Source organism: Papaver somniferum, chromosome 5 (genome assembly GCF_003573695.1).
Source record: "Papaver somniferum cultivar HN1 chromosome 5, ASM357369v1, whole genome shotgun sequence".
In the NCBI taxonomy this organism is placed as follows: Eukaryota; Viridiplantae; Streptophyta; class Magnoliopsida; order Ranunculales; family Papaveraceae; genus Papaver; species Papaver somniferum.
Genome location: NC_039362.1, coordinates 205,473,138 through 205,617,316, shown reverse-complemented (window position 1 = coordinate 205,617,316; position 144,179 = coordinate 205,473,138). Strand labels below are relative to the sequence as shown.

The 144,179-nt window shown below is 37.3% G+C and overlaps 6 protein-coding genes and 1 long non-coding RNA gene across 18 annotated transcripts; 5 read left to right on the top strand and 2 right to left on the bottom strand.

Annotated features, from left to right (window-relative positions):
• Positions 1-21,764: 21,764 nt before the first annotated feature.
• LOC113284411 (ethylene-responsive transcription factor ERF061-like) lies at positions 21,765-23,113 on the top strand. Its single transcript, XM_026533858.1, has one exon. The coding sequence runs from the start codon at positions 21,900-21,902 to the stop codon at positions 22,803-22,805; it is 906 nt and encodes a 301-aa protein (XP_026389643.1). The 5' UTR covers positions 21,765-21,899; the 3' UTR covers positions 22,806-23,113.
• A 19,373-nt stretch (positions 23,114-42,486) lies between these two features.
• On the top strand, positions 42,487-45,869 carry LOC113278483. The gene is made up of 2 exons (XM_026527304.1): positions 42,487-43,005; positions 43,674-45,869. Exons 1-2 carry the CDS (start codon positions 42,517-42,519, stop codon positions 44,487-44,489), a joined length of 1,305 nt encoding a protein of 434 aa, XP_026383089.1. The 5' UTR covers positions 42,487-42,516; the 3' UTR covers positions 44,490-45,869.
• Positions 45,870-53,456: 7,587 nt separating this feature from the next.
• LOC113284410 (ethylene-responsive transcription factor ERF061-like) lies at positions 53,457-54,659 on the top strand. The gene has a single exon (XM_026533857.1). It carries the CDS (start codon positions 53,585-53,587, stop codon positions 54,512-54,514), a length of 930 nt encoding a protein of 309 aa, XP_026389642.1. The 5' UTR covers positions 53,457-53,584; the 3' UTR covers positions 54,515-54,659.
• Positions 54,660-76,117: 21,458 nt separating this feature from the next.
• On the top strand, positions 76,118-77,466 carry LOC113284409 (ethylene-responsive transcription factor ERF061-like). The gene has a single exon (XM_026533856.1). It carries the CDS (start codon positions 76,256-76,258, stop codon positions 77,171-77,173), a length of 918 nt encoding a protein of 305 aa, XP_026389641.1. The 5' UTR covers positions 76,118-76,255; the 3' UTR covers positions 77,174-77,466.
• Positions 77,467-83,139: 5,673 nt separating this feature from the next.
• Positions 83,140-84,913, bottom strand: LOC113280620. Its single transcript, XM_026529225.1, has 2 exons — positions 84,884-84,913; positions 83,140-84,087 (listed from the first exon to the last, which is right to left on the bottom strand). Exons 1-2 carry the CDS (start codon positions 84,911-84,913, stop codon positions 83,140-83,142), a joined length of 978 nt encoding a protein of 325 aa, XP_026385010.1.
• Positions 84,914-131,855: 46,942 nt separating this feature from the next.
• On the top strand, positions 131,856-136,193 carry LOC113284408. Of its 12 annotated transcripts, none has more exons than XR_003328131.1 (6): positions 131,856-133,170; positions 133,261-133,302; positions 133,380-133,873; positions 134,135-134,181; positions 134,546-135,090; positions 135,763-136,191. It is a non-coding gene; the product is annotated as an uncharacterized LOC113284408 (long non-coding RNA). The 12 variants fall into 12 exon arrangements; XR_003328130.1 differs by having other exon boundaries at positions 131,856-133,302; positions 133,771-133,873; positions 134,546-134,702; positions 134,819-135,090; positions 135,763-136,173; XR_003328126.1 differs by having other exon boundaries at positions 131,856-132,146; positions 133,071-133,873; positions 135,763-136,193.
• Positions 136,194-136,229: 36 nt separating this feature from the next.
• On the bottom strand, positions 136,230-138,555 carry LOC113284407. Its single transcript, XM_026533855.1, has 4 exons — positions 138,271-138,555; positions 138,059-138,167; positions 136,663-136,752; positions 136,230-136,558 (listed from the first exon to the last, which is right to left on the bottom strand). The coding sequence occupies exons 1-4, from the start codon at positions 138,423-138,425 to the stop codon at positions 136,490-136,492; spliced, it is 423 nt and encodes a 140-aa protein (XP_026389640.1). The 5' UTR covers positions 138,426-138,555; the 3' UTR covers positions 136,230-136,489.
• Between the last annotated feature and the right edge of the window lie 5,624 nt (positions 138,556-144,179).

The window sequence follows — 144,179 nt, the reverse complement described above, 5'->3', positions numbered from 1 at the left end:
AGATAAGACAAAAATATCAGTCAAACCTCATAATCGTATTCCTCCTAAAAACAGGGACACAAATGAAACTGATGACGAGGATATACCTCAGTGCTTTAAGTGTAAAGCGTTTGGTCATTTTGCAAACCAGTGTCCAAATCGTAGAAAAGACATTGGGAACAAAGGTCTTGCTGTAAGATCTTATCTTCATCAAAGAGATTTGTTTCCAAAGATAGATATAGGCCATTAAAGAAGAAAACATGGTCTAAACATACGGAAAGGCAGGATTCCATGAATTCCAACCAAAAGGGTCATGGTGGACAAATTGTTGTTCACCACAGCACAACTTGATTGTGTTGTCATGTGCATCTTGTCTCATGTGCATGTTCAAAAAAGACAAGATCTTGCACACCTCAGACTTTAAAAATAAAATCTGTTTTAGTTTTAGTTTTAGTTTTTAGCTTTGTGTTGATTGGTTTATGGAATTCCTCCATATCACTGTTGATATTGGAAGAGACTATTTTGCCAAAATAAGAGGGTTATTATCGGCAGTTCTACTCTTTATAGGGTTGTGAGTTGAACGTGTACGAACCTGTTTAAAGGTTTCAAAACCCTACATTCCTTTTTCCTTCTTTGATACTCTTTATGTCTTAAGACTGCTTGTTGAGGTTTGATTGTGAACTCCTCTCACAAAACCGTGCCTTCATGGATATTCCGAGCACCATATTTTCTGATGGGAAAGATATCAATATGATTGTTAAGCCATGAATCACTAAGGAAAAAGAGAGATCTCAATTGCCTCCAACTTTAAAAAGAAAAAGAAGGAATGTGAGGAAGCCAATAGCTGTTCCTTCAAACTCTCAGAAGTTTTCTGATGTTCTTGAAGAGTTGAAGCTGGCAAGAAAAGAGATTCAACAAATAAAGGATTGTGTTTTAAGATCATTGGAAATTCAGAAGACCCTGGTTCGACATCATCAGCCAAGAAGGTTTATTGGTATTGACTCCTTCCTCCATGAACCATATGTTCCAATGGTTGTTGACTCAAGGAGTTCGGGGATGATAAGGAATTTTTCAAAGATCTTAATGTCTAGTAAAACTTCTTAAGAGAATTTTATTCTTGTTTTTGTTTAAGAAGGATAGCTAGGGTTTAGAATAACCATTATTGTGAGTACACATAGCTATGTCCAACGTTTTCATCTTCATGTTTTTAGATTTATTTGTTTAAATTCTAAAGTTGGTTTGGAAGATGATTTTTGCAGTATTAATCTTTATAGTTTTATATATTGCAATATGTTATGAGATATGTGTGTTTGCGTCCGTGAACTATTATTGTCCCATACAATGTCAAAAGTTATCTCGTTTATATGTCGATATGCATGTATTGATACAAGATCGATGAACTTTTGACAAACAAAAGTTAAGCCTATTATGTCAATTCTTTGATCGAAGATAGGTTAAAATCTTTTGTTTACGAGGATTATGTCTATTGTATGTCGTTATGCAAATAATGATGAAGATAGAATGAATCCTTGTATATTCCGCAGTATTGATCTTTTCCTGATCCATATTTTGTGTGTATACTGTGCGGCTCCATAAGTCTTCTTGTGTGAGCATTTCCAACTAAACTAATCATAGATTCGTTTGTGATTATTTTGGTTGTGTATTCCATTTAAATTAATCATGGGTTCTCTTGTGATTAGTTTAATTGAGAATTGTTTTTGGATACAAAATCATTTTTTGGGTTTTGGTGTCCAAAGAAATCCTTCTTTTCTTGTAAAAGTAAGGTCGCTCTTGTTGTTCTTTCGGGAATGACATCAAACGGGGGAGAGTTCTTTTGAACTTGCGCTTAATTTCCATATCTTTGTGGGGAGTGCAGATGTGGAATTTTGAGGAGTTATCTTGTATCTTTATAAACTCCATGATGAATGCATTTAGCTTCGGCTATATGATTGCATCTAAACAAAGTTGATATGTATTTTTCTTTGGTCTTGAAGTGTCTCCATGAATATTTCATTAGGATCCCATTTTCGTACCTTTTCCAATTTTATTGACAAAAAAGGGGGAGAATTAATATGTAGTTCACTACAAATACATATGGTTTTCGGATCATTATGTAAGGGGGAGTGGTTTTCGTGTTGAGACGAAGTATTGACTAAGGGGGAGTTCTACATATCACCATAGTATTGTTGTCGAAGTTGTGATATAAGAACTTTGATACTGTATAATAATACTATGACACTGTATAACAATGATCGAGAGCTTTTGTTTTCTCATTGTTATGGTTACGGAACTTCAACAACTATGATGCTGAATTGAACATCTATGGAATCATGGGAGTACTTGGAAAATACGAAGTTTTCGAGTAATGTTGAAGCACCAAGGAGATCAAGCATGTGGATGAGAAGCTACAAAGTTTTATTTATTTTGTAATCCATATGTATTGATAGTTTTGCCACTAAAATTGACAAAGGGGGAGACTGTTAGAGCATTGCTCGGTCGAACTCGCATGCGTTGCTATCTCAAGCATGTTTGTCAAGTTTAGTGTCAAAACTATATGTCTTGATTTCTAGAATACTTATAGTTAAGTCTCGGTTTAGGACAGATTAGTGTAGTTGAGCTCCAGACTCCATGGCGATTATCTTACGAAGAGGAAGAACTACTCGAGGAACTAGTGGAACTTCATCCGACTAAAAGGTATGTGGAGACTTGAAATTATCTATCACTCAAAAGTCTATCTATTTATCTCGTACTCTTGAGACAAAATCGTATAAGTATGATAGTTTTCATACATACACATTTGCTATTTCGAGCGGAGTTTACTCGCCTATCTTTTTCTCGAAATACGTGTTGGTAAGCTTTCGCTTTAACCACTTTTCATCTTTATCCACGATGAAAGTCATGATGACGTTATAATCTTGAAAATAACTTTGATGACGATAGGCGTGAATAACGATTGTTATAACATTATAGAAGAATGTTTCAATGATTGAAATGTAGAGTTGAGATTATGTAACCAACTATGGATATAAGCATATATAGTGTGTTCGCACATTAGTGTATAAATCCATGTGCCGGAAACCAATTGTGTGCACGTGTGCATGCGACATTGGTAAAGGAGGTAGGTTGGGTACGTGATATACGCATTTATGTGTCTAATATATCTCATTTGTATATATTATTAGTGCTCGATTTTATACTTATTTGGCTATTTTATCTCTTTGTAGGTGTTTTTGGAGAAATAAGCTTTTGGAGCGAAATTGGCTCGAAAAGTTGTTAAAGGCACCAGGGAGGACATTTTCTATCCGGACTCTCGCTTTGGATAAGGGTTAACCCATTTCTAGGCATGTGATAAAGGGACACCGAGACTGGATAGGGGGAGGTCACCTTCTTCACGTTTCAAATTAGAAATTCTGGCGAAAAAAGAAGCTTTCTCGCTTGGCAGTTAGGGTTAGAATTTTTGAAGAGTTTTACAGTGATTCAATCACTGGGAATTGTTGGGATGGGCTTCCTAGAGCTAAACATGGTCCGTGAATGTGTTTGGATCGAGTAACTTGGGCTGAACAAGCCGTGAAAGGGGAAGAGAGCTAAACAGGGAAGGATGTGATATTGGGTCCTGTTTGAAGTCGAACTTGGAGTCCCAGCGTGACTAAAGTGCAGATATACCTTCATATAGATTCTACTATATCCTATAAAGAGTTTGGGAAGAGTACGGAATCAACAGAAGCCGCACACAGAAAATTATCGTGACTTGCTGCCAAAGAAAAAAAAGAGATAAACCAAAAGGTTTCGTGAAGATTTGTTGGTCCTGTTGTGTATAAAAGAGGTTGCTTCGAGTCTTAGAGAGGTTGTCAAGAGTTTGGGGAAGGTTTGGGACGCAGAGGAGCGAAGAAGAAGGATTAACATCAATTCCCACCTGCTGCTGCTGCCATTAGAGGATCTTGAAGAACACGAAGAACGGACTGCACAGAGCAGTCTTATTTTCTGCAGCGTCAACAGCAGCAGCGGAGTGTCGTTGTTTTACTGCAGCTCCCTGGTATCGTTTCTTTCTGGACGTATTTTGTGGGTCACAGAACCACTGTTTTATAACTTTTGACTCTTTTGATCACACTTTGATCTTTGAATTAATATTTTGAGTGTATGATTAGTATGAATAGCTAAACCCCATTACTGGGATGATGGAGGAAACCATTCTTTATGCATGAGTAATTCTATTTAATTCTTTTATGACTATTTGCACTATTATGAGTTGATTTATGATTTTTCTTGATTATTTGTGATTTTATCTGATGATGTATGCTTAGTCTAGGAACTCTTGATGCATCATGCTTATGATTTACATCTAATACTTTACAAAATCTATTTTTGGCAAATAAAAGAGTCGATATTTGTTATCATTATAAGCTATAATTATCTAGAATTAATAGTTGATTCGCATGAGTATAAGAATTGGCGGAATCCTGAGTCCTAGTATCTCTTGATCCTGTGACAAATTTTGTATATATTTTTGTTTTAAAAATCTTTTCAAGTCCGAGCAACGAACTCTTATTTACCGCAATCGAAATACTACAACATTACGCGTACTGGCGGAAGTTTTACGACCGAAAACTTCTGCTGGAGTTTGTAGTTTACAAACTGGAAAACCAATCACCTTAGGTACGCGTACTCACAGAAGTTTTCGAACCGAAAGTGTCTGCTGAGTTTCCAAACTCAAATAAGGTAGCTAAGGTACACGTACCAGTACGCGTACCCAAGCTGGTTATTTCTCAAATCGGAAGTTCATGAACTTAAAACAATAAATCAATAAGGAATGAAATCTTTGCAAACCATGGCTATATTGTTCATGAATTGATTCAAGTGAATCAAACCGATTTTGTTTCAATTGTGTCTATGAATAAAGACCTAAGCAATTGAACAACTCTATCAACTAGTTCTTATGAGTCATTTAAACTAGTTTTGAGAAAGATGAATATGGTTGATATGAAAGTACTCATATGGCTAACCTCGGTTAACTATTTGTGAACCAACCAAGTGTACACGTTTAGGTACGGTTACTCAAACCTAAATGAAACACATTTCATTGGTGTATGACAAGCTAAGTTTCGATCTAACGGTTGAAAGATATTTGCTTGGAGAAATCAGGTTTTTCATCTAATGGTGAATATTGAATGCTTTGTTACCAAGGTAACTTGGATTGCAAACCCTGATTTGAAAACTATATAAAGGAGACATCTAGCAACTGGAAAAACTGATCCCCACACCTCCTGTGTGATACTAGTTAGTTTGCTAGAGTCAATTCTCTTTTAACCTTAGCTTTCTTCCCGAGACCCTGTAGGTTAACGACTGAAAGACTTCATTGGGATTGTGAAGCCAGACGAAACTACTTCTCTTGTAGTTGAGCGATCTGATCTTGCCATTTTTCTATCGTACGAGTTCAATTGAATAATTTACTTGAGATTATATCTCCGATAGGGCAAGATAAAAAGAAATCATAAACATCTTCGTCTCATCGTTTGTGATTCCGCAACATCTTGTTTCACTACCATACGATTAAGACTGTTGTGAGATAATTGATAACACTAGGCTGTTCTTCGGGAATATAAGTCCGGATTATCAATTAGTTCCTGTTCATCTTGATTTATCAAAAGACGGAACAAAAACACTTAGGTCTATCTATGGGAGACAGATTTACCTATCATAGACTTTTCCGTGTGATACAAATTTGTTTATTAAAGTCTTGGACTTTGGGTCGCAGCAACTCTTGGTTGTGGGTGAGATCAGCTAAGGGAATCAAGTGCGTAGTATCCTGCTGAGATCAGAGACGTAAGGAGCGCAACTGTACCTTGAATCAGTGTGAGATTGATTAGGGTTCAACTACAGTCCAGACCGAAGTTAATTTGTAGTAGGCTAGTGTCTATAGCGGCTTAATACAATGTGGTGTTCAATCTGGACCAGGTCCCAGACATAAATCTAGTAATTAATTAAAGAGAGAAAGGAAAGATGATTGAAGATTGAAGAAGGAAATCAATCAAAAATCATACTGTACATGATATGTGTATGTTGGGTCGCAGGGAAGAAAAGGTGTTCAAAACCGACCATGTGGCATACCCATTAGGCCCATAGGACAGACATATCACATGAAGCGAACACAAAAGCAGGAAGAAGATCTCGAGCACAGTCCCTTTAGATTGATTGATTGCTGAAAATGACATAGCTAGCTAATATCCTCCTCACAACCAACTAGCATAAACGAAGCACGTCAAATATTGTCTAGAATTTCTAGTCAAAGTTGAATTTGTCTCTCTTTCAAGTTTGCTCAACTATTGCTAAAGAGGGTGTTTCTCATCAAACATTTTACTTTTTCTTACTTATCCAGACCGAAAAGTTATTCCGTGTACGAAAGCACCTTTAAAATTGTTTCTCTAGGTGTACCCAAACATCTTTTTACTAAGCCCATAACACACGATCATGTCCAATGGATCGATCGGCTTTGTGGTCGACATTAAATTGTACGGAACGTTAATGCGAGGATAGAAATACGTATAGCTTCCAACTTACATACAAGTACGTCGTTGTAGTGGCCGCTGGAATCACGTGGCTAAGGAATGGCGGATCAGGACGTACACAGGACCACTATGGAACGGGTCGGTTAGTCAAAGGCCTGTTACGTCGTTGGCAAGACCCTACTAGTCCTGTAGTCCGTATAGTCCAAAAATCTACTTTTTCTCTTTATTTCCATTTTACACTGTTACATCACAACTCTAGCAGCTATGTTCATTTTTGTATCCTTTCACACTTATAGCGAATAAAATTGGTAAATAAGTTAGTGCTAGATTCACCAATGATTTTATCCAAAACACAAAATTTGTCAATTAACCCAATAACAATAATTTTTGGGTGAAAAATATATATAAAATTTAATATTGTTTAAATGGACGAGAATGTAAAAATAATCAGGGTGTAAACAGTTTCATCCTACCCATTTTCAAATACTTTTCTTATTTTTAATTTACATCAGGATGCATCCAGTTTTACCCTCGGTATTTTCTAAGTTTAAGTCAGGATGAATCCAGATTCATTCTTGCTAGTTTTTTTGGTGTCCATTTAATCCATACTAATTTTTAATTGTCCATTAGAACCATGTTTTAAAAATATTTGGACAATTGACCCAATTTCTCTATCCAAAACTCGAACTTACTTTTACCCACTACTACCTATAGAATTGTAGAGGTTCTTACAGGATTTCGCTCGCCAGTCTAGAAGACTAGAACATAGAAATCTATCTTCATTATCCTTTAGGTAATATGATTGTGATATCAATTTTGACTTTGGTGTACATTACATATCCATCAATCTACTATTTGCCTTTTCACATTAATTTGGGACTTGTCCCACTTTGATTTTGATATTTGCCTTTTTGATTTCATGAGCTTTTGCTTGGTGGTGGTGGTTGATTGTCTAGCTAGGGATTCTTGGTCTTTCTGGTTCTCTACCTTGTCGATCAATATCTTTTATTATCAATCATCAACAAAATGTACATAAAGTGTGAACACATAAATCTCGAAGCCATCCACGTGTTCACAAACAATATTCGCATACATTCTAATTCTGAAATTGTACGTCGTATATGTAAAGGGGATGATTATATCGATTCATCGACTCTAAGCCTTCGGGCTTGTCATTGTCTAGTCGAATATTATCATAAATAATGTTCGTATAAAGGGGTAAACAGAGAATCAAATATAAATGTAAAGCACATGACGTTCAATGCTGAATATAAAGTGCTGAAATATAAATGAGACAAAGATTTACGTGGTTCGGCACTAAGGCCTACATCCACGGGGCTGGTGTTTCACTATGTATTGAATGATTACAAAGATAGTCGAATGACTTTAGAGTACACATAGGTCTGCGGAAGTAGGGGATCACTTACTCTTCCTATTTCTCTCTCCTATATTCTCCTATATTTGCTCTCGATTGGTCGACCCCTTCTCTCTTAGTGGAGAGGGGTATTTATAGGAAAGGAACGTGGGTCCTACTTCTGAGGTGCCGTTGTAACCTTATCTTCTTGTGCTTTGTGCCCATTACGCAGAGGTCTTCGGCATATGCTGCGGTCTAAGCTTGAATACGAAGGGTTATCCTCGCTTCTTCCACGAGCTGATTGACACGTGTATATCTCTTTGGTATTTAATGCGGGTAGATGGATGTCTGCTCGTGTCAGACAAGTGTCTCTTAGTCTGGTCACATCTACGTCAGTCAAACTCTCTCTCAGCCGTTGATCTGAGATCTTCCTCGGGATTGGATGTACTAACACCCAAGGGGTATTATCTGGTGTTCCTCTAAGCCATCATACCTATGTGATCCTCTGTCCCTGACCATCAGATCTGCTGACCGGTGACATTTTCTGATGAGATGCTTGTTATCATGTTTTGATATCTCGTTTTGTATACCTTCCACGTGTCTCTTCTTGTACACGTGGTGGATGATGAAAGATGTACATACAATTTTCCCCTCTTCTTCTGACTTGGGCGTATTTTGCAATTTAGAAGAAGAAAGGTCGTCATACACGTTTTATCTCTCCTGAAATAACTTCCTCTATAAATACGGGCACGTTTCCCACTTTGCATTAACTTTCCCCATAACTGCTCCTTGGTACGAGGGACATTTATTGTCTTCTCTTGCTTTATAAATAGGAAAGAGAATGTGAAAAAAACTTTTATCCTCTTCTTGTCAGTGTTCATCCTCTTCTTGTCAGTGTTCATCCTTTCTTTGTTTTCTATTCTTGTTCTTTACTTCATTTATTATCGTCGTTCTTGTGAGGAAGATAACAACATTCAATTTCTGTCTCTTTCGCTCTCGACTGCTGTTGCCCCTGTATCACAGATAACTAGCTTTTGATATCTCCGATCCTTCTATCTTCGACTGTGGTTGGTGCTTGTCGTCCTCTTCTATACAGGTATGGGGTTTTTCATTAGCTGTTCATCATTGATTTATCTATTTATCTACCCGTTTGTTTCCTGCTGTTGTATTCTTGGCTTTGTGATGAAGAACACACATGTCGAAGCATATATGCTTGCCCCTGTTCTTTGTTACAAAGTCTGTATCTAAGTATTATCCCTGGAGTCTGATGGGGTATTTCTGGTTATTTTTAGTTCTTAGGGTTTTTAATGTTTATCCAGATGAACCATCAATTATGGGTTTTTTGATCTTTAGTGATCTCCTCGTATTCTTCTCCTCCTCGTAATGAAACATTGGATGTTCCGCCCCTTCGTTCAGTGGCTCCTCCTTCAGTGCCTCCGCAGAAATCTTTGCCGCCTCCTCCAACGGTTTCTTTCAAAGGGAAGTACTCCAAGGGTACTATGTTGAGAGCTGATCCGTCTAAAAATCTTCCTTCTAAAAGGAAAACTTCAGAATTGAGTCCTACTTCAGATTCCGCAGACGAAGAAGAAACTGCCCCCGTGATACACAACGTTTCAGTTGGTAAGAAGAAGGTCACTTTCAAGTATATTGATCTTGAGATGTTCAAGGAAAACATGAGCTTCAAGATTTTGAGGTTCACTTCTATGCCCCTGACGATGATATCACTTACGACCTCCTTGCTAAGTATCAGTTTGATGAGTTTCATCTATTGACTACGGTTGGAGCCTTCGAGGCGGGTCTCATGTTGTCCATATATAAGTCGGGTGACTCCTTTTATTATGACGTGCTGGCTAGTCGCGAAGGCTCTTCTACAAACACTCATAATCGTTCCGTGTCACAACTGTCTGGGAATTATCTTCGTGCACTGAAGGAATGTTACCTGCGGAGCAAGGGAGAGACTATGATGACCTGCTATGTTCCCAATCCTGCTGAGAGAGAGTGGTACACTCCTCAGAATTTTAACAGTTCCATCGGGGATTATGTCAACAGTAGAAACCGTAAGCCGTGGAGTGTTAATCTTCGTAACATTGCTGCTCCTCGTGGTGAAATTCGTCTTTTGAGTGAGGTGAGTGATGCCAAGCTGAAGTATGTTCCTGGTACTGAGGGATCTGCTAAACGGAAACTCTTTCCTGCTCGTGAAAGGATTAAGCGTGATCATGATTATGAATGGCATGCTACTGTTATTGAGATAGTTGATCCTTGGGCTTATGGTTGGATTCCTGGTCCGCGCGGTTGGCGTCCTTCTGAAAACAGCAAGCCTCGTGAAACTCCTCCTGCTCGTTATGGAGATTTCTGTCCTTGGCGTCCGAATTTCGCGGGCATGAATTTTCCTTACGCTCTTGATGTCGTTGATGAAGATGAGGAGGAGGGTTATGGTGCTACCCATCCACCGAAGAGTGTTGCTGCTGCCAAGGTATAGTTTCTTCTTATATTCTCTATTTTATTTTCCCCTTTTTCCTTGCTTGAAATAATTTTCATTTTTGAAGTGAGGGAAAAAATGAGCCTTTGTTGGGATGTGTACTGGTTTATAGGTGTCGAAGAAGAAGAAACTTGGACCCAAACAATCTTCTACTGTGGTGACCGGTGAGGCTGAGGTTTATGAGGAGGTTATGAGTCCTGTAAACGAAGGGTATGCTGAGGATGAAGAAATGTCCGATGGAGAAGAGCGTACCGATACTTCTCATCCTGATGACGAAGGTGGTAATGGTGAAGAAGAAGTTGCCGCGGGTGGTGATGGTGAAGAAGAAATTGTCGCGGGTGGTGATGGTGAGTCTGAGGGTAATATTACCGTAGGTGGTACTAGTGGGGGTAGATCTGCCCCTGTTGGCGATAATATTGGTGGTGTGGGTACTCTGCCCGTTATTTCCCCTGAATTTTCTTTTGGTAAGATATATTCCGCGAGGGAATCCTTAGATGTGAACGCTGCCATGGATCTTGCCGAAGACTTCTCATTGCTTTCCCCAAATGATGATTGGGATGTGCTTGGGGATATTGGTAAAGAAGATGCTACTGGTCAGCAGGCTGAAAACGCAGGTGGTCATACTGAGGCTGGTGATGTCGAGGCTTGCGCGGGTGAGGGGAGAACAACCAAAGGGAAGTCTACGGTTGAGTCTCCTTCAGAGGATTTCCCTTACTCGTTAATGCCTGAAGGTGAAGATGCCATTTTGGCTTGGCTTAAGAAGAAGAATCTGATGTTCGTCCCCAACCCTGACCCAGTGGTCCCTGGTGAGAAGAATTCTGACGCTTATACTCGTCAGATGATGCAAGTGTCTTCTGAAGCCCGTGTTGCTGAGATGTGGGAGAAGAATCTGAGAGCTTCAGAAGCTAACCTAGTGGTTGACCCTCCCTCCTCTGTTGCTGATATGATGGCCATAGATGATGGGTACCAATACGGTTTTCCCCAGCAGCGTGTCTTAGAGGTAAATCCTTGTATTGATTCCCTCATGATATCCGAACATTGTATTCTTCGCGATATACGATCCCTTGGGTATAATAATGTTTGTTGTTTGTGACATACATGATGAGGAGCGAACATTGTAACCATGTTCTATACCAATTCTTTAAAGCAAAGTCTTTAAATTTGGAGGCTAAGCTTCATCATAGAGAAGAAGAACTATCTGCGGCCGAAATGGAAATAAGTGAACTGAGGGGTCGCCTGAAGGAAAAGGAACGGCTGGGTAATGCTGAGGAGAGTCTTCGTTCGGAACTTGCTATAGTCCGCAACGAATTGGAGCACGCTCGTAGAAATGTATCGTCCCTCACAGGTTCGTATTTTACCGATCTTTCACTCCTCGTGATTCCCTATTTGTACTTTGGTGTTCTGTCTGAGTCTCCCCACCCTATCTTCAGTGGTTGGAGTCCCCGAGCTCATATGGCTTCGGAAAGAAAGGGAACGACAGAAATCCCGCATTGCAGAGTTGGTAGGTAAGTTGAAAAGCGAAGCTGTAAAGCGGAACGCTCGTGCTGATGAACACAATGCCTTAGCAGCTGAGTGGCGTGAAAAGCGAACACTGATGGTTGATATGAAAAATAAGTACAATCATGACCGTCGTCTGTTTAATGGTACGCTGCTATGGACACGTGACAACCTGCGTGAAGCTCGAGGACATGTTTCGGACTTAGAGGCTAGAGTGCGCTTTTTGGAAGGAGAGTCACAACATGCTCGTTCTTTCTTAGACCCCGGGGTTAGGGATAGTATGCTGCATCTTACCGAGGAAAGAGATAATGATAGGGATGAGGTTGGCGCTCTTAGTAAAGCCCTAGCAGCGTCTCGAGCTGATGTTGCTCGCCAAGTGAAGTCTGAGAGAGATCTTGAAGTGAATGTGTATCGACTCCATAAAAGGATGTGGGAGATGAATGATGAAGTCAACCATCTTCGTCACTTGGATTCAATGAAGCAGGTAGACTTAGACGCGAGTCAATTTGCTCTTATGAACCTTCAAACTGATTATAAGAAACTATCCGACGAATATGACTTTCTTGATGAGGCTCGGGACGCAGTTGTTAATGAGTATGAAGAGGCTTCGGCTAATGTCGAAGGTATAACCTCGTTTTATCGAGTGTGATTCTGTTATTTCTTCGTTTTAACCCCTTGGTATTTCTTGTTTTCAGCACTCGAGGGACAGCTTCACGCAGCAAATGATGAGCTTAAAAAACTCAATCTGCCTTAGTGCAGCAGGAAGGACAAGCCAACTATTTCAAAGGGTTGGCCGCGTCTCGTGAGGAAGCAGCGGAGATTGCCTCCAAAGAGGCGGAACGCCTATCTGCATTGTGTCTCAGGCCAACCAGCGGACCGCTGTTATCACTTATAAAGCTCGATGTCAGTTGGCTGAAGAGACCAACAAAGTCCTAGATAAGATTGAACTTGATCTTAAAGTCGAACATGGTCTTGTCAAGAATTATCCGCGTCGTCCCCTTCCCGCGCCCTTGCCTGGTTCTTCTGGGCCTTCTTCAGGTGGTAGCGTACCTTCATCTCGCAGACAACCCTGTTGATGGAGCTGTATCGTCCAAGTAGATTTCTTTTATTAGTCATAGAAAGTTGATCCTTGTTGATATAATTTCGGATCATTTTTTGATGTGTTTCCTGCTTTATCTTATTTGCTGAACTTGTAATCAACTCTTTATGAAATGGATCATCCTTTTGGCATACCTGCGTTATCAATTCATTTTATTTTAAGTATTGTGAAGTGTTAAACTAGAAATAACTTGCTTTGTAAAAAGTTGAGAGTGTTTGGGTGCGACCGAAGGTAAATACCTTCGTGATCGTCTTGAGACCTGTCACCCCGCTGGCGAATCCTGGGCCAGAGGATTCCCAAACGGTGGGGGCCGAGGCAGCGTTCTAGGATATGGGATGCTTATTTGAAATATTTACATGCACCCATTCCGTCGACCCGCTGCCTTAAAATTGGTTGGGTATCTCTTTCTGCTGGGTGCCTTCCCCCTGGTCTTACACTCATAGACACTGATAGGGGAGCCCTGAGAGATTGTAGATTAACTACTTTCCCCAATATTGTTAATTTATTATGTAATGTACATGCGTTCACCCAGCGGGCCTTTTGACCATTTCGTTTGCTTGAAGATTTCCCAAAAAGTTTGTTTGATTGATAGGTTGAGGCCTGCTACTCCTCGTCCAGAGATAGAAACATGTAAAGCGGTTACGCTGCCTTCTTCTTCTGGTATTCTTCACGCAGATGCAAAGCTGCGCTCCTATGGGTAGTACGGTTTGAGCCATTTAGCATTCCAAGGGTGCCGGAGGACCTCGCCTTTCAGATTGCGAAGATAGTAGGAACCGTTTCCCGCAATGTCGTGTATTATAAAAGGTCCTCCCCATGTAGGTGCTAACTTTCCCCATTTCTCTCGTTGATACTGCGGGATTGTTCTTAGCACATACTCCCTTCTACAAAATTTCGAAGCTTAACCTTTTTGTTGTACTCTCTCGCTAATCTCGTTGATAATTTTCCATCTTTTGCAATGCTGCTTCCCTCCTTTCTTCCAGGTCGTCCAGTCTCTCTAACATCATGTCTGTTGTGAGATTTTTCTCCCATGCTTCGGTCTTTGTGGTTGGCATGAGGATCTCTGTTGGGATGACTGCTTCAGCTCCATAAGTGAGGAGAAATGGGGACTCCCCAGTGGCAGATCTTCGTGTTGTCCTGTATGCCCATAATACATTGTGTAGCTGTTCACACCATCGCCCCTTGTGTTCGTCTAATTGCTTTTTGAGGATAAGGGCGAGGGTCTTGTTAGTAGCTTCCGCTTGTCCGTTGCTTTGAGGGTATATGGGGGTGGACTTGTTTTCCTTATTTTGAAAGTGTCGAAGAGCATGTCTATGTTTTTCCCTGTAATTGTTTACCATTATCGGACACGATTTCCGCTGGTATGCCGAACCTGCAAATAATGTTTTGGAATATGAAAGTAAACACGTCCACGTCTCTGATCCTGGCTAAGGCTTTGGCTTCCACCCATTTACTGAAGTAGTCCGTGGCTACTATCAAAAATCGTCTTTTCCCTGATCCTTCGATGAAAGGCCCAACGATATCTATGCCCCATTTTGCAAATGGCCACGGACTATCCACAGAATTCAACGTTGTTGCTGGTGCGTGTATCTTTTTGGCGAAACGCTGACATTCTTCACATCGTCGGGACATTCTTGCAGCATCTTGTATCATTGTGGGCCAGTAATATCCTTGCATTTTTGCTTTGTCGGCTAGTGATCTCATGCCGCTATGATTCCCTGCGTCACCATAATGGATGTCGTTTAGAATTCGATGCCCCTCTTTCCTGGATAAGCAACGTAGTAACGGTCCGAGGAAAGATTTCTTGTACAGGACCCATCCCGAAGATCATATCTTCCTACTTTGGAGAGTATTTTCCTGGTTTGTTTATGATCCGCGGGTAAGGTTCCATCCTTGAGAAACGCATTCATCATTCTCCAATCATCTTCGTTGTTGAAATCTTCGTCTTGATTTGCTCTTGACAGGATATCTTCGTCAAAATCGTTACGGATGTCTTCTCCCACCTGATCTTCGATATTTTCTTCCACTGTATCTTGATTTGTAGCAAAGGAAAATTGTGATGCAATCGAAGGCTCGTATACCCTTGTTATTTTGATAGCTTCGATATCTTGTCCTTCAGCATGGATGATATATGCTAGGGCATCCGCGTGCCTGAGATCCCTTCTGCATAAGTGCCGGAACTTGATGTTCGGAATTTGTGATGCCAATGTTTGGACCAAGGCCATGTAAGCTGAGAGGGTGTCGTCGTACACATTGTATTCGAGCCCTATTTGCCGTATGACAAGCTGCGAATCACTTGTCAGTCTTACATCAGTTACCCCCATCTCTATTATCAAGCGGAGGGCATGTACGACTGCCTCGTATTCGACGATGTTGTTAGTATGCTCTTTGAATTCTAACCTGAGTGCCTGTACGATCCTTTCTCCAGTTGGGGTGGTGATGACAATGCCTATTCCTGCCCCTTCCTTATTTTTGGAACCATCAACGAAGACTTCCCATTGTCTTTGACTCGCGGGTTCGAGGACATCAACTGGATCCTTGCTTTCCTCGTCGGCTTCTGGTATTCCCCTAATCTCTTCATCGTTGTCCAGGGGGAGGTCTGCTAAGAAATCCGCCAATACTTGGGATTTTTGGGAATGTTGAATTTCATGAATGATGTTGAATTGGTCCAGGTGGGTGTTCCACTTGGCTATTCTACCTACTTTTCCCGCGCTTTTGAGGACTGCTTCCAGTGGTGCTTTGCATGGGACGCGGATGAAGTGAGTTAGGAAATAGGTTCTCAGCTTTTGAGTAGCCCATACTAATGCCAGGATGAGTTGTTCGATCTTCGTGTAATTCCTTTGCAGAATTGAGGGTCTTGCTGACATAATAGATAGGTTGTTCTATCTTCGTATTGGTTTTGACCAACACTGCGCTAACTGCGTCTTCTGTCGCTGCTATGTACAATGCCAAAACCTCATCAGGATCAGGCTTCTGCAGGATTGGAATTGAAGCCAGGTATTCCTTGATTCTTTGGAAGGCTTCTTCGCATTCTGCGGTCCATTCAAACTTACTCCCTTTTTTGAGAATATTGAAAAAATGTTTGCATTTGTCCGAGGATCGGGCAATAAATCTGCCCAAGGCTGCTAAGGACCCATTGAGCTTTTGCACTTCTTTTAAATTCTTCGGAGATGGCATTTCCACTATGGCCTGAATCTTCGCGGGGTCTACCTCAATACCCCTTTTTGTTACCAGATATCCGAAATTTCCCTGAGGTGACACCGAAGGTGCATTTTTCTGGATTTACTTTCATGTGATGTTTCCTCATTGCTTCGAAAATATCTCTCAGGTCCTGGTGGTGATCTTTGCGCAGCCTACTTTTGACGAGCATGTCATCAACGTAGACTTCTAGGGTACTACCAATCCATGGCCTGAAGATAGCATCGACCATTCTCTGGTAAGTTGCCCCTGCGTTTCGAAGTCCAAAGGGCATTCTAGTGTAGCAATAAAGGCCATGCGGGGTGTAGAATGCTGTGTGTGTGTTGATCTTCTTCTGCCAGGGCTACTTGGTTGTAACCAGAATATCCGTCCATGAATGACAGCTCTTCGTACCCTTCCACTGCTTCAACCAGTTGATCTATGCTCGGTAGGGGATAGCTGTCTTTTGGACATGCCTTGTTGAGGTTAGTAAAGTCGATGCATATCCTAACCCCTCCATTTTTCTTAGGAACGACGACCATGTTGGAGATCCATGTAGGGTATTTGACTTCCTTGATGAAGCCTGCTTCTAGTAGTTTCCGAAGTTCTTTTTCTACTGCCTTATGATACTCTGGTGCAACTTTTCTTATTTTCTGCCTGAAAGGTGGCGTGCCTGGTTTGATGCGCAGCTCGTGTTGGATTTTTTGGATCAATCCCCGGCATGTCTCCTAACTTCCAGGCGAATACATCCGCGTATTCTTTAAGTAATTTGGTTAAGGAATCTTCTCTTTTTCGTCCATTATGGTCCCTACTTTGATCATCTTCGGGTTTTCTTCCGTTCCTATGTTGATTTCTTTTACGGGCTCCACTGGTGTGAACACCGGCTTCGGGTCCCCAAGGACTGGGACGTTCTTTAATTGCTATTTGGTATGTTTCTGTCCTTCGTTGGCTGCTGAAGTACTTGCCTCTGTGTTAAGGACATTATCATCTTTTGTCAAGCCCTTCCCTGCGGTTTCCTTGAGGAACAGGTCTATGGCCTTTTCTTTCGCAGCTTCTTTATTTTTGATCCTTCGGGTTTTTCGCTGCTCTTCCTGTTCGTTGTTGATACGATCCTGAGTGGCCTGGCACTCTTTTGCAGAGACCCGATCTCCCTTGATTTCCATTACTCCCTCGGGTGTAGGGAACCTGAGATATTGGTAGTAAGTTGCTGCCACTCCCTTGAGTTTATGTACCCACTTTCGTCCAATAATGGCGTTATAGGGGGATGGGGCGTCTACCACGCTGAATCGTGTTTCTACTTTCATGGGCCCGGCGTTCACCTGCAACACGATGTCTCCCAATGGCTTTGTGGGCGCTCCGTTGAACCCGTAGATGGTGTAATAAGAGGTCATCAGTTCATCATGGAGCTTCATCCGTTTGAAGGCGTCGTAGAATAGAACGTTCACTGAGCTTCCCCCGTCGATGAGGATCTTTTTGAGGTTACATCCGGCCACTGGTAGTGTGAGGACCAAGGGATCGTTATGGTCTTCCATATCTTCTTCGATATCTTCAGTATCGAAGATGATAGGTGCGTCCATCCACTCTTCGTGCTCGTCCACCTCTACGCCATCAATCTTATATAATTCGCAGTGGTCTTCGAATTGCTTTCGTAGCCTCTTTCCTATCTGCGCTGTAAGTGAGGGCCCTGCGGCTTCGGAACACGAGATGGTGTTGATTGTGCGGTTTCCCTCTGGAAGTTGGACTTGCTTGGTTCGTTTGGATCTGTCCTCGGTGACTTCCTTTCGTATGTATTGCTTGAGTTCGCCAGCATCAATCAATTTTTGGATCATTATTTTGAGGTTTTTGCATTTCTCGGTCTGGTGTCCATTGAAGCAATGATACTCACAGTAATCTTTAGACTTCTCGGTCCTTGGGGGTGTTTTCCCTTAGACCACGGCCACTCCAAATTTTCCCTTCCTTTGATCTCTCGCAAGATCCGAGCGTAGCTAGCATTGAGCTTCGTGTAAACCTGATCTTCGAATTTTCGATCGTCTTTTCGTCGTTCATCTCTTCGTTCCTTCCTATCTTCGTGCGGTCGTTCCACTGAGCTATTTCTTTTGGCCCCGCTGGTTTGTTCTGCGGAATTGGTACGGTGAGACCTCTGCGTTTGTGCCCTCGGGTTCTCACGCTGGATTTCTTCAAGACGAGCATACTTCTCAATAATTATTCGAAGATCTCCTTCTGTCTTAGGTACGCTTCCGTGGATCTCAACAAATAGTGGACTCATTCGGTCTAATCCCCACTTGTAGCAGTTGATGCTTACTACGGGATCCACACTCCCTATGGCTTGGCAGATCTTGTGCCATCTGTTGGTGTATTCCCTCGTGTTCTCCTTGTAACCAATTGCCAGAGAAAAAAGTTTATCCATTCCGGTGTTGACAGCTTTGTTGTACATGTAGGTTCTCAAGAATTTCTCTGCGAGTTGATCGTAGGAGTTGATGGAATCAGGTGGCAGGTTGTCAAACCAAGACAAAGCCGATCCCTTCAGACTTGATGGGAAATACCTACAGAGGACGGCGTCGTTTTGACTCCATCGGGCTAAGATACGATTATAATACCGGATATGTGCCGCGGGATCACTGGATCCGTCATAGCATTCAAAAGTTGGGACAGGGCACTTTAACGGAATGGGGGTATTTGCCAGGCGATGAGTTAGGGGCGTGGAGTTAGCTCTTTCATCACCTCTTCAAGCCTTCCTCCGCCTTGTCTGGCTTTTAACTGCCTGATCTCAGCCATCATCTCATCACGCAGCTCTTCCATTGCGCGGTAATGTCCCACGTTCTCATGCTCAGTTGAGCGTTTCTTTCTTCGAACTTCACTGTCATAATAGTCTAAGTCTTCGGCGGCATATTCCGGATCGGATGCACTGCTTCCCCTAGCGGCGTTTGCTAGGATGATTCTTCGGTCTCGATTAGGCTCTGGTGCCTTAGAATTTGCTTCGTCCAGTTGTTGGCTAGTCTTCGTGCTTTGGGCAATCCTATCTTTCAAGTCTTGGTTCTCTGGCCAGAAGAGCTACGCATCTGCGTAGACCTGCTGGCTCTTTTTCAATTCTTCGAGCTCTACCATCAGTCGGTGGGACTGGTTTGATCCCTGATTGGGAGTTCCGGCTTGTACCCCTACGGCCATAGTTCCCCCTTCGTCTACTGTGTGTATTAAGGGTGGTAGAGGATCAGCTTCAATTGTTGGTATCTCCAAGTTTGGTCCCCTCGGTTGAGCTTCCACCCGCGGTACTAAAACCACTGGTATGGTTTGATTCTGACCGTTGGTTGACGGCATTCCGAAGACTGGTGGATGTGCGGGCTGATGTGTCATAGATTCTGCCACCCCTTCTCTTTGTTGATGGATTTGGTTTGAAACCAAAGTTTGTTAGCTTCTGTAGCCTGGAGGGCCGCAACAGTTGCGTTGTTCTTTGTGGCTGCTGCTTTGAGAGCCGCGGCTGCAATGGAGTTAGGTGTTCATAGGTGAGGTGATTTCCGCAGCATCCTGCCTCTGAGTAGCTGTTTTAGCTTTGTCTCCTTTCTGCTTGCTTCGGGTCATGACCGGGGTAATCCTCGGTGTCTCCTTTGATGAGGCTTTGGTTTTTCCTGCCTAGTATCTTTTCCATTTTTAGTCCTTTTCTGCATAGGGGAATAAATAAAGAGAACCAAAGATATCCACGAGGATCGGGTTAGTGCCATTCGTATCCGCAAAATTTGTGGAATAAAAAGAAATGAGCTGCCCAAGGGCCTTAATAAAAGAGAAACATAAAGACTCATCGGTCTAGTTTTCGCAATACAAATCCTCTAATAAACAATCATGGACCTTGTTTTCAGACTACTTTTGAAAAGGCAGATCCGTAGCGAAACTCATGAATCTGATTATTAAGTCTTAGTTTTAAAAAAAAACGCCTCACGTGCAAATCTGTGATAGATAGCCGTGGATTTGTCTGCTTTGAAATGGTGTTTGTGAAAATGAAGACCATGAACCCAGAATAAAAAAGGTTTTGAAAGCACGCTGAACCCAGAATAGGCACAACCATAATGCGCGTTTAAGGTGAAATCACAGGATAAGATAAATCTTTTACCGGGACAAAGTCCCTGTTTCTAGCGCCAGATTGTGAACACATAAATCACGAAGCCATCCACGTGTTCACAAACAATATTCGCATACATTCTAATTCTAAATTGTACGTCGTATGTAAAGGGGATGATTATATCGATTCATCGACTAAGCCTTCGGCTTGTCATTGTCTAGTCGAATATTATCATAAATAATGTTCGTATAAAGGTAAACAGAGAATCAAATATAAATGTAAAGCACATGAGTTCAACGCTGAATGTAAAGTGCTAAAATGTAAATAAGACAAAGATTTACGTGGTTCGGCACTAAGGCCTACATCCACGGGGCTGGTGTTTCACTATGTATTGAATGATTACAAAGATAGTCGAATGACTTTAGAGTACATAGGTCTGCGGAAGTAGGGGATTACTTACTCTTCCTATTTCTCTCTCCTATATTCTCCTATTTGCTCTGGATTGGTCGACCCCTTCTCTCTTAGTGGAGAGGGGTATTTATAGGTTGGAACGTGGGTCCTACTTCTGAGGTGCCGTTGTAATCTTATCTTCTTGTGCTTTGTGCCCATTACGCAGAGGTCTTCGGCATATGCTGCGGCCTAAGCTTGAATACGAAGGGTTATCCTCGCTCTTCCACGAGCTGATTGACACGTGTATATCTCTTTGGTATTTAATGCGGGTAGATGGATGTCTGCTCGTGTCAGACAAGTGTCTCTTAGTCTGGTCACATCTACGTCAGTCAAACTCTCTCTCAGCCGTTGATCTGAGATCTTCCTCGGGATTGGATGTACTAACACCCAAGGGGTATTATCTGGTGTTCCTCTAAGCCATCATACCTATGTAATCCTCTGTCCTTGACCGTCAGATCTGCTGACCGGTGACATTTTCTGATGAGATGCTTGTTATCATGTTTTGATATCTCGTTTTGCATGCCTTTCACGTGTCTCTTCCTATACACGTGGTGGATGATGAAAGATGTACATACATAAAGTGTTTCGCTTAGACACGCATTTGAAGAATTTGTTTGACTGTGAATTATTGGTATGCTTGCCCTGGAAATTATGTAGGTGCGCACCATGCCGAGATGTTGCTGCGCACACAGAATTAACTGGGCGAGAATGCTAGCCATTGAATATCTTCCATCCATGACTATTTAGCTCCGCTATCTCTAGCAATTGACACCTCTAGGCTCTAGCACTTAGTCATCCAGATTGTACCGTACATACGTATATATCTACGTAAGGCATACGTACGCAATGAAATTAATCATGAATCAATCAACAAATTTCATTTCTTCTTGAGGACGTGTGGTGCCATGAAAGTTAAGAGATCACAGCCTGTGACTCATAAATACATAAAGTTACTTTTTGGCTTCTCTGCACAGAAAGTTTGAAACTTTCAGCAACACCCATGAGGGGGACGGACGGCCGACCATTTTGATCACCAAAATAATATCCTCTTCTTTGGGACCATTACCATATGCCATGTCCCTCCTCCTCTAGCTCCCTATAAATTAACTCAACAGAGAGGGAAACCAAGTAATAATCTCATTTCACTCTCTTCTTCCTCCTCCGTCTTAAAATCTCTTGCAAATTTTCTCAAATTCTTCTTCATTTTTGCAGACCACAGGGATCAATCTTTTTTTTTTTTTTTTTTTTTTTTAAGGTTTCCTTTTCATCTTGCACATTATTTTTTGTTTGTGCAAACAAAACCAGAATTCATCATGAATGACTTCAATTTTACTCCACAGTTTTCGTTTTCTAGAAACTCTTCTTCATTATTATCAGAGCTTTTGTTAACAAGCGGAACAAATCCACTAGATTCAATCTTCTTCTCAAATTTCGACACTTATTCTTCATCAAATGCCATTGTTAGTAATCCTTTAGAATCAATTGGTTCTTCTGTTTATCTCCGCCAAAGAGAATTTCTTGAAAAGTTCAATTTCGAAAGGTCCAAGACTAACACCAACACAACTACCACTGCAACTCAAAACTCCCCAATCCCAGAAAGACAAGTGCAAAATACTACTTCATATCTTAGTAGTACTAGTAGAAGTGATAATATGAAGAAGCTTTACAGAGGTGTCAGACAAAGACATTGGGGGAAATGGGTAGCTGAAATACGATTACCACAAAACAGAATCAGAGTTTGGTTGGGAACTTATGATACAGCCGAGGTAGCGGCGTACGCGTATGATGTTGCAGCGTATAAACTAAGAGGAGAGTATGCTCGGTTGAATTTTCCTAACCTTGGAGATGAATCCAAGTTAAGGTTTTCGGATCGAGCACGACTTAGTGCACTGCGGTCTTCAGTTGATGCTAAAATTCAAGCAATTTGCCAAAAGGTCAGGAGGGAGAAAGGAAGAAGAAAGAAAGCAAAAGGAAATACTAGTAGTGACACAATACCAAATCCGAATTCAGTTTCGGGGTTGAATTTGTATTCTATTTCAGAAGAAGATTCTTCATCAAAGAGTGATACTTATTCGAATTCATCCCAAGATGTGAATTGTTCTTCAATGCTGCTGGGTGGTGGTGAAGAAGATTTGGATATGGAATATGAAGGTTGTTGTTCACTTGCTAGAATGCCATCTTATGATACTGATTTGATTTGGGAAGTTCTTGCTAATTAGTTAGTGCAATATAAATTTTGTGAAATCTTGTTTTCTTGAAGCAAATATATCCATCCCATTGTGAATGGTCTTCTAGAAACGGAAAAATCCACGGATATTCTTCCATCATCCCACAGTGTGTTCCAGTAGGCAGTAACTGCGCGTCTTGGATACTAAAAATCTCGGCTTCCTTTTTATGTAGCTTCAGTGGCACCAATATTCTCCTCTGTAACATACAATAATAGTTGTACGAAAATCAAATTTACTCTCACACGTCTTATGTTTATAAGTCAATTTGGCTCTCGATTTATAAACTTAATGGTGTTCATAAACCTGCTCTCAGTTTATGTTAAGGGTACCCCGTAGTCTGTTAAAGGCACCCCAGCAGTTTGGTTCATTATTTTATGTAGGAATTACCAATAGGTACTATTATAGTGTTCTTAGTTAGTGGCAGGTCCATCCATTAAAGCCCAGTAAACGGAGGTCCATAATTAAAAGAAAACATAAAAATGGACCAAATTTTTTAAGCCCAGGTCCTACACACGCGTGTAACCTATTACGTGCATTTTAATAATTCCCAAAATGGCCTTCACTATAAATATAACAGAAATAAAAGCCACATTTTCTCAATTTTCTTCTCAGATCCGTTTTCTCTCTCTCTCTCTCTCGCTCACTCTCCTCTTCTCTGCTGCAGCCGCTTATGAAGTTTAGACCTAGGGTTTGTGAAGATGTTTCGTTTTTTTGGCAAAAATAAATGCAAAAAACAAACAAAAAACTAAAGAAGAAGGTGAAAACGTAATCATAATGTACCTTGATCGTAATTATTTAATTTTTTGGCTAGATTATGATGTTTTTAACATATTTGAACTTTCGATTTGATTATCTTGTTGTTTTCGCTTCTTCGTTTTATCAAAATCGTGCTTGTTTGTTGTTTCAGGGGTATTATCAACAGTACATATGTTGAATACTGATACAAATTGCTTTTGATTATGTTTTGTTCTTAGTTTTATCACTTGTTGTTGTTTGATTCATAAGTACATATCTTCGATACTGAAATAAGACTCTCTCGATTTATGGCCTTCTTCAATATCTCTCGCTTCTACCAAATCAGATGAAAATTTCTTTGTTGCAATGTTTATATTAGGGTTTTCACGATCTAATAGTGGTTGTATTTGATTTTGTCTTTTATCTCCGTGTCTAATTTGTTGATTATTTTACTAGATCTAGATGAATAATCAGATTGTTTGTTCATTTCGTTATTAGATCTGATTATACCAGTTCCATTTTTGTTGGTTTTAGATTTATTTCAGTTTGTTGTTGTGTATGAACCAGCAGTACGTATATCCCGTACTGACAGAAACCTAGTCTACTTTTAAGAAGAAGAAGAACAAGATGGTGCATCATTATGATTTACGAGGAGAATATTTGTTTTCTGTTTCCAGGTATGCTTTCTAATCATCTTGTTTGATTATTTTGTTCGGTTTTTCTTCTTTTGATTTGTTTTATTTTATTGTATTCTGATAATCAAATCGATTTGATTGACGCTTTTATGGTTTTTAGGTTTGTTACAGTTGTTTTTCGTGTATGAATTGACAGTACATATATGGCGTACTGATACAAAACTCTTCTAATTTTGTTTTATTTGAAGTTTTTCCAATTTTTTTGGTTCGATCCATGAGTATGTATGTATAATACTGATAGGAAGTGTTATTTGCTGTGTTTTTGCTCCTTTTTTAGTCTTACCCTTCAGTACTTATGTGAAATACTGTAATATGTCTTTCGATTCTCTTATTTTTCATAGATCTGTCACCTGTTGTTGTCATACTGTTGATTTGTAGTTCATGAATCTTCAGTACATATATCGCATACTGATAGGAAGTGCTCCTTGTTATGTTTGATTCAGTACATATATGAAATACTGAAATAGATGCTCTTTGTTACGTTTGATTCAGTACTGGAATTGGATATGGAGATGATCTGGAGCTGCAGTTCAGAACTTATTGCAAAAAATGACAGATTTTGAATGATAGGAACAGGAGTTGTTGTTGGTTCAGATTTGCAAGCTTGTGAAATTGGTGGTGGTCTTGATGAAGTTATAAATTGGTTGTGATGTGTGTTTGAAAGAAGGTGTGCTGCAAATGGATTTGGAGGAACATAGAAGGTTGGGTTGCTGATGTAAACTGAAGATACAGATGAGATAGAGGAGGAATTGTAGGTGGTGATTACTGTGAACAAAATCAGTGGATGAGATGTTCGTCTCAATGGGTTTATGAAGATGGTAGTGTTGTTTAAACAGGGAAGAAGAACAAGTCTTTGTTGCAGCTGAATTGAAATGGCAATGGTGTTGATGTAGCTGTTGCAGTTGTGGTTTAAGCTAAGAAGATTGTGATGCAGCAAGATAGAAGATTACTGAGAAGATAGAGCTGAAGGCAGTGGTGAATGGTTGACTGCAGAGGTGCTGGTGCTGCAATAAAGTAAAGTGAATTGAGGAGTACTCAGATTTCTAAGTAGTGTAGCAGATATGTACTCATATTTGTAAGCAGTGTGGCAGATATGTAATCAAATTTGTAAACAGTGTAGCAGATATGTACTCAAATTTGTAAACAGTGTAGCAGTTATGTACTCAAATCTATGGTCCTTTATATGTTTTAATTAAATTTGGACCTCCAGATAAATAAAATCCCGATTTGGTAGAAGTATATTATTTCACACGTACTTAAACAGTGGGGTATATTAGTCATTTTCATGTTTTCAAATAACTTTGGACCTTAGAATAAGAGTAAAATCTAGTTGGACCCTGCTATAAATAACCTTATGGTCTTAGGACCAAACAATAAATTTTCCTTATTTTATTAGTGGTGTTAGTTAACCATTAATTTGAGTTGTGCCAACCACACGTGCCACGTTGTTCTTGTGAAGATGTGGTTATAAGTCTATAATTGTCTCAGTCCGAGGCATGAAGAATTATTAATTAAAATTGGCTTTTTTCTCCAACATTTCTTCTCCCCAGTTTAATCTTTATCCTTCGAGATTTTGAGTTGCTTCTGTGCTAATTTGTAATGTAGATCACTACAATTTGTATTAGAGCACTCGATCCGAGTGTTCTTGTGTAACCGTGGTGACTCAAAAAGAATTTGATGCCCTAAACAAAGAGTGAATGAATCATCCAAGGAACAGAGTGAGGGTTTCAAGGATTTGAGTAAGAAATTCGATGAAACTGAAGTACAAAAAGGGGTCTGAGAATCAGGTAGCAAATGCACTATCAAGAGTTCATTTAGAAGAAGAATCTTCTTGTCAAAGTTTGACTCTACTAAGACCAGATTCATAGAGGTACAAGAGAGTTACAAGAATGACCCTTTGCTGAAAGCCTGATTTCACAACTTACTGTACAAGAGAGAGTAAGAGGTGATTATACTTGCCAGCAGGGAGTACTAAGGTACAATGGCAGATTCTACATTATCCAGGAGGGAAACTTAAGGCAGAAGATCATCTACTCTAGTCACTCTTCTAGTGTGGGAGGACACTCTGGAGCCCAAGATACTTACCAATGATCCAAATTGTACTTATTTTGGGTGGGTATGAAAAATGATATTAAGGAGATTGTAAGGACCTGTGACATCTGCCAGCAACACAAAGGATTTAGCACTGTACCAGCTGGCCTGCTTCAACCAGCTGCAGTCCCAGAGCAAGCATAGAAACACATAAGCATGGATTTTGTATCTGGCCTGCCAAAGTCTGAAGGGAGAGAGGTAATTTTGGTGGTGGTAGACAGGTTTACAAAATTCAGCCATTTTATAGCCTTGGGTCATCCTTACACTGCAGCCTCTGTGGCAAAGGTATTTATAGACACTATACTCAAGCTGCATGGACTCCTGAAATCCATAGTTTCAGATAGAGATGCTGTGTTTGTTTGCAACTTTTGGCAAGCCTTGTTTGCTAGGTTAGGGACAACATTGCACATGAGCACTTCAGACTGATGGGCATACTGAAAGGGTTAATGCCTGCCTCAGACTGAAAGGGTTATCACCCTCAGACTAATGGGCAGAATAAAATGGTTAATGCATGTCTAGAATCCTATCTAAGGTGCATGACCAGTTCAAGCCAAATAAATGGTAAAATGGTAACCTGGGTAGCAATGGCTCAGTGGTGGTACGACACCAGCTACCACACAAGTCTGAAACTATCTCCCTTTGAAACCTTGTTTGAATATGCTCCACCTCATTTTGGGATCTCTACAGTTCCTTTAGGTTGATTGATTGCTGAAAATGACATATATCTAGCTAATATCCTCCTAGTCCTCACAACCAACAACTAGTGTAAACGAAACACGTCAAACATTGCCTACATTTCTTTCTAGTCAAAGCTGAATTTGACTCTCTATTAACATCCACTATAGTCCACGCATATACAGGGCATAGCGGCATAGGAGAGAGACTTGTATAAAGTTGTAAAAAATACTAGTAAAAGGTAAAGTCAAGTTCAATTGTACCAGTACTAGAGATCGTGCGATCACGGATCGTTTTTGTGGTCGGCATAGAATTCTATACAATGTTAATTGAAGGGAAAGAAATACGTACATACAGCTATCTAGTATGTATAATAGCTACGATGATCATAGCTTCCAACTTATTACAGTTGAATATGGATTACAATACATACAAGTACGTCGTAGTATTGGCCACTAGAATCATGTGGCTACAGATAGAATGCGAATATACGAAGCTCAGAACTGGAAGGACCACAAGGGGCGGGTCGGTTAGTCAAGGACCTATCATGCCAAAGACCCTACCTACTAGCTACATACATACTAGTCCGTCCGTATACTTCCAAAAACATACTTTTTCTCTCTTTGTTGCCATTTACATTGTTACATCTCAACGTCTAGTAGCTATTAACCTTTTCAGACTTATAAGACAAATAAGTTCAAAACTGCTAGATTCACCCATGATTTTATCCAATGACAGAGCTGTTTTACTGGACTCTTTTAGTTCGACACAATGGCACCCAAGGAGGGCCAAAGGACTACCATTGGGAAAAGTGTTTCCTGCCTCACAAGTATTCTACGAAAGAATAATAAATTATAGAGGGAAAACTCAACTCCAGCAGTCATTTATAAATGAAGAACCTGATACATATGTATATGGCATCATTCATAAATCAAGCCACATTCCCGTTTCAAAGAATACGCCTCCAAGTTCCCTTTTGTGGGTGTCCAAAATTGGGTAAGTGATGATATAAAGTATTGTATGAGTTAAATATCTCACACGTTAATAACTACACGAAGTAAATACAACCTAAGTGAAGGGAGTCGTACACAACAAAGTTAAGATGACGCACCAGATGATGTCAGTAAAGTCACGGGTAACGTGTGAAGAATTATGCGAAGAAGTATGCTATGCGAAGGTGAGCGATTGTATATGAACGAATGTGTCGCATAGTGATCCCGAAAATAATGGGTTTCTTAGCTGTCATCCCCTATGTAAAGGAGAGAGGTCGTTATTTTTAGGAGGATTCTAAGGTAAGTCTTGGTCAAGAAATAGGGAGAGAGAGAAAGTGAATCTAGATTTCAAGTAAAATTGTTGTAATACTTGAATCTATCTTGTAAACATTCACAATATTCAATTAATAAAATAAGAATTCATAATGATCACTTAGTAATTGGATTAGTTTAAGTGGAGTATAGTTGTAGGAAAACTTACAACTACATTTTTGGCGCTAGAAAACAACTCTGGGTGATAATTCCTGTTAATAGATCTGAAATTCTTAGGGAAATTAAGGAAGAATCATAAGGGATCCATGAAGACAACAAGAGTCATACCAATTCAAGGAAAAGGCAGAGATATACAGTGTAATAACATAACTAAAGTATCAATTTCTGAGGCATATTTTCAAGCGACAGTAACCGGGAGAATTCATAAAAGAAATTACGAAGGCAAGAAGATAGAGACGGTAGAAAAAGAATTACCATTACAAGATTGGGAAAAGGTGAAGATTTCCTTTGCGACAGATGAAATTCCAGAAGAAAACTTACAGCGAGCAGATCCATTGGTAATTACGGTCACAGTCGAGCGAGAAAACACTATTGCAAAACAGAGGAGATTTGAAGGATGGGCGATTCATAAGACATTGATAGATACAGGAAGTGCAGTTGATATATTATTTTATCGCACATTCAAAGCAATGGGATATGAAGATGCAGAAATGACACCTACACCCTATAATGTTCATGGATTCAATAGAGCAGTTACAAAGCCAAAGGGAGAAATCGTGACACGAATATTACTGGGAGAGATTGAAACAAAGATAACATTGTGTGTGATTGACATTGAGTCACCATACAACATGTTGTTGGGAAGACCATGTGTACATGGATTAAAGGCAGTAGCGTCAACGTTACATCAATGTATCAGGTTTCCAATTCCAAGCGGTATAGGTGAAATCAGAGGAGACATTAAGGCTGGGAATACTTGTAATCAAATAGATGTGCGAAATTATGAAGGACGAGCAAATAAACGAAAGGATAGATGGAGAAAAGCAAAAGAACAAAGGAAAGAAGAGGAGTTTCGAATATACATGATAAGAGCGAAAGAAGGAAAAGGAATACCATGCGAAGAACCAGCAGAGTAAGGTGGACGAATTAAAGAAATTAAAAAACCAACACCTATGGGGGAACCAAAAGCGAATATTACTGCAGCAGAACCAACAAAACAAATAAATATAAGAACTGAAGAAGAACCAAAAATATTAAGAATTGGAACTAAAATGTATATAGAAGAAGAGTAAAAACAATAAGCATTCTGCGAGAATATAATGATATTTTCGCATGGAGTATGGAAGAAATGCCAGGAATAGATCCATCTGTCACATGTCGTAAATTAGACATTAAGAAGAATGTAAAGTCGTTTAAACAAAGGATAAGGAAAATTGCAACTGATTATCATCCTAAAATAGAAGCAGAACTACAAAAGATGTTAGATGCAGGAATTATAAGGGAGGCAAAATATCCAGAATGGATATCAAATATGGTGGTGGTACCTAAAAAGAACAAAGAATTAGGATTTGCATAGATTTTACAGATCTAAACAAAGCGTGCCCTAAAGACAACTTCCCTTTACCCGACATACCTCAAATGGTGGAATCGGCGTCAGGGAATGATAGAGTCACAATGTTAGATGAGTACAAAGGCTATAATCAAATTCCTTTGGCAGAAGAAGATAAAGAACACACCGCTTTTTTCGCACCAGGAGGTTTATATTGTTACACGAAAATGCCGTTTGGATTGAAGAATACTGGTGCGACTTATCAAAGAATGGTGCAGAAAGTGTTCGAAAAATGGATACATAAAACATTGGAAGTCTATGTAGATGATATGCTAATTAAAAGCAAAGAGGCGAAAGATCATGTTGATGATTTGCGAGCAATATTTGAACAGATGCGACCATTCAATATTAAAGTAAACTCAGAAAAATGTATAATTGGTGTATGATCAGGAAAATTCTTATGATATATTATATCCAAGGAGGGAATACATGTTGATCCGGAAAAGGTACAAGCGATTAGAGATATGCCACCACCTGCGACAGTCAAAGATGTTCAAAAGTTAAATGGATTGATAGCATCATTGGGAAGATTTATTGTAAGATCTTCAGACAAATGTAAATACTTTTTCAATATACTAAAGAAGGGAACCAAATTTGAATGGACAATGGTGTACGACAAAGCATAAAAGATTATTTGGTAAACTTATCCATTATGCAAAAGGCGAAGCAGGGAGAAGAACTGTTATTTTACCTAGCATCAACATCTCATGCATTAAGTGCAGTACTGTTACGATCAGAGGAAGGTGTAGAAAAACCGACATATTACATAAGCAAAACATATAACTCCGCAGATAAAAATTATTCAAAAATCGAAAAGATGATTCTCGCACTGGTATATACATCATTCAAGCTTCACATTTATTTTTAAGCTCACAAAATTAAAGTATTAACAAAAGTACCAATTGAAACGCAATGAAGAATTCGAAGAGGTCAGGAAGAATAGAGAGGTGGAATGCACAATTAGGAAACTATGAGATTGGTTATGAAATTTTATCTTCACCAAAGTCTCAAGTTATCGCAGAGTTTCTTGCAGAATTTCCAATAGAAGAAGATGAATATGTAGAAGAAATGATGTAGGTGGATGAAGAACATGGAAATCCTAACGATTTATTGACTGAGCGAAATCCAAAAAGATGGGAGATTTTGGTGGATGGATCCTCCAATGGAGAAGGAAATGAGATTGGTATTGTATTCATTTCACCAACGGGAGCGAGAATGGCTTACTCATTCAGATTGGACTTCGCATCCACAAATAATGAAACTGAATATGAAGCAGTCCTTCATGCACTAAGATTAGCAATTGAAACGAAGATTGAGGATGCGCGAATAACTAGTGATTCCCAGCTGGTAATTCGTCAGATAGAAGGCTCATATAGTACTAATGAACCATTTTTGCAAAAATATAGGAGATTGGTTATGGATTTAGCAATGCAAATTCCAAAAATAAGTTGGAGACTGGCAGGTCCGGAAGAGTGTATAAAAATGAACGTGATAAGAACGGGCCTACAGTAATACCGCAAGTGCACGGTCGTCGGTTGTAGCTCGTGCAAGTACGGGTCGATCCACAGAGATCGGGTGTGTTTTGGAAGTGTTTTAGCTAATTGGGTTCCTAGTTTGCTATTGGGCTTTGAATACCCCTTTGGAACTATTGGGCTTAATGGGTTTGTTTTTAACAATGAAATACTTTAGGTCTTGGGCCTTTGAATTTAAACTGAGCCTTGGGCTCAGTTATTCTTTGAAATGCAAATGGGCTTTGACCTTTGAACTTAGGCTTTTGATTAAGCCCACAGTTACTTGGATTGGGCTTTTAATAAACTTGGGCTTCAACTTTTGGTTCAAATCTGGGCTTGGTTACTGAGGACTGGGCCTTAGGCTTCACTGAAGTGAATTGGGCTCAGTTGGACTTTGGACTCAGTTGGAGAAGAAGTGGCAGGGCAGCAGCAGGAGCAAGAGCTGCACAGCAAGGCCAACAGCAACTGCAGCAGAACAGCAACAGCAAAGCAGCTACAGCAGCAGTGCAGCAGAAGTGGCAGCAGAGTTGTAGCAGGAGAGTGGAGCTGCAGCAGAAGAATGCAGAAAGGCAGCTGTAGGAGAAAGGAAGCAGCACCAGGTAGCAGCCTAGCAGCAGCAGCAGCAGCTTTGGCACAAGCAACAGCAACAGCAGCTGCTTGGCAGCAGCACACAGCAGCAGCAGCAGCACAAGTGACAGAGAAGGCAATGAGCAGCAGGGGAAGAAAATAGTAATGCAGCAGTGCAATGCAGCAAGGCAAATGCACAACAGCAGTGACAGAATGCACAAGGAATGGCAAGAAAACAGCAAACAAAAGCAATACAGGGCAAAAACAATGGAACAAAGCAAATGAAACTAAACAGTGAACAAAACACAAAGGAGCAAAGTGAAAATGACACAAAGGCAGTTAGCCTAAGGCAGGGGAAATGGTTAAGCTAACATGGAGCTAAACTAAGGCACTCTTTTAGAGTGGGAAGAGAGCTAGCTTGCTCATTGTCACTAGTGAGCACTAGTTTCTCCCCACTGCTCAATTAACACTATGCATCAAAGTTTACTCTAACACTCCATTACTTAACATGATCACAAACTTACCACTACACTAAACATGGCATCCACAGTGACAAAACAATGAGTCTAACTAACAACAGGAACATCACACTTAACATTAATCAGGAAACAAACAGGATATGAAAGTCTAACATGAACATGAAACTAAGCAGCAAATTGAACTAAAAAATCAACATTAACAGAACATGGAAATTGAACTGAACATGAAATTGAAATCGAGTTTGTAACTGAAATTTAACAGGACATGAGAGTCCTGGATGTAGGCTAGTCCAAAACATGAGTTCTAAATATACCCATATAATCTATTTATACAAACAATCAAAAACCCCAAAACAGTGAAATTAGGGTTTGGTGAAAATTGGAAATTAGGTTTTACCTAATCACTGATAGCACTCAATAGCTTCGACCAATCTTCCTCTGACTCCCCTCATGCTATCCACGCCTCCAATTGCTTCATCTATCAATCTAATCACCAAATCCAATCCTAACAGTGAAGAGGGGTGGAGTTGTTTGAAATAGCTTAATAGGTGATAGGGGTGTGATAGTAGTGAGGGTTGCGTGTTGTTGTGGAGAGTTGGTGGTTGGTGGTGGCTGTTGCAGGAGGGTGGTGATGATGGTGGGGCGGCAGGGAAGGAGGTGGTTCTGCAGAGGGGGGGTGATGGTGGTGTAGATGGGTTCGATAGAATGGGAGAAGGGGTTGTTTGGTTAGGTGGTAGGGCTCGGGTGATAGAGTGTTAGGCGGATCATCCAATCTTGATGTTCTGTGACGCTGAGCCGCGAGATGCGAAGATGGTAGGTAGATCGGACGGTGATGCGGAGGTAAGCGATGAGCTACCGTTGGATTATATGATACAACAAAATCAACGATGCCAGATGGAGTTAGGTGTTGTAGTGTTAGGCGGAGATATCAAACTTTGATGCACAGCAAGGGAGCGACCGTTGGATTCAACTACCATCTAATCTGAAGGCTTGGAATTTCAGCGCTGTGGTGCTCGGCAGAGACTTCAGATTTTGATGCTCTATGAAGAAGCGACCGTCGGATGCTTCTGAGAAATGATCTGATGGCTGAGAACGGAGGCGCTTTTGTGTGTAGAAAATGAGGTTGTGCGCACCATTCTTCGCGGCTTCCTTGCGTAATTTCTCCGGCTTTTCACTACTTTTCTGCTCTTTTCGCTCCGCGACTCATCCGAACTTTATTTATTACCTAAAAATGCAAAATTAATTAATAAAAATATTTATTCTTGAAAACAATGAAAATACAGAATATGGGATAAAATGTAGAATTAATGCGCAAAAGATGAGTTAAAATGCCAACAAAAAGGGATAAATATATACAATATTTGGCACTCATCAAATACCCCCAAACCTGAATTTTACTTGTCCTCAAGTAAAACAAAACTAAGGAAATCCTAACTATACCACTGTCGCTGGTCTCTCGAATGCATTTAGCGTATGCACTAAGCCTTTTAAACCACTAAGTGTCCCTAGTGGACGAGTTGAAGTCTCGTGAAGGTTTACCAGAGGTGTGCCTACAAAACCTAAGGACAAAATATAAGCTCAGATTCCATCAAATGTGACATGTGCAAAACAGTTAAGCTCACAGCAAAATGGAGATGTCAATCTAGCTATCGAAGGCACAATCCTAGCACTGATAACAAAAAAAGACATGTGATAAGAGTGTAAAGTGTATCTACACATGTGTAAAGAAAGATTTGAAGTTATGACTACTAATCACCAAGAGATAGTTTCTCAGGCTAAGAACTGAGGTCGAAATCTAGCTAGCTGTCCGGACTTTACGAGAATTGTGAATGAGTTGGAGGTATTTCACAATTGCTCGCGTTGTACATCAATGGCATACACCCTCCTTGCTTATTACAAAAAACAACAAAATAACTCTTTACATGACTCTTATTTACATTGACTATTCTCTTTTTATTTTTGGAACAAGAGATGATGGAATTGATAAATACTTGATTTTATTTTTTTCTGATTTTTTTTTTTTTTTCTGAATATATACATCGTTTTTTTTTTTTTTTTTTTTTTTTTTTTTTTTTTTTTTTTTTTTTGAAGGAAACACTTTTGATACATATACAAAAGGAAACAAAAATTACATGACACTTTGCAAGAGGTAGCCCTTTTTGATGCACCCAGTTAAATTCAATGGTTGTTTTTCTTAATGTAACCTCCATCTTCTATCCCAACCAACCAAAGAACAAGCTAGTCAAGTTTCGTTCAGTATTCTAAAGTGATTGGCAATCGTAACTTCCTATCAAACACCTTGAAGATCGAGGCCATACATGTATTGGTAGATCGTGCGCGTGCAAATTTCTTATCACTATGTGAATTGTGCTAGAATCAGGGTGCCTAAATATCTAGACTAAGACTCCTAATAATTATACATATTTGCACAAGAGTCAACATTTCAAGGTAAATGAGCTCCATTTTTTTATGATTTTTCATTTTTTAATTTTTTTCAATTTTGATTTTTTCAATTTTTTTTGGAATTTTTCAATTTTTTCAAAAAGATGGAGTTTTGTTTTCAATTATGGCAAATTATCATGGTATCTACTCTATACCCCCAAACCTAAACTAAACATTGTCCTCAATGTTTCAAAATATGGAAAGAATTAAGATGCAACATATGGAAAGGGACATGCTGAGTAGAGTAAAAGGAGAGAGAATACCCGATTTCGGCGAAAGCAGAATTAAAACTCCGTTATTCAAGGCAAAAATCCAACATATTTCAGCCGAGATCATATTGGATTAGCAAAATATATACAAAAGGAACAAAAGGGTTTTTTTTTTAAATTTTATCTACTGGATTATATACAAAAAAATTCACCATACACTAACAATCTAAAGAATTGAGGATCAACCCAAAAGACAAAGTGTAGAGACAAAGAAAGTTTTAAAACACTAAAATTGGACTTAAATGGGAATGAGAGTGAAAAACCGAATGAATCAACCCTAAACCTAAATTTTTCAACAGGTTTACTTTTAAGCACAAAATCTAACAATTTTAGGGGTTCAGGATTCAAAAGGTCTAACTCATAATGGACTGTTTTCGGGATGGGCAAACATGCAATTTCCAACTGTGGCTTTTTAAAAGTGTTATATTTTGACGCAAAATAGTCCAAGAGGACTTGGGAAGCACACAGTTCCAATCCTAGGTTAGGCATTTTCAGAAAAATTGGTTTTACAATATTGGTACAAACCAAATCTAGGTTGGGTGGAAGACCATCAGATTGTGACTTAGGTAGAAGAATAGGCATATCATTATCAATCAAATCAAAGTCTTCTAAATCATCTACACATGTCACATCATGCTCATAATCATCAATCAATTTGGCAAGATTACAATCAGAATCATCAACATCATCAACAGATTTATTCTCGTGTATCGGCACATCAGGGGAAACATCACATGGAATACTAGAAGAAATATCATGCATTAAGGTCGGGGCAGAGAAGCCTAATGTATTTGAACCCAAAGGTTCCATAACATTTTCAGTATAGACATGTTCTTCTAACATAACATCATAATCATCATCATCATCATGATAGGCATTTTGCAATCTAGGATAATTTTCAATCCTAAGGTCGGAGCTATTACAAGAATAAAACTCTAATTCATGGGGATGACTCATATCATGTGGTGTTGTTCCTGTTTCCCTAACGGATTCCCATTGATGAGTTTTCTCTGCAATCTCGGCTAAAAAATTCCATGCATCATCCACAGATTTATCAATAAACTCACCATTACACATAGACTCAACCATGGTTCGAGATTTAAAGTCTAGTCCCTCATAGAGGATGACGACAAGTCTCCACTTCTCAATTCCATGGTGCGGACATTCACTCAACAAATCATTAAAACGTTCGAAATAGTGAAAAACAGTTTCCTCATCCAATTGGACAAAACAATTGATATTTTGACGAATAGCGATGGTCCTATGGTGTGGAAAAAATTTTTGGAAAAATTGATTAGTGAGTTGTTCCCAAGTGGTGATTGATTGTGGTCTCAAACCGTAAAACCATGTTTTGGCCCTTTCTTTTAAAGAAAATGTAAACAAACGCAATTTCAGAGAGTCTTCGGACAAATGATCAGGTTGCATAGTCCGACAAATTTGTTCAAACTCTCTTACATGAGTATAGGGGTTCTCAGAATCGAACCCTCGAAATATAGGAAGTATTTGTATCATGTTTGCATTTATTTTAAAAGGGTTATTGGTTTGAGGTAAGACAATACATGATAATGGAATTTGTATTGATGGATACATGTATTCATGGAGAGCACGAGGTTGGTCCATTTTGAAATGACACAAAGCCCACTATTTGGTTTTAAATGGGAAAATTTTAAAAATTTGGTTTTCTATGGGAAAATTTTTGAAAAAGAAAATTTGGTTTAAAATGGGAGTGAGAATAAAAATTTGGTTTAAAATGGGAGCAAAAGAAAATTTTAATTTTAATTTTTTTTTTTTTTTTTTTTTTTTTTAATAAACCGGAAAAAAAGTAAAGTTAAATATTTTTTTTTTATTTATTTATTTTTTTTATTTTTTTTTTTTTTTAAGAAAATAAAATTAAGAAAATAAAATTTGGTTTTTAAAATTGGGAGCAAGCCCACTGTGCAAGCCTCTAATGAAATGGACGGAAGGCTGCGGCTCACGAAACACTAAGTTTTAACTTTGAAAGTTGAATTTGGCCCAGTTGGTTAAGGCCCGACGTTTGTTTTAAAACTTTGGTTTCGAGGTCCACTCTTGAGTGGAAACAAGCCCACAATCGGTTACAAGCTCAGCTGGGTTTAAACCCAGAGTCCAAAATACAAGTCCAATGAAAGAATTTAAACAAGCCCACAAATTAAACAAACAAGCCCACAAATAAATTATTACAAACCCAACAGAAAATAAGAGAAGCCCAAAAATTGGCTTTAATATTACAAGCCCACAATTAAAAAAATTGGAAGCCCACAATTCGGGTTCTCTTAAATGGGTTACCTTTTAAGCACAGCCCAGCTGCTCTGATATTGTTGCAAAAACCCAGTTGGGTTTTGGTTCTTTTCCTTGGTGGCGTCCCAGCAGAGGAAAAACAGGTTCAGAACAGCAGGTCCAACAGCAAATGAAGTGAAGCAGATGCAGATGCAAATGCTATGAAATGAAATACAAAAATAGCTAAGAAAAACACAGATAAAACACAGCACCAATCCCCGGCAACGGCGCCAAAAAACTTGATAGTCCCCGGCAACAGCGCCAAAAACTTGGCAGGTCCGGAAGAGTGTATAAAAATGAACGTGATAAGAACGGGCCTACAGTAATACCGCAAGTGCACGGTCGTCGGTTGTAGCTCGTGCAAGTACGGGTCGATCCACAGAGATCGGGTGTGTTTTGGAAGTGTTTTAGCTAATTGGGTTCCTAGTTTGCTATTGGGCTTTGAATACCCCTTTGGAACTATTGGGCTTAATGGGTTTGTTTTTAACAATGAAATACTTTAGGTCTTGGGCCTTTGAATTTAAACTGAGCCTTGGGCTCAGTTATTCTTTGAAATGCAAATGGGCTTTGACCTTTGAACTTAGGCTTTTGATTAAGCCCACAGTTACTTGGATTGGGCTTTTAATAAACTTGGGCTTCAACTTTTGGTTCAAATCTGGGCTTGGTTACTGAGGACTGGGCCTTAGGCTTCACTGAAGTGAATTGGGCTCAGTTGGACTTTGGACTCGGTTGGAGAAGAAGTGGCAGGGCAGCAGCAGGAGCAAGAGCTGCACAGCAAGGCCAACAGCAACTGCAGCAGAACAAGCAACAGCAGCTACAGCAGCAGTGCAGCAGAAGTGGCAGCAGAGTTGTAGCAGGAGAGTGGAGCTGCAGCAGAAGAATGCAGAAAGGCAGCTGTAGGAGAAAGGAAGCAGCACCAGGTAGCAGGCCTAGCAGCAGCAGCAGCAGCTTGGCAACAAGCAACAGCAACAGCAGCTGCTTGGCAGCAGCAACAGCAGCAGCAGCAGCACAAGTGACAGAGAAGGCAATGTAGCAGCAGGGGAAGCAAATAGTAATGCAGCAGTGCAATGCAGCAAGGCAAATGCACAACAGCAGTGACAGAATGCACAAGGAATGGCAAGAAAACAGCAAACAAAAGCAATACAGGGCAAAAACAATGGAACAAAGCAAATGAAAACTAAACAGTGAACAAAACACAAAGGAGCAAAGTGAAAATGACACAAAGGCAGTTAGCCTAAGGCAGGGGAAGATGGTTAAGCTAACATGGAGCTAAACTAAGGCACTCTTTTAGAGTGGGAAGAGAGCTAGCTTGCTCATTGTCACTAGTGAGCACTAGTTTCTCCCCACTGCTCAATTAACACTATGCATCAAAGTTTACTCTAACACTCCATTACTTAACATGTATCACAAACTTAACACTACACTAAACATGGCATCCACAGTGACAAAACAATGAGTCTAACTAACAACAGGAACATCACACATTAACATTAATCAGGAAACAAACAGGATATGAAAAGTCTAACATGAACATGAAACTAAGCAGCAAATTGAACTAAAAAATCAACATTAACAGAACATGGAAATTGAACTGAACATGAAATTGAAATCGAGTTGTAAACTGAAATTTAACAGGACATGAGAGTCCTGGATGTAGGCTAGTCCAAACATGAGTTCTAACATATACCCATATCATCTATTTATACAAACAATCAAAAACCCCAAAACAGTGAAATTAGGGTTTGGTGAAAATTGAAATTAGGTTTTACCTAATCACTGATAGCACTCAATAGCTTCGACCCAATCTTCCTCTGACTCCCCTCATGCTATCCACGCCTCCAATTGCTTCATCTATCAATCTAATTCACCAAATCCAATCCTAACAGTGAAGAGGATGGTGGAGTTGTTGAAATAGCTTAATAGGTGATAGGGGTGATGATAGTAGTGATGGGTTGCGGTTGTTGTGGAGAGTTGGTGGTTTGGTGGCTGTTGCAGGAGGGGTGGTGATGATGGTGGTGCGGCAGGGAAGGAGGTGGTTCTGCAGAGAGGGGGGTGATGATGGTAGATGGGTTCGATAGAATGGGAGAAGGGGTTGTTTGGTTAGGTGGTAGGGCTCGGTGATAGAGTGTTAGGCGGATTCATCCAATCTTGATGTTCTGTGACGCTGAGCCGCGAGATGCGAAGATGGTAGGTAGATCGGACGGTGATGCGGAGGTAAGCGATGAGCTACCGTTGGATTATATGATACAACAAAATCAACGATGCCAGATGGAGTTAGGTGTTGTAGTGTTAGGCGGAGATATCAAACTTTGATGCACAGCAAGGGAGCGACCGTTGGATTCAACTACCATCTAATCTGAAGGCTTGGAATTTCAGCGCTGTGGTGCTCGGCAGAGACTTCAGATTTTGATGCTCTATGAAGAAGCGACCGTCGGATGCTTCTGAGAAATGATCTGATGGCTGAGAACGGAGGCGCTTTTGTGTGTAGAAAATGAGGTTGTGCGCACCATTCTTCGCGGCTTCCTTGCGTAATTTCTTCCGGCTTTTCACTACTTTTCTGCTCTTTTCGCTCCGCGACTCATCCGAACTTTATTTATTACCTAAAAATGCAAAATTAATTAATAAAAATATTTATTCTTGAAAACAATGAAAATACAGAATATGGGATAAAATGTAGAATTAATGCGCAAAAGATGAGTTAAAATGCCAACAAAAAGGGATAAATATATACAATATTTGGCACTCATCAGAGACATATACGGAGAAAAGATAATAGACTTGCAGATGCATTGGCGTTCATACCATCAATGTTAGTAGATCCGGTCGCAAGGGATATAAAAACACAAACACTATTATTACCATCTATAGAAAAGGGTGAAGAGGTACAAACAGATGTGATGATCATAGACGATACACAAGCAGAAAATGTGAGCGACGAGAAGGATTAGAGAACTGAGATACATTCTTATCTAGAGAAGGGGGAATTTCCGAAGAAAAGATTAGAAGCACACAAATTAAAGAGTCGTGCGACAAATTATGAATTAAGGGATGGTGCTCTTTATAGAAGGTCATTCCTTGGACCTTCGCTCAGATGTCTTAAGCGAAAGGAAGGAATCGAAATTCTAAAAGCATTACACTATGGCGATGCTGGCAACCATAGTGGAGGAAGATCACTCGGATACAGAGCAAAAATACAGGGCTATTATTGGCCATATATGCATGAAGATGCAAAACAAGTTTCGAGGAGATGCGAAGAATATCAACGTCATGGCAAGAAGATACATGCATCTGGGGCTATGCTTAATACATCAACAAATGTGTGGCCCTTTGGAAAATGGGGAATAGATATTGTTGGACCATTTATACCAGGAACGGGACAAAAAATTTTCCTAATTGTCGCAACAGACTATTTCACTAAATGGGCAGAAGTAAAAGAAGTTCAACGTATCCGCGATAAAGACATCTTCACATTCATTTTTGAAAATATTATATGCATATTTGGCATTCCTGCACAATTGATGTCTGATAATGAGAAGCAGTTTGAAGGCGAGAATATAACAATGCTGCTCAATGCTTTCGAAATTCAAAGTAACAAATCTACCCCTTTGTATCCTCAGAGTAATGGACAAGTAGAAGCTACAAACAAAACAATCGCAGACAACCTGAAGAAAAAGTTAGAAGGGAACAACAAATGATGGTGCGAACAAGTACATAATGCAGTATGGGCTTACAAAACTACAAGAAGAGAAGCAACCTGAATGTCACCCTTCTGTCTGACATATGGAGTAGAGGAAGTGCTACCAACAGAAGTGATCATCCCTACCAGAAAGAGAGAAGCTTGGGAAAAGAATTTAAGTGCGGACTTGATCTTAACAAAGTTGGATGATTTGAAGGAAGTAAGAGAAGTCGCTTTGCAGCACATGGGAATTATCAAAAAAGACTAGCTCGAGAATACAACAAGCGGGTTAAAATAAGAGAATTCCAACCAGGCGAATTAGTGCTACGCGAAATTCCAGTATATCAAAAAGGAAAAGATGGAAAATTTGAGAAAAGCTGGGATGGACATTATATAATAAAAGCAATAGTTGGAAAGGGAGCCTATGAATTAATGGATCCTGAAGGACGAAATACAGGTCGTAAATTAGATCGCCCTTGGAATAGGCAGTTCTTGAGAAAATATTATCCTTGCCACTTGCGAATCAATTCGCATGGATAAAAAGTTAATAGTCTGAAAGCTCATATTTTTGAACAATATTTCGAATATTTGTAATGCGAATATTTCGCTTGAAAGTTAAGAAATTCTATAAAAGAAAAGTAAGACCTCGATAAAGGCTACAAAAATGATATTTATTATCAGATTGGATAGGAATCCGAATGTGGCGTGCACCCTAGTTCGCTCATATACAAGAGGAAATATAGCAAGACCTATCGCACGTCACAATCGGAAAGACCTAGAAGGCATGACTCAAGGGAAGGATACACCGACCCTGGAACTTGAGTTGTGGAGATTTGGGGTGAGAATTAAACGATAATGCCCATCCGGGAGAGATACCTTAAATTTTCAGTCTAAGATAGAAATCTTATATTGAGAGCCTAAGGTGAGAAAGGCTCTCCCAAGGAGTGCAGAAACTCGATCAGGGCGCCGAGGTACACGGTCGAGTCAAGAGTGCCCGGGGCGTCTGGAGCGTACTGTCATGTACCCAGTATTGTGTTGGAGTACCCATATCCTATTAATGTCAGTATCTAGTATAAGTTGTTGGTGATAGTATTTAACTTAAAGAGTGGGTGTGTTTATCAATTGTAAGGATGTCTTAGATGTAACCACGTGGCGGGTTAGTAGTCGTTAGATATTTGAGAGAGTGAGTGAGTTTATATTGTCAAGTCTGTGTAATGAAACCCTAAGAAAATTATTAATCAGAACTTTGTTCTTCTAAGGATGTGTTCTTCGAACTCAGAGGCTTGATTCTCACGAATCAAGAGAGGTTTATCCTCAAATCTGTCCTTCCCCCTTGTCATTGTACTCAGGTACATGACAATTGGTATCTAGAGACGTTTTTTCCTGAGAAATCATGGTTGATGAGATGAATTTACTGGAGGAAAAATGGGTATATATGAATGGGAAATTGGTACCCATAATGAAGTTGGAACGATTAGCAACAGAAGAATTAGACTGGTATCGGTCTCACCTGGTAAGGAGTATATATCCTCGGAGGTGGTCAAAATTGATACACAGGGCATTGAAGAAGTTGACATCAATCATGTTTATTAGGTATACTTCTCCAGCTCATCAACCTCCTTTCATAGTGAAAGAAGATTCTACAGATATTTGTGACTCTTCCGATGAGTTGATTCCTTCTTATTTCTTTGAAGAAATGATTGATTCGACAAATAATTCGAGTTCTCAAGCTAAAGAAGTTTCAACTATGGTTAAATCAATTCAACCCACTGTCAATGAACCAAAAGAAGATTCAATTGATGCTGTGAGTTTTCAAATTAAAGAAATCGGCAAAGCTAAAGTGAGTTATTTCGACAGCAAGAATCAGGTTCAAGTGGTTGAGGTGAGTTTAATCATTCTTCACAACAAATTAAATTGGCAGAATTGTTTTGATATTGGTCTTGATGATTCTCGTAGCATATTTGATCGTGGTAAGTATGCAGTTGTACCACAAAATTATTTTGGAAAATTGATTCTTAGCCTTGGGTTTAAATCAGATTTGGGGTTTACAGATTCAATAATTCCCTTGTTTTTTAATGATACTGAAATTCATGTTGATGGGAAGCTGTTTGTTAAAAATCTTCCAATAGATAGCGTATATTTTGAGCTCAATTTTTTTTCAACCACACACTTCCTACTGGGTTATCTTCTTACTATTGTTTCCAGTCTGCTGGCGAAGTATCTGATCGTGGAAAATATTCTCCACTTCTTATGGGGTTATCTTCTTTTCAAATGAATATTATGTATTTCAACGGGATATTTTGTATTTTTTATTACACTTGGTTCAACCTTACTGGTAGTGTGTTTGATCGTGGAAAACCATTTGAACTCATTAAAAGGTATTCACATCTTGCTGGTGATTATAAATACTTCGTTGATACAATTCCTTCTTGTCTGTTTGTTATTATTGAGTCTGTAATGGGTACAAGCAATGAAAATTTGATGAATAAGTTTCTCTTCAGACATGGGTATCAGCTAAAATTTTATTTCATATGTTTTGCTGTGTTTAAGTTCTTCAAGGATGGTCTTAATGGTCATGGAAGTAATATATCTGCAGAACTGCAACATGGAGGTAGTATAATCAAAATTACTAGTATGCTTCTGTACCTAACGGTTGCTAGTGAGAAGACTTATCAACAGTGCGACACAATGCCTCATATGGGTATCGGAAAATTGTTACAGAAGTATGAGGTGGTGAAAGCACCAGAATGGTTTGGTAAAACACATGATAATACTGTGTGGAGTTCTCCTGGAGGTTTTGGTTCCAGTCAATACTCCTTTCCTTGTACCAGTGTGTGTATGTGGGTGGATTTCTTCTGGAAGAAATTTCTTTTTACTGGTTTATGGAGTTTTGGACAGGGTATTGGTATTAATTGGATTTTTATCGAGCTACCTGGAGCACCTGGTACTATTTGTTGCGGTCGCTGGTTGTATGATAGAGGAAAAATGCATGAACCCATATCAGGGGATTTTCATTCAAGGAGTATATTTTTCTTTTTCTTGTTGGCAAGAGTGTTGTGTATTGAGAAGACCCGTCCATGTTCGGTTCAAGTGCTAGGCTGGAAGGGAGCAGAAAATTATTTTTTACAGCTAACATGTGAACTGCTGGAGGCAATTGTACCTCAACTTCTGTTTCAATTCCCTACTTCTACAGGTTTTTTTAGGGTGGAATTGTTCAGGTTTATCGTTGCTAGACAAGCAGGTGATATGCACCTGATTCTTTTGCAAGAGCTTCGCACTCTGTTATCTCTTCAACACTCTCTATTGCTTACATCTGCAACTTATGGCAGAATTATGACTCCAGAGGGAGTTAAGCAGTCATTTTGAGTTCTCTGCACACATATTCATATTCTTGTGAGTTCAGCATTTTCAGAAAGGGGTTATATGTGCATTATTTCTTACCTGCATCTAATGACTATAGTAGTTATCTGCTGCCAGTGGGTATTATAATGGGAACTCAGATCTTAATTGAGGTATTTCGGATTCTTAAGATGTTGTTGTGGGTTGGATACTTGAGGTGTAAGTTCAGATTTGTTCCACCTGGGTTATGGATTGTGATAAATGTGAGCACCTTGTTCTGCAAAGCTGTGACCCATAGTCAAATTGCACCAACTCTTATGATGAGAAATATGTGTCTGCCAAGTTTATGGAGTTTCCATAACACGAGTTCTGGTGTTGTCCATTCGATTGTACTCCAGAGCTTTGAACTGCTAGGTACAATGCTTCAATGGGATACTGCAGCCTTGCGTTCAGCGGTTATTTCGGTCCTCCAAGATTCTGAGGTTGAGAAGGCACAAAAATGGGTTGATCAAAGACATGAAACCCTTGTATGGAGTTCTTTGAGAATAGGAATCTCTGTCCCAATGGTTGACGCAAATACCCCATTCCAGTTGTTGATCTCCATGAGATCGGAAATCAATGGGTTCTTCACAGTGATCCAAAATGTGGAAACTCATCCTTGTGTTGTTCTTTTGTCTTCACAAATGAAAATCTCAAAAAGGGTCTACTCCAAGTTCAATTATTTCCGAGACTTCTACTGTCATTTTTATCATCACGTTTCCGACAAGTATGTTCTCTGTTTCATTCTGGAGTCTCACCGAGTGGTGCAACAGCTGCTTCATCTCATAGCATCTAAGGTCAACACTGAATTTGCTAGTGGTTCTATTCATGCACACACAACAGTGATCTTGCGAACATGGGGCCAATTTTTTTTGCAACACCAACTACTCGTGCATTTCATTCTCTTGTACGTTTGGAGGGGAAGTGCCCACATCTGTCAGCAATCAGGTGGTATATGCAAGGAGGAGGATGGTTGGGTTTGTTATGCAGGTGTCTATGGCCTCACATGGTTTTCAATGGCGTCGGGGGACTGCCGTTCTGGTCTTATAATGCGTGACTCTCCAACTTTGGCAGTGGTTCATTTAACTCTCATCCTTGAGGACAAGGATGTTTTAAAGGGGAGTGGAATGTCATGTACCCAGTATTGTGTTGGAGTACCCATATCCTATTAGTGTCAGTATCTAGTATAAGTTGTTGGTGATAGTATTTAACTTAAAGAGTGGGTGTGTTTATCAATTGTAAGGATGGCTTAGATGTAACCACGTGGCGGGTTAGTAGTCGTTAGATATTCGAGAGAGTGAGTGAGTTTATATTCTCAAGTCTGTGTAATGAAACCCTAAGAAAATTATTAATCAGAACTTTGTTCTTCTTAGGCTGTGTTCTTTGAACTCAGAGGCTTGATTCTCACGAATCAAGAGAGGTTTATCCTCAAATCTGTCCTTCCCCCTTGTCATTGTACTCAGGTACATGACACGTACCTTGCCACTCTTGACAAGTCCGAACTATGATGCACTCGGTCCGAAGATACCCCACTTAGGGTGCGGCCTTGCTGCCATAAACCTTATCGGTAGTGTATGCGAGACTTCGAAATCAACTGGTTGTTGCATAACCGGATGGGAAGAGCCATAATCTTAACCCGATAGTGGTAAGATTCCTTGAAGAGGCAACCAGAGGGGAAGATAAGGACGGTACCTTCCATTAGGGAGCTGAGTTGTGTCAAAAGACGTAAATATCATAAGGCTTTTACTCATGGGAGTATTAAGAATTGTGATATTTATGCGACAAACCCGAAGAGGAAATAATACAAGCGAAAAAGATAAGACGAGATCAATGGGTCGATGTACTAAAATGGAAAGACCTCCTGCGATCTTGTCACACAAAAATGAGGCAAGATAAGACCTTTACATAGGAAGGCAAAATAAGATCTCCCAAGTAAATTAATTAAACAAACTACTGATAAATTCGCACGATTGTTTCTTACAAGAAAAATAATAAGAGGTAAGTATGGGAATTAAAACAACAATGTATTATCTTCCTTGCAACAAACAAATATACGAAGGCTCAAAATACGTCGAAATAAAGAAAGGAAATCAAGAATGCTTAACAGCAGCATCTTATTCAAAGTACTTTTCAGACTTTAGCACTGGATCCAGGATTTTCAATCTCAGTACCGGCCTTATTAGCAGACTTCTCTTCTTCTTGCTGACTTTCTTCATCATCTTGATATTTTTCATCATCGCTTAAAAAGTCAAAATCACTATCTGGCTCAGGATATTCTTCATCCGCACTCACATTGCATACGGGGAGTTTTACCGCTGGAAGAGAGTTGCTTGAGAGAATTCCGTCGATAAAAAATTGGGCACTAAAATGGCCTTTGCGAATAGTTGCTCTTTCGAGATTTCTAGCATTTATCTCTAAAAAATTCTTCTGAAATGCAAACCTTTTTCGCGCTCTGCTTCGAGACGCAGAAAGAGAGAGCTCAAGGTTTCCACGAGACATTTCCAGATTTGCATATTCTTTGCGAACTTTGGATAATTCAGAATTCAATTGAGTGACAACAGACTGTTGCGATTTTTCAGAATCTACAAAGAATAATAAATAGCAATAAATAAAAATGAAGAAAAAAAACTGTGTGGAAAAATACTAAGAAATCATAATAAGGCAGTCAACTCTAGCTGACTACCTTGGAAGAATTTAGAAAAAGCAAGGGTATTGTCCTTCATACTTTCCATAGCCTTAAATCCATCATCAACTGAACCACTGAGGTGAGATCGAATTTTCTTTTCTTCAGAAGAAAGAGATTTGTTCTTTTTCTTAAGAACATCGTAGGAATTCTTCAATTGACTGTATTGTTCTTGAAACTGATTTTTCTTCACAAAAAGACTTATGTTATTCTGAATTAGTTTCTCATTTCGGGAGCTTAAATCTTTAAGCGAAGTCTCGTACTGCTCCTTCAGTACGCGAAGAGTTCGCGCTTGGTTTTCATTTGTTTCATGAATAATTGAATACTGATGTGAAAACATTGCTTCTTTCTTCGAGAAAGATAGTTTCTCTTTAGAAAGAGTATGGTTTTATTCTAATAAAGTTTGATGAAGTAAGTCAGCATCGCGTGACAATTTAGAAAAATAAGATACTTGATCACTAAAAAACTCAATTTTTTGAGTGAGTTGGTTATTTTCATGGGAAAGATTGTTAATCTGATCAAGCGAATATGAATATTGATTATTTAATTGGTTTAGTTGAGACTGCAACTTCACGTTATTCGCTTGAGTATCTTCAGCAAGGAATTGAAAATCATCTCTCATTCGTACGCTTCCGGTTTAAATCTTAACAAATGCATGGAGAAATTTACGAAAATAAACGTATGTGAAGGAATACAGAATACGATAAGTGACTCAAATATAATAATAAATACCTCTAAGTTTTTTCGCTACGAAGAGTTTCAGCATCAAAATTTGAAATTTGGAGTTCTCCTCTCAGCTTTTGTACTTCCTTTTCCAAAGAAACATTTTTCTGCGAAAGTTACAACTGAGAACAGCTAGATTCAAAATACTTTTCAGCAAGCATCACGCAACGATGAGAATCCTAAAAGGGAAAAGATGAAGTTAGTATAACTTGGAAGTATCATAAAAGAAGATAAAGTTAAAGTGCGAAAGATGATTACCAGAACATCTAGAGAAACATGGAAACTCGGGTCAATTTGGGAAAGAACCTCATCCCTTGAAGCTTTATCAACGAGAAATTCACATAGAAGCTTGCTTAAGGAAAACAGGAGCGAAGCTTGCAAGGATCATCAATTAAAGGTTGGGAAGAGTTGATGACGTCAGATAGAGTTTGAGCAGCAAGTTTTACACTATCCAAAGCTTTCTTGTTCAAAGGAAAAAAACTTAATAAGGAAAGAGAAGAAGGAGTAGTAAAATCTGTTGGGACGGGATATTTCTCTTGAGGAAGGTTTGGTTGAGAGCTAGAGTTAATGGGTGAAGGAAAAACTTGATTTGCATGCGATCGAGTCGCAGAGGCAATAGTAGGAGTGCTTTTGATTCCTTGATTAAGAGAAAACTCCTTATTCATAGGAGACTCCTTAAAAAGTTCATCATAAGTAATATATGAATTCTCATCTATAAGAGGAATTGTTGGTGAAGGGGTAGCAGGAACATTCTTCTCAGAAGCTCGAGGAGATATAAGAGTAACAAGAACATCTTTCTCAAGAGTTTGACTTATTGTAGGAGTGATAGGAGGGCCAATATGCGAAAGTTGAACTGTGGTTATAGGAACAACATCTGTAGCATTAAAATCTAGAATAGAAATATTTGAAGAGAGTGGTATGGGTTTGCGAGACTTCCTAACTTTTTGCTTCTTGCCATCAACCATCTCAGAATCGGAAGCCTGCGAAAATAAAATAGATAAGAAATAGAGGCAACAATATTGTTTCAAAATATATTGGGTATTTCTTACTTCTTTATTGTGCGAAGCCTTCCTTTTGTGAGATTCCTTATTTTGAGATTCATTATCAATGTTTGGTTTCTTCTTATGCGATTCCTTATTTTCACTCGAAGAAGACTTGGGTTTTTGCATGATTCGAAGAGCGCTAATAGAAGAACTTTTCTTGTGAAAGTATGGGAATTAGATCAGTAAAAACAAAAAATTTTAGAATGGTTAAAATCAATAGTCATCATGAGGAAAGGAAACAAACTTCGATTCAGAGTTCATGGTGGAAGAAAAATAGCAGAAGAAATCAGTGACAACAACAGAAATGGGTAATAACAGATGAACATGAATAGCAACAAGAAAGAGAAGATAAGTGAAGAAGAAGGAAAAGATTATTGTTGAAAAACCCTTAAATAGGTGAAAAGAAGTAACCGGTTGAAGACGGTTCAAGCCAGTAAAAAGGAAGAAAATCGACACGTGTAGAGAGAAACTTGAAACCCGGAAAACTGTCGACAAAGTAAAATGAAAAAAGACAAGCATGTGCGACTTGCAAGAAGGGAATTTCTCATATCGTTCACTCTGAAGAATAAGCAATATGAGAAGAGGCAAATGTAGGAGTTAAATATCGCACACGTTAATAACTACGCGAAGTAAATACAACCTAAGCGAAGGGAGTCGCACACAACAAAGTTAAGATGATGCACCAGATGATGTCAGCAAAGTCACGGGTAACGTGTGAAGAATTATGCGAAGAAGTATGTTATGCGAAGGTGAGCGATTGTATATGAGCGAATGTGTCGCATAGTGATCCCGAAAATAATGGGTTTCTTAGCTATCATCCACTATGTAAAACCCTATATAAAGGAGAGAGGTCATTATTTTTAGGAGGATTCTAAGGTAAGTCTTGGTCAAGAAATAGGGAGAGAGAGAGAAAGTGAATCTAGATTTCAAGTAAAATTGTTGTAATACTTGAATCTATCTCGTAAACATTCCCAATATTCAATTAATCAAATAAGAATTCATAATGATCACTTAGTAATTGGATTAGTTTAAGTGGAGTGTAGTTGTAGAAAAACTTACAACTACAAGTACATAATACGAGGTCATGCTGCTCATGCATATAAATGAATGTGATCAAAAAGGAATAAAATTGGGTGGAAAATCTACCTAGTCTGGTGCCGCTACCCGAAAGTTGGAAATGAATACTACTACTAAGCTGGAAAGAGTATTTTTCTTTGTAAATATTGTTGTGCTGAAGTCTGAAGTCTGATAGATCTTATAGGGTAACATAGAAGGACTTGTTGAGTAACAAAGAAAGCTTCTAGCAATCCCGCATATTTCTTTTTGAAACTTATTGATTTGTTTCTGATTGACTGCCATGTCTGAAAGCTTTACAATTGTCTCTGATACTTGATGGTGTTGTATTAGAGCGTTTATATACATTATTAGATTTCTAACAAAGTCACGGTTTAGTTTCCTAACATAGTAACGGTTTAGCTTCCCAACATAGTAACAGTCTAGTTTTCCTAAATTGTCTTCAATTCCAAAACTGAGACAAACTGAATTGTCGCCATGAAGGAATTCCAAATTTACAGACGGACTGAGTTGTGTCGTCATGAAAGAATTCCAAATTCAAACGGCTCGGCTTTGGTTTCCTTTCTTTTTCTATTTTTTTTAAATCAATCATAGGTTGCCATGTGTCCTCATCAGAATGCTCAATTCACAAAATTGAAAAAAGACCTATTTCAGCCAAAAGGAAGCGAGGGTTTCCTCACCGTTCAACGTGGGAGTTTTTTCTGTCTAGGCCTTTAAGTCTTTAGATTTGTAAAATTCAAATTCGGTCAAAAATTCGATCAACGGTTCGTGATTCTGCAGTAATACGGAACGCAAACGTACGTGTATAATTCGTTTTAGACATATGAATTCGGCGTACAAAATTCGGCATATATTAACCTGTTAAAAAGTCATTTTTAATATAATCCCTCCTTAGATACAATAATTTAATAGTGACATGAACTATATATATGATAGATGAATTACAATCGATAAATAATATGTATGTTGGTGGTATTGGAATCAGATTCGTGTATGTAAAATTTTAAAAGTAAAAAATATAATAAAGAGTGATAATTTAATGATGATGTGGCAAAGCATTATACGGGCCGTATAATTCGGTAATTCGTAAATATGCGTATAATTCGTTTTGTGCTGGAAATTCGTGAATCTTAATCGGGATTCCAGTTATACAGCTGACACGTACGGATTCGGTCGATACGGTCGGATTCGCGAATTATACGAGTATAATTCACGAACTTACTAACTAGGATTATACCTTTTCAGACTTATAAGACGAATAAATTCAAAAATGCTAGATTCACCGATGATTTTATCCAATGACAGAGTTGTTTTACTGGACTTCAAAGTACCATTTGTCAAAAGTTTACTCCGAAAGAATAGTAAATTATCGAGGGAAAACTCAGCTCAAGCAGTCATTTATAAATGAAGAACCTGATACATATGTAGCATTTATGGATCAAGCCACATTCCCGTTCCTCCAAGTTCCCTTATGTGGGTGTCCAAAAATGAATGTGATAAAAAAGGAATAAAATTGGGTTGAAATTCTACCTAGTCCAAGTGCGGCTACCCGGAAGTTAGATACTACTAATAAATAGAATCGATGATGGAGAGACAAAAGATAATGTTTTGCTTTGATTATAGGCCATTTTGTGTGCACACTTCATCACATGATTTTCCACGATATTTCTTCTTTCTCGTAGTAATCCATTTTCATTATCCTTTTAGGTAATATGATTGCGATATCTATTTTGACTTTGTTGCACATTACCTTTTCACATTAATTTGGGACTTGTCCCACTTTGATCCTGATATTTGCCTTTTTGATTTCATGAGCTTTTGCTTGGCGGTGGTTGATTCTGGTTGTCTATCTCTTGTCGATAGATATTTTGTCAATCAATAGTACGTACGTTATTAGGATCAAAGTGGAATTGAAAACAACCATAAAAGAAAAATAAATTTTCTGTCTCCTCTCTCTCACTACTTCTCCTTCCACAAACCATGAAAACAATCCTTCTCTAGGTTAGTTAGTAGTTTAGTTTGGTTTTTATTATGTTTTCTACTTATCTACATCATTTTGGTGATTTTATCTACTCTTTTGAGATTTATCTTCGTTTTAGTGGCGATTTTTGCTTATTGGGTTGGGTTTTAAGCAATAGTGATATTCTCCATGCTCTCCAACAACGAAATCTTCATCTTGATTGTCTCCGGCGACGAAATCTTCATCGGAATCTTCATCATCAACTTATCCGACGACGGAATCTCCATAGATGGTCTTTTTGTCGACGGAAGCTTCATCACCGGTTATAAGAGATTTGAGCAAATCACTCCTACTTTGAGAGCATTTCTTTCTAAAGAAGAAAAACAAACTAAATGGTTGGAATTTAATTCCGAGAAAAACCATCCTTCTTCCGATTTAATCGATCTTATTCATACTTGTATTTGTCTTACGCCGGTAATCCTTCTCTTTCTTTTGTCGGATTTTCCGGTATTGTACTCTTACGATATGTTATTGTTACTTTGTATTCTCTTATTTTCGATCTTAAACTCATTGTAACCTTGAAATCTCATTAATGAAAAGATTCTTTGTTTATCAAAAATAAAAATAAATAAAATAAATAAATAGTACGTACGTACGTTAAGTGTTTCGCTTAGACACGCATTTGAAGAATTTAGTTGACCGCGAATTATTGAGCATAAGCCAATTTTGAGAGAATGAAATGACAAGGACTTGGGTCTTTTAACAGCATACAAAGAAAATAGCTATAGCAAACAAATGTGCGACAGTACCGTTTGAGGGGTTGGGAGATGTCCACCATGCCGAGATGTTTTTTGCGCATAGAGTACATGAGCCATGGAATTGCTTTCTCGTTTGATACTGGTGCATCCTACGCACCAAATTAAAGTCGTTCGAATAGAACTGAATAAATATATATATATATATCATGCGACTAACCTTTCGAGGAACTTTTGCGCGCATTATCATTTCTAAGGATGCGAATCAGCTGGAAACAATCCCTTGAAACACAACTTTTATTTTCAAGCTAGTTTGCCAAGCCAAGATGATGCCTTATGTTTTAGCTTCGCCATGTCTAGCAGTAACATGCCGTAAAACCAGATTGCACTGTACATACGTATAATATACGTAAGACATACGTAGGCAATCATGAATCAATCAATCCCCAAATTTCATTTGTTCTGATCTGCTGAAGACACGTGGTACCCTGAAAGTTAAGAGACACAGCCTGTGACTCATAAATACATAAAGTCACTTTTTGGCTTCTCTGTCTGTACACGGAAAGTTCGAAATTTTCAGCAACACCCATGAGGGGGACGGCCGACCATTTTGATAACGAAAATAGTCTCCTCTTCTTTGGGACCATATGCCATGTCCCTCCTCCCGCTATAAATTAACTTAACAGAGAGGGAAACCAAGTGATAATCTCATTTCACTCTCTTCTTCCTTATCTCAAATTCTTCTTCATTTTTGCACACCAAAGGGGATCAAGTTTTTTTTTTTTCTTCAAGGTTTCCTTCTTGCACATTATTTTTTCTTTGTGCAAACAAAACCAGAATTAATCATGAATGACATAAATTTCACTCCACAGTTTTCGTTTTCAAGAAACTCTTCTTCATTATTATCAGAGCTTTTGTTAACAAGTGGAACGAATCCACTAGATTCAATCTTCTTCTCATCAAATCCCAATACTTGTTCTTCAAGCGGAGCCATTGTTAGTAACCCTTTAGAATCAATCGGTTCTTCCGTTTATCTCCGCCAAAGAGAATTTCTTGAAAAATTCAATTTTGAAAGGTCTAAGACTAACAACACTGCAACTCAAAACTCCCCAATCCCAGAAAGACAAGTGCAAAATACTACTTCATATCTTAGTAGTACTAGTAGAAGTGATAAGATGAAGAAGCTTTACAGAGGTGTCAGACAAAGACATTGGGGAAAATGGGTAGCTGAAATACGACTACCACAAAACAGAATCAGAGTTTGGTTGGGAACTTATGATACAGCTGAGGTAGCGGCGTACGCGTATGATGTTGCAGCGTATAAATTAAGAGGAGAGTATGCTCGGTTGAATTTTCCTAACCTTGGAGATGAATCCAAGTTAAGGTTTTCGGATCGAGCACGACTTAGTGCACTGCGGTCTTCAGTTGATACTAAAATTCAAGCAATTTGCCAAAAGGTCAGGAGGGAGAAAGGAAGAAGAAAGAAAGCAAAAGGAAATACTAGTAGTGATAACAAAACTAGTAGTGACACAATACCAAATCCGAATTCAGTTTCGGGGTTGAATTTGTATTCTATTTCAGAAGAAGAATCTTCATCGACAAAAAGTGGTAACTGTTCGGATTCATCCCAAGATGTGAATTGTTCTTCAATGCTGCTGGGTGGTGGTGAAGAAGATCATGATATGGAATATGAAGGTTGTTGTTCACTTGCTAGAATGCCATCTTATGATCCAGAATTAATTTGGGAAGTTCTTGCTAATCCAATTTGTTGTTAAGTCGTTTTTAAATTATACGATTTGGTGTAATAAGTAAGATGAGAAAGTATAAAAATGTGATTGATTTTATTTGTTCAATTCATATTATTATGATCAGTGGAAGGAAATGGTTTGGGTTAAACCTTGTTAATGAAACGGCTAAGATCAGTAACCTTATTCAGATTTCTCCGATGAAGAAGACACATTAAATTGCACCTTCAACTCTGGCTTCTCAACAAGACATTGTTATCAGTGGATGGTGAAATGGCAAACAACAACAAGCACTATTCTCCGGTACCCGAAATGTGTGATAATTAAGCTCCTAATGTTGTATGTTTTCCTATCATTTATGGTGTTCACGATACTAAAAGTATGCTATCTCTGCATGCTCGTGCCAAAATAACTTGTTTTGCAGTTGTCGAATAAAATTACCTGCATTGTACTTATTTTTTGTGATTCTACCAAGCCTGTAAAGCTCAGCGGTCAAGTTGCAAACGGGTACTACTGCTACCTTATCGCAACAGAACTGAACTTGGGAAGGCATAATGACAGTATTCGGTTTGGATAATATCTTGATATCTTTGATAGATTCACGTGATATATCCGGACATGCATCTTGATCGACTTTTTTTTTTTCTTTTTCTTTAATGCTTCAAAAATAAAAGTACAAAAGTCAAATGCCAAGTGCCCGGAGTTTGGATAATATCTTGATATCTTTGTATTACAACCACCACCGACCGACCGGCAGGCCGACTATCAATCCTCTGCTGTCCGTGATACTTCTTCTTCCCTGTTTGAACAAAGTTACAATGGCACTGCCTATGTGTACCTACCTTGCTACTGATCTCATGCTCTTCTTTGGCGAATTTACCCAACATTTAATAGCATTCAGCTTATAAAATCAAAAAAATGGCCTTGGTTTTTTAGTTTAATCATGATTAAGCTAAGGAAAGGATTACGTAAGAATACTGGTGGACTAACGAACAAAGTTAATTTGAGGCTCAAAAGTCTTAAGATAAGATAGTCTTTAATAAGGAGAAAACAGATGATGATTGAATCAAAAATTCGTCAAAAATCAGAGATATTAGATATATGTATGTTGGGGCGGAGGGAAGAAAGGGTGTTCAAAATTCAAACCGACCATCGTCCCACAGGGCCATAGGACAGATATATCACACAAAGCAGAAGGAAGATCTAGAGCACAGCTTTCTTAAATTGATTGATTGCTGAAAATGACATAAGCTTATATCCTCTCCAGTCCTCCCAACCAACTAGTGTAAAGTGTGAACGAAACACGTCAAATTTTTCCTAGATTTCTTTCTGGTCAGAGCTGAATACGGTCTGACCCTCTTTTAACATCTGCCCAGCCGTTCTAGGAGGGTGTTTCCAACAAGTTGTATGCTATGGAAAAAAAGCCGAGGAATCAAACCAATATATTTTCCTGCGGTGTGAAATTACACGGGCTGCATGAGGTATTATTTTTTGAATTTTTATAAGTTGCAGTGGTTTTTTTAAGGGTGTGTTAGAAGCACAACTTATGAGTGGAATAAGAAGAAAGGTGATTCCATATCAATTAGAAGAAAAGTTTGGGATATTGATCACTTTGTTGACAGAAAAAAATGCGAGCCTATCCAATGGAAAGTATAAATCAGTGGACTAATTATTGACAGTGTGAAGACTTATTTTTAGCTGGTGCGTTGGAACTGTTATTAAATGTTCAATAGCTATGTTGAGATTTTGAATATTGTTTTGTATGATTGGGATGCTGTAATGCATTAATTTCTTAACTCGAATATAATTGAGCTTGTATGTTTTTTACTTTCAAATTATCATCACTTTAGTGGTAGTCTGAATTTTTTTTCTGGCATTTTTAGGGGCGACTTTTTTATTCCCAACCCATATACACCGTAAAGGATGTCCAAAAACGCGGAGAATACGTTAACGCCCTTACATAATCGGAAGCTTTTATGTGCCCGATTAGTATAAAGAAATCGGAAGCTTAGTAACGATATTATACTACCGATTAATATCGATTTTGTGCCAAACTCGTATCTGGCTTTTATAACAATCGGTAGGAACAAGAACCTCACGAGACTACCGATTGTTAAAGTATAGAAATAAGAAATCTTTACAATTTTGCAATGGTGAAATTTGGGGCTCCTATATAATCGGACGAATAAAAAAATGTCCAAGCTAACGATTTATGGCTTCCCATAATCGGGATGGTAAAAGTAACAATTCCTACCGATTATGGTAGATTTCAAATTTCCTACAATAAATGATTATAGAAAAAACTCATTTTGGGGCAACCTATAATCGAGAGGTTTTGTAATCTATTTATCTTCCGATTATGGCTACATCCAAAAGACGAACCAAATGGTTATCGTCGGCTTTGTACCTTCGAAACTATGGAATTTGGCAAAGGTTCGATTGGGGGTTTCCCTTAATCGGTAGGTTATAAGTAACCATCTCTACCGATTTGGGGCTACTCAACAATCGGTAGCTAATGAGGTGGTATTACCTCCCGATTAATAACCGTTTGACAGATAAAACCAATGTCAACCTAAATTCATTTCATTTCATTTTTTTTCAACTTCAACTCCTCTTCTCCTCTTCCCTTCCGATTTCAGAGAGGAAAACTTCCCCCTCGTTGAACTCCGCTTCAATACATCATTATCATTAATCGTCGAATCGAATCATCGTCGATTATTCTCTATAAAGATGAAAGAAAAGGAACGTAAGAAAGCTAAAACCAAAAACGTTTGTCGCGGTGAGGATCCAAACATTGGATTGCATGCTCGTAATAAAGAGGTTTTAACTCACGAACCCGAAGAACACGAAGAAGATGAAGTCCCTGAAGTAGGTGATACTGATAGCCAAACCCTCAGCCAACTTCAAATGGCCCCGATTAGGTAAGATTCTACCATTAACTTGGTTTATATTGCTTCAATTCGACGAATCCGTGTTTTTTTTAGGGTTTTCGGTTATTACCCAGATTCGGTAGGTTAGTTATTGTTTTAAACTTCCGATTGTGGTCGAATTCTTCATTTTAAAGAACATTTGTCATATTCGGGTGGTAAATATTTAGGTTTCCTACCGATTGTAGAACGTTTTTCATTACTGAGGCCTAAATCGATCATAATCGGAAGTTAAATGTGTTTTTTCCTTCCGAATATACTAGGGAAGAACAAGTATTAGAGACGCAATAATCGGGTGATATGTTTTGTAATTTGTTTCCGATTTTTTAAGCTCAACCACTTTAGTAATTTCTGGACATAAAGTGATGCATATTCGGTAGAAATTATTTTTGTGAGGCTTTCGATTGTGATGCATTTAGAAGGGTATAGTTTTTCCGACTTTCGATTATTCGTATTCGGAAGATTATGTTGAAATTTAGCATCCGATTATTGTGTGTAGATAAACATATTCGAACACCAAAAAATTTCTTTTGTTTTCGATCATCCGTATTCGGTAGCTTTCGGTGAACTGAAACTTTCCATTGTTCATAATCGGAGGCTAATGGTTAACTCAACCAACCGAATATGTATATTCGGGAACGTTGGTTTTATATTAACTTCCGATTATATAGTTTACTAACATGTTATACTTTCTTTTGTTGTTTAGGGATAGACGAGGTAAAAAAGTTGAAGATGCAATTGTCTCAGCTAGTGCAAGGAAGGAAAGGCGTCAGAACCTGACATCTAGTGCAAGGAGATCTAGGAATGCTAAAGCCGCTTCAAGTGCTCAAGATGGAACTCAACAAGCAAGTCAAGAAGGTGTTCAACCAAGTGCCCCTCAATCAGAACCGGTTCAAGAAGGTGTTCAATCAAGTGCCTCTCAATCACAACCAGTTCAAGAAGGTGTTCAACCAAGTGCTCCACAATCACAAGCAGAAATTCAACTAGAAGCACCCGAAGATAGAGTACCAGAAGTAGGACAACCTAGTGGTGCGCAAGAAGAAGGAGAAGCCGAAAAGAAAAATCCTCCTCGAAAGAAAGCGCAACACCTTGTCCCACAAAGACTGAAGGTGCAGGATATTCCAGAAGGTGTAATCCTTGGGCTTCCGGAGGATGGAGGACAATTGTTATTTGGATAGAAAGACTCCTGGGCCAAAGAAATATATGAAAACGAGGTAATAATCGTATCCATTTTATTTACCTATTATCTTTTTCTTTGTAATAGTTTTAAGGGTTATAGTTTTAGGTTATTCTATTTTTTTAACTTGTGCAATAGTATTATTTCGATGCGGCTCGTCTACTCAAACCCACCGTCGCACCAACTAAAATGCTGGATTGGCCTTTGAAGGATGAATGTGAAAGGTTCAAGACAATTATTGCTAATTCGTGGTTGGCTGATGCTGCCAAGAACTCCATGTTGGAACATGACCGGGTGGCTATATCGGCGTTTGTGGAGAGACTTTATCCTGAGACCGACACCTTCCATATGCCGTTTGGGGATATGACGATTACCCCAGATGATGTTGTGCAGATTGTTGGACTCCCTGTCCATGGCAAAGGTGTTAGGGATGAGTTCACAAAGCAGTTGGAATGGGCCAAACTTTATTCTCTAACTAAGAAGTGTTTGGGTTGGGATGAAGAAACATCAACAACTGAGTTCAAAAGATGCATGAAGTATAGAATTAGACAGTTCAACATGGGTACTCTGATGGATATGTTCAATGGCACCAAGGAAAAAGAAGAGAAAGGAACTTTAACCGATGAGCAAGTCAACCATGCGGCCTCCGTATATCTCTTATGTGTATTGGGATGTGTCATTTTCCCCAATAGCAGTGGAAATCGGGTCCACGCCAACCTTTTACAACTTCTGGATCCTCTCAATAAAGTGCATGAGTACTCTTGGGGCACGACATTCCATGCGTGGTTGATGGAAGAGTTGAGAAAGGCGTCGAGGCTTGGAATTAGCCAAGTGGCCGGGAACGTGAGTCTACTACAGGTGTTGTTTATTAACTTTACATACTTGGTTATTTTTGAATTTTTCTACCATTGAAGAATCAATTTCCTAATACTTGCAAAAATGACAATGTAGACATGGATCTACGACCACTTCCCTATCTTGGGATTGGCCATTGAAAACCCGGCGTTGGCGAAAGGTGACCCTAGAGGTACAAAGTACGTCTTCGATGACAACCATTCTAGGACAAATGAGCAGCATTTGATTCGTTTGAGGGAGATTTTGGATGAACTGAAATCCTAAGACGTATGCTTTGATCCATACAAGGAAGACCGAGCTAATGGACATATCGTAGGTCGGTCCGATTTGGCCATTTATTTTGGACCGTTGTGGCACCCCACATGATATATGATGTACAATGCCTCAAGGGTGATGCGACAACACGGTTATGTACAAGGTATAGCAAAGGAGGTAATACATGGAAATTTCTCTTTGCATCTGGAAGAATGCAAGTCTGATAAAGATTCTATCACGGTGGTTTACAAGGGTACACCATCCTGTAAATTCCATTGGGATGTGTCATTTTCCCCGATAGCAGTGGCAATCGGGTCGACGCCAACCTTTTACAACTTATGGATCCTCTCAATAAAGTGCATGCGTACTCTTGGGGCACGGCATGCCATGCGTGGTTGATGGAAGAGTTGAGAAAGGCGTCGAGGCTTGGAATTAGCCAAGTGGCCGGGAACGTGAGTCTACTACAGGTATTGTTTATTAACTCTACATACTTGGTTATTTTTTAATTTTTATACCATTGAAGAATCAATTTCCTAATACTTGCAAAAATGACAATATAGACATGGATCTACGACCACTTCCCTATCTTGGGATTGGCCATTGAAAACCCGGTGTGGGCAAAAAGTGACCCTAGAGGAACAAAGTACGTCTTCGATGACAACCATTCTAGGACAAAAGAGCAGCAGCTGATTCGTTTGAGGAGATTTTGGATGAACTGAAAGCCCAAGACGTATGCTTTGATCCATACAAGGAAGACCGGGCTAATAGACATATCGCGGGTCGGTCCGATTTGGCCCTTTAATTTGGACCGTTGTGGCATCCCACAGGATATGTGATGTACAATGCCTCAAGGGTGATGCGACAACACGGTTATGTACCAGGTATACTAAAGGAGGTAATCCATGGAAATTTCTCTTTGCATCTGGAAGAATGCAAGTCTGATAAAGATTTCATCACTGTGTTTTACAAGGGCACACCATCCTGTAAATTCCATTGGGATAGAAGGACATTTTACTTGATCGACGGTGGAAGGCCAATCAACAAAGGTTTTGAAACTACTCCCAACTATATGGATTGGTACCAGAATGTTTATCATCTTCGTGTAATCCGTGATCTTAAAGCAAAGCCCGCACCATCGTATAAGAGTATCCTCAAAGAGAAACCTACTGGTTTTGATAGATTGGTACATATTGTTTTCTTAATTTAGTTTAATATTATGGGGCAAAATAGAGTAATAACCGTTTGATGGTATGCTATGTTTTAAAACAGATGAGCAGGTTCAAGAGTTTGTCCAAATGGTGCACTAATTGCATAAAGGCCGGAGAGCCTGTGCCACTTGAGAAGATAAAAAAGCACCAAGAGTTGATTGATAACATTGACAATGATGATTATGCATCTCAGCTTGGGGAAAAAGGCAAGCAACCTACAAAGAAGGTGACCAAAAGAACTCGGGCGTCATCGAACACTCAAGTTGATGAAACCAATGATGATGTTGGTCCAAGTCGTAGACGTAGTAAAGGTCGCAAAGTCATGGCAAATAGGAAGAACTAAACTCTCGGTGTTTTGTTAACTTTATGGATAACTTTGTTTATGTCGGATTATGTCGTTTTCAAAGTTTGTGTCATATTATAAGTTGGTACATTATGTTTATGGTTTGTGAATGGTTCGTTTTATGAATTATGAATGGTTTTATTGTTATCTTTATGCATTTAACGATGACTCGCAAGCGAATCACATGCAGAGATATGAAACTGTTGAATTTTATACAAACAATCGGAAGATTAGTTTATATATATAGCTCCCGATTCTGGGGATATTGCAATTTTATTGTCAGAATCGGGAGCAATTTATATTTTGTACCTACTGAATCTGGGGATTTTGCAAAAAAAAAAAACATCCGATTCGGAAGATTGTTAATTTCGTTGCCTACCGATTATGCTTTCTGAACAAATAATTTTTGTTCTATATCCAAACCACACCATATTCGGGAAGTAAGTTAACTTATTAAACTGCCGATTATTGTCATCGGTAGGGTGAGTTTATATTATTCCTACGATTATTCTATGTGAAGAAAACTTTGTTTTCTGTATCCAAACAACACCATAATCGGGAACTAACATCATTTAGGGATGTCAATGGGTACCCATTACCCGGATCCGGAACCGGACCCGGTATATTAGGGTCCGGTTCCGGGTCCTAAAGTTGGACCCATTAGCTACTTAGGACCCGACGGGTAATTACCCGATTGGACCCGAATTTAAAAGGGTCCAAACGGGTAATACTCATTGGGTACCCGCGGGTATCGGGTACCCGTTTATTCATTCTTTTATTCATGTTTTTAGCAAAATTATAAGTATTTTTTCTAGTTTTAGCTTTGATATTTTACTCATTTAAATTTTTTCTCTTACATTTAATCTTTATTTAGTACATTCATAAGAAATAATAATAATTTTTTATAAAAATTACTTAAATCCAAGCTAAAAAGAGAAATATATTAAGTTTTTGAGATTTTTTAAATAGTTTTCTTTAGACCCAATGGGTACCCGGAACCGACGGGTACCCGGGTATTTAAACGGGTCCGGTTCTGGGTCCACAAATTTAGGAACCGGAACCGTTAGGAACCGGACCCGACCTTTATAAGTAGGGTCCGGGTCTAGTGATATCCGGGAGGACCCGGACCCGTTGACATCCCTAACATCATTCCTTAGCCTCCGATTATTACACTCTAAAGTCCTTTGTGATCTGTAACCAAACAACATCATATTCGGTAACGAAGTTAACTACTTAAACTTCCGATTATATTATTCGGTAGGTTTATTTTATATTTTTCCTTCGATTATTCTATGTGAAGAAAACTTTTTTTTCTATATCCAAACAACACCATAATCAGGAATATATATCACTCATTGGCTTTCGATTATAACAATCAAAAGTCCTTTTGTTTTTTGTATCCAAACAACATAATATTCAGAAATTAAATTAACTCATAAGGTTTCCGATTATGGTAATCGGTTGGTTATTTAACCAAATAAATTACCGCTTATAGTTAACCGGTAGGCTTTTATATTAATAATCTTTCGATTGCAGCCATTATATAAAGATCTTAACGTTACAATCACTTTAAAACCACCTAAATACTCTTACAATCACTTAAAAGTATTAAAAAAGATCATAACTTCCAGTGACCATAGAAAGTGTCCCTCTTGATTTTGTAGCATCCTTCATGTTCAAATCGTTTCCCGTAGAGATCTACATACCGGCGATCCGCAAGATTTCTCTGAAATTACGAATGAGTAACAAGTTAGTACTAAATTATGTTAATGTCAGTCGGAGTTACAGAGATACTTAATCGTTTTTCATACGTCCACCAAGGAAAAGCGTCCCTAACAAATCGTTCTTCATCTTCAAGTTTTTCAATCTCCTTATCGAGCGCATTTAACCTCATCTTAATGTCATTGGATGATCTTCGAATTCGATTACCATCTAACGCCTCAAATACCATTAGAATACGGTTTCATAGCTGCTCTTGGGATTCCGATTTGTGGAGCTTGTGAACACGATCATGAGCAGTTACCACAACGTACGCTCTATAAATAGCACAATCTTCTTCTTCGGCAAAAGCAATATCCATGTTTTTGTTTTCAAAATTAGAACTGAAGAGAGAGTTTGGTGTAATTGGGTCGATAGATTTGAGTTTCTTTATATAGGTTTACGGTCCAACGACTCTTTTTATTTTTTCCAAAAACTCCAACGGCTATTTCATAAATTTGGTTAAAACTATAACGACTAATTTGACGAAGGTTGAATCTGGGGAAACCAATAATCGGTAGGTATTTAAGTTAGAATATCTACCGATTATGGTAGTTTTCAAAATTTGAATCTGGGGCAACCTATAATCGGAGGTTTTGTAACCTATTGGACTTCCGATTGTGGCTGCATCCAAAATACAAACCAAATGGTTATGGTTGTCAAGGTGAATCTGGGGCCACTTATAATCGGTAAGGTTATAAGTTTGATAATCTACCGATTATAACAGATTTCAAAATTTTGAGAAAAAAGGATTTAAGCAAAAACTAATTTTGGGGCAACCTATAATCGAGAGGTTTTGTAACCTATTTGACCTCCGATTATGGCTACATCCAAAACATAAACCATATGGTTATGGTTGGCTCTGTACCCTCATAACCTATGCAATTTAGCAAAGGTTGAATCTGGGACCTCTTATAATCGGTAGGGTTATAAGTTTGATAATCTACCGATTATGGAAGATTTCAAAAATTTTGAAAAAAAAAAAAGAATTTAAGTAAAAACTCATTTTGGGGCAACCTATAATCGAGAGGTTTTGTAACCTATTTGACCTCCGATTATGGCTACATCCAAAACAAAAACCATATGGTTATGGTTGGCTCTGTACCCTCATAACCTATACAATTTGGCAAAGGTTGAATCTGGGGCCACTTATAATCGGTAGGGTTATAAGTTTGATAATCCACCGATTATGGCAGATTTCAAAGTTTTGAAAAATAAAGGATTTAAGCAAAATCACATTTTGGGACAACCCATAATCGGAGACTAACTAGTATATATTTACTACTGATTATAGGTTAACTACCGATTATTGTGTTTGCTAACGATTATATAAGGGCATATCGGCCATTTCGAAAATTCGAAGATAAAGGGTAGTTTAGATTTACGCTTGGATGACCTTTTTGTCTTTTTGTGTCGCCCCTAATTCTTTTGGGTTCGCCCCTAAAAATGCCATGTTTTTTCCCAATAACATCTCCCCATTTTGAGTTTTTTTTTTAAAGGTGTATCAAAACACCCTTATACAGTCCCACAATGTCTGATAGATCATAGATGTTTGGGTTTATTTCTAGAAACGGGTCGATTAAACTGTTAAGAAAGTAAATGTGATTTGTGTGCGTGAAATTCTTACTTGCTCTTATGCTTTTAAATCTTGAACAGTGACATGATTCCATTTTTAATTGCCGAGAGATACCAACGAGGAAATAGTCCACGCATATACAGGCATAGCGGCACAAGAGACTTGTATAAAGTTGTAAAACATATTAAAAGGTAAAGAAAGTCATGTTCGATTGTACCAGTACTAGAGCTTGGATCGTACGATCACGTCCAATGGAATGTTCTTTGTTGTCGACATAGAATTCTAGACAACGTAAACCGAAGGGAAAGAACTACGTACAGCTATCTAGCATGTAAAATTAATAACTACGAATGATCAATTCCAATAGCTTTTCCACCTTATTACAGTTGAGCGTAGACTTCGATACCTAGTACACAAATAATACACATACATACGAGTATACGTCCATAAGGAGGTAGTGGCCACTGGAATCATGTGGCTATAGAATGCCGATATATAAACAAAATTCGTTACAGGACCACAAGGTGGTCGAGTCGGTTAGTCAAGGCTTGTTACGTCATTGTCAAGCATACTTCACAAGTATGCTTTTTCTCTATTTATTGTCATTTACACTGTTACATCACAAGTCTAGTAGCTATTATACATTTTCAAACTTACAATTAATCAGGATTAATAAATTTGGCGAGGGGACACCAAAATTACAAAGCTTTGTTTGAAAGGAATTTGGCGAGGGGTCACAAACTGAATGGATAGTTTATTTGGAAGGAATCATTTTCACAGTGGGTAAAGGGAATAGAACAAGGTTTTGGGAAGACCAGTGATTGGGTGATATTAGAGCTGGCAGTCCGAGCCAAAACCCGCGGGTTGGCCCATCCCGTCCCATGTAAACCCGTGTCCGTCCCGGATCGTAACTAAATAAGACGGGCGCGGGTTGTATAATTAGTGGCTTGTGAATAAAGGGGTTAACCCGTCCCGTCCCGTGCAACCCGCGAGTAACCCGGCTCAGTCCCCACCCACATCCACTTAGGCTGCGTGTCACACAATGACACAAATAGCTGTTACGTGTCATGTTCTTTCTTCCTCATATAAAAACAAAAAAACCTTAGGCCGCCTTCATCTTCTTTCTTCCTCTTTTTTTCTTCTTCCCTGGCCTGCTGAGTCTCCTGACGGACAGAACTTCACAGATTCACAGAACAACAAATCGAAAAATTATTAGATCTAAAGATCAAAGGCAGGTAATCAGATTTTCCTATTTGTTTTCTTCTTTATATAAATTTTTTGATTAGCTTGAATAACAAATTGTTTGAAGTCTTGAAGAGAAAAACAAGAGCGACTTGATTTTATGGGTTCGTGAAGATCGGAGGAGGAAATTGATTGAATTTGTTTGGCCGTCTGTTCGATTAATAATATGTAAGATGTTTTTTTTTCATTCGATTTGAGTTCAATCTTCAGTTTGACTTGTAATTTGACTTGTTCTTAGTAGATCTAGTTGGTTTGATTAAGGTTTTGAGATGTAATTTGGGTGGATTTGTTTGAATTTCACATGTTTTAGTTTATTGTATGATTGTAATTGGTGATGATTATATATACAAGTTCTGTTTGATTTGGTCATGTTGTTCAGTTTTTAGTTCAGATCCATGATTTACTTGTTCCAGGTATTCGTATTCAACAGTTTTGCTTGTGAAATTGAAATAATAGTAATGGTATGGCTTGGAATTGAATGAGCAGTTTAGAGTTTGCTTGTGAAATTGAGATGGCCTGAATGTGGCCGGAAATAGCCCAGAAATCGGTTTTTGGCGAGTTGACTCAACAAAAACCAGTTAACCCGTGAGCACCCGTGAACCCGCGAGTTTTATCCGGGACGGGCGCGGGTGGGATAAATTACCACCCGTGAAGAATTTCAACCCGCGAGCTCAGGCTTGTATTAACCCGTAACCCGTGGGTTGGTCACAAGCCAGACCCGTCCCGCCCGTTTGCCAGCTCTAGGTGATATGCCTTTGAAGATAGCTTTTTCCAATCCTTATAATGTCTCTCGGAAGAAGAACAATGTTGTCGACTAATTTTACTTTCGCGATCAGGAAGGGCATTCAAATTGGAATCTGGACTTGCGAAGGAGATTATCAGATGTTGAAATTGCAGAGGCGGGGGATCTATCGCACAAGTTGCAAAACATGACTTTAAATGAAGACGAAGACCGGAGATATTGAAAGTGGACAGTTGATGGTGCTTTTACGGTACGTTCGTGTTATTTATCTCTACTTCCTCCATCCTCTTTGTTGATTTTTCCCACAAGATTGTTTGGAATAATAATGTGCCGACCAGAATTAGTTTCTTTACGTGGTTGGTCCATCATAATTCCTTACTAACACAAGATAATTTAGAAAGGAAAGGGAGAACGTTGGTAAATAGATGTTGTATGTGCAAGAAGGAATCAGAGACTATAAATCACTTGTTCCTTCATTGTTCAGTAGCTCACTTTATTTGGGATGTATTTCTAAGTGGTTTTGGAGTGGGAAGACCTCCAGAAGATGATATAAAGGATGCTTTTAAAGATAGAGATAGGACTGATTTTACAATGGCTGGGAATTTCGTTTGGAACATCCTACCTTATGCTATTTGTTGGAACATCTGGAAAGAACGCAATCAACGAATGTTCGTCGCAGAGGCCAAACAGAAAGATGTTTGAAAGGTCGTACTAGACATTAAGGCAAATATTTTGTATTGGTCTCATCCCTCGAAGGCTCTCCGCGACATCAAATTTGAAATGTTATTCTTCAAATGGGAAAAGTTAGTCAGGAGATAGTCGCTTTGTTGTTAAATCTTTCACTTTTTCCAGCACCTTAGTCCATTATGGTCTTGAGGTATCGTAACTTTTTCATTCTTTATTCTTTTATATAAAATTATATCGTTTTATTGATCAAAAAAAATAATAATAAATTTGACACTAGAGACATAAATTTGATACCAGAGCCTGTTGCCCAAGAGTACGACTCGCATAATTGAGGTCGTTGGATTCAGTCTCGTAAAAACTCCTCGAAGTTTGCATGCATGCTAAAAAATGTAGACGTGATCAAAAGGAAGTCTGCATGCATGCTATAAAGTGTAGTCGTGATCAAAACGAATAATAAAACTGGGTGCTTGCATATCCAGTGAGGCTACAAGAAAGTCAGAGAATAAATAATACTATCTCCGTCCGTCCCATTATTAAATGATCTACTTTATAACTAAGTAGGATCATAGAGAGAAAAAGAGAAGGATAGTGTTTTGACTTTGATTACTGGTAATGTGTCCTCAACTTCGTAATGTGTTCTCAAAAAGGATAGTGTTTTCTTTCTTCTAATGAAATTCTCTTTCAATCAAAAAAAAAAAAAAGTAACGTGTTCTCAACTTCGTCACATGATTTTCCTCAAAATTTCTTCTCCTCCTCTTTTCTTTTCTTTCTTAGCAGCAGCTCATAGCAATCTGTCTTCCTTATCCTTCGAATATGATTGTGATATCTATTCTTGACTTTGGTGTACATTACCTTATACCTTTGGGACTTGTCCCACTTTGATCCTGATATTTGCCTTTTTGATTTCATGAGCTTTTGCTTGGTGCATGGTGGTTGAATCATATAGCTTGGGATTTCTGGTCTTTCTGGTTCTCTACCTCTTGTCGATCGATATTTTATCAATCAAAATAGTACGTACGGTACATACATATTTACTAGCACTTCGCTTATAAAATTAAAAGATGGCCTGGATTTTAGTTAATCATGCCGGATTGCGCAAGAATACTGGTGGAACGAGCAAGATTATTTGAGTTTCAAACAGCCTAACAAAACTAAAAATAAAAAGATGCATGATTGAAGAAGGAAATCAATCAAAATCACAGATATATGTATGTTGGGACGGAGGGAAGAAAAGGTGTTCAAAATTCAAACCGACCATGTCTCACACCCGTAGGCCCATAAGGCAGACATATCACACACAAAGCAGAAAGATGATCTAGAGCACAGTTCTTTTTTTAAATTGATTGATTGCTGAAAATGATACACTATCATCTAGCTAGCTAATATCCTCATCAGTTCTGATTAAAAAAAGAAAAAAGAAGAAAAAAAAAAATCCTCCTCAGTGGCTCAGTCCTTAACTAACTAGTGTAAACGGAAAACGCGTCAAATACTGTCTAGATTTCTTCTAGTCAAAGCTAAATTTGACCCTCTTTTAACGTCTGCTTTGTGTAAACGGAAAACGCGTCAAATACACTATTCTACAAAGACTTAAAAGAGTGTTCCCAACTTTTGGGTTTTGTGTTTTTTCATATTGGAAATTTACTTCTCAAGGTGTATCCAACCATTTTGTAAGCAATACTCAACTGGTAGATCATGGATATTTGGGTTCATTTTTATAAATTCGAATAGAGCGTTTTTCTGATATGCACCCATTTCAAAACCTGTTTTCCAATATGCACCCGATTTTTTGGATATTTCTAATATACACCCGAAACAATAATTCCGTCCGTTTTTTTAATAAAACGGCTAACAACCATTATCTGTGTAGCTGGCACCACAGCTGGCACCACATGAAAAAGACAAAAAACTCCCTATGGGATAAACTCGGGTCCAGATCAATCGAGTTGATAACATGGTTGACTCAGAAAACCATGCACGTGCACGTCACATGACCTGCAATAAAAACTGTCAGCTAACAGGTGGATTTATCTTGTGTGTTCAAATAAACGGTCACGATTACAACCCTAAATTTTAATGTTTTTCACTGCTATAAGAACCAGTGATGAAAACTAATCCTTTTTCAACATTCAATCCCACAAATAAGCCATGAATGGAGGCCAAAAAGACTCACCAACTAGTAGCAATAGAAAAAACAGTGGGAAGAAAATCATGACTGAATGTTAAATCTGTGAACAAGGAAACCATGAGACAAAAGTGTGTCCATGGCTGTACACAAGGTGCAAACATGTACCTTGTAGTGGTATAAGGCAAATACTACAATCCAGCACAATTGATAGTAATGGGAAAATGTTTTTGAAGTGCTCAAATGTTACCTGCACATATTTTGAATGGTTTGATGATGCCAAAGATCCTACAAAAAGCTTGATGTTGAAGTTACCAACAAGTTATGTAATAAAAAGAAAATTTATATTGAAGTTCTTCAATCAAAACTAACACTTGAGTTTTTCAATCTAAAAAATGTTGAAATTGTTCAAAACATAAACATTTCCAAGTCTCAATCAACACAACCCAAAAAGAGACAGATCCAAAGTTTTTCAAAAGATAACATTCACAAAATCAATTTTTATTTGTCTTCTTAGCCTTCCCCTGGGTCTGAATACATTGTGTGATATTTTGTGAAACAGATCCATACTTAGGGTGTGTCACAGTTTGTGAAACAGTCTGTGAAACATTTTGTGCAACCTTCCTCTTGGATGCAGCAGCTTTAGATGATTCACCTGCAGTCTTCTTCACTTTCTTTGCATTACTTGGTTGTGATGGATATAAGAAACTAAAATCAGCAGCATCTACTTGAGTTCTTGGTCTCTTTCCCTTTGGATTCTGTCTAACTTCACCTCCTTTACAAGTTGATTTGTTGTGACCTACTACCTTGCACCTTGAGCATCTTCTAGTTCTCACTTCAACTCTAGGTTCATCATATGACTTTATCCTTTTAGTTCTTGGTCTTCCTGCAGATCTACTTGAGATGGGAGTATTGAGCTTCATGTCTACCAGGAGAGAGATTGGAAAGAAACAATTTGGGGGTTAAAATATGATGAAACCCTAAAGCATTTAATATAATATTAAAACCACAACAACCAATAAAGAGGTTACCTTTACCCAGTCCTTTGGGTCATCTAAAGGATGTACCACTGGTGCATATGTGGCTCTATAAGATTCCACTCTAAAGGAAGGACTGCAATATCTACACAAGCACAACAACAAAAATTGAATGGACTGAAGTTAATGAATGGACAAAAAAAAAACTACAAAAATTGAAGACAAAGACAAAACTACGAAGCTTAAAAGAAAAAAACAAAACAACAAAAATTAAAGTTACTTAATACACTTACTTAGGCCAATCAGCTCTAATTGTTTTCAATGCACAAACTGCATGTTGGCAAGGAAATCCTCTCATATGCCACTGCTCACAACTGCATACTTGATTAACAATATTAACAGTAAACATTTTATTTGTGTCCCTGTTAGTTACTGAATATATCTTGCCTGCCACACATCCAACTGTCTTGAACTTACCAACTAATTTCATCATCTTCTCAATTAACTTAACTGCAGTGGGAACCAACTTCCCATCTGTCCACCCTACCCATTCAGTCCTCCTCTTATAAAACAAGCCCATGACTAACTGTCCATACATCATTCCTAACATACAAATTGGTTTGTCCCTTAAATTACATACGATGGAGTTAAAAGACTCAGAAAAGTTATTATTCGTATGTTCACATTTACTTGTGCTATCAAAAAAAGCCCTTGACCAAGACTCGGGATTTTCCCTCATAAGATACATAAAAGCTTCCTCATTTTCATTCTTCAAAAGTTCCATGTTTTCCTACAGGAAACATAACTAAGTCTTAATTTCAGAAAACAAAATTAAAGTCTTAATTTCAGAAAACAAAATTAAAATCTTAAAAAATGGTACAAGATATAACTAAGTGAGAAAACTTACAAAAAAATGCTTCATCTTATAACATTTTGCTGCATTCCAAAGGTGAGATTGCAGTTCATATGAAAGACATATTGAAAAAATAACTTAAGATACAAGTACATTACCTATAACAATATCTATGAGGAGTTTTTCCAAACACTGCAGGCACAGCTTCATGTAATCCCTTCTGCCTATCATATATGAATGTAATTGGACACTTATGATCAGTGATATGTGGAGCCAAATATTGGAGAAACAGGGTCTAATTCTCTATGGTCTCAGCCCTGTAAACCATAATCCCTAATGGTACTAAACCATTTTGTGCATCTAGTGATGTTGCAGCCATTAACACACCACCATGCTTGCCAGTAAGATGGCAAGCATCCAACCCAATTCCTAGTCTACATCTATCTTTAAATCCTTGAAGTGCTGCTGCAAAACAGATTTTCATGCTTTCAAAACGATCATCATCTTGTGCATATGTGTAAATAGCCACATAACCATCATTTGTTTTGGTCACCATGTTACAGAAAGTAGGTACATTGTTGAAACTTTCTTCATAGTTCCCATACCGTGATTCTAGAACTAAATTTCTTGCCTTCCATGCTGTTTGATATGGTATATCAATGTTGGTTTGAGTAAAAAAGTCTTATTTTATTTGTCCTGGCTTTGGAATAACTTTCCCAGCAGTGGTCTTAAGCCTATCCTTTACCCAGTCACAAACAAAATACTTGTTTGCAGACTTATTTCTCCCTGTTGGATCACCAGCACATGTATGTTTTTCTTCCAGACTTGTAATTGACCAGTAACCACCTTTTTTCCAAATCAAAGACATTTATATTCCTCATGAAATCTTCATATAACCTTCACTCTCCTGGAACAACTAGATCTGACCAAAAACTGAGTTTCATTCAAGACACAGAAAGCCCTCAAATGCCTTTTAAAGTCTTCCTGTTTAGCAAATCTGGTACCAACCAACATCATACTTGGATCAACTGGTTCAACCTCTTTATCCTCAGGGAACTGTGGTTCTTCTTCTTCCTTTTCAAAGTAGACTTTGTGTTCTTCTACAAAGTTTTGAAACCACTCAGATTGAGCATCATTACCTCCATGTTTTTCTTTAGCTTCCTCTTCATCAGATTGAGCATCATTACCTCCATGTTTTTCGTTGACCTCCTCTCCATCACTGTCATCATCTTCATCTTCATAAAAAGTTCCAAACTCCCTATAATCCCTCTCATCTTCATCACTATCAAACAACACTGGAGGCTCCATTTCCTCCACAGGGTGACATTCATCAACATCTAAATTTTCTAATTGCACACTGTAATCATCAGGCAACAAGGTTTGGTATTTCACAATCATGATTGAATGTTTCTCTTCCTTCATCTTCAATTACTCGTGAAGGCTGACTGCTACTCCCAACATTCCACATGTTGTCACCAACACTAGCTTGACTCAAACATGATAACCCATCACTTTCAACCTTATTCAGCAAATCTACAAAAGAAATCTTTCTTGCAGTACCCATTTGTTCATAACCAACTTGTTGAACTGATTTTGCCATTTTAGATGCTAGTCTAGGTGATCTCCTAGGTGACTCCATTGAATATTCACCCAAATTCTTCTTTGGTGTAACTACTGACTGCTTCATCTTAACTGCATCATACTCCTCTTCAACACAAATTACAGACACTTTAAGTTCAATATCTCCCATTTTATTAGGTACAACCTCATTCCAAAACCTATCAAAATCTTCATCCATCACTAAGTATTCTGGCACATTTGGGTCATCATCCCACCAATACAGATTAACCTTTTGGCTAGTACCAAGACAAAATCTTGTATGTACCATATCCTCAAACATTTTCAGATTAATCAGGTCTCTACATATGTTGGGGAAAGATAGACACATTTCAGAATTCACCACATGAACACTAATATACCTATGCGGTACAATTGCACTGCACAGAAACGAAATAAAATCAATAAATAACACAATCTGCAATAAATAACACCATTTCTGCATTAAAACAAAATCGATTCAATAAATAACACTATCTGTAATAAAACCCCAGATCAAATCAAAAAGATTAGAAAATAAAATCCCAAATCAAATCGAGAGAAGATGAAAAAAATTAGAAAATTTAACAAATGTCTTGATAACTTCAATAAAAACAGAGATGGGTTCATCAATTAGGGCTTACAAATCATCAAAAACTGGTGAAAAATAATTAGGGTTTCAGTTCAGGAAAACCCTACCTCTTCGACTTTTTCTTCTCTGGATTTTTCTTCATAGTGTCTTGAAATCTTGTTAGATTCTTATTCTAGTTTAGGAAATCGTCGATTTTGCAACAAAAACTCAATTCGTATCTCATGAATCGAGACCAGTAGCAGCAGAAAGAGAGAAGAAGACGACTGAAATGAGAAAATGAAATCTTATCTTCTTCTCAACCTTTTGTTTCTGAGTCATGGGTAAACTCGTGATTTTGTAACTTAGATAAATCTAAGACGTCAATTTCGATTGACAGATATACGGCTAGATCTTTAGATGTTGTGTGCTAACGTTTTCAGTTATGATGGGTGTATATTAGAAATATCCAAAAAAAAACGGGTGTATATTAGAAAACATGTTTTGAAATGGGTGCATAATAGGAAAATTTCCATTCGAATATTATTGTGTTAATTGCCCAGAGATACCGATGAGGAAATAGTCCACGCATAATAATGCATAGCGGCGCATAGGAGACTTGATTTTAAAAGGTAAAGTCAAGTTCAATTGTACCAGTACTAGGATCATACGATCACGTCCAGTGGATGTTCTTTGTGGTCGACATAGAATTCTAGACAACGTTAATGGAAGGGAAGGAAATACGTGCAGCTATCTAGCATGTAAAATCAATAACTACGAATGATCAATTCCATTAGCTTTTCCATCTTATTAACACCTAGTACACAATACCTACAAGTATATACGTAGTGGCCACTGGAATCATGTGGCTATAAAATGCTGGTAAACAAAATTTGTACAGGACCACAAGGGGGCCTTGTTACGTCGTTGGCAAGACCCTACTTCTATATATGCTAGTCCGTATACTTCCAAAAACACACTTTTTCTCTCTTTATTGTCATTTACATTTACACTGTTGCATTACAAGTCCAGTAGCTAGTGTACCTTTTCAAACTTATGATCAATTTTCAAACTTACGATCAATAAGGGTAAATAAGTATGACACAACAACCGTTGGCTAAGAGTCCGGCTCTCATACTTAAGTTCGTTGGATTCAGTCTCATAGAAACTATTCTCATGTATCCCATGTATATTTCTTTTTGGGAAGAACGGTATCTGAGAAGCCGAGTAGGGCAAAAGTGACAAGCGACAACATTGATTCTAAACCTACAGTGGATGCTCCCGAGTAAAATCCCATGAGAGGATGATGTACACCTACGAGGTCTGCATGCATGCTAAAAATGTAGGCGTGGTCAAAAGGAATAATAAAATCGGGTGCTTGCATATCTAGTGAGGCTACACGAAAGTTAGAGAATAAATAGGATCATAGAGAGACAAAGAGAAGGATAGTGAATTTGATTATGTGTGTTCACGACTTCATCACATGAATTTTTCCTCGTAGTAATCTACTTCCTATCTTCATTATCCTTTAGGTAGTGTAGTATGATTGGGATATCTATTTTGACTTTGTTGTACTATACCTTTCCATCATCTTTAATATGTTTAACTTTTCATATTAATTTGATTTTGATATTTGGCTTTTTGAATTCATGAGCTTTTGCTTGGTGGTGGTTGATTGTATAGCTTGGGATGTCTGCTCTTTCTGCTTCTCTACCTCTTGTCGATATAGATATTTCATCAATCAATAGTACGCACATCTTAAAGATGATTAATTCACAAAGTGTTCTGCTTCCACACGCATTTGAAAAATTTAATTAGTCGACTCTAAATTATTGATATCGTCTCTACTGATTGCTTGCCCTGGAAATTATGTATGTGCGCTGTATATATTTTGAACAGTAAAGCGCGTAATAAGTAGTAGATTTTGGGTCTTCTAACAGCATCCATAACATCTCAATTGCCACTAGGCTCAGTTTTAGAATGAGCTTAGCAGCCTACCATTTTGTACAATACTGGTTTCCGATCCAGTGAATTGGGGTCAGTTCTAGAATGAGCTTAGCAGCCTCCCTGGACAATGTTTTATCGAATTGGGGGTCAGTTTTTTGTTAATTAGTGGGATTTGTTAGTTTGTTTTTTTTTGGGATTTGCCAGTCTTTGCTGGGGGAGTCTGTATCTCTCTTTTTTTGGTGTTGAGGGAGTGTGGTGCTGTGGGGATTTTGTAACACAGCCCTCTCTGTTCTTGGGGTGTTGTAAATCGCTTACTTCGCATAAGCTTTCTTAATATATTACTTACGTTTGCTGATGAAAAAAAAAAGGATACATTAACCATATGCGGCCATGCCTCTCGGCTCTAGCAATTAATCATATGCATGGGCATGGCCGGTTCGCCTGGAACATGCCGTAAAATCACATTGCAAAAATGCACTGTGCATACGTCTATACCTACGTAACACATACGTAGGCAATGAAACTGATCATAAATCAATCAATCACCAAATTTCTTATGATCTGATCCGATTCGAGGACACGTAGTAGCATGAAATTTAAGAGACACAGCCTGTAAATATATATAATTAATAAATACATAAAGTTGCTTTTTAACTTGTTAGTACAGAAAGTTTGAAATTTTCAACATCACCATGAGGGGGGACTATTTTGATAACGAATTATATGGGACCATATGCCATGTTCCTCCTCCCCCTATAAATTAACTTAACAGAGAGGGAAACCAAGGTAATCCTCAGCAATCTCCTCTCTGGCCTTGTCTCAAACTCATTTCAAAATTTCTTTAATTTTCGCAGACGAAAGAAAGGATCAAATTTTTAAGTTTCCTTTTTTTCTTGCACATTTTTTTCTTCTTCTTTGTGCAAAATCTCTGCAGAGTCATGAATGATACCTTGAGTTTTACTCCACAGAATTCTTTGTCCACCGGAAATGTGTACAAGAGCATTGATTCATCTTCATTATCATTATCACAACTGTTATTAACAGGAGGAACAAATCCATTAGATTCAATATTCTTCTCAAATTTCAATGCTTGTTCTTCATCAAACGGCGCCATTGTTAGTAATCCTTTAGAATCAATTGGTTCTTGCGTCTATCTCCGCCAGAGAGAATTTCTAGAAAAATTCAATTTCGAAACTAAGTCTAACAGAACCAACACCATGTTATCATCATCTACTCAAAATTCTCCCACTTCTGAAACTACTGCTGCATATTTTAGTGATAAGAAGAAGAGCAAGAAGCTTTACAGAGGTGTGAGACAAAGACAATGGGGAAAATGGGTAGCTGAAATACGGTTACCACAAAACAGAGTTAGAGTTTGGTTAGGAACTTATGATACAGCTGAAGTAGCAGCATATGCATATGACATAGCAGCGTATAAGTTGAGAAGGGAGTATGCTCGGCTGAATTTTCCCAATCTTGGAGATGAGTCCAAGTTAAGGTTTTCGGATCGAGCGCGACTTAGTGCATTACGGTCTTCAGTTGATGCTAAAATTAAAGCAATTTGTCAGAAAGTCCGGAGAGAAAAGGGAAGGAAAAAGAAAGGAACTAGAGATACTACTAGTAACGATCAAATCCCAAATCGAAATTCACTTTCGGGGTTGAATTCGGAACCCATTTCAGAAGAAGATTTTTCATCAACAAAGAACGATAACTATTCAAATTCCGGAAATGTAAATTGTACAATGCTGCTGGGTAGCGGTGAAGACGATTTGGATAGGCAATATGAAGGTGGTTGTTCACTTGCTAGAATGCCATCTTATGATCCGGAATTGATTTGGGAAGTTCTTGCTCAATAGTTACTATCCAAATCATTATAAAATGTAAGAGAAGATATATATCGTTTTCCTCTTATCTATCTGGGAAGTCACATTTTTGAAGTTTTGTCAAATCTTGTTTTCTTCAAAGTTACTTTCTGATGCGGCACGTCATTTGCCATCGGATTCTTCCATCCGACACTGAATTCCATTAGGCGCGTAATAACCGTCTTGTTAGATACTAAATTACTGAGTTTTGATTTTATGTAGCCTAAGTGACACAAATATTCTCCTCCGTTATAATATTTAATGGTAAGAACTCCCATTTACTTGTAGACTTTTTATGCCGCTAAGCAATATGCTTGGCTTTATAAACTTGAAAGCCAAGTATATTGCTTACTTCACTTTGGTTACTTTGTAGTTAAAGTGCTATGTCATCAAACTCCGGTCACGGTCAAGAATGAAGCAAAAAAAGCTCATGTTTTAATGATGTATCTTCTTCCAAAGAAGACACCTTATCAAATGGTCAGTCTATCGCTAGAAGACCATCCTCTAACGATTTAGTCGGTTCTCCCATACTTGGAATTTGTCGATATCTGATGTTCCTTTTCTTTCTTTTATCGGAATATTCTATGTTTTAAAGTTTATTCTTCTTGTTCTACAATGGTTTCTTGATCAACTTAATTGTTATGTAACCACTGTTTGTTGTTAATGAAATGGAACTTGTTACAAAAAAAGAAAGAAAAAAAAGTAATAGGTGGTGGTAAATTTTGATTTTAATATTCTCTTTTCTCTTCTTGATTTTTTATTTTCACCATTGGTTGGTGTAACTCTCTATCAATTTTCCTACCTTTTTTTGTTGGAAGATCCGTACTCCATGAGAATTATGAATTTTATCTATATACTGTCCTTTTCGATCAAGAAAAAAAAAAAAACTTAACCAAAGAAATCAGAAATCTCTATTAAAATATAAAATTATCAGAAATCTGTAAAAAAGGGGAAAAACATAAAAGAGAAGAAGGATAATTGTTTGCAATGTAAAGACAAAGGTGTAAGGGAATCAATGTCTCTATTTCATTTCCTTAAGTTCCTTTAAATACAAAAGAAGAAGTGCTTGTTAGTACACTTGTTGCGAATGAGAAGAGAAAGAGTTACATGTGTCTAGTTATTGAGAGAAAGGTACATGCATCTTGACATGTGTGTTATGTGGTCATCCACTCCTTTACATATGTTACTTCAACACTCCCCCTTGGATGACCACCATCACATACTCATTGTATTGACAAAATCTTGCCAGAAAACTTCGTCGAGATAAAAACTGGCCGAAGGAGAAAGAAGATATTTGAGCTTCTGAAATGGTGTCGCTTGTCAAGACTTTTCTCCTTTGTAGAAATGTGTTAGGAAAAATACTTCACACAAAAAACCTGAACACTTGTAAGGAGAAGAATAACCTCAACCGAAGTTGTATCTCTAGTGTTTTTGTTGTCTCATTAAAAACCTTTTCGAGTAACAAAACCCAGTGGAAAAAGTAACCTCGGTGAAGGAAAAGAGTACAACACACTTTGATGTCATCAGTGCATTGTTAGATGCTCCCCTTGATATCGACATCTCCACATGATTTGTATTATGATATTATTGTTGTCTCAATAAATACTTTTCCGAGTAGTAAAACCCAGTGGGAAAAAGTGACCTCGGTGAAGGAAAAGAGTTCAACATACCATGAGGTGCTCCCCCCTGATGCAGGACAATTTCTTTAGTCTAATACATTCATGGGAGTGGACAGTTCCTTTAGTCCTATGGGGTCATGGTAAGTTCGGACAATCTCTTTAGTCCTATACTTCTCACATGTTTTTCAAATGTGGCCTTAGGTAATGACTTAGTAAATAAGTATGCCACATTTCCGTAAGATTTTACTTTACGGACCTGAACGTTTAGAAGACATTGTTGTTGCTGATTGTAGAAGAACTTCGGTGATATATGTTTCGTATTATCACCCTTGATATACCCTTGCTTCATCTGTTCGATGCAAGCTGCATTATCTTCGTAAATGAAAATTGGTTATTCAGTGGTAGAACTCAAACCACATGTCCCTCGAATATGTGTAATGATAGACCTTAACCATATACACTCACGAACTGCCTCATGTAGGGCAATGATCTCAGAGTGGTTCGTGGAGGTAGCCACAAGGGTTTGCTTGGTCGATCTACAGGATGTCGCTGTATTCCCGATAGTGAACACATATCCAGTTTGTGATCGACCTTTGTGTGGGTCTGAGAGGTACCCAACATCAGCAAAACCAACCAAAACTTTATTTGGGGTCTTGGTGTAAGGAGTTGCAATTACATTAGCATCTCTCTTTTCGTCTTCGTAGGGATAAAACAAACCCAAGTCAATGGTTCCCTTTAGGTATCTAAAGATATTCTTTATACCATTCCAATGACGCTGTGTAACAGGTTCACTGAGAACGAGATATATAGTCGAGTACATTGTGTTAAGTACAATAATGCGCCTATTGCACTTAGATATGGATATTCAGCTCCCAATACATCTTCGCCATCTTCCTTTGGAAAAATGGATCTTTATGTACATTTAAAGTTTGACCAACCATGGGAGTGCTAGCAGGGTGCACTTTGTCCATATTAAATTGCCTGAGTATCTTTTGGACATATGCAGACTGGTGGATTAATATTCCACAAGCTCGATGTTCTAGTTCAAGTCCTAGACACATCCGAGTTTTCCCAAGATATTTAATCTTACATTCGGATTTCAAATAGCTTGCGGTTTCTCTTATTTCATCAAGAGTACTTATGTTCCTGTCGTCGACATAGACACCTATAATTCCAAATCCGGAACTTGTTTTCTTTATAAACACGCAGGGGAACAATTCATTATTTGTATATCCCTTCCCAACCAAATAATCACTAAGGCGGGTATACTACATCCGCCCGGATTGATTTAATCCGTAAAGTGAGCGTTTCAATTGTATTGCAAATGCACTCCGTGGTTTAGAGTTACTTGATTTGGGCAATGGAAGTCCATCTGGAACTTTCATGAATATCTATGTATCAAGATCCTCATAGAGATATGCGGTAACCACATCCATAAGTTGCATTTCAAGTCCTTCTGAAACTACTAAGCTGACTAAGTAACGGAACGTGATGACGTCCATTACAGGAGAGTACGTTTCTTCGTAATCAATCCCAGGGCGTTGTAAGAAACCTTGCGCCACAAGGCGAGCCTTATATCTCAAGACTTCGTTCTTATCATTACGCTTTCTGACAAATACCCATTTATGTCCTACAGGCTTTACACCTGGTGGGGTTAGCTCTACCGCACCAAATGCCTGTCTTTTTGCCAGTGAATTTAATTCAGCACGGATTGCATCTCTCCATTGAGGCCAATCTGCTCTCTTTTGACATTCTGCAATAGAGCATGGCTCGATATCATCGTGCTCTATAATCTCTCGAGCAACAGTATATGCAAATATATCATCAATATGCGTGGAGGATCTTTCCATCAACACGTATGAACTTTCACAATCCATAAAGATTTCTTTGTTCTCTGGAATCAATTCAAACTTCGGGGCGTCCCCCAGTAGTGATTCATGGACATAACTGTAATCAGAGACAATCTCATGATATGGATTATCTGTATTGATATATGGATCGGTTTGTGCCTTACTCGCCCTTTTCTTCCTTGGCTGAGTATCGATCGAACCAAGTGGTCTCCCCCTCTTCCTTTTGGGGGCCACGGCCTGAGCTACACTTCCACCAAGTGTAGCCTTGGTACCTATATCTATGGTACCTTTTCCCTTGTCGGGAATTTCTAACCTTGCAGACACGTTTGCAGCTGGTATATGTGATCTCGTCACTTTAGCGATATCAGTAAATGCATCAGGCATTGAAATTTTCCACATTTTGTAGATCGATAATTCTTTTCACTTCACTTTCACATTGTGGAGTGCGGGGATCAAGATGGAAAACGTGGGAACACACCACGACAATTCCTGTCGTTCCCTTTGGAAGCCCTTTTCCATACCTACCCCTAACGACGGGAAGGTTGTCTCATCAAATTGAAAATCCGCAAATCTAGCGGTAAAGAGATCGCCTTTCATAGTTTCTAAGTTGCGGATAATTGTTGGGGATTCATATCCAACATAAATACCTACTCGTCTTTGTTGACCCATCTTAGTACGTTGTTGGGGCGTAATAGGCACGTATACGGCACAACCAAATATGTGTAAATGTGAAATATCAGGCTCATATCCAGTTACCAAATGGTACAAAGAAAATGGTTGGCTAGCAGTGGGTCTAAAGCAAATAATTAATGATGCATGCAATATGGCGTACCCCCAGGCAGTAATAGGCAGGTTGGAACGCATAACCAATGCCCTAGCTATCATCTGTAACCTTTTGATGGTAGCTTCTGCGAGACCATTTTGAGTGTGTACATGGGGTACTGGATGTTCTACGTCAATTCCATTAGACATACAGAAATCATCTAATCCTTTAGATGTAAATTCTCCATCATTATCAAGTCTGATAGACTTGATTGGATAATCAGGGTGGTAATCCCTTAATCGTATAATTTGTGCTAGGAGCTTTGCAAATGCGACATTTCTTGTGGACAACAATGCAACATGTGAGCAACGGGTCGAAGCATCAACCAGAACCATAAAATACCTGAATGGTCCGCATTCTGGATGTATAGGTCCACAAATATCACCTTGTATTCTTTGTAAAAATAGAATATTTTGTTTGGTATCTTTAGTATAGGATGGCCTCGATCCTGTCTTTGCTAAAGAACAAGCTTTGCAGAATGAGCAACGTGCCTTCGATAAGGACATCGAAGAAGAATGGGACACAGGGTGCGCTTCAAGTAATTTAGAAAACAAAGGTTGTGCTTCTCTTGCTTTAGAAGGCATAGATTGTTCATCATTTACTTTAGAAAGCACATTGTTACTCTGCATTGTAACAATATGTTTACCCTTTTTTTTTCATTCGAAAGAAGGGATGTCTGTGTGAGTTCTTCAAAACATGTATCATCATATCATGACCTGGGTGCCCTATTCGATCGTGCCAAACCTTATATAAGTCACTGGCCAATAGTACATAGTTGGCAACCACATGGGATTCAATTATCCTAATAGTGGTGATATACAATCCACCAGAGTGACTCATTAGTCTCTCTAAGATGCGCTTACTTCCACATTCACTAGAGGTCACATATATGTACTCAATTCCATTTTCACAGTGAGTTTCCAAGTGATAACCATTTGCACGGATATCCTTGAAACTCAACAAAGTGCGGTGAGCTCTTGGTGCATATAGAGCTTCTGTGACTTTAATCATTGTGCCATTTGGCAACAAGAATTGGGCAGTACCTCTCCCAATGATTACTTGTGATGATCCAATCATCGTAGTCACATATGTATTATAAGGAGTAAAACTAACAAATAATTGTCTATTTCGTAGGATAGTGTGGGTGGTTGCACTATCAGCTAGACATTGAATTTCTCCTTGAGACATTCCTACAAGTACATTAGGCAGGAATGTTAAAGACGAACAATTTATCTCACTTTATTTAGAGAATTTTGTTCTACTAGAATGGCGTCCGTTCCATTTTAATTTACATGCTAAACAACAGATTATCATGATCAAAGTAAAATTCTTTAGAACATAATAAAAAATAAGTACTTATAGATAATCCATACACAAAACATAAATATGGTAAGAACATGTTCAGCAACAGTAAAACCTACCCAAACTATTAAAAAAACGATAGTCTAAGATAACATAAAAACTTCAAAGCATCTAAAGGCAGACAGAGTCTAGCAATCCATAAAGCAAGAAGCTAAATTCTTAGGCCCAAGCAAAATCAGGCACATCCATGGTTGGGGCAAAGTCCTCATCGGCCAGGAAGTCTGAAATTGTGAGGTTGACGTCAGGGGTAACAGTATTATCTTTTTCATAGTTAGCCTCTCGTTCGATAGCTTACCGGTACTTTTTTTAGCTTGCAGCTACATTGGTGCTAGCCTTGCAATGCTTGTACCAATGTCCGGTAAATCCACACTTAAAACAAGGCTCACTTCCATCTGCAGCCTTTTTAGTGGCGGGATTCGTAGGGGTTTTGTCGGACTTAGGTTCAGTACCACTATGGTCAGAAGTTCCTTCTATATGCCAAACATTAGAGTGACCATTTCTCCCTCGACCTCGATTATGTCCCTTACGTCCTCTTCCACGAGAGGTGTTATCTCCACGTGGGTATGGATCATGGGGATGTGAATCAGAATGTCGAGCCCTTTTTCCTTTGGGGCCCTTACCTTTATTGATCTTGCCATGGTTAGCTTCGGGAACTTTCTTTTTTCCGACAGCTCTGGCATTGTTATTGACAAGAATCTCATTGTGCCTTTCGGCCACTTGGAGAAAGTTTATCAACCTACTGAATGTGGTGATTCTCTTGTTGTCAACCTCGAAACGATATTGGTTCGCTAGTATCATGGAAGAGGTGGGAAAGGTCGATAGTGTTTTCTGAATCATTTCCTCATCAGTAAGTTTCTTTCCACAAAAGTCCATACGTGCCTGAATTTGCAGCATGTCTTTTTGGAAATCATTCACTTTTACATAATCGAGGAAGCGGATTTCGTTCCACATGACGTTCAATTTTGGTATTAAGGAATTATGAATGTTCCCAAAACGGCTATCTAGGGCATCCCATAGCTCTTTTGGTGTCTTCAAGTGATGATAACCCCAACGCAGGTTAGGATCGATATGCCTCTTGAGGAACATAAGAGCATTATCTTTGTCTTTCTCAGTTGCCGGAGCAGCGTCGGAATATGGCTTGATAGTGGAGGTGAAGTCCTTTGCCACAAAGGTAGTTTCCACATCTGCTACCCAACAGTGGTACTCAAGTCCTGCTGAGTCCAAAAGTTCGAATTCTGGTCGAATTGGGTCTATCTACATAGAAAAAGCAAAGTACATTAATATGGTGCTCAAGTCCTTCTGAGTCCACAACAAATCCCGATATCATTTTCCCGTAACCAAATTTCTTTATGGTTTTATGGTTAATACAAATATGTCATATAGTCCAATCTCTGATCATAACCTAGAGGGAACTTTGTTTGCAAACCAAATTTCTTTATGGTATAAAAATTGCAAACAATTTGGTAACAAGGTTGACAAAAATAGTCAACTAAAAATAGGTCTGTTAAAAAAATAAATAAACTTATTTTGGAAAATCACCCCCCTTTTTTTGTTTGTTGAAGGATGAGTACTCAATTGGCTAGAGGAAGTGCTGATAACGTGTAAAAGAGGGGACAACACATAAAAGAGAAGAAGGATAATTGTTTGCAATGTAAAGACAAAGGTGTAAGGGAATCAGTGTCTCTATTCCATTTCCTTTAGTTCCTTTAAATACAAAAGAAGAAGTGATTGTTAGTACACTTGTTGTGAAGGAGAATAGAAAGAGTTACATGTGTCTAGTGATTGAGAGAAAGGTACATGCATCTTGACATGTGTGGTATGTGGTCATCCACTCCTTTACACATGTTACTTCAACAAAATCAATATTTTTATGGATTAGCAAACCCGTTATGTGAGCTACAAATCTTCTTAATATTTTAGCTCAAAAACTTTTAGTTTCATCTTAACTTTCATTCTCCTTAACTTTTGGTTTTTTAATTTCATAAATTTTTTCTTAAAATCCTCTTTCCATATTTTTCTTATTTTAATAATGATAATTCTAATTATATACACGCCAAAGTTTTCCTATATACCCCTCCATTCCTACATAGATGACTTAGTTCAAGTTTACACAATTCTTAAGGTGAGAAGGGAGTCCTTTTAAGTAGTTATAGTTATGCCCTTATAGATAATAACTAGTAAAATTTAGAAATGACTTATCTTTCAGATTATACCACATATATTTTTATACCATTGAAAAGCATTTTAAAACACTTAGGTAATGAATATAAACATGACTATCAAATTACACATGTTTTTTATACTAACAATAATCAATTAAAAGAGTATTTTTAGAAATATCCCCTTGTTTAATAATACAGGTCAATGAGTCATCTATTTAAGGACGAAGGAAGTACTATATTTGATTTGATAGGGTGAAAATGTCTTCTAAGTTTAAAAAAACACCACATAGCTAATATTCTTTAGCAACACAAAACTATTGAAACAATAAACTATATGTGAAACTCTCTTCTGCAAAAATAAGATACAACTTTGGAAAATTCAATAAGTTTGGTAATATTGTCGGTTTATCAAAAGCAGAAAGTTTTAAACCGAACGGACTCGACTCGATTGTGAACCGAGTCGAATTTGGCTAGTGGCAATACATGTTTTAAAATCTATAAAATCAAGTTTATCGGTTTTAGTTCTGGTTAAGCCAAAAAAAAGCTGAATTGTACCACGTGCAACCTCAATTAAATCCGATTCACAACACGCAAGACAGAAAATGAAAAAATTCAGGATGTTCCAAAGATTAGCATTTGACATTAACGAGACCGGATTTGTACAAACCCATAATCAAGGATAAGAACCTATTAGGCATTGATCGGTTGAACCCGCAAGTCTGGTATGTCAAGTTTGGTTGACATGTTTAAGTTTCAAAACTCAAGGTCGCTTGATTAGATTACTGGAGTCAACTTCGTTAGGTTAGAATAATAAGTCTAGAAATGTTGAGACATACAAGTATTACTTTTTAGAACCTGGAGAATATGAAGACGTATCGACATCACATCATCCTTCTATTCGAGTTTAATAATAGCAGACTTGAGTTGTTTCCATTTTTATCTACATTACTTTCAAGTTGTTTAGATTGAAAACACAATGTGCGAAGTTATATATATGAAATTATGGTGTTAGAGGCTTCATCATTACATTATGATCAAAGTGTCAAGGAAGAATATAAAAGTTGTATCACAACTTATGTATACTGAATTACAAAGTGTAACGCTTATCTTTTGAACTTCGTAATTGCGACATAAACGTTATCTTGTAACTTGTTACTATATTATGTAATGAACTTAGGATTGATTTCGTACCTACAAATCTTTGTTTAATTAGATGAGTTTAAGGAAGTAGACTTGCGAAACTTTTTTTGTAGTTGAAATAAATCAATGGGATTGGTGGTCCAATTCTTATTAGGGATATATAACATGACCAATCCTTTCTTTGGGGATCCATAACAGGTTCGATCCCTATTGGGATCTGTTACAGGACCGGTCCCAATAGCAAAATTTATATTTTCGGTTTTACATATACTTTCGGGTTTTGTGATTATCAGAATATGAGTTGCTATTAGGGAAAGTTCAAGATGTCGACATAGTGAGTAATTTGAACATGAGTTAAAATCTTACTTTTTATTGTTCAAAGATATTCATTGATACTCAAGGTGAGATCCCAAACCGAAATCTTTGATAATCTTTTTCTTGAAATTTTTGAACTTATATGTGTAAAGTATACTTGTACACTAGCTAATATATACTCCCTCCATTCCTGCATAATAGGCTGGTTTCTATAAATAGATGTTTCAAAAAAATAGGCTGGTTTCCTAATTGGGAAAGTCAAATGTTACTTTAATTTTCTGGGACCACTTTTTCTTAACTTCTTTTGATGACAAGTGTCATGTGGACATTTCACTTTACTTCTTTTGCTGACAAGTGTCATGGGGACCATTTCACTTCACTTCTTTTATTGACAAGTGTCATGAGGACCACTTTCAATGATTAGTTCTCTTAATTTCCTTAATTTTCTCTAAAAAAAACAGACTATTAATTAGGAACGGAGGGAGTAGTTGTCAACTATGAGGTATTTCAGTACATAAGTTGTATATTTGTTAGAATTAGACAAAACCGAAAATTGGTATTTATTGCATATCTTTAGATATTATAGGCTATGGAAATTCCTTGGTGTCCAATCTATACCTTGGTCTATAAATAGTGAAGTGTGTTCTTCTTATAAACTTATCATGTACATGCACTTCATTTTGTAGTCACCGTTGTAGCCGACACTTGTAATACTATTTTGGAGAGGGGAGTAACCTAATTAGGTGAAATATGTTATGTCCGCTAATTTAAAGACTTATGTGGGATCAAGAAGTCTCTAGATAGTTCCACTGGTGGGAAAGTAGAACTAACATTGTTTTTAGTTTTCGATTATTGTTTTGATTGACTAAGGATGGCCAAAATTTGAGCACCTAGTTTGATTATTCTTATTCTCATATGATATAAGATCACTCAAACTAGATCAAGGATTAACGATAGTTCATATCTGTCTTTAGATCCAACAATAAACTTGTGATCATCCATTATTAACAGACTCCGTTTTGTGCATGCTCGACCTTAAGTGGAATCAAGTTTGTTTATGCAGGTACTTTGAAGACATTGAAGATTTGAAGACGAGAATATTTCCCATTGTTTTTTTTTATCTTTGTGATTTACTTCATGTATACACTTGACCGACTTGGATCCGAACTAACTTTATTTATCTTTTGATAGACATCTTATTGTTAGTTTCATAAATTGAAAATCTGTCATTTGGTGGACTTCTTCAGGATCCGATTTTGATAGTTTGTAAACCTAGATCTGATTATCTTGATAATCTAGATTGGTTGATCTAACCAAACAAAGGATTTTATTAGATTAAATGGAAGATCCTATGTATGACTCAATACAAATCTCTCATTTACTTCTTGAGATTGATAGAGTAGTTCCTGAAATAATATTAGTCATCTACTGGTTCGGTATACGATCCAAAGGAGTTGAGTAAAAAAAAATTCACGACTGGTGAAACAACTTAAGATAGTATAATCTATCTTAGGAATAACGTGCGTCGGCCAGATTGTTTGAAGGCGCACAATATTAAGGGAACTAGGTAACTAGGGTTATTTTACTTTGTCTCAACTATACGAACTTGGTAGTAATCTTTGTATAACGGCTTAATTATGAGAGTATTCAAAACTGGATTAGGTCCTGTAGTTTTTCTGCATTTGCGGTTTCCTCGTTAACAAAATTTTGTTGTGTGCTTTTACTTTACTTTCTGCATTATAATTATTATTTTAGTTAATATAAAGAAACTACACTTGTACTTTAATCAGAACACTTGGGTTTGATCCCTACAGTTAGGTTCGGAATCGGTTTCAACACCTATTATATATACCAAGTGTATGTCTTGTGGTTGGTATTTTCTTGACAGTCTCTGTGTATATTAGATCACATAAGATATATGTCATATAGGTTGATATCGAAAAAATTGTGGTGTACTTGGTACCCTGATCATTTTAGAAACAAACTTGCTATGAGGATCGATTCAGATCATTTTTGTATTTCTCACATTCAAAATAAGCAACTATATAAATAAAAAAAATATACATATCTTATTTTATCTAAATCAATCAACTGTCATTAGGTTCATTGAGTATCTCTTACAAATATATTGAGATGATTTTCTATCTCATATTCAAAAATTTACTTCTCTTAAATAGTTTTTGATGACTTAGAATAAAATGGCCCCTATCGCCAAGGCTGCTTGAATATATTCGGTAGCATTTAACTTTGTCATATTCTAATTATATGATTTCAACATTTGAATCCTTTCCTCTTGTTTTTTAGCCAATCGTAATTTTAGCTTTTACGGTCGGTGCAACTCCATCAAGTAATGTTTTCCTTAATGCTACAACAACATTTTTGATGTGCCATCCCTCAGAACAATACCCTTAAAGTGAAGGTTGATTCTTCTACTTCACTTAATTTGCATTTTGTCCATAGAATCCGTTTTTTTTTTCTTTCTTTTTTTTGTGCCATTTTATGTATTCTTATTTTTCGAGCTTTTTGAGCATTCTCTTTTGTAGTAACTTACAACTATGATATTCAAACATTTCTTAATAAATCATCTTTTTACATGTTTACGATATTGTACGAAACTTGTTTAAATACTAAAGTTGAAGAGTGTGATCTTGTGCACCCCGTTTTAACCAGGATCACATTCCTCTAGCCCTATTGAATGACATATTTTACAAAAATTTCTCAAAAAAATTAGAAATTATCTTTCTTTCATTTATTTCTTATTTCTTTCAAGTTCTTACTTATCACTTATCTTAATCTCTTCCTTTCAGTTGGATTTTTTTCTTTGGTTAAAATAATTGAAATCTATGACAAATAATCGACAGCTCGTGCTTTTGATAAGATCTTTGGAAATCAAGTTTCAGATAGTGAGGATTAAGATTATATTTTATTTTTAAATTGGGGAAAAAATTAAGATACAAATATAAATCAGTTATGTTGCAACAATATTGTCATTGATTTTTCTTATTGTTTTTCTCTTAAACCAATATCAATGGTTCATTCAACTTTTTGGGCCAATTGAACTCCAACCTTGATTTACTATTCGAGTAAAAGAAATAAATTGTTATTGTTTTCTACTCCAAACTTTTTATTGATTTTGAACTATTTTTATATTGTATCTACGTGGAAAACATTTGATGAAAACTAGTTTATATATTCAATTTTTTAGATGTTTACGTCTAACCTTGATTGGATCAGTTGGACTGGAACTCAATTTAGAATTGAATCGGGCGAGTTGTACTCTACAAATCGGGCGACCAACTCATTCCCCTCTCTTCGTTTTCAAGCATTGAATTCAGCGATCTTCACCATTAATTCGGGTGAAATTCAGACCAAGAATCTCAAATGATTGGTGTTAAGTGATTTGTTAGTTGTTTTCTTTTCATTTTCGGTTAGGGTTTTATCTAAATTTTCATGGAAAAACATCAAAACTCAGAAATGAATCCATCAGTTGTGGATCTTAATAACTCTGTTGAAGAAAGTCCATCAATAGACTAGTTAATGGTAGTTAAGATCGATGTGTTGTGTGGAAATATTCTTTGATTGGGCGTCTTGATTTACTTCGAATCAAATTTTCTGATGTTGTATCTAATATGAAATCTCAGTGGAACTTAGTTGGTCAATGTAAGATTATACCATTGGGGAAGGGTTTCTTCACAATCAAACTTGACAATGAGAAAGATCATAATTATATCAAATTTGGAAACTGGGAAGTCTTTAATCAAACTTTATGGATTCGTAATTGGATACCAGGTTTTCGTCCAAAACTTCATCGAACATCTATTGCAACAGTTTGGGTCCATTATCCTGGCCTAAGTTTGGAATATTGGGATGAACAAACATTGTTCACTATCATCAAAGCATTGAGAGATCTAGTAAAAGTAGATGAGGCTACTTTGAATTTTGAAAATGGATCTAGTAAAATTGATTATGCTAGAGTTATTATTAAAATTGATTTGGCAAAGAAAATTCCACTTAAACTATGGATTAAAACAAAGTTTGGTGGTTTTATGCAAGATGTTTTACTTACAAAGTTGCCAAAATTCTGTCATCACTGTAAAATTGTTGGGCATATACAAACTGAATGCAGAGTAAAGATAGTAGCTGAAGCAGAAGAAAAGAACAGTCAAGCAAAGCAAAGGACTGCAACAAATAATTTTAAACCAAATTCTCCTAAAAAGACTGATAAAGGAAAAAATACTTCATCTACTTCAAATGGTACAACAACACCAAAAATAACAACTCAGAATGAACAAGTAAAGTTTGATATATGTTTTACTCCAGTTACATCTATAAGTCAACACATTTCACCTCAAGTTAAAAGTGCATCTATTAATATATCTTCTGGAAAATTTTAAACTCTTAATACTGTGATTGAAGAAGAAAAAGAGATACAAATGAGCACAGGGAATGAAACACTTTCTCCAGCAAAAATACTTCAAATTGCAGAGGATAATGCAGTGGATAAAAGTGTCATCAATTTTATAAATGGGAAAGATGGCTCAGTATCAGAGGAAAGAGTTACAACAACCTCTTGGTCTAGAGTGGTTCAAAATCCATCCTCATCAAACACAAACTCCATTCCAGCTGACCAACAAAAGGAAGCACCAACAAAGGTAAAAGCTCAACAAGTTAACAATAAATATAACTTTAGGAAGAATCAAGGAAAATGAGGTACTAGGGACCTCCAATCCTTACAATGAAAGTCTTATTTTGGAATCTCAGGGGCCTGAGAAGACTTAAGGCTCAAGAGAAATTAAGGTCTTTGATAAATCAATTTCAACCTTCATTAGTTTTTATAGCAGAACCTAAAATAAGTTGTAATGCAACATTCTGCAATAAGTTGAATTTACCAGGGATGCAAAATATGGTAATTCATAATTCAATTTTAAATCAAAAAGGGAACATTTGGTTATTTTGGAACAAAAATTTGCCTACACTAACTGTGGTATCCATGTCAAGTCAAATGATAACATTCAACATTGAAGGCAATTTGGTTTCTGGAATTCATGCTCATGATAGTGCAGTGCAAAGAAGATTTTTGTGGACTGAGATGGAAATGATAAGTGATTTAAACCTACCTTGGCTTGCTATTTGTGACTTCAATTCCATCACAACAGCAGAGGAAAAAGTTGGATGAAGGCCTGCTAATACAAGAAACATGCTTGAGTTCAATACATGTCTAGACGTGTGAATTACAACAAGCTCCTAAAACTGGATGTGAATTTACTTGGTCAAATTATCAGTATGCCACTAAAAGGATTTTATGCAATTTGGACAGAGAAGTATTTAATAATTTTTGGCTTCAAAAACGTGAAGGGTGGGGATATAAAGTGGGGATGAGAATAACATCTGATCATGCTCCACTTTTTGGGGGATGTGCTAGCTGTCCTAAACCAAAAAATGTTCCACAAAAATTTCAAAAAATTTGGATTGATCATCCTAACTTCATGGAGGTTGTCACTAATTGTTGGTCTGAAAATGTGGCAGGTGGTCCAGCTTTTATATTTCAAAGCAGGTTAAAAAAGTTAAAGAAGGTGCTAGTATAATGGAACTAGAAAGTGTTTGGCAATGTCAATGAACAAATTAAAGAAGCTGCAAAAGAGGTTCAAAATGCCATGAAGGTTTCAGATGCCAATCCTCATAACGAAGAGCTCTTAGACAACTTAGTGAAAGCAGAAAACATTTTGAACTCAAAAGAAGTGCAGTTAAGCACAATGATGAAATTGAGAGCTAGAACTAAATGGGTCAAAGAAGGGTCTGCCAATACAAGCTTCTTCCATACCAATCTGAAGGTAAGGCAAGCAAGAAATTTTATTAGTGAACATGAGAATGGTAACAATGAAATTATCACAAATCAAAGTAAAATAGCAGAAACTCTCATTAACTATTTTGAGGAAAAATTTAAGTTTAAGGAAGTGGAAGTTTCAGAATCATTACTTGAAGCAATTCCTACAGCAATAACAGAAGAGGATCAAGCCATGTTAGATGCAGTTCCACCTTCTGAAGAAATTAAGCAAATTCTATTTGTGATGGATCCAGATAGTTCTCCAGGGTCAGATGGTTTCTCTGGCAGTTTCTACAGAGCATGTTGGCAAGTTATTCAAATTGATGTAGTAGATCCAATTCAGTTTTGTTGGAAAAGAAGGTTCTTACCAAGAGGCTTGAATTCTAATTTTTTAGTACTTATGCCAAAATTTGAAGGTGCCAGATCTCCCCATCAATTCAGGCCAATTGGTCTTAGTAATGTCAGCTTCAAAATTTGTACCAAGATTATCACAACAAGAATGTCAAGGCTTATGAATAAACTCATTTCACCTCAGCAAGCATCATACATAAAAGGAAGAAATATACAATATCAAATTGTCCTTGCTTTTGAGATGGTCAATGAAATGAAGAAGAAAAGAAGAGGTGGCAATATTGGACTAAAATTGGACATATCTCAGGCTTATGATTCCGTGAGTTGGAAATTCTTTTTTCAAGTGTTGATCAAATATGGGATTTAAAATTCATGGTGCAATTGGCTCTGCACTATATTTGAGTCTGCAAAAATCTCAGTTATATAAATGGTGGACCTAATGGCTTCTTCTCTGTGTATAAATGGTTAAGACAAGGAGAACCTCTATCTCTTATACTTTTTGTGCTTCTGGAAGATGTTCTTAGTAGAAATATATACAAATTGGTAGCAGAAGGCAAGATAAGTCCAATGGTAATAAGGAATGGAATTTATCCTTTTCATATGTTCTTTGCTGATGATGTTTTCATTTTTTGTAATGGAGCAAACAAAAGCATTATGAATCTGATGAAGCTTCTAGAAGAGTACCAGAAAAGCTCAGGTCAAGTAATTAACAAAAGCAAAAGCAAGATCTTTGTAGATGGTACAACCACTGTAAGGGTAATGCAAATTAAAGAAGTGGTACAAATAAAAGTAAGTACTTTACCTGAGAAATACTTAAGAGTAATTCTACAATCTGGCAGAGTAAAAATTTCAACAATATGGCCAATGGTGGAGATAATGCAGAAGAAATTGGCTACTTGGAAAGGAAAATTGTTGTCATTTAATGATAGATTGATTCTCATAAAGTCAGTGCTTTGCAGTATACCAATTTATAGTATGTCAGTTTATATGTGGCCAAAATCAGTGATCAATATCTGTGAGAGAATAATAAGAAACTTCTTATGGTCTGGAGATGGTGAAACTAGAAAATATAAAACTCTTTCATGGAAAAAAGTCTGCTCTATTTATAGTGAAGGTGGTTTGGGATTACAAAGATTGGAAGTTCTCAATAAAGTCTTACTGATGAAGATTCTATGGAGAATAATAAATTCTAATCCAGAATGAGCTCTATTTATCAAAGTTAAATTTCAAGATAAGTATCATCAACGAAAGAATAACTGGAAACTTTCATCTATATGGCCTGGTGTAAAATGGGCATGGAATCACTTAAAGGAGAATATAAGATGGTGTCTTGGTGATGGACATATGATATCTATTTGGTTTGATCCCTAGATTAGAAATTCACCCCTTATAGAAGAAGTTGGTTACAGTGCATATATTAAAGCTAATATCAACATGAAAGTGTCAGATTTGATCACTGAAGGAGTATGGAGTATACCTGAGCAGATCAACCAAATGATTTCAAACTACACTTTACCAGAAATTGGCATTGGAAGTGATAGCTCAATATGGAAAGGAGAAATGAAAGGTAACTTCACAACCTCCTCTGCAATCAACTTAGTGAGAAATAAAGAACAGTCTCTGCAGTGCCACAAATATACATGGAACTCATATTTATTGTTAGAGCATTGCTCGGTCGAACTCGCATGCGTTGCTATCTCAAGCATGTTTGTCAATGTTAGTGATCAAAACTATAAGTCTTGATTTCTAGTCTACTATAGCTAAGGTCTCGTACTAGGATAGAAAGTGTAGTTGAGCTCAAGAACTCCATGGCAATCATCATACAATACGAAGGACTACTCAAGGAACCGATGGATCTTCATCGACTAAAAGGTATGTGGAGACTTGAACTTATCTATCACTCAAAAGTCTATTTATCTCCTATATTGAGACAAAAGTAGTTTTGCTATATAGACTTAGATTATACACATTTTCTATTTCGACCCGAGTTTATCTCGCCTATTTATTTCTCGAAATATGTGTTGGTAAGCTTTCGCTTTAACCAAGTTCATCTGTACCTAGTGACGAAAGTCATGACAAGTTTCAATCACTTTGAAAATTGCTTACTTTGACGATAAATAGTTTGTGAATAACAACTATATAATATCAATGTCCTCTAAGAATGTTTAAATGATTGAAATGAGAGTTTAGATTATATAAACATTGGAGGATATAAGCATTATTATGGAAACACATATATGTATAAGTCCTTATTCCTTGAATCGAAGTTTGCGAACTTTGTTGATCAAGAGAACCGGCATGGTGGCGTGAGCCAAGTCCGCGAACTCAGCCCGTGAACTGGCGGAAGTTCTCGTCTCGAGAAATTCTGTTGGAGTTTGTGAACTCCGTTCGGGAACTTAAGTCCGCGAACTTGAGTAGGTTATATCTAAAAATGATGTTTGTGAACTTATTCTTGTATAAACTAAGGAATGCAAATTGTAAACCGTGGCTATATAGTACATGAACCGATTCGAGTGAATCAAATCGTTTTTGCTTCGATTAGGTCTTGTGTAGTTACATAAGATTTCCTTGCAATTGAACAACTCTCTATCTAGTGCATTTGAGTCACTTGAACTAGTTATGGTTAAGAAGAATATGGTTTATATGAAAGTGATCATATGGCTAACTATTTGGTTGACTATTGTTGAACCAACAGATGTACAAGTTTGAGTACGGTTACACAAGCCTAGAAACGTGCATTTCATTTGTGTGTAACAAGCTAGTTTTCGATCTAACGGTTGAAAGATATGAGCTTGAATCTAAATCAGTTTTTCATCCAACGGTGAATATTTAATGCTTTGTTACCAAGATAACATTGATTGTGAACCCTAATTTGAAAGACTATATAAGGGAGAACTCTAGCAACTAGGAAACCTAATCCCCACGCCTTTTGTGTGATACTAGTTGTGCTAAGATAGAGTCGATTCTCCTTTAACCTTTGGTTTCTTCTTGTAAACCAGGTTAACGACTTAAAGACTTCATTGGGATTGTGAAGCCAGACTGATACTACTTTCTCGTAGTTGTGTGATCTGATCTTGCTGTTTCTATCATACGAGTACAATTGTAAAATTGGCTTGAGATTGATATCTCCGATAGGCAAGATATAAAAGTAATCACAAACACTTCGTATCATCGTTTGTGATTCCACAATATCTTTTTTCGCTGCGTCGATTAAGATTATTGTGAGGTGATTGATAATACTAGGTTGTATTTCGGGAATATAAGTCTGGTTTATCAATTGGTTCATGTTGACCTTGATTTATCAAAAGACGGAACAAAACTCGTAGGTATATTCGTGGGAGACGGATTTATCTATTACCGTAGACTTTTCTGTGTGATACAATTTTTTTTATTAAAGTCTTCGACTTTGGGTCGTAGCAACTCTTAGTTGTGGGTAAGATCAGCTAAGGTAATCAAGTATGTAGTATCCTGCTGGGATCAGAGACGTAGGAGCATAAATGTACCTTGGATCAGTGTGAGATTGATTGGGGTTCAAATACAGTCCAGACGAAGTATATCTGGAGTAGGCTAGTGTCTGTAGCGGCTTAATACAATGAGTGTTCAATCTGGACTAGGTCCCGGCGTTTTTCTTCATTTGCAGTTTCCTCGTTGACAAAACTCTGGTGTCTGTGTTATTTCTTTTCCTCATTATATTTTGTTATATAATTGAAATATCACCGGTTATGGGTTGTTCAATGAATTAGAATATCCGACCTTTTGGTTGTTGATTTAAATTGGTTGACACTTGGATATTGGTCTTTGGTACCATCCAAGTTATCTCTCTAGTATTTGATAAAGACTCCCAGATTTCTATTTGCTTGAGTATGTATCAAATCAAGAGATTGAGATATAAACTATTCAATATACTTTTTATCTAGATTGAGTCTGACTGTCTAGTTGATTCTCTAGAAAGTATATTGGAGTTTGTCCATTCAGATTAATAAGCGAAATATTTGGTGTGGTTGTTATACCCACGATTTTTCAATTGGTATCAGAGAAGGCAAACACGTTCAAGACCTCACAAGTCTGTGTTTGTAGCGATCTTACTCTATGGACAGAGGTGTTATCTCAATTAACGTACCACCAGTCTTCGATGGCTCTAATTACTTATAGTGGAAAATTGTTATGCGAGCTTTTCTTCAAGCAAGTGATTTTCAATCATGGGTATAATACTCCCGTCATGGCAGTTGGAGATGTAAACGTTCCCAAGCCTATTGGTGAATACACCCCTGCCGAGATAAATACTGCAAAGAAAAATTCCGACGGTTTGAATGCCATTATACATGCCATTACCCCAAATCTTCAGTACCATGTGACAAATTGCACGAGGTCTAAAGATATGTGGGATATCTTAGAAACAGTATTCGAATGTAACTCCAGTGAAAAGGAAGCTAAGCTTAAAAACCTTAATTCCGATTGGGAAAACCTTCGTATGGCAGATGAAGAAACATTTGATTAGTTTAATCAAAAAGTGTCTGAAATTGTTAATGCATCTTTTGCATTGGGTAAGACTATTCCTGAAAAGGATATTGTGATGAAAATTCTCAGATCGCTGCCATCTAGATACGATTCTAAGAAGCATGCCATCATTGAAGGAAATAACCTTGATATACTATCCAGAAATACTCTTGCTGAAAAGTTGAAAATTTTCGACCTTGAACTTGAACAAATAGAGAAAAGTCATCAGTTTAGCAATCATGTTGCTGCATCTGACCGTAAGTCTCGACGTTCTAAATTGACTGATAAAAGTAATGAGAATTGCTTTAATTCGACTTTGTTACTGTTTATACAACAACTTAAGAAATCTCTTAGACAGAGAAAAGAAAGTCTCAAAAGAAAGCTCAGTCAATCAATAAAAAAGTTCAGAAAAACTATGATAACAATTCCAGTTTCAAGTGCAACAGGAGTATTCACTCTACTTTTATATGTCCTGATACGGAGACGAGTGAGATAACTAAAGCATGGATGGCCACTCTTGACCACTATCCTGCGATGATGTCTATGATGGTTCTCTTAATCTCTTTGCTGATAATCACGTTTGTCCTCCCAACAGTCCTGATTATTCCATGATAAACAATCTTACTTCCTCAGAAATTCTTCAACCAGTAAAGGAAGTCTTAATTAAAAGGATTAAAAATCTGGAATACCAACTGTCTAATTTAAAATTGGAGTTGATCAACGTGATTCTTACAAAACATGTCGAACCTTTTAGACTATGAATTGTCAGCAAATTCCTCATGATTATACATCATACTTAAGTCATAAGGAAATATAGAAAATCACAAAAATTTATCTATTCCTGTGATTTCCTCACATGTTAATCAGGATCATCTTAAAGCCTGTGGCACCATGAAACAAGAAAAGCATTCCTCTGTCAAACGTCGTTTGCAGAAGAAGAAAAAAAAATCTCATACAAAACCTTCATCCTTTGTAAAAGAGATTTCCAATAGAATGCATAGTTTACGGAAATCAACAATCAAGGTATTAAAATCTGTGCTAAAAGAAAGAAAGAATGATGAAGATAATTCTTCTTTCTTAAAAACAATACAGAAACAAGGTATAACATACACCTTATCCCCTCAAAAGAAGTTACTCAATCCTGCAAAGGGTTGGAACAACTACAGTTTGTAATACTGTATTGATGATTGTTTGTCTATCCCTTTAAGATAAAAATCATAATCTTCAAGAGGGTTGTGATGGCTGATTTCTGTTATTTGTTTTTAGTTCAAACGTTGTTTTTTTTACTTAAAAAAAAAAAAATTCTGAGGATAAACATTTTCTGTTAGGGTTTTGGTCAAAGGTCATTTTTGATATTTATATCCTATCCTCAGTTGATTTTTAAATGAAAATTTCTCCTTAGCATAAACATTTCTTCTATCTTCTCTATCTTGTCCTCCTCAAGCCTTTCAAGCAAGGAAAGTGATGTTTGGACTGTTCTTTTTCCATCTAAGAAGATACGATTCGATTCTTCTAATAATGTGATGAGCCCTGATACTCATGGTTCCTCTCTGGATGGGAACATCTCCATTTCTCAGTTTGATAAGATCTTTTTAACCATGAATCTTGTTTTGGAACAAGTTTGTGCCCTAAAAAGTGAACTTGAAGCTTCTTCCAAGAGACTTGAAGAAAAGATGGATAATCTGGAATTGAGAATTGATCTAATGGAAGATGAGCTTGATGAATACATGGAATATGAGAAGTGTACAATCAAAGTAAGTGAAATGTTTTATAGGAGTTTTTGCCTAGTAAATCTTCTATTTTCTTGTTTTGTTTAGAAGAATAACTAGAGTTTGGAATAGCCATTATTGTGATTACACATAGCTATGTCCAATATTTTCATCTTCATGTTTTTAGATTTATTGTTTAAATTCTAAATTTGTTTGGAAGATCATTTTTGCAGTATTAATCTTTATGGTTTTATATATTGCAATATTTTTATGGGATATGTGTGTTCACGTCCGTGAACTTTGATTGTCCCATACCTTGTCAAAAGTAAAGTCTTTTGTATGTCGATATGCATGTATTGATAAAATAATGAATAGACTTTTGAAAAATACAAAAGTTAAGCCTATTATGTAATTTATTGATGGAAGATAGGTTAAAATCTTTTGTTTGCAAGGATGATGTTTATTGAATGTCGTTATGCAAATAGTGATGGAAAATAGAATGAATCCTTGTGTATTCCGCAGTATTGATCTTCCCTGGTCCATATTTTATGTATTACTGTGAGGCTCCGTAAAGTGTCTTATGTTGAGCATTAAACGACCAAGTTGATTATTTTTATGATTAGTTATGTTGTTGTTCCATGAGGTACTTTATGTCGAGCATTAGCCAACTAAATTAATCATCTTGTTTGGTTATTTAGTTGTTGCTCCGTAAGTTTTCTTATGATGAGCTTGACCAATTAAATTGATTACTTTTGTGATTAGTTTGGTTCTGTATTTCGATTAGATTAATTATTGGTTCTCTTGTGATTAATCTAATTGTATGTTTTAAGTCTCCATAAGTTCACTTATGTTTGAGCATTTTTCGATTAAATTAATCATGGGTTCTGTTGTGGTTAGTTTAATTCAATATTTTGGATTCAAATTCATACTTGTATGTGATTTGTTATGTCCAAAGAAATCCTTATTTTCTTTCGGGAATGACATTATATGGGGGAGAGTTCTTAATTGAACTTTTGCTTAATTGCCAAATCTTTGTGGGGAGTGCGGCTGTGGAATATTATAGGGGTTATCTTGTATCTTTACAAACTCCTTGATGAATGCATTTAGCTTCGGCTTTATGATTTCATCTAAATAAGATGATATATTTTTGGTTTCTTTTGGTCAAGAAATGTCTCTTTCGGAAATTTCATTAGGATCCCGTTCTTGTATCTTTGCCAATTTTATTGACAAAAAGGGGGAGAATTAATATGTAGTTCACACTACAAATACATATGGTTTTCGGATCATTATGTAAGGGGGAGTGGTTTCCATGTGAGATGGAGTATTGACTAAGGGGGAGTGATACATATCACCACAGTATTGTTGTTGAAGTTGTGATACAATTGAACTTTGACGTTGTGTAATGATACTATGACACTGTAACAATGATTGAGAACTCTTGTTTTCTCGTTGTTATAGCTACGGACTTTCAACAAAGATGATGCTGAACTTACAACCTTTGGCATCATTGAGTACTTGGAAGTGACGAATATTTCGAGTAATGTTGAAGATTAGGCGCATGGAATAGGTGCGAAAAAAGTTAGTTTATTCATTTTTTGTATTCTATATGTATTGATAGTTTTATCACTAAAATTGACAAAGGGAGAGATTGTTAGAGCATTGCTCGGTCGAACTCGCATGCGTTGCTATCTCAAGCATGTTTTTCAATGTTAGTGATCAAAACTGTAAGTCTTGATTTCTAGTCTACTATAGATAAGGTCTCGGACTAGGATAGAAAGTGTAGTTGAGCTCAAGAACTCCATGGAAATCATCATACAAGACGAAGGACTACTCAAGGAACCGGTGTATCTTCATCGACTAAAAGGTATGTGGAGACTTGAACTTATTTATCACTCAAAAGTCTATTTATCTCTTATCTTGAGAGAAAAGTCGTTTTGCTATATAGACTTAGATTATACACATTTTCTATTTCGATCCGAGTTTATCTCGCCTATCTATTTCTCAAAATATGTGTTGGTAATCTTTCGCCTTAACCAAGTTCATCTTTACCTTGTGACGAAAGTCATGAAAATTTTCAATCACTTTGAAAATTGCTTACTTTGACGAAAAATAGTTTGTGAATAAAAAATATAGAATATCAACGTCCTCTAAGAATGTTTCAATGATTGAAATGAGAGTTTAGATTGTATAACCATTGGAGGATATAAGCATTGTTGTGGAAACACATATATGTATAGGTCCTTATTCCTTGAACTGAAGTTTGCGAACTTTGTTGATCAAGAGAACCGACATGGTGGCGTGAGCCAAGTCCGCGAACTGGCGGAAGTTCTCGTCCCGAGAAATTCTGCTGGAGTTTGTGAACCCCGTCCGGGAACTTAAGTCCGCGAACCCAGTCCGCGAACTTGAGTAGGTTATATCTAAAAATGATGTTTGTGAATTTATTCTTATATAAACTAAGGAACGCAAATTGCAAACCGTGGCTATATAGTTCATGAACCGATTCGAGTGAATCAAATCGTTTTTGCTTCGATTGTGTCTTGTGTAGTTACATAAGATTTCCTTGCAATTTAACAACTCTCTAACTAGTTCATTTGAGTCATTTGAACTAGTTATGGTGAAGAAGAATATGGTTGATATGAAAGTGATCATATGGCTAACCATTTGGTTGACTATTGTTGAACCAACAAATGTACAAGTTTGGGTACGGTTACACAAGCCTAGAAACATGCATTTCATTTGTGTGCAACAAGCTAGTTTTCGATCTAACGAGTGAAAGATATTAGCTTGAATCTAAATCGGGTTTTCATCTAACGGTGAATATTGAATGCTTTGTTACCAAGCTAACATTGATTGCAAACTCTGATTTAAAAGACTATATAAGGGAGAACTCTAGCAATTGGGAAACCTAATCCACACGCCTTTTGTGTGATACTAGTTGTGCTAAGATAGAGTCGATTCTCCTTTAACCTTTGGTTTCTTCTTCTAAACCAGGTTAACGACTTAAAGATTTCATTGGGATCGTGAAGCCATACCGATACTACTTTCTCGTAGTTGTGTGATCTGATCTTGTTGTTTCTATCATACGAGTACAATTGTAATAATTGGCTTGAGATTGATATCTCCGATAGGCAAGATATAAAAGTGATCAAAAACACTTCGTCTCATCGTTTGTGATTCCACAATATCTTTTTCGCTGTTGTTGGTGCAAAAATATTTACTCCAACACTCTTCGAGATGTGTGTAAGATGATCCATTCGCCGTCGTTTATTAAAATCTCCAAAGAATTGTTGATGAAAAGTGGTGGGGGTACCTGCAAAGACACTCCGATGCTAAAATCAACAAGAGTTCTAAGAAAGCAAGTTGTGGAGAGAAGGAATAGAAATTGTGTACCTTTTGAGTTGGATTTTAGCCTCTATTTATAGTCATAAAACCCTAATTTGGTTCCATAATAACCCTAAATTTGTACTTATCCTTTAATATTTGTATCTATCCATGAAAATCCATGTTTATCTTGAAAGATCTTTGTATATATTGACAAGATTTGAATATATCTTGGTAGATCCATATTATCTTCCCGAGATTTGTGTATATCCCCATAATATTTATATTTATCTCGAAAGATCCATATTTATCTCTTCAAGATTTGATAACTATCTTGGAAGATCCTTGTGTATCTTCCAAGATTTGTGTCTATCTCAAAATGTCTTCCACAATAAGTCATTTGGGCTTCTATAACAAGCTAGACTGGGCTTCTATATTAAGCCATGTGGGTTTCCTCAATAAACCCACGAGCTGGTTTCCTCAATAAACCTCCGGACTTCCTCAATAAGTCTGGTATGGGCTTCCTCAATAAGCCATGTGGGTTTCCTCAATAAACCTGATGTTTTTTCAAATGTTGTTGTAGATAGTGGTAAAAGGGGGTTCTTTTCGAACTTGTGAAGATAGATTTTTTTTTTTTTTTTAAAACTTAGAAATGTAACAAAATTAAACAAAGTGATGTGAATTTTTATGGAGAAAAATAGAGGTGAAGATTCCACCATTCAACAATATTTATGTAATGTTATTTAATTTTTAATTATGCAAATTAAACAATTGATTTGATTCTTAATAATTGCCAAAAGCAAATTTCCAAAATATCAAATGTTAGTCGCAAGCATAATGCATCAAGAGTATAAAACTAAGCATGCATTATCAAGAGAAAATACAATTGATTAATAAAAACCATTTAAATCATTTTTTTCAATGCAATTAATCATATAAAAATATTGCAAAAATTAAATAAATAACAATTACCCCATAAATATTGTGTGAATGGCTTCCTCCGTCACCCCTGGGATTGGGTTTAGCTACTCATGATGAAAAACCTCTCAAATTGATTCATTGATACTCAAAAGTTGTTTACAATCAAGAGAAAATGGAGAAAAACGGTTTACAACAGTGTTTGCGACGCATATAAAGCGTTCAAAATAAACGATACAACAGAAGTGTTGTTGTTCCTAAGTCGCGAGAAAGGAATTGGAAACTGTCGCACTTAAGCGACACTTTTCAACGACTTTCTCTTACTGTCTAATGTTCTTCGTGTTCTTCCTTGCACCAGCAGGAAGCTTTTCGCTGTGTACTCTTGTATTGATTCTTCTCGACTCCTCAACTATCCCAAAGACTCTCCAACCCTTCTCAACTCTTTAGCCTTGTATTTATAGTGTTTTAGAACAAAAATATCCGACCATAACACCGTATAATCTCCCATTAATCCCGTCATTGCTCGCTTCCCATATTTAACAATAATTTCCATTTTTGGCTTCTACACACGTAAACTTTGATCCTGCACGCTCTAGTTAACCTTCCCCACGCCTCCAAAGTCATCGAACTCCTCCAAAACACTCCATGCATGGCAAACACACAATCAAACTCGTGTTACAGGACACGTTGCTCTGTTTTGAGCTCGTGACTCAAACCAGGATTTCCAGCCAATTCCGATCGAATTTGATGCCCACAATGTGTTCCCTATCCCATATCATAACTTCCCACCAAATTTCAGCCATTGAATCGACCTACCACTACTTCTTTTCTTCGATCGAAAATTCTCCTGTGCTGTGAATATTTTTCCCGCCAAAATCGAAATTCAAATGAAGAAGAGGGTGTACTGGGGGTGCCCCTTAGTAATTAGGTTACCCCTTATCCAAAAGCGAGAGTCCGAATAACACTTGTCCTCCGGGTGCCAAAATCAACTTTTCGAGCCAAATTTTCCAAAAATGTTTACTTCCTAAAAATACATAAAAACACAATATTAGTACAAAAATAGAGTTCCAACAATACTGACATTGAGGACAAATTAGACACAAAAATGTGTCTATCAAATACCCCCAAACTTATTATTTGCTAGTCCTCGAGCAAATTTATTCTTGAAAAGTGACCGAGTTAATCTCGGGTGGGTTTATCAGAGGTGTACCCACAAAAACCAATACTCCAGACCCTAGCTATCTACACAGAACCTTGGAAAGCACTAAAGAACCTCCTTGGTTGGCATACAATTATTGACTCTAAGAGGAAGAACCCTTATGCGAAATTCCAATTGTTGTACACGAGTTTGCACTCAAGCATACTAAAACTCATATAAGTGACAGAGCTCTACTAAGATAGTTTCACGATGGACATCATACTCGGAGTCAGACTAATCACATGAAAAGATTAAGAAGATGGAAAAAGAAAAATGTAGATGGTTGAAAAGTGAACGGTGTTTCCCATATCTGTCTGAAGGCCTCTGCCAAGATGAACCTAACCTAAATGACTGAGATACCGGTCTGACTAATATTAACACACTGGCATATACAAGGGAACCAGTGGTCAATAACTTAAATCTAGATCAACAAACTGGCAAATACAAGGGAACCAGCAGTTGACTACACATAACAATAACCATTTTTTTTTTAACTTAACGGCATGAATAGATCTTTTGGATCCAAGCGCATGCTTCTTGTCAGCAGATTACACGATAGTTCCCACGGGTGCTGCATTCCACGCTTGCTTAGGCGACGGAAACAGGGAGAACACACGCATATTGCTATCCAAGTGTTAATACTTATTCTGATTGGTCTAACTGGTACGGTCTTTTCTTTTTTTTTGGTAACTCAGTCACTCTATTTCACCCTAGCAAAGGTAACAACTTGAATTGTGTGCCCCACCAAATCACTTGAAATAAAAGAAAACTAAAAATAGAAAGTGAAAAGGACTCGACGAGATATGGCGAAACTATCATGTTATTTCTAACACATGAGCTCTGTGCTTTTATGAATAGACTCTATAGATGTTTCCATCTAGTCAGATTGGTTCCTCAGCTCCTAAAACAAAAATGTTTCCATCCACTTAGATTGGTTAGTGCTATCCTTAATAGGCGTAAATTTCTAGACTCTGGAGTTTATTTATTGCAACTTAAAACTAACAAAAAGTTTCTTCCCCACCCCAAACTTAAATCTAACATTGTCCTCAATGTTTCTAAAGATAAAATTAAAAGCATGAACAAGGAGAAACTGTTACCACTCGAAGAAAAAGAGTTAAGGAAAGATATTACCATGTTGCATGAGATTGGGTTACCTCCCAAGAAGTGCTAGGTTTTAAGTCTTCAGCCAGACATCAAATACCTCAAAAAGGATCTTCACCTTCCAAAGTCATATACCAATATCCGAAAAAGTTATGGGTCCATAATACCAAATAGAGCTAACACCAATATGAGACAACTGCACTGGTTCAGAAAAATGAACAGAAGGAGCACATCCTCATCTAAGGTTTCTTGCAAGACAACCGGATCTATCCAGAGCCTCCAGTTGGGCTTCATAAGAGTGTCTTGAAAAATAGATTCATCCGAAAAACGGGTTTCTAATATATGGATTTCCTCCTGAACAGAATCAGGCGGATCAGGTTGTGGAGTCTGAATAGACTCAAGCGATACCTCAGATGCACTAGGCTTGAGTCCCAAGTTAGGAACTTCTACTGGGGATAATTGACAATCTCTACCCCCAAATTTAGGGTAATCACTATTCTCCGTAAGACCTTTAACTATGGCTTGAATTTCCGGATCCGGAGAGTATTTAAAATACTCTAGAGCTTCTTCTAGTTCACTACCCCCAAACTTAGAGTTTTGGGTGTCTCTACATAAACTAGTCACAATATTCCTAATTTCTAGACCATCCGGTTCCTGAAAAAGGTCAATTACTTTCTATGAATTATAATCAGGTGGTTCATCCTCTAAATTCTTTTGAGGTATACTAGCTACAGGACTTATATGTTTCATATCCTCTATGGTCATCCCTAGAGTTTCCTTATTGTGTTGAAGCAAGGTTACTGGCCTAATCTCATGATCACTATCCAAATCGGAAGTTATAGGCAAAATCTCAGATGGGCCTACAAATGCATAATTGGGGTCCAACTTAGGAGGATCTTTAGGCTCTTCGAAATAAGGGCTTAAGGTAGATTCGGTAGCTAGTAATGGTTCAAACCGAGATTTCCATCTATCGGTATCTAACATAGGAATAGAATCCAGCAGAGCATTTACTTGTTCAATGTTGCTATCATCGTCGAAATCCATGCTAAAACGGGCTAGACAACTCTCTAATGGATCTTCCGATTCGGTGTTTGGTACAGACTTTGGAACTAAGGTTCCTATCATATTGACCTCTTCAATGCACGTGTCATCTATCTCAGAATGTATCTTATTGACATTAAAAATATTCAACTCAATAGTCATATTACCAAAAGATAGATTCATAATACCATTTCGACAGTTTATGATCGCATTAGACGTGGCTAAAAACGGGCGACCTAAAATCACTGGTATTTGGTTCTCTAGGTCAGGGACAGGTTGGGTACCTAGGATAATAAAATCCACTGGATAAATAAACTTGTCAACTTCTATGAGAAAATCCTCGATCACACCACGAGGAATTTTAACGGACCTATCAGCTAACTGAAGTGTCATCTGTGTAGGTTTCATCTCACCAAGTCCTAGCTTAAGGTACACATGGTATGGAAGTAAGTTCACACTGGCTCCTAAGTCAAGCAACGCTTTCTCAACACGGTACTTACCTATTGTACAAGCAATGGTAGGGGACCCTGGGTCTTTATACTTAGGAGTAGTGGTATTCTGAATAATAGAACTCACGTGACTAGCTATGAAGGATTTCTTCTGGACACTGAGCTTACGCTTTCGCGTACACAAGTCCTTAGGGAACTTGGCATAAGAGGGAATCTGCCTAATTGCATCTAATAATGGAAGGTTGATATTAACCTGCTTAAAAACCTCCAATATATCATTAAAGTTGGACTCCCTCTTAGTCGGAACTAGCAGCTGGGGGAACGGGGATCTGGGAACAAAGCCGGGCTCATCAGGACCCTCATTGGTCTCTTTGGAGACTCTATCAGTCTCCTCATTTTCTGGCTCATAAGGGTGAACTACAACATGTTCACTATCAGGCATGGCAACCTTGTTGTCTACTTTCTTTCCACTCCTAAGGGTTGTGACAGCATTCACATGATGGTATGATTTCTCCCCTTTGGTATTAGGTTCAGTATGACTAGGGAACTTTTCTTCTTCTCTCTCACTTATAAACTTAGCTATTTGTCCTACTTGAAGTTTTAATTCGGCAATACTTTGAGAAGTATTCTTCAATTCTTGCCTAGTTTCTTGTTGAAAGCTCATGTGGTTCTTTGATAGTTATGAGATTTTCCTCTAAGGCAGAGATGTTTTTCTCGGAAATGTTCTGAAACTGAGTTTGACCCGAAGAGTTCTTAAAACCAAATCCTGGGGGAGGCTGAGAATTACTAGACTGTCCTTGATTCTGACCCTTAGACCAAGAAAAATTAGGATGGTTTCTCCAACCAGGATTGTAGGTCTCTGAGTATGGGTCAATCTTCTGACGGTTCTCAAACCTAGCATTGTTATAGACAGCATGAGCTTGCTCTTCACTAACCTGACCTTCCCAAAATGAATTATCGGGATCTATTCCACAACTAGAGACTTGAGAGGCTCTATTAGGTTCAACAAGGGACCTATTTTTAGACTGACCCATTTCCAAAGCTTCTAACCTTCTAGACAAAGCAGCAAACTTAGCATCAGACACAAAACTCGTATCTACCACATTGGTGCTACTTCTATTGACCAAGATTCTTTTAGGGGGTTCAACACAAGATTCCCACTGTTGGGATTTTTCAGCGATAACTTCTAAGAAGGTAAAAGCATCATCAGCACTTTTACTAGTGAACTCACCGGCGCACATAGACTCAACCATGGCTTTGGTCGAATAGTCTAAACCATCATAAATAATTTGGACGAGTTTCATCTTATCAAATCCATGGTTAGGACACTGAGATAGGAGATCATTGAATCTCTCTAAAAATCTATAAAGAGACTCTCCCTCTTGTTGCACACTAGCACTAATTGTCTGCCTAACAGCTGCAGTTTTATGCTTAGGGTAGAATTTCATATAAAAGCGGCAATAAGTTCCTGCCATGTTTCAATGGATTCAGATGGTAGGTTGTTCATCCAGGTCTTGGCTTTATCTCTCAAGGAAAAGGGAAACATCTTAAGTTTCAAGACTTCATCAGTAAGGTCTTTTATTCTAATTGTCCCACAAATTTCCTCGAAGTCCCTAATATGGAAATAAGGGTTCTCATCATCTTTTCCTAAGAATATAGGGATCATTTGGAGAATACTAGGTTTTATCTCGAAATTAGCCGTAGTGGCTGGCAATTTAATGCACGAAGCTCGGTTGGTCCTAGTTGGGAACATGTAATATTTCAAAGTTGCCATCGCTGGCACAACAGAAGTACTAGGGGTTATGAGATTTTCACGAAGAGACGGATTCTCAAAACTGAAGTTTCCAAAAACAGGGCTCTCAAAAGAACAATCTTCGAGCTCCCTGCTTAAATCAGAAGAACTACTAGGTTTTTCGCTAATCAATCGACCTAGAGTATCTCTTTTCCAAGCCCTATTAACAAAATCGGGCATACACTAAAAAAAATCAAAAAGAAATAAAAAAAATCCTAACAGGAAGGTTCTAGCAATCACACATCAGGCTGACTCGACTTTACCACAGCAAACCTAGAGATTTCTAGCAAACAACAAGCATGATGGCTCACTTAGATTGTTTCTAGACCAGCTTCTATCTCTCGAAGGGGAATTCGTTACAATTTAAGCAAACCCCTCTGGAATCAATCCGAGTCAAAGTAAGTTGAATCGAGGCGAGGGAAGCTTAGTGGAGCTTTGATACCCAAGGCCTCACCGCAGTACAAGGCGGCGCAGTCACGCATTCAACTCACAGAAACCGTCATGAACTTCGAAGTATGCTAAAAGAATAACCAATATCCTTCGAAAAAATTTCCTAACAAGCTCGATACCCTATAGGTCTCTTTCTAATCAGATTTTAAAGCTTGGCTTCGCGTTAGGTTTTGTTCTCCTAAAGCGGGCAAGAAGGGAGCGGTGATGAAATCCGAACCCTTATCTTGTTTAGGCCAGGCCTTGCCCTTTACTAGGAAAATAAAGACAGTCCGGTTCGTCCTCAAACAATTATCACCTTAAGGCAGACAGTAACCCGCTTGCAGGAGATTCGCGAGTGTTTCGATTGGACTTACCTCCCGTACCAGACGGGGGATGAACCGTTGTCGTCGACTCGGGCCACGACTCCTATGCCGTGTGCGAACCCGAGGGGCCGAGGTGATATTGTAATCACCGTCCTTCCCTGCACACAGTTTGTATTTAACTACCCTTCCGTAGGGTTTAAAAAAAAATAATAAAGTCCAAGAGTCCAGTCCAAAGTCCAAATAAAGTAAAGTGCAAAAGAAAAAGAAAAATAACCTAAAAATATATATATAAAAATCTCTCTTTTTTTTCTCTCTTTTCTATATATAAAACAAAAAAAGAAAATTCCTCTTTCGCTCCTTCCGCTTTAAGCTTTTCCTTCCAAGGTCCTTAGTACTCCACTTCGAACCTGCAAATCAAAGACAAAAAGAAACGTAAAAAGGAAAAAATAATAATAAACCTAAAAAAAAAAATTCTACCTAAGCACAGGTCTGCGTCGGCGGCGCCAAAAATTTGATGTTTTTTCAAATGTTGTTGTAGATAGTGGTAAAAGGGGGTTCTTTTCGAACTTGTGAAGATAGATTTTTTTTTTTTTTTTAAAACTTAGAAATGTAACAAAATTAAACAAAGTGATGTGAATTTTTATGGAGAAAAATAGAGGTGAAGATTCCACCATTCAACAATATTTATGTAATGTTATTTAATTTTTAATTATGCAAATTAAACAATTGATTTGATTCTTAATAATTGCCAAAAGCAAATTTCCAAAATATCAAATGTTAGTCGCAAGCATAATGCATAAAGAGTATAAAACTAAGCATGCATTATCAAGAGAAAATACAATTGATTAATAAAAACCATTTAAATCATTTTTTTCAATGCAATTAATCATATAAAAATATTGCAAAAATTAAATAAATAACAATTACCACATAAATATTGTGTGAATGGCTTCCTCCGTCACCCCTGGGATTGGGTTTAGCTACTCATGATGAAAAACCTCTCAAATTGATTCACTGATACTCAAAAGTTGTTTACAATCAAGAGAAAATGGAGAAAAACGGTTTACAACAGTGTTTGCGACGCATATAAAGCGTTCAAAATAAACGATACAACAGAAGTGTTGTTGTTCCTAAGTCGCGAGAAAGGAATTGGAAACTGTCGCACTTAAGCGACACTTTTCAACGACTTTCTCTTACTGTCTAATGTTCTTCGTGTTCTTCCTTGCACCAGCAGGAAGCTTTTCGCTGTGTACTCTTGTATTGATTCTTCTCGACTCCTCAACTATCCCAAAGACTCTCCAACCCTTCTCAACTCTTTAGCTTTGTATTTATAGTGTTTTAGAACAAAAATATCCGACCATAACACCGTATAATCTCCCATTAATCCCGTCATTGCTCGCTTCCCATATTTAACAATAATTTCCATTTTTGGCTTCTACACACGTAAACTTTGATCCTGCACGCTCTAGTTAACCTTCCCCACGCCTCCAAAGTCATCGAACTCCTCCAAAACACTCCATGCATGGAAAACACACAATCAAACTCGTGTTACAGGACACGTTGCTTTGTTTTGAGCTCGTGACTCAAACCAGGATTTCCAGCCAATTCCGATCGAATCCGATGCCCACAATGTGTTCCCTATCCCATATCACAACTTCCCACCAAATTTCAGCCATTGAATCGACCTACCACTACTTCATTTCTTCGATCGAAAATTATCCTTTGCTGTGAATATTTTTCCCGCCAAAATCGAAATTCAAATGAAGAAGAGGGTATCCTGGGGGTGCCCCTTAGTAATTAGGTTACCCCTTATCCAAAAGCGAGAGTCCGAATAACACTTGTCCTCCGGCTGCCAAAATCAACTTTTTGAGCCAAATTTTCCAAAAATGTTTACTTCTTAAAAATACATAAAAACACAATATTAGTACAAAAATAGAGTTCCAACAATACTGACATTGAGGACAAATTAGACACAAAAATGTGTCTATCAACCCACAGGTTGGTTTCCTCAATAAACCTCCGGACTTCCTCAATAAGTCCGGTCTGGGCTTCCTCAATAAGCCCTGTGGGTTTGCTCCATAAACCCACGGGTTGGTTTCCTTAATAAACCTCGGACTTCCTCAATAAGTCTGGTGTGGGCTTCCTCAATAATCCCCGTGGGTTTCCTCAATAAACCCACGGGTTAGTTTCCTCAATAAACCTCCGGACTTCCTCAATAAGTTCAGTGTGGGCTTCCTTAATAAGCCCTGTAGGTTTCCTCAATGAATCCACGGGTTGATGCTATAAAATAGCTTGTGCGGCACGCGCGTACACTATTTGAATATGGTACAAACAGCTGCGTCAATTAAGATTATTGTGAGGTGATTGATAGTACTAGGTTGTTCTTCGGTAATATAAGTCTGGTTTATCAATTGGTTCCTGTTCACCTTGATTTATCAAATGATGGAACAAAACTCGTAGGCATATTTGTGGGAGAAAAATTTATCTATTACCGTAGACTTTTCTGTGTGATACAAATTTGTTTATTAAAGTCTTCGACTTTGGGTCGTAGCAACTCTTAGTTGTGGGTGGGATCAGCTAAGGGAATCAAGTACGTGGTATCCTGCTGGGATCAGAAACTTAGGAGCATAATTGTACCTTGGATCAGTGTGAGATTGATTGGGTTCAACTACAGTCCAGACCGAAGTTAATTTTGAGTAGGCTAGTGTATGTAGCGGCTTAACACATTGTATGTTCAATCTGGACTAGGTCCCGGGGTCTTTCTGCATTTGTGGTTTCCTCGTTAACAAAGTTCATGTGTCTGTGTTATTTATTTTCCGCATTATATTCTGTTATATAATTGAAATATCACAGGTTGTGCGTTGTTCAATCAATTAGAATATCCGACCTTTTGGTTGTTGATTTAAATTGATTGACACTTGAATATTGGTCTTTGGTACCATCCAAGTTATCTCTCTAGTATTTGATAAAGACTCACAGATTTCTATTTTCTTGAGTATATATAAAATCGAGAGATTGAGATATAAACTCTTTGATATACTTTTTTATCTAGATTGAGTCTGACTGTCTAGTTGATTCTCTAGAAAGAATATTGGAGTTTTTCCATACAGATTGCTAAGCGAAATATTGGGTGTGGTTGTTATACCTCCGCTTTTTCATTTACATCCTGCTATAGCAAGCAACATTTGGAAAATAGTTCAAGGAATATATGTTGATGATTCAGTATTGATCGAAAGATGGTATGACTTGGCTTCAAGATGCTACATTTGTGAAGAAGAACAAGATAATATGCACCATTTATTGTGGGAGTGCAAATTCAGTAAAGAAATTTGGAAATGGATATGCTTTGTATTTAAACTCAAAGTTCCAAATTCTTTTGAAGTAGTGTGGAGCAATGCACAAGGTAAAAGTTCATTTATCAGAGAATGCTGGATTATTACTGCTTGTGCAATTTTAAAGGAGTTGTGGTTTCAAAAGAACAAGATGCTCTTTGAGCAAGTCAACCCTAATATTCAAAGCTTTAAGAGCAGAATCAAAAAAACAGTATATGAAGGAGACTTCGGAATAAAAAACAACATGTGGAATAATGACAATGATAACCAGGTAATTCTCTTCTTTAATCTGGGAGCAAGGAAAATTAAATTTCAATGCATTAAACCTTGCTTCTGATACCACCAAGTGCTGGTTGTGTTATGTTTTGCTGTGATGGAGCATCCATTGGTAATCCAGGAGCTGCTGGTTTTGGTGTAATAATATGAGATCACTTGAGTCAAGTCTTGGGAGTTATTACAGGGGGAATTGGCATTGCTACTAATTACATAACAGAAGTGTATGCAATTATTGGAGCAGTTGAATTAGCTATTGAATGGAAGTTGCAGAACATAATTCTTAACTCAGGTTCCAAAACAGTTATATCAGAATTTGCAGAAAACAAGATGACATGGTTTGTAAAGATGAGATGACATAATTCTTAACTCAGGTTCCAAAACAGTTGATCAGTTGAAGGATTCTCAGTTTTTCTCAAAAATTGATATGCGATCAGCTTATCATCAACTCCGAATCAAGGAAGAAGATATTCCAAAAACCGATTTCCGAACTCGATATGGACATTTCGAGTTTGTGGTGATGCCATTTGGACTTACAAATGCTCCAGCGGCATTCATGGACCTTATGCATCGAATTTTTCGACCGTACTTAGATAAATTTGTAGTGGTATTTGTAGATGACATTCTTATCTATTCACGGTCACGAGAAGAGCACGAGGAACACTTGAGATTAACATTGCAGTTGTTGAGATCTCATCAGTTATACGCTAAGTTGAGTAAATGCGGAGCAAATATCCTGAACTTTTCTAAGGTAACCTCTAAATTTTGTGACGAAATTTCATTTAAGGGGGATAGAGCTGTAAAGCCCGTCCAAAATTTCAAGGGCATTTTTGTCATTTAGTATATAAGGGTAGTTTTGTCATTTCATGAAATAAGGGTAGTATAGTCATTTCATGAAATGATATTGCAGTAACATGTGGTTTTATCCTCTTTGATTTTTTGTTGTAGTTGTACGGCTATGGATTTTTCTAATGGGCCTAATAAGTATTAGTCATTTCTTTCGTTAATGGGCCTTACAAAAGTTATAATATTCATTCGTTTCTTTTGGGCCTAAGATACAAGGAGGCCTTGTAGTTTAGCATATAGTGTCGACCACAAAGTTTAGGTCATTAGTAATCCTTTTAGGTTTAGTATACTATAAATATATAACACAGAAGAAAAAAAAAAGTTCTTCCAGTAGAAAACAAAAAAAATAATACGGCGGTGATTAGTTCGTAGAATTGGAGCGGCCTTGATATTAGTTGGTTATTGATCTCATTACTGTTCTTCCTAGGATTATTGCTAGCGTTTGAGGTAGGCGCAACACAATCAAAAACCTTCTTTTTATTTAAGTTTCTTTTAATTAATTTTATTTTGTAAGTTTTGATTCATATATGAATGATAATCGATGTTGTGAGCATGATTATGTATGTTGGGCTGCGGTCCATAGATTGTGATTCTTAAAAACAACTATGATGGGATACGAGATATCCTTGGGAACGGTTTTGTTCCCTAAACCCACGTGGGGCTCCCTAGGGCGAGCGGATTTGATGTGATTGATTTGATTGTTCTTATGGATGTGGTGTTTCCATGTATTTGTGATGCTATTAACCATGCTAGTTGTTTTAAAAAGAATTGAAAATGTTTGATAAAATGTTTTGTTGCTTCTTTTCCTACTGGGTGTCACAACTCACGTCGTTTAATGACAAAAAATTCCAGATTTTATGGCACCACAAGGAGTTAATGGCGGAAAAGCGTAGAGATCGGTTTTGGTGCTATTATTAGTAGTTTGCATAGGATTTATGATTGGGATTGTAATAAAATATCATCAACTCTTTTAGATGATTTAATTAGTTATTTATTGGTTATTAAAGCTTTAAAGATTATTGGGTTAATGTATAACCAAAGAAAACAATGCTTTGTTTAGACTACTCTATTTGATTGAATAATGGAAATTTCTGGATCATGTCAGTTTGACTGTCTATCATAATTATTATACAATACTTTTTTGTCTCATTTTTTTATGATACATGTAAAAATCTCTCAATATGTACATATAAAAATTTCATAATTTTCTGAGTTCCAGAAGTATTTTTAAATCAATTGTTTTCACTGTACAAGGATCAGACGTTTTCTGTCAGATTCAATTTTACTGAAGTTGTCTATTTTTTTTAATATTCGATGTCATTTTTTAGCCTTTAGAGTCTACTGAAAACTCAAAGATGGTTCTTTTATATTTTCATAATGATCGACCAAAGAAAATTTGAAGTTGTGAGTGAATTGATATGATTTTTATAAAACGAATCGTCACTGTTGTACGTTTCTGCAGTACTGGTCAACTACTCGTTTGACTATGGTCAAAAGGTATTTAAGATAAACTAAAAATCCTAGAAATTTTATTACTGGAAAGGCGATAAGTTAGGATTCAGAATATATAATTATAATAATTTATGGATTCGTATTGGACTCAGTAAAATTATTTGAGTGACCTGGCGTCAGTTTCTGTTTTATGAATCTTTCTTAAAAACGTAATTATTTTGGATTTAATCTGGAACTTTTAACGGTGAAATTAATTTTTCTGATAAAGTATATTTCTTTAGGGTTCATGTAAATTAAAAATCACGTCAAATTAACTGTTAGATGTTCCGAAAAGAATTTTTATGTATCCGCTGCAACAGAATTTCTGAATTAAACATAAATAAAGATTAAACAAAGAATTAGTCGTTTGGACTTGGGCCAAGTATGGAAGTCAGGGCCTGATATTTAAGGTAGCATTTTGGATTTTGGGTTTTGGATTTGGGTTGAAATCCAGGCCCGAAATTTGGGTTGTTACAGTTTGGTATCAGAGCTAGTCTGATCCTTTGGGCAGGCTAATTTCTGAATAAGTCGGTACGTCTATATGCTTGAATGTGAAATTGTTCGTGTATCTGTTGATTGTTGTTGTTTGAATGCGTAATAGGTTACACTTCTTTTGCATAGATAATTCTCTCGGTGTTACTTATAATTTAATGTCCTTCAATCAGGACATGTCTCGTCGTACGAATGGTTTAGCCGTCCCACATGATGAGGGTTTCGGTGAGGTTGTTCGTGCTTTGAATGTTGTTGCTCAAGCGATGCAACAACAAGTGAATCTTAATCAGAATGCACCTCCTCCCCCTCCACCACCTAATCAACGAGCTTTGTTAGTTAAAAGGTTTAGGGAACAAAAGCCCGATTCCTTTAAAGGTAGTCCTGATCCACTGGTCGCTGAAGATTGGATAGATAAGATTGAGAAAATATTCACCCTATTAGGCGTGAATGACGAGGATAAGCTGGATCTTGCTGTTTTTAAGCTTGAGGGTGAGGCCACTCGCTGGTGGGACTTGACTCGTCGTTCTAGGAATGACGGTCTGTTTACCTGGGTAGAATTTCAACTCGCCTTCCTAAATAAGTACTTTCCACAAACTGCACGAAACCAACGCATGATCGAGTTTATGCAGTTGACTCAGAGAAATATGACCGTAGCACAGTACCAAGCCAAGTTTGAAGAACTTTCTCGTTTTGCTATTCATCTGGTGGAGAATGAAGAGCTGAAGGCTTTTAAGTTTCAGGAGGGACTTAGACCTTCAATTAAGGGTAGGTTGTCTATTTTGAAGATTACCTCTTATAATGAGATAGTGGAAAGAGCGATGATTGCTGAGAGAGACATTGAGGAGGCAAATCGAATTAGAGAACGTCACAATGGGGATAAGAACAAGAATAAAAATAACAACCACCCATACCAGAAGAAAGGAAATGGACCGAATATGGAGCTTCCTGCACCTTCGTGTTATCATTGCAAGCAACCTGAACATTTTAAGAGGAACTGTCCTGCACTTATTTCTCAGAGGAACCAACAACCCTTTATACCTCAGAACCAACGTCAAGGTTATCAGCAGAACCGTCCTCAGAACAATCCACCAAAATACCAAGCTCGACAGCCCCCTCAGCAACCTAAGGCGTTCAACATTGCTCATGTTGGTCAGGATCCGGATAACTCAGTTGTTGAAGGTACATTCTTAGTTTACAATTCTTGGGCTAAGATATTGTTTGATACTGGTGCTACTCATTCGTTTATTACTTCTTCGTTTGTTTTGTCATTGGGTTTGAAAACTGAATTACTTGATGGGTACTTAGGCGTAGCTAGTGCGATAGGCAGTAGTGCACGTATTGACCGCGTGGCACGAATGTGTGTAGTACGTATAGCTAAGCATGAGTTTTTGATTGACCTTTTTGTGATGAATATGTCTGGTTATGATGTAATCCTGGGTATGGATTGGTTATCTGCTCATCATGCTGTTTTTGATTGTTTTCAAAAACGTGTGACTCTTCACTCGGACGAAGGGTCAGTCGTCCACTTTACCGGAACTCGTAGTTTTGTGTCTCCCCTTATCTTGTCGGAAAGACATTTCCGACAGACTCATTCTAGAGGTTTTCTTTATCACTTAGTGATGATAGGAGATGAGCAACAAGATTTCTTCTCTACTATGGGTATTCCAGTGGTAGAGGAGTTTGAAGATGTTTTCCCTGAGGAATTACCAGGTTTACCCCCAAGAAGAGAAATGGACTTCACTATTGAAGTTCAACCTGGTACTTCGCCAATTTCGATGGCTCCTTATCGAATGGCACCTATGGAGTTAAAAGAACTAGATAAGCAACTACTCGAGTTGGAAGCTAAGGGTTTTATTCGAGGTAGTACGTCACCTTGGGGTGCACCAGTCCTTTTTGTGAAGAAGAATGATAACTCGCTGAGATTGTGCATCGATTATAGAAAACTCAACGAAGTTACAGTGAAAAATAAGTATCCCTTACCTAGGATCGAGGATTTGTTTAATCAGTTGAAGGATTCTCAGTTTTTCTCAAAAATTGATATGCGATCAGCTTATCATCAACTTCGAATCAACGAAGAAGATATTCCAAAAACCGCTTTCCGAACTCGATTTGGACATTTCGAGTTTGTGGTGATGCCATTTGGACTTACAAATGCTCCAGCGGCATTCATGGACCTTATGCATCGAATTTTTCGACCGTACTTAGATAAATTTGTAGTGGTATTTTTAGATGACATTCTTATCTATTCACGGTCACGAGAAGAGCACGAGGAACACTTGAGATTAACATTGCAGTTGTTGAGATCTCATCAGTTATACGCTAAGTTGAGTAAATGCGGAGCAAATATCCTGAACTTTTCTAAGGTAACCTCTAAATTCGTGACGAAATTTCATTTAAGGGGGATAGAGCTGTAAAGCCCGTCCCAAATTTCAAGGGCATTTTTGTCATTTAGTATATAAGGGTAGTTTTGTCATTTCATGAAATAAGGGTAGTATAGTCATTTCATGAAATGATATTGCAGTAACATGTGGTTTTATCCTCTTTGATTTTTTGTTGTAGTTGTACGGCTATGGATTTTTCTAATGGGCCTAATAAGTATTAGTCATTTCTTTCGTTAATGGGCCTTACAAAAGTTATAATATTAATTCGTTTCTTTTGGGCTTAAGATACAAGGAGGCCTTGTAGTTTAGCATATAGTGTCGACCACAAAGTTTAGGTCATTAGTAATCCTTTTAGGTTTAATATACTATAAATATATAACACAGAAGAAAAAAAAAAGTTCTTCCAGTAGAAAACAAAAAAAATAATACGGCGGTGATTAGTTCGTAGAATTGGAGCGGCCTTGATATTAGTTGGTTATTGATCTCATTACTGTTCTTCCTATGATTATTGCTAGCGTTTGAGGTAGGCGCAACACAATCAAAAACCTTCTTTTTATTTAAGTTTCTTTTAATTAATTTTATTTTGTAAGTTTTGATTCATATATGAATGATAATCGATGTTGTGAGTATGATTATGTATGTTGGGCTGCGGTCCATAGATTGTGATTCTTAAAAACAACTATGATGGGATACGAGATATCCTTGGGAACGGTTTTGTTCCCTAAACCCACGTGGGGCTCCCCAGGGCGAGCGGATTTGATGTGATTGATTTGATTGTTCTTATGGATGTGGTGTTTCCATGTATTTGTGATGCTATTAACCATGCTAGTTGTTTTAAAAAGAATTGAAAATGTTTGATAAAATGTTTTGTTGCTTCTTTTCCTACTGGGTGTCACAACTCACGTCGTTTAATGACAAAAAATTCCAGATTTTATGGCACCACAAGGAGTTAATGGCGGAAAAGCGTAGAGATCGGTTTTGGTGCTATTATTAGTAGTTTGCATAGGATTTATGATTGGGATTGTAATAAAATATCATCAACTCTTTTAGATGATTTAATTAGTTATTTATTGGTTATTAAAGCTTTAAAGATTATTGGGTTAATGTATAACCAAAGAAAACAATGCTTTGTTTAGACTACTCTATTTGATTGAATAATGGAAATTTCTGGATCATGTCAGTTTGACTGTCTATCATAATTATTATATAATACGTTTTTGTCTCATTTTTTTATGTTACATGTAAAAATCTCTCAATATGTACATATAAAAATTTCATAATTTTCTGAGTTTCAGAAGTATTTTTAAATCAATTGTTTTCACTGTACAAGGATCAGACGTTTTCTGTCAGATTCAATTTTACTGAAGTTGTCTATTTTTTTTAATATTCTATGTCATTTTTTAGCCTTTAGAGTCTACTGAAAACTCAAAGATGGTTCTTTTATATTTTCATAATGATCGACCAAAGAAAATTTGAAGTTGTGAGTGAATTGATATGATTTTTCTAAAACGAATCGTCACTGTTGTACGTTTCTGCAGTACTGGTCAACTACTCGTTTGACTATGGTCAAAAGGTATTTAAGATAAACTAAAAATCCTAGAAATTTTATTACTGGAAAGGCGATAAGTTAGGATTCAGAATATATAATTATAATAATTTATGGATTCGTATTGGACTCAGTAAAATTATTTGAGTGACCTGGCGTCAGTTTCTGTTTTATGAATCTTTCTTAAAAACGTAATTATTTTGGATTTAATCTGGAACTTTTAACGGTGAAATTAATTTTTCTAATAAAGTATATTTCTTTAGGGTTCATGTAAATTAAAAATCACGTCAAATTAACGGTTAGATGTTCCGAAAAGAATTTTTATGTATCCGCTGCAACAGAATTTCTGAATTAAACATAAATAAAGATTAAACAAAGAATTAGTCGTTTGGACTTGGGCCAAGTATGGAAGTCAGGGCCTGATATTTAAGGTAGCATTTTGGATTTTGGGTTTTGGATTTGGGTTGAAATCCAGGCCCGAAATTTGGGTTGTTACAAAATTGGCAGCAGGTCAAAGGAAAATATTCTATGGGAGACAAAGTTTCTTAGCAAGAATAGAGCTACCAAATGTTGAGTATTATAGGTTTTGCTAGATCTTCTTTTTGAAGCCTATGTAGTTGGTTTTTTTTATTTCTGAATATTATCTTGTAATCTTTTTTAAAAAAAATTATTATCAATATATAAAATGTGATTCAGAAAAAAAAAAAAAAAAAAAAAAAGAAGTCTAACCTTGATGGAAACGAAGAAATTTTTGATTGTTCAGTGTTTGGAAATAATGATCGATTAGTTGTTGTTGAAGAAGATGATAATGTGTTTTCCCTTTTCTCTTTAATTTATAAAAAGAGGTATTAACGAAGTAAGATAGTAGTAAACAAAAGAAGGAGAAGAAGACAAAAAGAAAGAAAAACATTACTTGACTAATTGTGCATTATTTTTAAAAGATAATTAGTGGCTCCATAAGAAAATGTTTGTTTATCTCTAACTAATTGACCGGTTGTCAGCCGTGGAAATATAATTCACTTTCTCACTCAACTAGATATAAATATAGTACGTGATAAGAAAGAGTTTGTTCCCACGGAGAGGCTTTTGTTGTTATAAAATTTCAGTTTCTTAGTAACCAAGGGGGGAAATTTTTGTTTTTATCTAAGCAATAAAAGTAACTGAAAGCAAAGTAAATAATTGGAATAATCAAAAAGGAGAAGATATTGGTCACGGGATAGTATCATTCACAAACATGTATTTTCATCAATGATTAGAATTGAAATTTAATCTCTCATCTATTAGAAGTCCTAGGATATCTTGATCGCAAGAGTATCCCGTTTATTTCCCGATTTTATCACAAATAACATTAAAAGATGCTAATGTGAAATCTACCTAGAAAGCAACCTAAAGTGTAAAAGCACAATTAAGTTTAACTCCCTAAGAGCAATAAGTTCTATGAAATAAGACTAATCAATGCAAACAAAATGTGTAAAAGCACTAATTCGTTTTAACAAAGGTTATGATTCATATGTGACTAGTATGATGTATCACTACAAGCACTACCCACAATTATGCTACTTAAAATCAGGGACAAACAACTTTTTCGTATTGAAAACCCTAATATAGCTCTAGAGATGAAAGCAAATCGGATTGATTCCGGACTCAACCAATCAAACAATCGAATCATATAACAATATAAACCATGAATCATAAACAATAAAGTATTGAGACAAAACTAATTCATTGAATCAAATAACATGTTGGAAATCAACTTTTATCCCATAACCAATAATTGAGTTTAGCTACTCATAATAATGGAGTTCATCATAATCATAATCATAAAATAATTGAAGAAGATGAAAAATAAAACGAAAGCAAACCCTAGTTGTAGCTATCTCCAAAGCTCCAAGAATAATACGTGATACTTAAAGTTGTAGAAAACGTGCCTTTTTCGTAGCTCTTCTTAGGTCAAGTCTTCAAAAGCCCATCACCAAGAAGTCCACCAAGACCATGTGTGTGAAGAACCCATGGGAAAATATGTCCCAAAAGATAGTCGCCGGAAAAAAGGTACATGTGCCGGAAACTTGCCGGGGAAGTTGTCGGAAAAGAGCTCAGGTGACCGGCAAGGTCAAACCGGTTACCGGTCAACGAGTCAACTCAGTCAAAGGCACCGAGTCAGATGACTCAACTCAGTGATGTCAGATGCTGTGTCTAGTCAGACCTGAGTCAGGGTCTGAGTCAGGGTCTGAGTCACCTTGGCTTAAGCCACAGTTGCAAAGGCTTGAGCCATTTCACATGCTAGATTCTGTGCTGCACCATCATTGTGCTTCACTGCCAGCCATGATGGCTATTCATCTTGTCTGCACTCATGTTCAAGACTGAGCTCAAAACCTCTAACCCACAGCACTGCAACTCTGACACTCAACTGCAACATTCAAAAGCTCCACCAGCTTCACTATAGCCTGCAATTCAGTGCCACCAGTTCCTTCTCAAGCAACACAGCATCATTCTTATTAAAACTGCACCTGCAATCTCTCCATAACTAGCAAACCAGCACCAAGCACCTCCTGTAACTTTATTAGCCGCAGCTCACTAACAGAATTCACCACCTTCAATACACCAGCAGCTCCTCACAACTCCAACTGCAGAGGTTCAACATCACCACTAACTCTGTCTTGAGCAAATCTACAGCTCATGTGCATCTCAGCAACTGCAATTGCACTTCCCTGTAACCAACACCTCAAGACAAACCTAAGCATACATCTAAGCATTTCAACTCCTCCTGCATTCACAGCTCAACCACCATTTGTAGCTCCCTCTTCAGTTTCATTACCACCTGCATCTGACCTTCACCAATGGCACCAGGTCTAACTCAGCATCAGTTTCTTTTCTCCCATTGGCTGCAACATCACCTGCAACAATCTCAGAACCACTATCATTAGCAGCTCAGCCTTCAGCTGCTACATAACACAGCAGCACCAACACAATCCCAACAGCCATCTCCACACAACAGCACTTGTATCTTCACCATTTAGCTGCCAACATAGATTCAACTGCAAACCAAACCTTACCACCATACTATTCTTCATCTGACTTGCAACCCCATTCTCAGATCACTGCATAGATCGCAGCTTACTTTCTCCCACTGCACCACCAGATTCACCTGTATAATCCTAGGCATACATCTAAGCAGCAACAACAACTCAGAGACATTCTCAGATCAATTCCACCTGCAGTTCAATGAAACCACAGACAGAACCCCTTCCTCGTTTCCTCGGCATCAGAACTTCAGCTGCAACCTGAGCTTACTAGCAGCATCAATTGCAGTTCATAACTCAAGTCATACTACCATTTCCATTGCATCTCAGTATAGCCAACAACACTGCACTATCTGACCCATTGAATCATTATCTCAGCCTACACTGCTTCATATCAACACCATTTCATTCTCATGAGCGGCACCAGCCCATGCCAACATAGAATTTCAGTTCCATTGCTTCAATCTGACCTGTACCAACAATTCATACCCATTCTATAGCTTTCACAGCTCCACAACCTTCATTTTCTTGACCTAATTACCATCAGCAAATAGCCATGACAATCATCATGTCGCGGCAGTAAAAGCACCTCCAACTCCCCTGCAGTTCAATCCTAGCATACACCTAATGTTGTTCCAGTTCAAGCCACAAACTGCAATACCGCTTCCATTTCTCTTGCTTCTCCATTACAGCTCTCATATCAGCTCGGTCTAGGTCCACCAATGCTTCATCTCAGCTTCACTTGAACTGCATCCTCTGCAGCTTCAACAGTTCATTGCTCATCTCAGGTCCCCTGCAAAACACCAACAGCATCACCATTCTCTGATGAAATTTCCCTAAATTTCTCACAAATTCACCAGTTCAACCACCAATCTGAACTCCATCATGTTCACTAGCTCTGGAAGCAACACTGCAACCAATGAATTTCATCCTCAACAGCATATCAATCTCAACTGAACCCATTATTCTCTTCATACTCAGCTTCATTCGACAGCAGCAACACTTTTACCTTGATGTAAACTTGAATCTGAGACATACCCATGTTTCTAATTCATCTCAAAACCCCTTTCTCTTCGGATTCATTCTCGATTTCTCTCATATCTCAACTTCAGGTTCAGAATCACAAAACCCTAATTTCATCTTCTCAAACTCAGAATTTCTTTCTGTTCTTCATCCTCCCAGCAGAGCTTAAATTCACATCCTCATCTCCTTGAATTCGATCCAGGTGCTTACCACTTGCCACCAATTTCTCAGACAGCAGCCGCACCATTTTATCTCTTTGAATTTCAGGTGGAGTAAAACAAAGCTAATGATAAAAAGAATTAAAGAAATGAATCTTCTCTTAAATTTAGGTTGTGTATAGGAGAAGGGATTCATATTGACACCCCACTTTAGTGGTTAAGGGGTAACCAATTCACACATGGCCTGTCGGTCCCAGATAACCGACACCCTAGTTCTCTGTTCGACAATCAGTTATGGGAAACTGACAGTTCATTCTCCACCTCTTCCTTGCAGAACCTAGTCTGCTCCGAGTATGACTCGCCTGTGAATCAACCTTTTTGGCATTTACGCTCCACATGGACGTTTTCTCCTTCTTTTGCTCCAGATGACTCCACAATACCTAAATACTCAAAAATAAACATAAGAGATGCAATTCACAAGGATAATAGCAAAGAAAGCATAAATACTATATATAAAATTAGGTATTTTACAACACCTATCACTAATAGCGATCTCGGCGCACAAAGTTGCAGTCCAAGTTAAAATGCCCTACAAAAATTAGCATCTTCATTAAAAAAAATAAAGTTGCACTCCAAGTTAAAACGCCCGTTAGCTGTTTACCCATATTACAAACTTAAAATTCTTTTTTGCATTTTAAACTTTACCAGTTACCATTTGTGCACATTTTCAAATATTTAAACCGATTTCGAATATAAATCTTTGAAGAAAAATGACCGTTTTGTACTAAATTTAGTTTATATACGCCCGAAAACTACGTTATATATTTTTTAATACACTTTTGCATATGAATATTTGCAAATGATCATCTTCTTTGCATTTAATGTTCTTTAAGATATAAACTTTTTTTTTGTTGCAAATATACATTTTCTAGTAGTATGCAAGTATTACAAAAAATATACGATAAAATGCGATAATGTATTTATATCATCTGAATATATTATTATGTGCATTATATCAACTTAGTTATGAAAAACACATAATTATCTTGTAATAAGTTAGATATAATATGACTTTATAAATATATGAAACTATTTATTCATTCTATATATTACCATCCTGTAGTACCTATTTTAAGAATCCTTTTTTTTACAAATGGAAAGGGTAAACTACCACTAATCTATATAATTTCAAGAACTCAATTGTTCGCACAATTATTCACGCTCAAAGGTCTCTATTATGGACTAGCTATATAAAAAGGACATGGGATGCTTGAAAAGCAACATCCTATGGTGCTAGTAGATCTTGTTGAGGGTCGTTTGATAATTCTTGATAAGGCTAAGGAATATTGTTGAAGCCCAATGGTCTCAGTTATGGACTGATCACTGAGAATTGACAAGGCGATTATTTGAATTCTTACATTATTGGTTCTCGAATTGCAAACGAAAAGGGTCAATAAGAATAACTAATGCATTAACAATTTTCAGTAATGGATTAATGTCATAGGTGAGAAGTACAAGAATATCTGTTGCTGGAGATCCCACAACGAGCCAAGTCATTGATAACTACTTAATAGATACTGATTGGACAGGGAACTCTTAAGAGTTACAGTATATCATTTAGTGGTAAAAGTTTCGTGATTAGGTCGTATTTGGATTCCATTGGTGATGTGGAGTATGACCAAGCACATTCTCTTATCGATCCATATATCTTCTTTGCAGAGCCCGATATCAATTTCGAAAGATTTGGGAACGTGGAGTTAATGATGTCGGATGCGATCTTAAATACTTATGGTTTAGAAAGAGAACAGATTGGATCCCAAATTAGTATTCTTCCGTACAGTGATTCTTCGGATAGGATGCTACATGAAAGGAATCATTGTTATAATGGGGTATCAGAGATAATTTTTGGGCATGATTTGATCATCATTCGTGATCTATTCGACAATATTTGAAGGTCGATAGTCTCCTGAAGCACCAAGGCCTTCAAACCATTAAAATGTCTAAACCAATTAAATTTACTAGATGAGTCTCGTTATTTATTTGTCTAAAATTTCTTAAGTGGGCGTCTGATATCAATATATTAAGAAGATGAGATATCAATCTTTGTACATTTTTTTTCTTCAATTAGTCCTTTATTACTTCCTCATTTTCATACTTCCTCTTGACTTAGATTAATTACTCCACGTTCTTATTTAGTCCATGATCTAATTAGTGGTAGAACTAAATGGTGACATGAAGTGTCCAGATACTAAAATGGATGATGTCAGGACTAATCCAAGGTTTCAGCACCGGGCTACTACATGTTATATAGCACATCTAAGGATAACAATTCTTGAATGCTGACATATCTCTAAGAAGGCCAGGTCAGCAGAATGCCAGGCTGGGCTCAAGTAGGTTACATGTAGAGGGTCAAAACCAACTTTAGGATGATAATCCTATATTTTCTTTAATCTCTTGGAGACGCCCTAATACAATAACATTTAATATTAATTCTGAGAATTGAACAAATACCTAAACATAAGTAGTATTCATATTATATCTAATTAATATAATTAGCAGATAAAACTTAACAAGTATTTTTTTTAATAGAAGGAAGATATATAAAATGTAGAAGTTATACAACATGATGTTTTTCACCCTTTACAATTCCTTTCATCACTTTACATCCAAAATATTCAGCTGGGGTTCATTAGCTACAAAAAAAACCTTTCTTTGCACGACTCTACTTGGAAAGTTTGTCAGCCGCACCATTGAAATCTATGTGCACATACTTTATGCCTACGAGATTAACTGAATTCAAAAGTGAAAGCACATTCTTCAGAATCGTCTTTGTCCCCCACTCACATCTAGATGTCATGAATTCTTCTCCCAAGATGTCATGAATTTTTCAATGCTGCTGGGTGAAGAAAATTCGGATATGGCATATTAAGGTTGTTGTTCACTTGCTAGAATGCCATCTTATGATCCGGAATTGATTTGGGAAGTTCTCGCTAAAGAGTTACTAGTCTAAATCATTATTATACAATGTAAGAGGAAGTATATATCTTTTTCCTATTATCTTTCAGGAGAGTGATCACATTCCAGAAATATTTTCAAATCTTGTTTTACTCGAAGTTACCTTCCGATCATGCAATCATTTGCAGCTAGATTCTTCATTCCATAATGAATGGTAGTTTACCGGGTTTTGAATTCTAATTAGACGCAAGTTAGCAGTCCTCTTGGATACTAAATTACATGTTAGTTTTGATTTTATGTAGCCTTAGGAGAACCAATATTCCCCTAAGTTCACCGGGTTTTGAATTCCAATTAGGTGCAAATTAACATTCTTGTTGGATACTAAATTACATGTCAGTTTTAATTTTATGTAGCCTTAGGGGCACCAATATTCTCCTTTATTGTACAATATTAGCCGTTCGGGATCAAATATACTCGCACATGTTTGGCTTTCGATTTTATAAACTTTATGATGTCATGTGTTAGTGTATCAACAATGGATTGATGTCGGTGAAAGTTTTGAATAGATCTTTTTTACAAACATAATTCTACATGTGAACCGAATGCTGATTTTTATTTTGTTCTATAAGAATAAATGCTCAAATTGGTCAGTTGGTGCATCACCAATCTGATGAGTATCACGTGATTTACTTGTTTATTTTTCTTTTCTATGGGAAGCCTAGTTCAGATATCCTTAACGAATCAGTTTTTAACTCTTTTCTTTATACTTGGAATTTTGGATAACACTTTTTCTTGGTTGAAAATGAGGGGATCTAACAGCCACACCCAACAATTCGTTTGGCAATCTGAGAGGACTTACTCCAATATACTATCTAGAGAATCAACTAGACAGTCAGACTAAATCTAAAGTAAAGTATCAAGAGTTTAATATCTCTAACTTTTAATTCAATCCGCAATCAGCAAATAGAAATATGCGAGCCTGATTGAATAAGAGGAGTAACTTGAAAGGTATCAAAGACCAATATTCAAATGTCAATCAATGTAAACCAACAACCCAATGTTGGATATTCAAATTGATTGATCTTAACGCACAACCTGTGATATTTCAATTATATAAAAAAATATAATGCGGAAAAGAAATAACACAGACACCAGAACTTTGTTAACGAGGAAACCTCAAATGCAGAAAAAGCCCGGGACCTAGTCCAGATTGAACACCACATTGTATTAATCCGGTACATGCACTAGCCTATGTACTACCAATTAACTTCGGACTGGACTGTAGATGAACCCTAATCAATCTCACACTGATTCAAGGTACAGTTGCGCTCCTTACGTCTCTGATCCCAGCAGGATACTGTGCACTTGATTCCCTTAATTGATCTCACCCACAACCAAGAGTTTCTACGACCCAAAGTCGAAGACTTGATAGACAAATCTGTCTCACACAGAAAAGTCTATAGGATTGAATAAATTTGTCTCCCACAGAAATACCCAAGAGTTTTTATTCCGTCTTTTGATAAATCAAGGTGAACAAGAACCAATTGATAATCCATACTTATATTCCCGAAGAACAGCCTAGAATTATCAATCACCTCACAATAATCTTAATCGACTAGCGAAAGAAAATATTGTGGAATCACAAACGATGAGACGAAGTATTTGTGATTACTTTTCTATATTTCCTATCGGAGATATAAAATCTCGATTCAATTATTTCAATTGTACTCAACACGATAGAAATAGCAAGATCAGATCACACAAGATAATAGTTGGGTCTGGCTTCACAATCCCAATGAAGTCTTCAAGTCGTTAACCTACAAGGTCTTGAGAAGAAACCTAAGGTTAAAGGAGAATCAACTTTAGTTATGCAACTAGTAACACACAGGAGGTGTGGGGATTAGGTTTCCCAGTTTCTAGAGTTATCATTTATATAGTTTTTAAATCAGGGTTTGCAATCCAAGTTACCTTGGTAACAAAGCATTCAATATTCACCGTTAGATGAAAAACCTGATTCAACCAAGCTAATATCTTTCAACTGTTAGATCGAACTTAGCTTGTTACAAACAAATGAAATGTACCCTCATTTAGGTTTATGTAACCGTACCTAAACATGTACACCATGTTGGTTCACAAATAGTTAACCAAGGTTAGCCATATGATTACTCTCATACCAACCTTATTCATCTCAACCATAACTAGTTCAAATGACTCAAATGAAACTAGTTAAAGAGTTTTTCAATTGCTATATAAAACACAATTGAAACCAAATCGGTTTGATTCACTTGAATCAATCATGAATATTATAGCCACGGTTTGCAAAGATTGCATTCCTTATGATTTAAATGTTTAAGTCCGTGAACTGACCGATTTGACAAAGTAACCAGCTTAAGTATGTGTACGGGTATGCGTACTTAAGCAACCGGATTTGAGTTTGTTTAGTTTCTAAAATCAGCAGAAATTTTCGAACTCCTTCACCAATTTCGTATACACACATATGCATACACTTGGCCCTCGGTTTATGAATTTATACACTAATGTGCAAACACACTATATATGCTTATATCCAAACATGGTTACATTCTCAACTCTTTATTTCAATCATTGAAACATTCTTCTATAATGATAATAGCCGTTTTCACACACTATTAGCATCAAAGCAATTTTCTAGATATTGAAATAATCATTGTCGAAACATTCCAAGCCTACACAAATGATTGTATTAGACAAACCATGTAAGATGTTACTCGACAATTTTCTCATGATATAAGATGAACTTGGTCGAAGCGAAAGCTTACCAACACATATTTCGATAAATATATAAGCGAGATATACTCAGCTCGAAATCTCAAATGTGTATAGAGAAAACTATATCTTAACACGACTTATGTCTCGATATAGGAGATAGTAGAAATAAACTTTCCAAGTGATAGATGAGTTCAAGTCTCCACATACCTTTTGTCGAAGAAGTTCCACAAGCTCCCCTTAGTAGTTCTTCGTCTTCCAATGATGAACTCTGTGAAATCTAAGCTCAACTACACTATTTATGTCCTAGTCCGAGACATCTCTAAATAGGCTAGAAATCAAGACTTATAGTTTTGATCACTAACATTGACAAACATGCTTGAGATAGCAACGCATGCGAGTTCGACCGAGCAATGCTCTAACATCGATAGTATCTGTAGGAGGATTTCTCCGATGACTTTATCAACACATTCATTTTCCTTATCCTTGTTTAGTTTCTGTTGAGTCTTGATATTGAGGTACTCCAAGCACCAAACAAAGTACTAATTCCATAGACATCTCGGCTGCTATTTTGATTTTGTGTGGCTGATTTTTTTTTGGATAATTCTATTTTCTGGTTACACATTACCTCATGTAGTTGGACAACATGCATATGATATATCTCTGGGTATATAATAAGTTCGTTGTTCATTTCAAATAACTTGCCGAACTATGTTGCCCGTGTACACGTTAATACATAATATGAAACCTTTATAATTATTGTCAATCTCTTCAACCATTGCAACAAACTTTGTAATGCGTTAATAGAATTTGCATACATACACCTAGTTCATAGTATGCAAGTTGCCTTAATATTCTTGACACAAAATGTTCAATTAACATGGTCCGACCATCAATAAGTCTGTTGAGTGCGAACAACTGCCTCGAAAAATAGAAGCTGTCAGACTTGACATTTGTCCCCTCGTACCAAACATCATAGTTTCGTCATTGTTCCTAATTAATGGACCGAAGATAAATATTTTCTTCTGTTGTTATTCGTGTTCTTCAGTTTCTATGTTTTTTTTTTGGAAAATAACATGATTATGACTCACCCGATATTGTTGTTTTATTTTATAATAGATGATAGTCGGAACTTATTGAGCTACTAATAACGTTTTATATGAAGTAACTTCACCGTAGTCTCATCTTATTATTGTTGGTTTGAGAGCTCTAAAACTTACCAATATGTTGGGTGATTTCAATCAAACAAGAGACGAAATGTGATATGCAAATCGAATTTGTTATTATAGCGCAAATGGTAAAGGGTAGTGAGGGGTAAACTTGAAAATTAAAAATATACACGGCTAAGAGCGTCCACAATGGACGACTAAACCCAAATATTTGGTCCAAATACATGACGTAGTGGAAGAGAGTAAAGATGAAAAATCAGACTAAACTCAAATTCCAGATTATATTTGGTATGGGACCAAGACCAAAACCAAATTTGGTCGAGCGGAGATTAAAAATCCGCCTGGCGTGGGGCGTTGGTATAATAACCGTTTGGAGTGGGACGTAAGTATAACGTGCGCCTGATGGTTTCAAAATGGGGGGTGGACATTATATGTGAGCCTGATGGTGGGGAGGATGTTATATGTGAGCCTGATGGTGGGGCGAACATTATATGTGATCCTGATGGTGGGGATCACATTATATGTGATCCTGAATAAAATGGGGCGGACGTTATATGTGAGCCTGATGGTGGGGCGGATATTATACGTGTGTCTGGATCAGGCGGGGGTATAATGTACGCTCGACTAAATTTTACTCGTGCACCGTGGCGTAGCAACACGGACTAAACCCAAAATTTGATCATTTTTTTGATATTTGGTCTTTGATTTTGATCATACCATTGCAGTTGCTCCAAGAGACATATTCGGGGATTAGGACAATATTCTTTTTGTCGCCTAGTGAATTCTACACCGATTTTTGTAGCACAGACCATTTATCTAACGGAGCATAACTCAAGCCCATAACTCAAACGCTAAATTCACTGACTGTCCATCCTATTTGATTTAAAAGTTTTAAACATTACCTCCAAGATCATGCGCAACATTTTTTGGAAAGTCAAAATTAAGTAATTTACCAAATGTAATCTAACTTCTTTAAAAACCTAAGTCATATAAGGCCCGCACGGTGGGAATATCTCCTTCTTTCTTCAATGGTGATCCTCATCCACATCCATTCATAGAATTGGTCCGTTTCACTTTTACTCAAAGGAAAGAAAAACAAAGTTTTTTCCATAAAATAAAGAAATTTTTTAGTTAGAAAACAGTCTTCCCGGAAAGAAAATCTTGCGAGAGATTTTTTTTCTTTTTCTCGTAACCCTAATATTGTTTCCCACCGCCCACGACTCTCTTATCCACCACCTTCCTTCTATTCCAGAAGTTTAACAAAAGGTCGATTTGATTATTTTGATCAACTGGGTTTTTTTTATCTGTGCAGGTAAAATCTCACATCTTCTTCTTCCTTTATTTGGCAATCCCACATATATCCAGTATCATCAACAACATCAGCTAATTTCCAGTGAACACTAAGTATACTTAGATAAATAGGGTTTCGTTGTCATCATCATCATCATCATCTCTATTTTGCTAGATGTTGTTAGGGTTCACTTTTTTATTAGGGATACTTAGATAAATAGTTTTGTGCCACTAAGTTTGCAGAGAGGTTGGATTAATCTTCAAGGTAAACTATAATCAATTTTTGGTGTGTAGTTTTACTGTTTTTTTCTTTTTCAACTCAACTCTTTACTTTAGAGTGATTTATGTCATTGTTAATGGATTAATACAAATCACAGTGCCCAGATTCGAAGCAAAACCAATTTGTTTTCCCATACATATGATTATTGTCTCAATCTTTAAACTTTGACTCTTAGGGTTTCTCCTAATTTTTTTAGGGATTTGAAACATTTGATTTGCAGATGAGTTACTTAATTGGAGATGCCCGAAAATTGTTGCCAAATGTATTTTATCTCTATCCATTTAGTGGATTACTAATAATGCTAATGGTAAAAGCTCTTTTATGCAAATCAAAAGTGCTCCCAACGTATGTTTGATTATTGATAGTGACAGATAAAGAAGAAAAAACTAACAACATGTTGTTTTTGTTGCACTGTTTTAATCAACACCAAAGTAGAGAGTTTTGATTTAAATTTTGTTTCAGTACATTGGTTATAATATTTACAGAAAACTATATTCATGAAGGCACCAATTCGGATTCATATGCTAGACTTGGTATGTAGTTCCTAATAATATTGAAGCTCTTTATGTTTAGATGTGGAAAGTCAAATTTGGTTTCACAGCTTCCAGACTAATCGATAAATGAGTGCCAATTTCCGTTTCATAATGCTTTGGGTGTGTTTTGTAGGGTACCCAAGCATTTTGTAGTATTGGAAATCAGGCATTAAGGTAGAGATGGATATGTTGATTTCCACAATTTTGGACGCCATAATGTTTTGGATCTTCATGTATAAATTGATGTTCTCTCAATTCAACCTATTTTTGTTCTTAAGCACCTTCTAAATTCAATTTTCTTATGCTCTATTTTTGTTCTTAAGGAAGTACAAACACGACATCTCTCTTAGTCTGAAACAATAATGGTATGCCTTACCTACTTTGTATGTGATTATGATTTAAACCATTTTACTTTTTTACTAAATGTTGTTTGGTTATGCAGATGGTATCTACGAATACACCTGACCAGTATGAGTCATCATAATTTTTTCTTGATAATGCCTGAATTACTTTTAGCACTAACCGGTGACAGTGTTACCGTCAAGAGAAATTACACTGACATGCAGACTATTATTACTATCTTGGTAATAACAATTTTCAAACCAAAACAAAACACAATACCATACACTAATATATTAGTCATTGCAAATTCTCAATTTTGTAATCTATTTCTGGCATATGTGATCCAATTAAACTTTCATTTCGACTAATTTGTTTTTCAATAACCAAACATTATTACAATCTTTGTCTAATTTCTTTTCTTTTTAATGAACTATTTTTTTTTGCGGGGTGACAACATTTTGATGGATTATGTTTTTGCATGTTTTATGCAGGTTCTTTTGCTCGAGTAAGTGCTTGAGGCAACACTATCTCTAGAAGGTTGCATGCTTCTTCTCTTTAGACAAATTGAACGCTGCCAATGACTCTTATTTCCAGGTATGCTATCAACTTTTGATCATATTAATTATTTTCAAGACTGAACTTTTCTTTTTGTTCTTTTACAATTGGAATTGAGTAATCTTTCTTAATTTGGCAGACAATTGAGCATATTTGTTTAATTTATAACTATAGATTTGATTCTTTTAGAAGGGAAGCCGTTTTCTCTGCTTTTTACGTACATGACTCAAACTTTTCCAGACACATTATTGACCTTTTTAATGATTAGAGAACGACTTTTAATGTCTAATCATCCTGCAGATTGGAATAAAAATCACAGGCACAACCAAGACCGTTCGTCCATTCCTGTACGTTTCCTCATATTAATGTTTTCTAATTAAAAAATATTGTTTCTCCTCCAAAAATTTTGCTGTCTTTGATTATCAATTTTTTTTTTGTCGATTATTTCTTTGTTGTAGTTCCCTTTGTTGATTTTTTTCTTCAGATTTTTATACAAGGTCAATGTAGAATAATCGGATTGACGCAGCGAAATGACTAGATATCAAAATTTATTGATTTTTTGTTGTTTGGAAAATTATTGATTAACATCTTATTAGTGTTAATGATTGATTTCTCAATGTGAAATATTAACATCTGCTTAGTGTCTACATTCTTTTATGTGAATCTTTTTTTTGGGATTTTATCTGTGTTTTTATGTTACCAATATCTCAGGGTTCGGCAAGACAAAACTGAAGGTACTACTCCCAAGGTTTCTTCTCTGTGATCTTCTCCTCCCTTCTTAGTTCCATCATAGTCTTGAAAACCAGTGAAGATACACACATTTTTTGGCTAAAGAACTGGATCTGAAGACAGGTTGTTAACATTGTAGGTATTATTTTTTTTCTTGGATGTTTAAACTTGTTATTAATGGTTTTGCAAGTTTTATTTCTAGGTTGGTGCTCTGTAATTGTTACTTTTTCTTTTTGATTGCAAATCTCTTTTCAGGGTAATAAAAGCAGGGTAATAAAAAGCATATTGTATTACAAGTATTGTTAGTACAACTTCTCTTCTTCCATGTACACAAAAAAATTTATGAATGTGATAATAATACCTTGGTGTGTCAACACGAGTGGACTTGAAACGCCTAAACGAAAGAGAATAAATTCGTTTTGCTTCTTCCTCTTCACAAAACGGTCAAGGTGAACATGATGCGATTCCTGGGGATGAAGAAACTGAAAGGGTACACAATTCAAATGGTGTAGTCTGTCAAGGTGCAGGTAATTGAATCAAAACATCTTTGTTTTAGGATACTATTTAATTGTGAAGTTCCATTATCTGCGTGAAAAATGTGTGCAAGTGATATTTAGTATAGAAGTGATGAAACTAAAGCGGCAGAATTACCTCCAGATAAATTTTTGTAAACTAAAACGACAGAGGTAGTGGTATTGCTTACACTCCAGATGAACCCTCATTTGCATTTCAGAAGACTGTGTAAACCTTATTGGGCATGATACATGTGAAACGGGTTGAGGTTAAATATAAGTATGTATCAACTCATTGCTTAATGGCTGATGGAGAAATTTTGAGATTTTGATTTGTGGAAGTCACATTCATAGACTGGATTCACTGGAAGATTAACTCACCCTAAATTCGACCACTACCTCTGACCAATATACTCTTAATTATGCTCTCTAATTTGTATATTCTGACCAATATACTCTTAATTATGCTCTCTAATTTGTATATTACTGATAAAGAAATCATGACCTTATCTACGGTTGTACATTTCTAATCACCATTCAACGTATAAATAAGATTATGATGGAACCTAACGGTATACACTTTTGGTATTGTGTATCTCTTACACCTCAATTTTATCTTCCTAATTAAATTTAAATTTTATCTTCATATTTAATATGGTTAACCAAATCAAAAATCCTAAGTTACAGGACAGGGCGAGAGAAGCCGAGTCACACCAAATCAAATCGGGATGAGGGAGGCTTCAAATTGGGACGGGCGAGGCGAAGCCGAGCGTTATCAAATCAAAATATGGGATGCATAGCACGGGCAAACAAAAATATTAATTCAAATAGGGATGGGGCGAGGCAGGCGAAGCCGAAGCCGAGCTTTACCAATTCAAATCGGGCGGGGCAATGTGAAGCCGAAGGCGAACTATATAAAGTCAAAAATATGGTTCATAGAACAAAAATGCCCGAGCATAGCACGGGCACAAAATCTAGTACGATGATAATTTATTCTTCTGTAAGTCAAAATCTCCGTTTTTTTAAATATGGGATTAGCCAGACCTAACTCGCACGAGCAGACCTAGATAGTTGGGCTGATGCCAATGTTGATGGCAATCCCCAATTATAAGCCCAACACACTAGCTTTATTATTTTCTTATTTTATCCAATCACTAGAAATCAAACATTCATTAGCCTAAAATCTCGTATTAGAGAGCGTCTTTTGATGGCAGGAAAGGGATTCCATACTTATGAATCAAGTTCTGCCGCTTCTTTCAAGTCACCCACAAAGAAAAGAGGAAAAAAATGCAGGTGGTTGAAGCTTCTTTCAACCTAAAGCTAGATACACCATAACATCCCTGTAAATATGTGAATTTCACAACCAACACAACACATCTACATCTTGATGACATTCACAGCCAACACATCACATCTACACCTTGATTGACATCATAAGCTTACGGTACTCCTCAAAATTTTCATCTGGGAAATCAGCAGCAGTCTACAACAAAAGCAAATCCCCCATCAAGTTGTGATAAGTAGCAAAAAAAACCAATACAAGCAACCGTTACGCAATCATTCAGATTCAGGGGGGAAATGACTCACTTCTCTCAACGATTTACAACCTCGTACCACCTCAATCTTATGCTTTCCATCTCCTGCAAATTCCTCAGGAATTCTGTGATTCTTGATGCTCTGCGATTCAACATGTGTTGATCAGTTACGAATTTGCATTTACTACTTTATTTTTTTTAAAACAAAGCATGTTTGAACATGGCATACTTCAGCAGTCTCATAGTCCAACTAACAACACAAGAAATAGAACATTACAAATGATGGCATGATAACATGCACGGAGCCATAAAGGTAGGGGATCAGGACCTATTTGTAGATCAAGTTGTACGAAGCCGAGGTGACATGACCCAGTAGTAACATGACCAAGTGAATCAGCCAGTACGGTTGAATATATCCAATGTCTCTAACCACCTCCCTGCCTCCAGGAAATGTGGGGGACGTAATGGATAATAATCTGAGGATATCAGTAAGTGGGGAAAGAGATAACCAATGTCGTTTGGGTTACAAATCTAGGGTGGTAGTGCTGCCGCAGTGCTATTAAATTTATTTAAACTTTCTGAACTGGAAATTCAAAATACTGCTTCACTCAAGATCCAGGTAGAAAAAAGATATAATATCCGCTCCTGTCTCTAGCCGACTGAATAAAGCAGTGAAATAGTTACACTGATAAAAGTAAAAACAGCTCCAGTGTGCCTATATGATTCTAGTTTATCAATTTTCAAGTCCTTGAACCTATTGACAACTTGCCATGGTAAGGGCGGTTCTAAGTTAAGGAGCCCAAGTAAAAAAAACTACCACTTTGGTACCTCAGCTGTGCTCCTAAATATCATAAGAGTGAACCACAGTAGTAACTCGTTTTCCTTGGTAATTGGTATGTGCTAGTCTACTATGAATTTTATTCTCCCAGCGCCCTCAAGTCTCCTGGAGTACAAATTCCGCGTAAAATCTTGGCCGCCCAAAGTCGCCAGATAAGATTCAACCAAACCCAGTGACACAAACAAGATACTGGTGGCCATGAACTTCATTTTTCTACCGGTTATTATGCATACACAATAACACTACTTTTGTGGTTTATGTCTCTAATTTTTACACAACGAAGATAACAGTTGTTAACACAGCACAAACATAAAAGATTCTTATATTATTGGGTTCATTCGGTCCAGAGAAAGAAGGATGACTTTTTGACAATATCTACAATTTAGAATCTGGAAGACCACATTTCATCTTAAAACCCACTACATCAAAGAACAACAACAACAAGCTTGAATTGAAATTTGAACTCTACTGTCCCTTTATCACAAAATCAAAACTTTAAAACATATTAATCCGAGTTCTGGTGGGAAGTCTGTGGACTATTTTCGCAAGAGACCACTAATTTTAAGCTAGCTAATTCCAAAAAAAGAAAAAAAAAAAAAACTGATATTACCTCAAAAAATTCATGGTATTTAGGATCCTTAGTATTCTGCTCAGCGCCGCCATCCACAGTGAAATTGTCACCCTCAAACACAATCAAATGCTGATATGTAACATCATCACTGCAATGGTAATAATATCAAATCCAAGTCAAATTTTAATAAATCTAGGGTTTAATTCACATGTAAAAATCTCACATCGAAGTTGAAAGATGATGATACATACCCTGAGGGTTTGAAACCTCTCCTCCTAGTGTACACTGTTGACCATATACCGCCATTATTTGAGAAAAGATCCATTGGTTCAAGCATATCAATCGTTGATAGAGGTGGATTTTGAGGAGGAACAGATAATCGAGAAGAATCCGGTACCTCTAACATGATTAGCTACAGAAGAAATCTGGAATTATTTCCTATCCTCCGGTATTTATATTGGACGGACATATATACGGTAATGGAACACGGTTTACGGAATACACTAATGGCGTGTTTGGTCGGAGGAAGTCATCAGTTTTGCGATAATTCTAGGTTTACCGCGGCATTAAATCCCGTGAGGTCACCGCCCCTCAAAAAAATTTGTGGGATCCATGGTGGGTCCCATAAGCCCACCCCTGTTAGCTCTTGGGGTCCGAGGGGCTGTGAGTGTCGGCCATTTTCGCGGTGATGAGGGGCGGTAGCTGTAGCATCGCTCCATTTTGGGAATACAAGGAGATTAGGAATATGATTCCGCAAAAGGAAGGGCAATTCCTATGAAATGAACAAATTTGGAATTTGTTCATTTTGCTCCCACTATGGAATGAACAAACATGAAAAATGGATGTTTAAATCAACAAATCTGTTGATTTGAACATCGAGATGGAACAACCAGCGCGCGCTTAAGAGAAGGACGCGCGTTCTTGCCAAAAACGCGGGCGTTGGAAGCTCCAACGCGCGACCATGCCATTGACCCCGGCGACTTTCTCATGAACGCCCGCAACTCTTGGATTGACGCCAAGTATAATCACCGATTATTTTACTAATTTTTAATCCTATTTTATCTCACTTCATCCTATTTTATCTCACTTAAATATTATATTTTATTTTATTTTTCATCTTTATCCTGCAAAATATTTTATATTAAAAAGAAATACTAGTGGGGTTCTAGAAAACAGATCTGTTTATTTTGCCCTGCTCCATAGTGGAGAAACCCGTTTGGCCATCCACGTGGCTCAACAAAATTTTGAGTTTGAACATTATCATAGATATTGCTCTAAGGGACTTCAAAAAAAAAAAAACGTGGGAATGGATAGTGTTGGGTTTAGAATTTTACCTCCCGGAATAAGACTCCTGGAAATAGGATTCCCCTTTCACTTCTGGAAATAAGACTTCGGGAATAATTCAATTTGTTGTGGCAATCCCAAGAGGGATGGCGACGAGTGCTTAAATCTTTGGAAAGTTATGGAATAATGGACTTCAATTTCCGACTCCCAATCATTAGATTTTCACACGAAATGTTTGAATTCATCCCAATATGGTATGAATTGTACAATGTCGTTGGGTGGTGGTGAAGAAGATTTAATATGGACTTTGAAGGTTGTTATTTACTGCTAGAATGTCATCTAATGACCCCATAATCGATTTGGGGAAGTTCTTGCTAAACAGTTAGCATTGCCCAAAATCATTATTGTTTTCTTCAAAGTTACTTTCTGATCCGGTATATCATAAATCACCGGAAAAATAAGCAATACACGTAATACTCGATAACAATTAGGTATTGCAATCATCTTCAAGTAAAATTTAACAGAATAGACTTTAATAATTAAATCATGAGAATATTTGAAATAGCTAGTGTAGGACATATAAGTAGGCTACTTTAAAAGTTAATGCTCCTTCTCAAAACAATAAAAATAAAATTCCTACAAGGAGTTAGTTAACTATAGATGTATCAAATCACTCCTAAGAGCTTGAGCGGATAATTTATTCTCATTATTGAAGGATCCCATGAGAATGAGGCGGTGATGTGTTAATATTGCTCAATTTCTGGAAAGGTGAATTGTAGACAATCATCATATCATTTACTACTGTGGATGTTTATACGGTGTTGAATTGATTCAAGGTAAGGATGTCAGTGATCAGATAGAATTCTATTTTGAGAAGTGGATGTAGTATGAATAGTCATCACGTTTGAAAATCTAAACCATGACGATTAACAACTCCCAAAAGACAAGTTTTTTGGTGTCCAATTTTGTTATTGGTCGTCATGATTTTGTAAAATAACATGATGACTAATAAATGATTGTGTGTTGCGTTTTCGACCACGACGACTATAAATGCGAAAAACCAATGTTTGGCCGACATGTTTTGTTTTAATCCAACATGACAACTAAGTTTGGTCGACATGCTTTGTTTTATTGGGTATGCCGACTTTTCATGGACGTCTATCCCACAATGAATGGTCTTATAGGAACGCAGAAAGTTCACCGGGTTCTGAATTTGAGTAGGCGCAAACTAGCTGTCTTGTTGGATTATAAATTACATATCAATTTTCATATTATGTATACTAACTGACACAAATATTCTCTTCGGTTGCAATATTTAGTTGTAAGAAATCAAATTTACTTGACGTGTTATGCCGCTAAGTACTAAATTTGGCTTTCAATTCTATAAATTTAATAATGTGCATGTTTGGTGTATCAAATGATTTAATTTTGGTGAAAGTTTTGAATAAATATTGTTTAATGACATAATCCTACACATGATCTGAAATCTGAATTTTATGAAAATAGCTTCCCAAGACCATACTGATTTGAAAAGACGAGGGCACCCAAGTATACCTCAAACTAAAACTTTTTCACCTATAAGTCCTTTCTCCGAAAGTGATTGTATATGGACTGAGTCGAGGCAATACAACTAATCGTTTCACACTTCTTGTAATCGTCTATGGATACGAGATCGATACAATACAACAACGAAGTATGTTTATTTGATAAAAGGTTCAGACTTAACCAAACACAATAGGATTACTATCAAGTAAATAGGAATTAACGTTTGTGTAATTTACTTTAAATTATAATAACAATAATTATAATTGCGGAAAACAAAAGTAAATGACACAACAAGATTTTGTTAACGAAGAAACCGCAAATGCAGAAAAACCACGGGACCTTGTCCAGAATTGAATACTCTTAGGATTAAGCCGCTATACAAAATCAAACAAACTTCGTATAGTTGAGACCAAGCAACTAAACCTATAGTTCACCTAGTTCCGTCTGTATTCCCACGCCTCCAACTCGTAATAAGTCACGTACTTGGAACAATTCCTTTGTTTCATATTCCAAACAGTAAAGGAACAACAAATCTGTTTGGTAACAACTCTTTTCAACCAAGTGATATGATTTTGACACAAGGCTCTTCCGTTTATCCCAATAAATTCCTTTGGCAGGTCCTTAGATCTATCTAATAACAACTACCAAAGTAATTGCCAAGATTTTGCAATCAATACTTTGAATCACAAAGAATTTTATTGATGCCGATATACTCAACTAACCAATCCAATCTACCACAAGTATAAACCGATTATAGTTGGATGCTCTTTAACCGAAACAAGTATTGTGCACACCAAAGATTATGAACCCAAATCAGAAATCTTCTTCGTCTTCAAATCTTCTTAGATCTTCAATAAATACCTGCACACAATCGACTTGAATTTCTTGTGATCAATCACACAGAAAACAGAGTCTGTTAACAATGGATTATCACAAGACGTCTTTAGATCTACAAATAGTTTAAATATCCCCGTAGAAACTTCGATCTAGTTTGAGTGAATCTTATATCAGAAGAGAAGATTCTCAAGCATAAACAAACTAGGTGCAATCAAAGTTCAACAACCGTTAGTCAATCAAATCAATCGAAAACTAATGATAAACCACAATTATCTAGTTCCCCACCAACGGTACTAATAGAGCTTCTCAATCCCAAAGAAGTCTTTAAACCGAGCGGCCGTAAGAGATTTCGCCTTATTAGGTTACTTTCCTCTTCGAATAGGCGGCTCCACCAGTAATAACACAACTAGGTAGTTTTGCTGGCTCTGGGGATTAGTTTGCTCGAAATGCAAACTTTGATATTTATAGACCAAGGAAGTTTGGACACCAAGGAATTTCCAAAATCTAAAATATTCTCAAGATATGCAATATATTTCCAAATTCGGTTTCCATAATTCCTGGAAATGGTTTGTCCAAATATTAACCGAAAATCTCTTAGAAAATCTCCAACTAGTAAATGCACATTACTAATTTTCATTTTCCAAAAATAAAATTAAAAACCTTAATTAAGAAATTCTCAATTTATTTTCGATACGGGATTTTCCTTTAGATATTAAGGAATATCTTTGAACAATAAAAGATAAGTGTTATTGCACATGTTCAAAGTATGTCGACATCTTAACTTAGTAAATCATCTTTCATATTTACTATCTTGGAATCGATTTGACACACTTCCAAAAAAGTTTAGAATTGGTTCATCTGACTTCCAAGAACTATGTGATTGATTAAGAACACTCAATCACCAAACATGGGTTTCACGGTTCTACCAAAACAAGTTTCGGTTCTACCTCCATGTGGGTACTGGAATTAGTCACACTAGCTTTCCAAAATTCGGTTGACTAGGTACTAGGATTGGTTCCCACATATATATGGTATCTAACTTGTATTTGTTGCACACGTCCATAGGATCGGTTCCCAATATCTAAAAATGTGTTGCACATGTTCAGAGGATCGGTTCCCAATATCTAGAAACGTGTTGCACCTCTTACAAGGATCAATTCCCCTCTTGTGATCGGTTGCACCTCTTACTAGGATCGGTTCCCCTTTGCCTAGAGTTGGTCGTACCAAAAACACTAAATCGATCATATCATCGCAGGTGATTACTTAAGATCGGTTTCACTAATAAAAGTCATACCAATACAAAAGTCAGGCCTTGTGAATAATTTTACCAAGAACATAAAAAAGTCATGAGAGGTTATACTAATCACACATATTGGTAGTTCAAAAGATATACAATGAATAACAATACCAATAAGCCTAGCTAGCGATTTCCCTTTCGATTCACAAAACAAGTTCATGAATTTACTTCCTTTAAACGAATGTAAAACATTGTTTCCTAGGATGAAATATTCACCTCATACCCATACATAATCACAGTAGCATTCAAACGATTATGTCATGTCTTATATACGAAGTTCAAAAGATAAGCTTTATACTTCGTATTGTGTTCCTTAATACTACGTCTAACTGGAGTATAATCACTAATCTATAGCACAGTGGCTTTTTCCACCATCAGCCGTCAGTTGTCCTTGGGACAGATCTGGTCGTTCGTTTTTGATATGGGAAGTTCCAATTTCCAAACTCTTATTTATCTTCACCTATCTCCTTAAACAATACAAAACTGCTCCACGTATCTCAATAAGGCGAAGGTTTCCTACGTCCGTTTCCTTAGGTGTACACATATTCATCGTCCGTTTCCAAAACTCCATTGGCCTTTTTGCATCAGCCACTCATGATTAATTAGGGTTTTTTGGAACCCTTTTTCCCTTCAAATTTTTTTTTTGGGAAGCAGGCGAAGAACGGATGGGATGTATTTTAACGTCTCAACTCTCAAGTTATCTAGGTTTATCCTAAAAACTGGAATACGGTTTCCAACTTTCTATGCAAAACCAACCCCTGAACTACATAACTGCAATCTCCACCTTCTTACAAATTCACTAACTGCTTTCTTTCATCCCTGTTGCATATAGTTTTTGAAATAAAAACATGAAAAACATCCTTCATCTTCCCTTCGCTGGATTCATTCGCAAATTCCAATCGGTATGTTTTATCTCAATAAGGCGAAGGTTTCCTACGTCCGTTTCCTTAGGTGTACACATATTCATCGTCCGTTTCCAAAACTCCATTGGCCTTTTTGCATCAGCCAGTCACGATTAATTAGGGTTTTTTGGAACCCTTTTTCCCTTCAAAAAAAAAATTGGGAAGTAGGCGAAGAACGGCTGGGATGTATTTTAACGTCTCAACTCTCAAGTTATCACTAATCTATAGCACAGTGGCTTTTTCCACCATCAGCCGTCAGTTGTCCTTGGGACAGATCTGGTCGTTCGTTTTTGAT

Excerpts from the sequence above, each read along its gene's own strand:
- LOC113284409 (XM_026533856.1), top strand. The coding sequence starts at position 76,256 with ATGAATGATACCTTGAGTTTTACTCCACAGAATTCTTTGTCCACCGGA.
- LOC113284410 (XM_026533857.1), top strand. The coding sequence starts at position 53,585 with ATGAATGACATAAATTTCACTCCACAGTTTTCGTTTTCAAGAAACTCT.
- LOC113280620 (XM_026529225.1), bottom strand. The coding sequence starts at position 84,913 with ATGGAGGGGTATATAGGAAAACTTTGGCGT. Across the intron at positions 84,088-84,883 it reads ATATAGGAAAACTTTGGCGT|ATAGACCCAATTCGACCAGA; the intron begins GTATATAATTAG and ends TTTTCTATGTAG.
- LOC113284411 (XM_026533858.1), top strand. The coding sequence starts at position 21,900 with ATGAATGACTTCAATTTTACTCCACAGTTTTCGTTTTCTAGAAACTCT.
- LOC113278483 (XM_026527304.1), top strand. The coding sequence starts at position 42,517 with ATGGTTGATGAGATGAATTTACTGGAGGAAAAATGGGTATATATGAAT. Across the intron at positions 43,006-43,673 it reads ATCAGGTTCAAGTGGTTGAG|TTCTTCAAGGATGGTCTTAA; the intron begins GTGAGTTTAATC and ends GCTGTGTTTAAG.
- LOC113284407 (XM_026533855.1), bottom strand. The coding sequence starts at position 138,425 with ATGTTAGAGGTACCGGATTCTTCTCGATTATCTGTTCCTCCTCAAAAT. Across the intron at positions 136,753-138,058 it reads AATACCATGAATTTTTTGAG|AGCATCAAGAATCACAGAAT; the intron begins GTAATATCAGTT and ends GTTGAATCGCAG. Across the intron at positions 136,559-136,662 it reads GTTGTAAATCGTTGAGAGAA|ACTGCTGCTGATTTCCCAGA; the intron begins GTGAGTCATTTC and ends CTTTTGTTGTAG.